General features: G+C 39.4%; 1 protein-coding gene across 1 annotated transcript; it reads right to left on the bottom strand.

Moving 5' to 3' along the window:
* Positions 1–53492: 53492 nt before the first annotated feature.
* SLC35F5 (solute carrier family 35 member F5) lies at positions 53493–91563 on the bottom strand. The gene is made up of 16 exons (XM_045804066.2): positions 91271–91563; positions 90330–90420; positions 90051–90192; positions 86265–86408; positions 83343–83405; positions 81159–81240; positions 80172–80362; positions 75574–75655; positions 74849–74936; positions 71820–71884; positions 69499–69603; positions 66150–66309; positions 61836–61926; positions 57218–57372; positions 56571–56664; positions 53493–54343 (listed from the first exon to the last, which is right to left on the bottom strand). Exons 1-15 carry the CDS (start codon positions 91308–91310, stop codon positions 56589–56591), a joined length of 1575 nt encoding a protein of 524 aa, XP_045660022.1. The 5' UTR covers positions 91311–91563; the 3' UTR covers positions 53493–54343; positions 56571–56588.
* Between the last annotated feature and the right edge of the window lie 52616 nt (positions 91564–144179).

Here is a 144179-nt window from a genome sequence, read left to right as displayed (position 1 = left end):
CTCCCTCTTTCTCTCAAATGAATAAATTTTTAAAAATCTTAAAAAAAGAAGTCTTGGGATGGAAAGATGAACCACAAAAAGGCCAAACTAAGGTACCTCTTTTTTTTAAAAAAAAGTCTAGCTATTCATCATGGTGGTGGGCAGTTACGGGAGGAGATGGAGGTGATGAGGGAGGCTGGAGGAGATGAGATAGAAAAGAAAAGGACCCATCCATAATCTGTTCTCTAACCACATTTCAGTCAGGGTATGACTAGCAGTCACGAAATGTCGTCAGACACCATGACATCAACAAAATCTACAATGTGTAGGTTGGGACATTTTTTGAAGCCAAGGGGGACCAGCCTATAAAAAGGGGGAGGTGGGGATCTCTTGCCAGAAATACTAATACAAAGTAGAAGGTGGGCAGTGGCACGGGAGAAAAATGAATTAACAAAGGGAAACATTTGTTGAGGGCTTTCTCTGCGTCAGACACCATCTTAGACTTGGAATATGGTAAGCTTTGCTCACCTCGCACCTCCAGGAGGACACTTATTATGCTCATTTTATGATGAGGGAAGGAAACTAAGGCATAGGGAGCTAAAGTAACTTGTTCAAAAAGACAGATCGCTAGCAAGCGTCCAGGCAGCACACGGCAGAGCCCAGATGTCTAACATAATCGCGCTGCCTCCCATAAGTAGACTTGCTGGCATCAGAAAAGAGACATTACTTCATGTTCAGGGAGTCAGTGAAGGCTTCATGGGATGTGGGCAATGAAAGATTTAAGGGCTTTGGATGGTTATAAATTAGGAGAGAAAGACATTTACGATGAGGAAATAAACATAAAAATGGCAAATCATTATCTTGCCTTTTTCTTTCTAGTTTCTTTTTGAATATAAGTGGAACCCCTCTTCCCAGTGCCCACAATTCTTTGCTCATTGTGGATGCACAGGTGACAGGTGGTGACAGTAGCAACAGGGACAGGGTGAAGCTGAGAGATGGTAGAGATCTCACTGGAGAACAGCTTGGAAGCCTTCCCCTTGGCCTTTCCAGTTATCTGAACTGATGCATTTTCCTCTTTTGGTGAAGGTAGCTTGAGGTTTGTATGTTCTTACTCACTAGTGAAAGAACACTGGGGAACGTAAGAAGCACCGAAGATCTGAAAGCAACCAGTTATGATAGGAAAATGCCACTTCAGAGCTTTCAGCACAGAACACATCCTCCTTCCTCTGCTACTTGTCCCACCCTCCCTGGAATTGGTGCCAGATGAGGAAAGTTGCTTTGGGTATGGCAAGAAGAAAGTATCAGGAGTTCCTGGGACATCCCAGCAATGGCTGAGAAGCAAAGAAGCACACCATTCTTTCTTTAGGCTTCTAGAAGCCATCCTGCTAGTGGGGCCTATTTGCCAGCCGTGCTCCCAAACCAGACAGGTTCAGGGTAGCCCTATCTTGGCAAGCAAAGTTGACAATATGTATGTTTAATCTGGTATTTACATTATTTTTTATATTAATGAAAGGAGAAGGTATGTCCTCTGGGAATATTTTTAGAAACACTTAACAGAACAAAGCACTTGATGGGCTTTGTTGAGAAAAAAAAAATTGAATGGAAAACCCACAGTCTTTTTAATGCTTTGGTTCTCAAAGGCAATCCCTGGGTCACAGCAAGAGCAAGATCTGGGAATTTGCTAGAGATGAGCATCCTCAGGCCCCAGCGCTCTTGTTATAACAAACCCTGTAGAGGATCTGATGTCCGCTCGAAGGTATCTGAGAACCACAAGACAAATTGTTGTGGTTCCTTCCATTCCTTCCATAAACACATCTGTGGTTTGCGACGCTCTATGTTTTAACACCGTCCAATTCTGCTCAAACAGACAAACATACTATTACATTTCACAGAAGGAAGTGTGAAGGCTAGGGGCAGCAAAGGACTCCTGCAAATATTCCGCTTTGCAACTCTCTCAGTTAATTCCAGTATCACCGTTGTACGAAACAGGAAGAGCTCCAGGAATGTCAACAGCCAGGGAGGACTTTTCTGAATGTCTGTCTTTCTGTTCAAGTCTTCAAAGGCAGGACTATCAGTCCTTTACACTTTATTTATTTATTATTTATTTTTTTAAAGATTTTATTTATTTATTCGACAGAGATAGAGACAGCCAGTGAGAGAGGGAACACAAGCAGGGGGAGTGGGAGAGGAAGAAGCAGGCTCATAGCGGAGGAGCCTGATGTGGGGCTCGATCCCATAACGCCAGGATCACGCCCTGAGCCAAAGGCAGATGCTTAACCACTGTGCTACCCAGGCACCCCAAGAATTTTTAAATCTTAATTGCTGGCAGTAAATATAATGATATATTAAGTGGTCTTTGGGGGGCGCCTGGGTGGCTCAGTCGGTTAAGCATCTGCCTTCTGCTCAAGTCATGATCCCAGGGTCCTGGGATCAAGCCCTGCAGCAGGCTCCCTGCTCAGCAGAGAGTCTGCTTTCTTCTCTTGCTCCCTCTCCCCTCTCCCCAACTTGCACATACTCCCTCTTTCTCTCAAATGAATAAATTTTTAAAAATCTTAAAAAAAGAAGTCTTGGGATGGAAAGATGAACCACAAAAAGGCCAAACTAAGGTACCTCTTTTTTTTAAAAAAAAGTCTAGCTATTCATCATGGTGGTGGGCAGTTACGGGAGGAGATGGAGGTGATGAGGGAGGCTGGAGGAGATGAGATAGAAAAGAAAAGGACCCATCCATAATCTGTTCTCTAACCACATTTCAGTCAGGGTATGACTAGCAGTCACGAAATGTCGTCAGACACCATGACATCAACAAAATCTACAATGTGTAGGTTGGGACATTTTTTGAAGCCAAGGGGGACCAGCCTATAAAAAGGGGGAGGTGGGGATCTCTTGCCAGAAATACTAATACAAAGTAGAAGGTGGGCAGTGGCACGGGAGAAAAATGAATTAACAAAGGGAAACATTTGTTGAGGGCTTTCTCTGCGTCAGACACCATCTTAGACTTGGAATATGGTAAGCTTTGCTCACCTCGCACCTCCAGGAGGACACTTATTATGCTCATTTTATGATGAGGGAAGGAAACTAAGGCATAGGGAGCTAAAGTAACTTGTTCAAAAAGACAGATCGCTAGCAAGCGTCCAGGCAGCACACGGCAGAGCCCAGATGTCTAACATAATCGCGCTGCCTCCCATAAGTAGACTTGCTGGCATCAGAAAAGAGACATTACTTCATGTTCAGGGAGTCAGTGAAGGCTTCATGGGATGTGGGCAATGAAAGATTTAAGGGCTTTGGATGGTTATAAATTAGGAGAGAAAGACATTTACGATGAGGAAATAAACATAAAAATGGCAAATCATTATCTTGCCTTTTTCTTTCTAGTTTCTTTTTGAATATAAGTGGAACCCCTCTTCCCAGTGCCCACAATTCTTTGCTCATTGTGGATGCACAGGTGACAGGTGGTGACAGTAGCAACAGGGACAGGGTGAAGCTGAGAGATGGTAGAGATCTCACTGGAGAACAGCTTGGAAGCCTTCCCCTTGGCCTTTCCAGTTATCTGAACTGATGCATTTTCCTCTTTTGGTGAAGGTAGCTTGAGGTTTGTATGTTCTTACTCACTAGTGAAAGAACACTGGGGAACGTAAGAAGCACCGAAGATCTGAAAGCAACCAGTTATGATAGGAAAATGCCACTTCAGAGCTTTCAGCACAGAACACATCCTCCTTCCTCTGCTACTTGTCCCACCCTCCCTGGAATTGGTGCCAGATGAGGAAAGTTGCTTTGGGTATGGCAAGAAGAAAGTATCAGGAGTTCCTGGGACATCCCAGCAATGGCTGAGAAGCAAAGAAGCACACCATTCTTTCTTTAGGCTTCTAGAAGCCATCCTGCTAGTGGGGCCTATTTGCCAGCCGTGCTCCCAAACCAGACAGGTTCAGGGTAGCCCTATCTTGGCAAGCAAAGTTGACAATATGTATGTTTAATCTGGTATTTACATTATTTTTTATATTAATGAAAGGAGAAGGTATGTCCTCTGGGAATATTTTTAGAAACACTTAACAGAACAAAGCACTTGATGGGCTTTGTTGAGAAAAAAAAAATTGAATGGAAAACCCACAGTCTTTTTAATGCTTTGGTTCTCAAAGGCAATCCCTGGGTCACAGCAAGAGCAAGATCTGGGAATTTGCTAGAGATGAGCATCCTCAGGCCCCAGCGCTCTTGTTATAACAAACCCTGTAGAGGATCTGATGTCCGCTCGAAGGTATCTGAGAACCACAAGACAAATTGTTGTGGTTCCTTCCATTCCTTCCATAAACACATCTGTGGTTTGCGACGCTCTATGTTTTAACACCGTCCAATTCTGCTCAAACAGACAAACATACTATTACATTTCACAGAAGGAAGTGTGAAGGCTAGGGGCAGCAAAGGACTCCTGCAAATATTCCGCTTTGCAACTCTCTCAGTTAATTCCAGTATCACCGTTGTACGAAACAGGAAGAGCTCCAGGAATGTCAACAGCCAGGGAGGACTTTTCTGAATGTCTGTCTTTCTGTTCAAGTCTTCAAAGGCAGGACTATCAGTCCTTTACACTTTATTTATTTATTATTTATTTTTTTAAAGATTTTATTTATTTATTCGACAGAGATAGAGACAGCCAGTGAGAGAGGGAACACAAGCAGGGGGAGTGGGAGAGGAAGAAGCAGGCTCATAGCGGAGGAGCCTGATGTGGGGCTCGATCCCATAACGCCGGGATCACGCCCTGAGCCGAAGGCAGATGCTTAAGGACTGCGCCACCCAGGAGCCCCAGTCCATTACACTTTAGGGGAAACATTCCCTCCCTCCGAGAGCAAGATCATTTAAAAATCTCAGAAGTACGTGAGCAAGAAAAAGCACACACTCTTCCAGTAAGCTGTGGAAGAAACAGAACTGGAACAGGAAAGGTGGGGAAAGGCTACGAATACAGAGACGGACTGTACAATTTTGAAGTTGAGGAGATTTCTTAACTCCTTCCCTTCCATTCAGCACCATCCCCCAACCTCTCAGCAGAGGGCACTTTGGAGGGGAAAGGTCACCTACGGGAGCCTATCGATGCACAAACTAAAAACAAAGGTGAGGGCCAACTTGGGTTTTAGAACCTTGGAGGGAAGGAAACCAAACCAGGATTCCCCAAAGCAAGATGGTAGCTCTGACAGGCAGCGCTGGCTTTCCGGCTTTCCCGTCGTCTCTCAGAGCCCCGCCCTGTAGCGGTGGTCCTCCTTGTTCTTTCTGGAAGGAGCAACACAAAGGCTCTCCCCTTCTCAGTCTGTTCACGCCTTCCTAGGAACAATGCCAAGGCTGGGCTATGGAGACTGAAAAGCAAATCTTCTCCCTTCTCTACTCATGTGTGGAAAACGGAGACAAAGGGAGATCACTGTTTGGGCAGGTTGGTACCCACCTTATGGACGTGTGACTTGGCACAAATGAGTGAAAAGCTAACAGGCAGAAGGAAAACAATGCATTTGAAATGCTTTTCTGAAAAACGGCCCAAGTTTGAGGATAAAAGGGGCATATCTAATTCACCCCCAGATTCTAGTCAGTTCCACTTGCCCCAGACCACCCATCTGAATACTCCTGGTCTGCCTGTGAACAGAGTTTGCCTCAATCAGCCAAGGTCAGTCAGTGCCAGACATGCATTCCCTCAGCTGGGCTGAGAAAGGCTGGCCCCATCAAGGGTCTCACCTACAGATGGCGGTAAGGTGTCATCAACAGTCCCATTCGTGGAGGAGGGGTCAGGCCCCTGCCATGAGCCCCACCAAGGGGGTGTCATGAGAAGGGAATATGCACCCCTCCCCCTTCTGAATCAGGGCTGAACAGCACCCTTGCTCACAGACCGTCACCTCACAGACCATCACCTCCTCTGCTCACCTCTCAAAGCTTCTCTGAGGTTTAACTATGCACATATAAGCAGAAATGAGCAATTTCCACCTTCACAGTCTTGATGCTGGTTTCCTTTCCCAAATGAGGGTGGCCGTGACCTTCTCTGTGCCTCTACTCCCCTCTTGCCTCCAATTTCCTGGCCAAATGGCTGTTTCCCACTAGGGAATGGGCAGAGCTCCCTAAAGTGTTCCCATGTCTTCCGTGCCTTGGCAGAGGGGATGGAGTATAAGGTGCTGCCTTCTAAAGAAAGGCTGGGCTGGAGTTCATGGGCGTGGCATATCCTGCCCTCACCACGGCTTTGGCGCTGTTGTGACAGGGCAACCGCTGCCCGTGCCCACAAGCCCTCCTTGCCCGACGGTGGGATCCTGGTCCCTCTGGCTTATTCTAGTTCCCGGCACATCTCAGTTCCTGGAACAGACCTCCACAGGGACCCTCTCTGCCCTGTCTTTAAGGATGAAAGACACTCTCATGGTTCATTCCCCCTTCTGTTTACCCCCCCCTTCATTCTTCCCTTCCTTCTCCTACCGATCTCCCTGCTATTTCTTATGTTCCACAAATGAGTGAAACCATATGATAATTGTCTTTCTCTGCTTGAACCACAAGAGACTATGGACTCTGAGAAACAAACTGAGGGCTTCAGAGGGAAGGGGGCTGGGGGAATGGGATAGACTGGTGATGGGTATTAAGGAGGGCACATATTGCATGGTGCACTGGGTGTTATACGCAACTAATGAATCATGGAACACTGCATCAAAAACTTGGGATGTACTGTATGGTGACTAACATAACATAATAAAAAATATTATTAAAAAAAACGTTGCAAGACACTGACTCAGAGTATGAGCCAAATTTTTAAAAAAGGAAGACAGATACTAAAAGAAGAATGAACCCATGGATTTTTTTTTCATCCTTTGCTGCCACTGAACTGCATAAAAATAAAGGCGATCAAATTTCCAGACCTCCTGGATATGGTCACTACCTGCCTTCTGCCTGAAAACTCTGCCTTCAGAGTGTGAGTGAACAAAGAGGAAGAGGAAAGGATAGCAGCACCAGGCTATTTCCTCTGCTATTGTCCCTGGAGGAGGGGCCGGTCCCCAGATGGCTCTGCGCAGTCAGTGAAGCTGACGGGGTTGGAAGGTGCTGCTGGGGAGCCTCGGCAACTGCCCCAAGCAGATTCTCGCCTGAGCTGGCGACAAGAGCCACTCAGCATCCTACCGCACTGTCATCAATCATGAACTTGGAAAAACTTTCAGTGCTAGAGTTTATTATCAACTCTTAATGAAAATATATGGGTTTCACAAAATCGTCTGAAAAGCGCACCGTGTCTGAATGTGAAACGGCAGAATTGTTTGACGAGGTGCTGGGGCCGAAGTGATTGCCTGATTACAGCTGGGAGCAGCGAGGGGCGTCGGCACACAGGAGCTAATGACGCCTTCGCAGCTCCAGCGTGCGGGGGAGTGGCCCGCTGTACGAGGGACCAGGACGATTGGCTCGCTCAAAAAATTATAAGAATAAGTAGGCTGTTATGTGGAACACTTGCCTGGCCTCTGCAAGAAGGGCTCGACCACCCCACTTCCATTCAATCCTCACAAGCAGCCTGAACACAGTTGGAAGCATTATCTTCGTTTTACAAATGAGGAAACTGAGGCTCAGGGTCATTAAGTAACTCGGCAGAATCTCACTAGGAGTCAAACCCAGGTCTGTCTGGAGTGAAAAGCTTGGGGTCCTCACAAGGAGTGGGTGTTTTTCCTGTAAAGGGTCAGAGATGGTTGGTGTTGTGTCTGTACGATTCTTTAACAAGGATGGGCTTTGTTCTCTGACAGTACCAAACCCGGTCACCAGCTGGATTTGGCTCACAGGCTCTGGCTCGCTGAGCCCCGTGCTCATCATCATACCATGTTTCCATCTAGCCTGTGACCTTGGGCAGGCACTGCTCTTTGTGTCACACAGGTGCATCTGTGGAATGGGTCAAAAAGCAAGCACGTGATGGGAAACTGGGAAATGGGAGAGTAGCCTTAAGCCAATTTCCCAGCACCCCGGGAATCTTAATATTTACTAGTTACTACTCTAGTGGTGTCTTTGTGGTTTTCCTTTAGGGAAATCCTTCTCAAATCCAAGGCTGTGATCATCAAATAGTAAGGAGCTTCGAATCCTTTTTGAAACACTTTTTGAGTGTAATTAAATAATCATAAGCAAACAGTACAAAACAATGCCTAGCCATTCACAGCAATTAGAGGTGAAAAGAGCGACATCATTTACTAACTTTAATCTACAACTTCTCACCTTTAATGACTTTAATGGATAAGGCTAAGTTTAAACACAGGAAGCATAGGATAAAGAAATACACTAATTTATTGAATGTTTACTACGTGCATCTTATCTTAATAAGCTCTCCCTCCAACTTCAGGGGTGGTATAAGCTCTAGCAATCCATACTATTGGTTGAATTTTGAATTTTAGGGATTATTTCTCCCCGTCCTAGCTTTTATGTTCTCAGCAGATAAACTGGGGTGGAAAGAGAAACAGAGACAGAGAGAGAGAAGTACTTCTTCAATCATCAAACTCTGTTCCTTCAGTCTGAAGGAGCCAGTTTAAGAGAACAGATGATCAGAGAACACTAGTTATCTTAGGCCCATAATCTTGAATAAATCACTAGCAAGAGGGATGGAAATTCCAGCCCCCTCTTCTGGAACTGAGGTTGTTTGAGGACAGGTTAGGTTTGCTCTGGTAAGAAACAATCCTGATGTCTTCATGTTTCATGTCCCTTATGGCCCACTGGGGACCTGCTCAACATCACGCACACTGGGGGACCCAGACTGAAGGAACAGCCACCATCTGGGGCACTGCTGGTCACTACAGTAGAGGGAAAGAGAGTTCTAGAAGGTCTAGCAGTGACAATTCAAGTCTCCAACCTGGAAGTAGCACACATCCACAGCGTATCAGCCAGGACTAATACTGCCCCACTCAACTACAAGGGAACTAAGTGCCCAGAAGGAGAGAGAATCAGAATATTTGGAAAAGCCCCAGAAACTACCACAGGAGTCGATCAGTGCTGCTACACAAATGGGGGAAGGGGAATGAGAACTGAGAAAAGCCCAGCATATACTATATTACCAGTTAAGGAGAAAGAAATAGAAGCTCCGAGAGAAAAGTAAGTATCCCAGAAGAGAACAAAGAGACAAAGAAAAGATGAGTCTAGTAGGTCTGACATTTGAATAACAGTTCCTAGAATGAGAGAGAGAATAGAATGAGAATGAGAGAACAAAGAAAATGGAGAGAAGGAAATTACCCAAGAAATAATTCCAGAAGATTTCTAAGAACTGAAAAGCTGTATTTCTATATTGAAGGGACTTACCAAATGCCCACCATAAAGACAGAATGGTACCACAGCAAGGGATCAGCATCATAAAATTCTGGAACACCAGAGACAAAGAGAAGACCCTGTAAGCTTCCAGAAAGAAAATTTCAAAACCTAGTTTCATACATTTGGATGCAAGATTCAGAATTGTGTCGGGTTTCTCAACAGCATTGCTGAAAACAAGACGATAATGGCTCAAAGCTTTCAAAGTTAACCTTCTATACCCTGTGAAATTCTCAATCAAAGGTCTGGGTAAAATAAAACAGAACCCAGATGTACACAGCCCAGATGATGACGAAGGGAAGTTTCAGGGAGAGAACTTGAGAGAGAGCAGTCAATGCTAAAAGTAGCCAATCCAGAATAAAGGAAAGCAGAGGGACCCTACAAAGATTCTTAAAGAAGATGAAATTAATAGAATGTCTAATGTACTGAAAGAGATGTATATACCTGGGGGAAGTTGAGGATTGTATTAACGTCTACATGAAAACCAAACCAGTTTTGAAGTCAATGATTAACTCTGGACAATACAAGATGTTAGACCCAAGAAGAAAAATAATCACAGGCTACTCCATGGATTGGGTGTGACTTGCATTTTTATAGTCAGAGTGATGCAAATCGTGTATGTGGCCCCATTGAAAATTACAATAGAATTGCATGGGCAGGATGAAAGAATGGGGGGTGGGGGTTTGGTGTGATGGGGACAAGGCAGAGGAGTGAACATGAACTAAATCTTTATCCTCCCTCATAGGAAGTCAATAGATGATGGATACAACTAGGGGAAATTAAAAAAAAAAACAAAAAACAAAAAACAAAAAACAGCAACGCAAACGTGGTATTTGGAGATACAGAAGTAACTGCCAAAGGAATCAACTCCTATTTTTGTTGGAGTGGTTGCCCCGAGGAGCAGGGGATGGTGGCAGACACACAAGGGCTGGCTGTTTCTTGCAAAAGGAATTGTGTGACTATGTGCACTACATATACTTTGATCAAATAAAACCCCATTAAAAAAAATACTAGAGGGGAAATAATAGCCTATCCCATCAACAAATAGTGTTGCAACAATCGAGGAGAGATTTAAATTATTGACAGTCTCTTCTGCTACAGCAGGAGTTTCTATCACACAGATAAGCTCAAACACTGGCGGTAAATAAAGACATCATGTCAGTATAAGGCGGAAGTCATTTTCGGAGTCGGTGTTCCCCAGCAAGCTTAAGTGTTTACAGTCAAGTGGTAGCCGCTGACCACGACATACGCGAAAACACCTCCATGCACAATCCGCAAAGGGAGGCCATTCTGTATGCCGTGCCTGTTCACGCTACGTCTTCCTCTTGGCTTCGTTTGATAACGGGCTCATTACGAGGTTCCCCCAATCTCTACACACTGTTACTGCCGTACTTAGCAACCTCCATCTTTTCTCCCTCCCCTGACTATCAGGCCAGGCTCCTTTTGGATCTGTTAGGTAGAGTTCTATGTTTGCTATAACAGATCATCATTTATTGGGCAATTAAACTGTCTTTTAAACTATGCTGGTAGCTTTATTAGGACTCTTATTGTCTTTTTAGTGCTCTGGTTGCAAAGTAGCTTAAGTTTTGAGTGTTCTTCCCTCGGCTTTATTTTTTTTCATGAGCCCTGTTCTTTTTAGGGTATGATTTTGCAGAATATGAGAGTTTTCAGGAACATTTTATTGTGTCATAACAGAAATTCTGTGCTATCATACACACATGATTTAAATTCTAAACATTCTTTTAAAAGTTATAAAAATACAGCGTGGTAGACAGAATTCTGAGATGACCCCCAAGATTCTTCTATTCCTAGCATAACAAACCCTGTATAATCTCTTCCCCTTGAGTGTGGATGGGACCCGCAACTATGGTGAATGTCACTCCTATTGTAAATGGCAAAAGCAGAGATTTTTGCAGATATAAGTAAGAACATCAGCCAGTATGTTTGAGGTCATCAAAAGGGAAATTACCCTGAGTGGTCCTGCCCTAATCAGGTGAGCCTTTGGAAGAGAACGCAGAGGTCAAAGACTTGACGCCGCAGATTCTCCTGCTGGCCTTGAAGAAGCAAGCCACCATGCATTCCATGGCTGCAAGGAAGTAAATTCTACCAAGGGAACCTGGAAGAAGACACTGAGCCTCCGATGACCCCCAGCGCCAGCTGTTATCTGAATCTCAGCCTTGAGAGACCCTGAGAAGAGGACCCAGCTAAGCCATGGCTGGACTTGTGATCTAGGGAAATCAAGTAATAAATCTATGTCCTTTATATCTATTATGTTAGTGGTAATTTGTTACACAGCAACAGAAAACTAACACATACAGAAACAAGTTATTTTGATTCCTCCTACTCTTTTATTATGTTAGTTTGGAGTAGAATTCCCTAAAGAAGACATGGAACCCAGAATCTACAAAAGAGAATTTTGAATAGTTGGATTTTATAATATTTTAAAACTACTCTACGATAAAAGTCACCGTGAACTGTGTTAAACGCCAATGCCATGCTAGAGGGAAATATTTTGAGCGCACATGACTTAAGCACAGAGGGTGTGGACTTGGCTTGAATAGAGAGACCTGTGGTCTCCATTATGACACAAGAAGCCCTTCTGTGTACAGCCCTGTGGTAGGCATGATGAAGGGTGGGTGGGACATGGACAATGCAAGATACACTGGTATCTTCTTGTCATCGTGACTGAGAAGCTGGGCAGAGATGGGCTCCCAGTATCTCAGATTCAGAGCTGGAACTGCAAATGTGTTTTCCCATAGAAATAATGATTTAGTAGCCTGTTAAATCTATAGTGTAGCAGACACTCCACCTGTGAGTGGGCATAATGGAGATACGCCCCCCCCCCCCCGCCCATAACCCCCACCAGAGGTCGTGAGAAGTGGAACTTTCTGCCAAAGTGACAGGAACAAATTCCCTGCCATATAAGATGACATGGGAGCTACACAGCCATTGGACTTTTCTGGGCCACCTAAAATTCAGTAATATTTAAATTCACTGAAATGTACATGATAGGGACCCTCAGTTAAACAGACTAGGCATTGTTTCTATTCAGAGGGAGGTGAAATCTAATAGAAAACAAAATCTAGTATTTAGACTTGATTGTTTAAAGCATGTCTCTTCCAAGACAAGTCCTGGGGACAGTCTGTGCTCTCCCCAGTTTTCGTCCCTAGTCATAGCAACAGCCTCAACTGTGAGTTTTAATGCTCGCGACAATCACCCCAGGAATCTGGACAAATTTAATCAGCAAAAATTAACTTCTGCTTCACGGAAGGCTTGTATTTATGAAGGCAGAACACCAGACACAAACATTTTGGAAAGAGCTTTTTTAACACTGACGAATGGAACAAATTGAGCGCGATTAAGTTATCTTGGGGGAAACACACCTCACCTTCAGAGGGTGAGATTTAGGAGTGAGTAGGCACACTTCCGGAGAGTCTCCCACATGATGCCAGGGGGAGAAGCAGAATCCTGGCTGCATGAGAACCTGCTGGGTGGCATTTCTGAAATTTGGGCCATTAAACACGTTGAACAAAAAGGAAAAAGTAATTACCCAGATAATTGAGGCTTGTTCCAAACCTCTCACATGAAATAACCAGATAATTGCAAAAGATTTATCTTGTATTCTGGGAGTATTTGGGGTGTGTGTTTGAATCATTTATATGAATTTTCCCATTGTCCACTTCCGTTTTCTGGTGTGGAACTCTTCCAAGGCTAAGAAGATACCACCACAGAATTCCAAGAAAGTGTGTTGGCAATGGAGCCTGGCATCACGGATGCAGGCCCCAGAGTCAGAAGGAACCCATGGGCCACTGGGACAGCAGGTGACTCCTTCATTTAAAGACCATGTGGATCAGACACAGCTCTTCCTGGCCCTGTCGGTGGCAGCACCGATTTTTAGAGCCCAATCAAGAAATTAATGGGAATCTGTAGGATGCCTCGAGTCCAACACTTGGCAGCATGCAGGGCAATAATTATGCTCAATTACAGCCTAGCGTGTGGCTTCTGGAACCATAAAAATTTCACATCAAACTAATCTCTAAGGAAAAGAAGAACCTATTTTGGCATTTTTTTCCCCACTGCTAAATATTAATTCCAAATTTAGTCTTCAGAGGGCTTCTTCCACCATTTCAGATTTGTCACCAGCTGCCATGAAATCCCAGAACTAGAGAGTTCAGTGATGGAATCCAGGTCTCCAGGGAACTTCAAGGTCCATCCTGATTCAGGGATGAACAAAGGATTCTGACTGCCCCATCTTAATGGAAATGCACCTCCACTGAGGTAACAGGATGAGAAAATAAAACAGAAACAAAGCTCAGAGGTGACCGCACAGAAGACGGCTGGCATTCAGGAGCGGGCTCATTTTTAATTTTCAGGTTTCAGCTAAGCCTGCTTGCTTGTTACTTCTTGTGAGCACACAACCCACCAGCTGTTTCGTAAAAGAACAGAGGAAGCCACGCCAAACGAAACAAGAGAAGCAGAGGGACAGCAGGGCAGGCAGATGCAGAGGCCCCCTGCTCCCCACCCAGAGAGGCACTGCAGGCTGGCCACAGCCTCTCCCTGCCCGAGACTCTGGGCACAGAGGAGAGACTGCAAAGGCTGAGGGCTGAGATGCATTGTAAGAATTCACTCATGCTCTGTGTTATTAAGAATGTCTCAAAAACATTAGCTTCTTGATTTCCATTGCTCAAAGTTTATTTATACTGTTAAAAACAAGACAATAGGCCCCAAATGGAGTCATTCATGCTAAGCCCCGCATCTCCAAACTGCGACTTAACTTAATTACAGTGTTGACTCTCCCAGAAAGGGAATCTTAAACCAGCCAGTCAGGAATCGCCTGATCAGCACTAGCTTGGTAACCTGCCCCCTAGACCTCTGCCATCACCTAAGGAAAGTGACCCCCCAATAACCAGTTCGCTTTTTGCCAAGTGTAACTCCTGGTTCTTGCTCCCTTCTGCCTGTAGAAGTCTTTCACTTTGTATGGGTCCTCAGAGCTCCTTTCTATGTGCTAGATTGGATGCTACCCAATTCATGAATCATCAGATAAAGCCAGTGAGATCTTCAAAATTTACCCAGTTGAATTTTGTTTTTTAACAACACTCACATTTCAAGAGATTCCAGTTTGGGTGGATTATCTAGGAAGTCCCTGATTACACTGTAACACTAGAAAGCAGAATTCAGCTAGACGCAGGAGAGACTGATCTGGAGGAGAGGAAGAGAGAGGGTAAGCACTCTGGCCAAGAAATTGACATCAGGTAAATTATAGATATGGCCAGCAATATGCTGTGAGATAACCATAAATGTCTACAGTATTAAAAGAGCAAAATTATGGTTCTATCCTTATAAAATGGCCATAAATGAACCTAATATATTGATTATCCAAAGAGCCCCAATGTTGTATAAAATGATACATAGACCATAATAATTCTATTGTAAATTTGATATAAAATTAATATGCCAACATTAAACATTAAATATTTGATCTGCTTTGTACAGTTAAGAATCAGTTGGAGGATCAATTTAGATGTCCTGAGATGAGGAAGAAAAAAAATCAACTTGAAATGACTAAAACATACCTCTTCTTTTCTTCCATAAACCATCCAGTAGCAAACAGACCCCAAATCCACCAATGGCTAAGAGAGTCCTCTGAAAAACACACCCTGCAGTTCCACTGCTCACCACCAGGTGACATAGAACATTCAGGAGGCTCAGAAAACTCAAAGGAAAGTCTAAATGTATAAGCCTGATTTGAGTCGGAAAGTAATTCTAGGCTAAAACACCAACAATTCTCATATTGTTTATAAAGTGATATATGTCTACAATCCGTTGCCTGCTGCGGTTGTTGAGCAGGCCAGAGATTGTCTCTCTGTGAGGGGCCTCTAGAAGCCCTTTTGTTTAAAGCTAAAAGTCATGCAACAAAGTTTGCATCTTAGATTCGGTGCAAATTCACACTAGGAAGGTTGGCTGGGGCAGCCTGGGAACGCAGATTGTCCATCTGATAGGGCCAAGGGGACCGCTGCTGGGGAACGGGGGGCAGGGAGCATGCGTAGCTTGGACTTCTGATGCTCTTGAGGACATGTACCACTGAAGGGAATCCGTGATTTCTGAGGGCTCGGTCATGCATCAGGGAAGGCTGGTCGCATGGATAATTGTAACCCCATGTGAAACCGAAAGCCAATGCCATTGGTTTGAGTTCTTCTGTGTTCACCCTTCTTCAGTGTTCCCTAGAAAGTCATTCCCTCCATGTTGTCATGCTGCCGCTTTTCTGGCATGCCACGTTCCCAGTTCCACCAATGCTGAGATCCTTTTCTCACCCTTCCCATCTAAATTTAGTTGCCTTAGGTCCCCTTCTGGTAGGGCTAATTCTCTCCTAAGAACAGAGGGTCAGCTAAGGTGTTAATTGTTGGTAAGGGCTCATTGGGATATCCTCTGCAAATCTCATTTGCATTTTAATAGAGGTCTTTTAGGCCTTGGTAGAGAAGTTAATAATGGGGTGTCCTGAGAGACCAGTGAGGAAGATAAATTAGAGCACCCTGACATTTACTACAGGGTCCTGTTTCTCTCTGGTCCTGTTAATGTCCTGCTCCCAAGCCCTTGCAGAACTCAGTTGTTTCCTGGAGCTCCAAGCCCCTCCCCCAGAATTGTGCATCACCCCCTGCAGGCACCTCTAGCATGCAGGACCCATCCCCCTTAAGAGTCCGGGTGAAGCTCCCCTATCCTGACAGTGCAGGCCTCTCCCAAGAGCTTCAAAGCTCAGCAGGTCCTCTTGCATTTCCTGCTCCATCCTTGGAGTGATAGGGCACCAAGGCTGAGGCTACAGAGAAGGGCAGGGAGGGAAGGCTGGCTTGCTAGATTCGGTGCAAATTCACACTGGGACAACAGATTCCTCATGACCCCTTCTCCATCCGCAGTGTGCCTGGGAGCTCGGCAGCCTCCCCTGGGGCCAGCGAGATGTGAGCACAACATGAACATCCAAGTCTCTCTGGCTGTAAGCAGCCCTTGCACGGTCAAGAACTTCAATTCTTGCAGGTTTTTCCCCCCTTACTCCACACATTCCTGGAAATCCCTAGGGTATATCTGACGCGTGAGCAAGCCTGTGTCCCCAAGGAGGCACCACTCCACAGCTCTGTCCCTCTTCACAGGGAGGCTACTAGCCACACTGGCCTTGACCTCTAGCCCAGCGGAGAGTGCGGATCTGTTACTAGTCTCAGAAGAGTTCAAGAGGTCTCTTGGGAAAGAAACCTCACTCTACCATTAGCAGGCTATCCTTGGAATCCTACTCCCTTACTATTATCAGGTTCTGCTAAAAAAATATATGGCTTCCCTTGCTGGATTCCCTTTTCCCAGGACTCACGCATTCTCCCTAAATCTTGGATTCCACCCAACATCCTTCCCAGGCATCATAGAGGTTGATCTGCAAGCTGGCCTTTACACAACATTCTAGGAAAGGATGGCTCCATTCCTGGAAAGGGACGTCAGGATTCTAGAGTGAGTTTACCTGGAGGTCTTGGTCCAGCCCAAACGTTACCAAGAAGCACCTCCAGAGCTCAGACCCATATCCTCAGGCAGGCACTGGAGTGATTATCAATGATGCTTTGTGAAGCTCTTTCTTACAAAAAGGTGAGACCGGTGCTCCTGTAAGAGCAGGGAGAGTGTTCCATCCATGGCTAGAGGAATACACTAGATGCTCTAAGGGAGGCAGGGACCAAGGGAGAAAGAGACAGCTGATGGTGCCTCAGAGGTCTAGTGTGTGAGTTCATTTATGGCATCAAGTTAAACCATGCTTTTGCTGATGTGGCTGAATGCCTGAGATCTCCAGAGACATTTGTTGAGTGTTGAGAATCATAGGGTTGTGCAACTCAGATGTCCAACACTACCCAGAGGTAGACTTAACAATCTCTGCTTAAATAACAAGGCTAGCGGCTCTTACAGAGAACGCTAGACACAGGTGCCTCCAACACATAATTCTGAATGTCCCATACCAACACATTTGCTGTAGTCTTCAACCCTAGACCCTGCTGGAAGAGAGAGAGCCCTTGGACACCCAGAAGGAAAACGCCAAACCATCCAAGGTCATGGCTGGGACAAAAACTCTCTCCTTGACCAAACTTTAGTTGGGCTCCTCTGGTCCCTCTTTATGACTAGACCTCATCCTCGTGCCCAAGACTAACCCAGTCTTATCAAAAAAAATCATGTGAAACCATTCCCCATCCTTGATATCTGATTGCCCTTAATATCTGACCAAGTTCCTCATCACCCACTTTTGATGTCTGTCCTTGGTCCGTCTTTAGCAAGAATCCTCCTACCCTTGATGTCTCCTCGTGGTGATTTTCCAGCTGTTGACCTTTTCACTCTGCTTGTTGCTTGTAAATCCTGACTTATCCGTGTTGTATTCAGAGTTGAGCTCAGTCTCTATCCCCTATTGCAATAAAGTTGACCCTTATTGCAATAACTTTGAACATTACCATTTCAACCAGTGTCAGAATAATTTCTCTTTAACAGCTGAGACCCCCGTCTAAGCTGTGCTGGTCAAGGCAAGAAGCACTCCTAGCCCAGCGGAGAGTGCAGATCTGTTACTAGTCTGTCAATAAAGACAAGAGCTGCATCAGGCAAGCTATCGAAGGGTGGGTTCTAGGATTCAAAGCCTGAAAAAGACATTAGCAACTAGGTTCAGGGAAGAAGCTGTCCCCTCTGGTCATCCTCAACCTCCATCCATGCTGCTACCAGTCTGACATCATACAAATCCTCAATATGACATCCCCAAAGTTAGAGGGAGTTGTGTCCGGAGCCCCAGAGTGGAGAGGAAAGGAACCAGAGCTAGGTGGCAGAGGCCCTGGAGTGGACCGAGGGAGAGATGCTGGTTAACACTAAAGAAGGGACTGCACAATCCATTCCATGGTTTGTGGAGCCTGGCATCACTTAGGTGACAGCCCTGGGGACAGAGTACTGAGACATAGCAGAGTGCAAAAGACTCATGCAAAGACCACATCTTGTTAACTCCCAGAACAAAGTTAAGTTGAAGCTGATGGAGACTTTTTGCAGGTAGGGTGAAGAACATACTAGGGAGAAAGAAAAACAAAATTTCACCACCCACTCTTGGAGGCTGTATTCCTTAGAAATCTTGGTTGCAAGTGACAGTAACCCAGACTATCTTAAGTGGACAAAAGTAACTGATTAGCTCATGGAACTGAGAAGTATGGGAGTAGTGCCCATTTCAGGCAAAATGAGATCCAAGGGCTCCAATTTGGTTGTCTGGAAACCTTGCTCTGAGTCTACTTTCCTGTCTGTCAGCTTCATTCTCAAGCAGGCACCCTCTCCCCTTCTGGGAGCAAAGAAGACCATCAGCTGCTCTGGGCTTACAGTCCACAGTTAATAATCCTGGGACAGAGAACAAGACTCTTTTTCAATATTTTCAGCCAAAGCCCAGGCACTGACTCTAACTGGTGCAGCTTGTCACACACCTGCCACTGGGCCCATCACTGCGCCCAGAAGGATGTGTGCCGTGACAGGCCAAGCCTGAGTGAGGCCCTCACCTCTGAAGCCTGGAGCGGCGGGGATGGGTGGTCAGGAGGAAGGTATGAGAACTGCACGTTGAGTAGGAGGGGTTAGACCTCCAAAGGGAAATAGATAAGCTGTCACCCAGATAAGAACTGCTGGACAGGTGACACCAGGACCTCCTCAGTGAGCTGCGAAGCCTCCCCTCCCGTGGAACTGCATCACAGTTCAATCATGGAGCTCTGAAGACAGACAGATGTGGGTTGCAGTCCTTATGATGCCTTATGTGAGCTCAGCAAATAGTTTCATTCCTGTAGGCCTCAGCTTTCTCAGTGTGCAATGGGGATATAACCTAAGCTGTGGGTATATTGGACAAGACTACATCTTCACTAAATGCTAGATAGGAATAGTCCTCCTTCCCAACCACCCCTACCACTCCAGCTTAGATACAACTGAATGAGGGTAAAGATCCTGGCTGTTTTTTTCATGGCCATTTCTCCATTGTTTGTATACAGTAGGCACCCAGCCAAGATTTGTAGATTAAATGAATGATAACAGAATTAATAAATTTCTAGAAAATGTCTACTCTTCAACGTCAGCTCCCAAGCCTTAGCAAACAGCATTAGTCATTTCTTTCTCTTTACCTGTTGGCAGTTTTCATTAACTTCTCTTACAGCCCTTATCAGCCGGACTGTGAGCCAGGCCTGTGTGTGGCTCAACTCTGGGGCCCATTGCTGGCCTAGCGCCTGGCAACTCGCACAGCGCATGTTGCTGAGTGAAAACTATCACCTTGTCCAATCTCCTGACCTTACGGATGTTGTCACAGAGACCCAGAGAAGTTAAACAATTTGCCCAAAGCCACCCAGCTTACCAGTTGAGCCATGACTTCTAGTCTAATACTCTTCCTTCTACTTCATACCACTTGGACCTTGTCTGGGTCTCCTGTGCTGCCATAAGCAGCAGACACTGCTAGGGGTAAAGTGAAGTTCTTGATCCTCTAGAAGGGAAGAGGCATCTTCAGTATGGGAAGCCACCAGCACAGAGAGCAGCATCAAGTACCAAAAGAGAGTTCAAGGATCATTCACGTGCTCTATCTCACATAGAAGAGCATTTTCAGTCTCCGATGGTTCCCTTTTGCAACCTCTACTTCTTCCCAGTAGCTCGGGCAGGGCTCAGCCATTCCTTCCCAACCCCCACAACACACGCACACCCAACACCAAACCACTGATGGAGGAGGTCACCAGGCCTTCTCTGGGCTGGAGAATGAATGTGAAAGCCCACAGCAATGGTTTTTTTGCCCCTTCTCCACACTACTCCATCCAGTCCTCCATCTGAAGGAAGAGGTCCCAGCAGGTGCCAAGCCAGCCAGCCAGCCTCTCCCCTTCCCTAACTACTCCCAAATCCAATCTCCTAAAGCCCAGCTGCCCTGTTCAGTTAATTTCTATTCAAAATAGGCTCTACCATTACCACATTCAAGACAGTTTATGCTATTCTTGTTGGAGACCGTGAAAAGATATTTCTTTTATTCATTCCATTTGTTCAACAAATATTTTAGTGGCTGTCATGTGCGAGGCACTGAGCATACCAAAACACAGAAATGAAGACTGAAGAATGTATCTGCTGGCTAAGGCTTCTAAGTTACCCACTAATAATATCTGCTTCAAAATCCCTAAAGCAGAGAAGCTTTCTTATTCACCACCACCCTGCAACCCCCCGCAATATTTAATTCAAAGGAAATGCTTTGAAGAGCATATCATTAATAGATTTTTAATTAAGAGTAAAGGTTCTTTCAAGGTAAAGTTGATCTTTGACTGTTGAAAAGGTGTTTTTTCTTCAAAATTAAAAAAATGAAATAGCAGGTGGGTTCAAACTAATACTGCTAATAGCCAATATTGCTAGAAAGAAGGTTGAGGTGACATGTTCACTGTTTCCTTAACACCAGGAGAAAAGGCTGCTTCTAAATTTAAAGTACGCTAACTGTTTTGATGTGAGAAAACATATAAGAACCCATCAAACATCTCTTTTGAAGGAGCTCAGAAGAACCCAGTGCAATTTTCTCTAGGACTCAGGTGCTCAGCAAATATATCTCAATGAATGAACTTGGCTGTGCATAAACCATTTGCTTCCACTTTCATTTGTAATGAATTCATTCATTTTGCAAAGTTAATGACCCTAACGTGTTAGTGTTAGTTGAGCTTCTGGAATGTTCCCTGGTATCTTAATGCTCCTTCCTTACAAGGCATAAGAAACTATCCTTTTTAGTATAAAAAGGGATGCTTTGCTTTCATATTTATCCAAATATCTAACTTTCGAGTGAGGAGACTGAGGCCCAGAGTGTTTTGCTCAGGAGCAGACAGAGTATTAGCACTAGAGCCAAGACTAAAATAAACCTCTTAACTCTGAATTGAGAGTTATATTTAAAGGAGCCCATTAAATAACTCTATATTTTGAAATTTACATAAGAGTTTATTGATTGTTAAGGATCTATTATGTACCAGGTACTTTACATACATATTTTTTCTTTTAATCCTTACATAAAATCTCCAAGATAAGGGTCATTGATAGATGCCGCTAAAGCATTTACATAATACCATGTGTAGCACTTATGGCATACCGATCTCTTCCTATATATCATCTCCAATTTTCACAAAACTCCTGCAAGGTAGCATCATTCCTGATTCACAGATAAGACACTTGGTTCTCTGAGAGATGAAGCAACTTGCTGAATTCGCATAGCTAGGAAATGATGCGGCTGTATCCACATGTAAAAGCCTGCGCATTTCCCCCATAGTGCTGCCCATGCAGATAGCCAGCAGTGTTCTTCCTACCCAAATAAACAGTACCAGAGACGGTCCCCCTCAGCAGGCCTATTGTTTCCCACAGAACACCCCACCCACAGCGCTGGGTAGCTGCTTCCAGTGACAGCGCAGCTAGGAGAAGTCAGCCGGGGCTTCCAGGTGGGGTGAAGTTTTTAGTACAGTGGTGCCACAGGGGGTGATTGTGCAGTAGGGTCTCTCTGGGCCTTAGCTTGTCAGAGTCAAAAACCTGACCCTTGGGGCTCCTGGGTGGCACAGTGGTTAAGCGTCTGCCTTTGGCTCAGGGCATGATTCCGACGTTCTGGGATCGAGCCCCACATCAGGACCCTCTGCTGGGAGCCTGTTTCTTCCTCTCCCACTCCCCCTGCTTGTATTCCCTCTCTCGCTGGCTGTGTCTCTCTGTCTAATAAATAAATAAGTAAATCTTTAAAAAAAAAAAAAAAAACAACCTGACCCTGTCCTTTCATTTAGGGGTGGCTTGTGTCCTTTAAAGTCACACCAGCCATATCACAAAATAATAATCATATAAAAATGATGATGATGATATTGATAACCATCACTTATTGAATATACGTTATATATGATGTGCTTTGCATTTGTTGTCTTTAATTATTATGGAAATAGACCTTCTCACCAGGAGACAAAACCCATTTTCCATTTAAGACACATCCTCATGTTGAATTACGGTGTTTAAGAGTATCCTAAAGAAAGCGAGCAAAGGACTGTCATGGAGGAGGTAAGGGTCTTACCTCAATCTGCAGTGATTTACTGAACATCCCCTAGTGAAGGATCATTGGTAAGAATTGATTTTTCTTATATGAGTTGTAAGTATTTGACAGCTTAGTCTAAAATCAGAACTGGTGATATGATAATCAGGACTCAAGCCTAGACTAAGGCTATTTTTCCCCCTTTGGTGCTCCTTAATAGTGACGTCAAACATTTATGGCATAATGTCTAAGGTAACAATCTGGTAAGATTTTGAGAAATCTTGTCTGTGTCATCATGTAATAACTTATTTATAAATCTGATCATAATATATGTTACTTCTGGGAAGACTTAACCAGTTAGGGGGTCTCTTCTATTGCACCTTGATTTTGACAATTTTTTGTCCTGGCATTTTGGGAACAAAACAGTGTGTTAGGCCAAGGGAGCCATATCTCATCCTACTATGTAGTGGAAGCAACATCTTTTTATCTGTATCAGCAACCAAAACCAACCTCATTCCAAAAAGTAGAGATAGGAACTTATTCGCAAAGTGCCTCAAAAGCCGCCCACTCTTTTGCAGCCTCTGGCCTCTTTTGGATGGTTCTGTAAGGCAAGATCATAACAATAGGAATGAACACAGGCACTTCAAATAGAAGCCATTGGTTCTAAAAGATGGTGAAATAAGGAAGAGTGAAAGTGCCAGTATAAGTCCATCCTCCTATGCCCTCTAGAGAAAAAATATTTCTAAGTACTGTCTCTGGGTCCATGGAAACACTTGATATATGCATGGAGACATTCAACATGCTGACCAAAGACTAGAGAAGGCCCAAATGCAATCTGAGTGTCAAGACTAGATTCCATCTCATTCCTCCTACTGGAGCAAATAACCATGGCACAATTAGCTATGAAAGAGATGTTGGATTCATAAAGACGCCCTGCGTTGTTTGTCAAAAGTATACCAAAATAGTAGAAAAGCTAAAACCAAAATGTTGGGCTGAGGTTAGATACAGGAAAAGTTGTAGACAGGATATAAAAGCCAAGTATGAAGAGTCATAAGTGGGTCAAATTCAGACATGACACAGCTCCAAATACAGTCTAAACATTAGTAATTTCTGGGAAGTTTTCTGCAGATTAGTTTCATCTAACACATGAAGATTCTCATATCTTATCATGACATATTGAGTTGGTTAAGTTTATTTTGAGGACCTACATGCCATTTCCTTCCACAGCTGCACCAACATGCACACACATACACTCAACCAACATTAGTCTCACTTATAAATTATATACAAACCAAATGAGACAGGTTCAACCAGCCAAAAGTTTTTTGGAAAATTGTCCATTCATTTGGGGAAAAAATAAAGATAGATCCCTATCTCAAACGATAATTAAAATTAAAATTCCAACAGGATTATAGATTTAAACATTAAAAAAACCACTATAAACATATTAGAGATGATACTTCTAGCTACGGTGGCCTGAAAAGGTTGGAAGATCTGCTCTCCAAAAGACAAGTAACTGAAAAGTTTTTGTTTGTGAAAACCTATTCAAACTTTCTATAATGACAGCAGGAATCTGGGGCTTCTTGCCTGAGGGGCTCTGATGCCCCATCCCAGTTCATTTGGCAATATTATTTAGGTTTTACTACTATAGCAGGTCTAGCTCAGAACATCAGCAGCCTTGCTGCCAGGGGCAGATTTAATTAGGAGCAGAGAGCAAAAACTCTCCCTGGTAGTGTTGTTAATTAAAATAGCAAACCTGGAGGATGTCTGGGTGGCTCAGTCAGTTAAGCATCTGGCTCTTGATTTCTGCTCAGGTCATGATCTTGGGGTCCTGGGATCAAGCCCCACATAGGGCTCCCCACCTACCAGGGAGTCTGCTTGAAGAGTTTCTCCTTCTCCCTCTGCCCCTTCCCCTGCTCCTCTCTCTCTCTCTCTCTATCTCTCTCTCTCTTTCTCCCTCTCTCTCTCTTTCTCCCTCTCTCTCTCAAATAAAGAAATAAATCTTTAAAAATAAAATAAAATAAAATAAAATAAAATAGCAAAGCTGTTACAGAAAGAATGGGTAAAACTTGTAGCTCTGTTAGCCTGAGGTTGTGATCCCATTTGGGGCAAGGGGAAGGCAGGCCAGGAGTTTATGGGGTGATCCTAGAAATGAGAAAGCTATTGAAGGGCTAGATTAACTCTCCCCACATCCTTGGATGGTTGGGAAACATGCGCACATGTGCACACAAATGTGCAAGGAAGACTTGAGAGAACCTGGTATAAAAGGAAAATGAAGGCATACATGAGAACTGGCTGAACTTTGAATGCACTCCCCAACTCAAAAACAGATTCCTTGGCAGAGTTTGTAAAAACAAACTCAAGATATTTGAGCACGACTTCTGCCTAAATCATTGTTTGGTCACTAAGCTATGTAGACATAGAGATGAGCCATAGGAAGTTACGCTAAAAATTTTTTTAGAAGTGTGTAAAAATATCAGTAGCCACATACTACAAAGGAGATAAATCTACAGTTTAAGTACAAGAATATTACAAAAAGAAAGAAAAGAGAATCAGGGTGGAAAATCAGAACCTAGAGTTTCAACAGTATATTATCAACATACTATCTAAAATGTCAGTGTTAGACAAAAATTATGAAACATATAAAGTAGTTGAAAAGTATGACCATATTCAAGAATAAAAGCAGTCAATAGACATTAATTCTGACTGTGCCCAAGTGTTGGAAGTAGGAGATAAAGATATCAGAGCAGCTATGATGAGTAAGCTAAAAGAACTACTAAAAGAACTGAAGGAAAATATAACAGTTGAAAATAGGGACTCTGAATATAAAAATATAAACTATAAAAAGAACCAAAGAAAAAGTAGATGACAAATAAAATGAAAAATGGGCTTGAGCAAAGATGTGAGATGACAGAGGAAAAAAATCCATAAATTTGAAGATAGATTAGTAGAAATTATCTTCTCTGAGGAACACAGAGAAAAAAGATTGAAGGAAAATGACAGATCGCATAGAGACCCTTGGGACAACATGAAGAATACCAGCATACATGTAACAGGAGTCTTGAAAAAGAAGAGAGAGAAAAAGGAACAGAGGAAAAAAAATGAAGTAGTAATCCCTGAAAACTTCCCAAATGTGCTGAAAAACATTCTCAGGTTCAAGGAACCCAAAAACCTAAGTAGGATAAACACAAAGAGAGTCATACATCACAGTCAAATTGTTGAAAGCCAAAGACAATGAGAAAATCTCGAATGCAGTAAGAGAAAAATGTCATGTACAGGAGAACAACATATATATCAGCTGACTTTCCATCAGAAAAAAAATGGAGGCTAGAAGGCAGTAGAATGGCATACTCAAAGAGCAGAAAGAAAGAGTGTTAGCCAATAGATTTAACATAACTATTTTTCAAAAGTAAAGTCAAAACAGTCATTCAAAGATAGACAAAAACTGAGAAAGTGTATAGCAATCAGAAATGTCCCATGAGAATTACTAACGGAAGACTTTGAGGCTGAATGAAAATTATGCCAGTCAGTAACTTGAATTCTCACACACACACACACACACACACACACACAACTTGACAGAAAGACACACACACACACACAAAGCTTGAAATAGTAATTATGTGGTTGAACAAAAGATTGCATAAATAGGTATTGTTCTCTATTCTTTTTCTCTGAATTTCTTTTTAAAAGTCATTACCTATCAATAATTATAGTGCTGTACTGTTGAACTTATGACATATATAGATACAATATATATGGCAATAATAGCACAGAAGAGGGGAGAAGAAATAGAGCTATACTAGAACAAAGTGATTATATTTTACCAGAATTGTCATTATTAAACTGAAGCAGGTTGTGGTAAGTTTAGATACATGTTGTAACTTAGACCATCACTTAGAAAATTAATTTTTAAAAATAGTTAATAAAACGACATAGAAATTGAAATGGCATACTAAAAATATTTGTTTAACACAAAAGAAAGTAGCAAAAGAAGAACAGAGGAACAAAACAGACATTAGATATACTGAAAACAAACAGCAAAATGGCAAATGTAAAGCCAACCATATCAATTAAATTAAATGCAAACATATTAAATACTTCAGTCAAAAGGCAATCCTTATCAGCGTGGTAAAAAAAGCAAGTTCCAACTATATACTGTCTTCAAGAAAAATGCTTTAGATTTAAGGACACAAATAGACTGAAAGTAAAAGAATGGGAGAAATATATATGTACCATCCAACAGTTATCATAAATAGCTGGAGTACTTATGTTAATATCACAAAAAAGTAGAATTTAAAACAAAAATATTACCAGAGATTAAAGAACACTGTGTGATGATAAAAGAATCAAAACATTAGGAACCTATAACAATTACAAATACATAGGCACCTAATAACAGAGTGACAAATATGTAAAGCAAATTATTGACAGAATTGTAATAGATAATTGAGTAGTAAGAGTTGGAGATTTCAAGTCCCTTCTCCTAGCGATATTTCTCCTAGAAATAAAATTAATAAGGATATAGAAGATTTGAAAACATAAACTAACTGTACCTAACATATATAGAACACTCTTTCCAACAATTGTAGTTTATACAACAGTTTCAAGCCAATGTGAACATTTTCCAGGATATGTTGTATCATGAAACAAATCTCAATAAACTTAAAAGGACTAAACTCATATGAAATATATTCTACAACAATGATAGAACTAAATTGAAAATCAACAACAGAAAGAAATTTGGGAAACCCTCAAAATTTTTGAAAAACATACTTCTAAATAACCCATGAGTCAGAGAAGAAATCACAATGTTAATTAGGCAATATTTCAAACTGAGTGAAAACATAACCAAATATATCAAAATGTATGAGTGCAGCTAATGCAATGTTCAGAAGAAAACTTGTAGTATTAAATGCTTAAATTAGAAGGAAGATCTATAATCAATAATCGAAGCTTGCACCTCAAGAAGGTAGAAAAAGAAGAGCAAATCAAACCCAGAGTAAGTACATAGAAAGAAATAATAAAGATCAGAGTAGAAATCAATAAAATAAAAATAAAGGAAAAACACCCAACAAAATCAAAAGTTGATTCTTTGAAAAGATGAATAAAATCGATAAAACATTTACTAGATGGACAAAAGAGGAGATAAAGTATAAATTACCAAAATCAGGAAATAAAAAGGGATATAACTAGTGATCCTACAGAAATTGGAAGGATTGTAAAAGAATATTATGAACAACTTAGTGGCAGCAAATTACACAAATTAGATGAAATGGATAAATTTGTAGAAAGACAAAAGTACCAAAACTGGCTGAATAAGAAATTAAAAATCTGAAAAGACCAGTAACAAATGAGAAATTGAATTAGTAATCAGAAATCTTCCCACAAAGGAAAGCACAGCCCCAGATGACTTTACTGGTAAATTTCATCAAATATTTAAGGAAGAAATGTAACCAATCTGATACAAACTCTTTCCGAAAATAGGTGTTTTAGTTTGCCCTTAACAAAGTACTCCAAACTGAATGACTTAAACAGTAGAAATGTTTTGTCTCATGGTTCTGGAGGCTAAAGGTCTGATATCAAGATGTTGGCATGGTTGGTTCCTTCCTAGGAGAGAAGGGTCTGTGCCAGGACACTCTCCTTGGTTTGTAAATGGCCATTTTCTCCCTATGCCTTCACATAGGCTTCCCTCTGTCTGTGTCAGTGTCCAAATTTCTGCTTCTTATAAGGCCACCAGTCATATTAGATTAAGACCCACAGTAAAGATCTCATTTTAAGTTGATTACCTATGTAAAGACCCTATCTCCAAATAAGGTCACATATGATTTTGGGGAAGAGGCACAATTCAATCCGTGACAGTAGGTGAGGAGCAAACACTTCCCAACTCATCCTATGAGGCCCACATTATCACCCAGATACCAAAGCAGGACAAAAGCATCAGAAGTAGAGAAAACTACAGACCAATTTCCCTTATGAAAAATTGATAGAAAAGTACTTCAAAAAATAGTACTGGCAAACTAAATACATAAATACATGTATATTTTTAATTATACACCATGATCAAATGGGAATTACTTCAGGAAAGTAAGATTGGTTTAACATCTGAAAATAAACTAATATTATATACTAAATAGAATAAAGGGCAAAAATCACATTACCGTTGGGGCACCTGGGTGGCTCAGTCAGCTAGGCATCTGCCTTCAGCTCAGGTCATGATCCCAGGGTCCTGGGATCGAGCCCTGCGTCAGGCTCCCTGCTCAGTAGGGAGCCTGCTTCTCCCTCTCCCTCTGCCCCTCATCCCTGCTTAGGCTTGCTCCCTCTCTCTCTCAAATAAATAAAGTCTTTTTAAAAAGTTGCAAGATCATCTCAACAGATACAGGAAAAACATTTGACAAAATCCAATACCCATTTATGATAGGAAAAAAAAAACTCTCCACAAAGTAGACAAAACCCAAATTTCCTTAACCTGATAAAGAGCTTCTAAAAAACCTATATCTTAATGTTATACTTAATATGAAAGACTAAAAGTTTCCCCTAAAATCAGGAATAAGACAAGGATGTCCATTCTTTTTTTTAATGTACTTATAAATTTTTTATTTAAATTCAATTAATTAACATACAATGTATTATTAGTTTCAGAGGTGGAGGTCAGTGATTCATCACTCTTATATAATACCCAGTGCTCATTACATCACGTGCCCTCCTTAATGTCCATCACCCAGTTACCCCAATCCCCCAGCCTCCTCCCCTCCAGCAGCCCTCAGTGTGTTTCCTATGATTAAGAGTCTTTTATGGTTTGTCTCCCTCTCTGATTTTGTCTTGTTTTATTTTTCCCTCTCTTTCCCTATGATCCTCTGTTTGGTTTCTTAAATTCCACATGAGTGAAATCATGATAATTGTCTTTCTCTGATAGACTTATTTCACTTAGCATAATACCTTCTAGTTCCATCCATGTCATTGCAAATGGCAAGATTTCATCTTTTTGATGGCTGAGTAGTATTCCATTGTATAAATATACCACAACTTCTTTATCCATTCATCTGTAAATGGACATCTGGGCTCTTTCCATAGTTTGGCTATTGTGGGCATTACTGCTATAAACATTGGGGTGCAGGTGCCCCTTTGGATCACTACATTTGTATCTTTGGGGTAAATACCTAGCAGTGCAATTGCTGGGTCATAGGGTAGCTCTATTTTCAACTTTCTGAGAAACCTCCACACTGTTTTCCAGAGCGGCTACACCAGCTTGCATTCCCACCAACAGTGTAAGAGGGTTCCCCTTTCTCTGCATCCTTGCCGACATCTGTTGCTTCCTGACTTGTTAATTTTAGCCATTCTGCCTGCTCAAGCACTCTATCTCTCTCTCAAATAAATAAATCCTTTTAAAAAATATTGAACATATATCTAACAAATGAAATGGCAATTCTACTCCAAAGTATCTACTGAAAAGAAATGAAGGCATATGTCTACACAAAGACTTCCATGTGAATCTTTTCAGTAACATTATTCATTTATTGTGGAACTGAAAATAATCCACATGTCCATCCACTGGTGAATAAACTAAATGTGATATATCTGCATATATACAATGAAATGATATTTAGCACTAAAAAGAAACAATCTACTGATACAACATTAATAAACCTCAAAATCATCACGTGAAAGGAAAAAAAAAAGACCCAAAAGATGACATATTGTGTAGTTCCATTTATATGAAATTGCTAGAAAACATAAACTTATAAAACTAAAAAGCAGATCAGTGGTTGCCTGAGTCTGAGGCTGAAAGCAAAAAATAACAATAAATTGATACAAGGGAACTTTTTGAGTTGACGGAATATCTTAAAACTGGATAGTTGCACAACTCTGCACATTTGCAAAAATAATTGAACAGTCCACTTAGCTTGGGTAAATTTTTTGCTTCTAAATTATATCTGAACAAAGCCTTTAATTAATTAAAAAGGATTAAAAGGTACTAGAATAGGAATAGAAAAATTAATATATGTTTATCAAGTCCTGCAGAAGTAAGTGATGTGGGAATGAACATAGAAAAAATATTTTACTTTATTTTTTTAAAAGATTTTATTTATTTATTTGACAGAGAGAGATCACAGAGCCACAGAGGGAGGCAGAGAGAGAAGCAGGCCCCCCACTGAGCAGAGCGCCTGATGCAGGACTCAATCCCAGGCCCCTGGGATTATGACCTGAGCCAAAGGCAGATGCTTAACCAACTGAGCCACCCAGGCGCCCCAGGAAAAAATATTTTAAAGGAATATTTGACAATTTGCCAAAGCTTGGAAGGGGAGGGTGAAGGAGAGGAAGGAACTCAAAGTAGCACAAGTTAGCACATCAAAGCTGGTCATCCAAGGATGCAGATTTGGAAATCACCCATGGAGTTGAAATCATGGGAGTGAATGAGGTCGTGAACGAGAATATTGAGACCAAGCAGGACAGGACAGAAACTTTCAGAACACCCACTCCTAAGGAGCCTGAGGAAGAAGTTAGAATAGAGATAGCTATGGAATTTAAAAGAGAAAAACAGGGGCGCCTGGGTGGCACAGCGGTTAATCGTCTGCCTTCGGCTCAGGGCGTGATCCCGGCGTTACGGGATCGAGTCCCACATCAGGCTCTTCCGCTATGAGCCTGCTTCTTCCTCTCCCACTCCCCCTGCTTGTGTTCCCTCTCTCGCTGGCTGTCTCTCTCTGTCGAATAAATAAATAAAATCTTAAAAAAAATAAAAATAAAAATAAAAGAGAAAAACAATTCTGTGCCCTCATGAGACTCACTCAGCGATGGCAGACGCACACAAGACGAAGACAGGCGTCAGGCAACACACATGCCAAAGCTGTAGTAAATTCTAGAAAATAAAGATCGAAAATGTGATAGCTTTTGCCCTTTTGCCTAACCTCGTAAAATAGATTTATTTAGAAGAAACATTTTCGTTTTGATTTGTTTTTTTTGTTATTATGTATTATCTTTCTAAGTAGGTAATACATTAACGAATATGATTTTTAAAAATGAAGACAATATAAAAAAGCCAGATAGAGCACCTCCCCACCTCCCAATAGAAAACAACTTGTAATAGTTCCCTGCTTTTCTTAAGGAAGACAATTTGGAGGAAACACAGGAATTTAGTAAAATTATGAAGAAGGGGGTGAAAATAAAGAGGTGAGGGAAGAAGAAATCCAGGAGACAGGGAAGGGGAGACAGGGATCGAAGAAGGACATGGAGAAGACAAAAAGTAGAGATGGGGGATTTTGTAGGGATGTGAGGCTTAGTTTCCATTATTCCCTGGGTTCCCATCCCAGGAGGATTCCCTCGCCCACAACCCTGTTTCCCCCCTGCCTTCCCATACAGAGGCTGACCTTGTTTGCTGGCACAGCAACATTGACCCTCTTCCTATACTGTGCCCTCAAGAGTGGGCAGCCATCTCTGCCTGTGGCCTCCCTCCTTGTGGGGATGGCAACAAGAAGACCTGGGCAAGAGCTGCTCATGTTTTAAACAGGTGCAAGTTTTCAACATAGTCACCAGAAACTCTGTTACTGAATGCAATGCATACTTCTAACTGGATCTTTATGCCATAAGGAGCATTATCGGGACAATTGAAGGCACTTGAATTTGGATGGTGGCAATGTGTCAGCGTTCATATCCCAATTTCGATGGTAGTATGGTGGTTATATAGGAGAATTCCCGGTTCTGTAGGAAGTACTAAAATATTTGGAGTGACAGAGAATCCTGTGGGCAACTTACTCTCAAATGGTTTGGCGGGGGGGGGGGGTTCTTGCAGTAGCCTCGCAACTTTTCTATAAATTTGAAATTCTTTCAAAATATTGAAAAGACTCTATGTGATTGGGTAGGTTGGTGTGACGTTATGTTTCTGGATTGTGGGTTAGTAAACCCAACAAAATGGAATGGGAAAGGGAGGGAGGCACATATCCCCTAGTCCCAATCTTTGCAGAACTCGGGGTTACATAAGACTAGAAGTAACCCTGTTTGCCTTGCAAAATGTAAACAAAGGCATTACACTTGCACAGGGTAATAATATGCTTTCCTCATCCCAGCTAACAGCAGGACTCCGGTAATCAGACCAAATAAGCCTAGTCAATGGCGCTGGGAAGGTTGGCCCCCGCAAAGAAAGGCTATGTAAGTAATGAGCCAGTCTTTATGGCAGGATCATCTCCCAGCCTCAGCGGGGTGCAAGGGAGCACAGGCTGTTATGCAATAAAAGCTATCCTTCATTTTTATACTCTCATCTTCTAACTCAAACTTCCAAAGCGTGCCCAGAGAGGACGCTTTCCTCAGTGACTCTCAGTGGCCCAGATGGGAACAGGCCGATGGCTGAGCCCAACCAGCACATGCTGATGAGCTTTTGTTTCATTTGTGCTTTGTTTTCAGATGAAAACAGCTTCGCTGTTTTTCCAGATTATAAAAGGAATCTGTGCTTGTTATTAAAATAAATTTAGATAAAAACAAATAAGGGCAGTTATAAAGTTGAAAGTTAAAATTATCTATAACCTTCCCAACCAGAGAAAGTAAGGGTTCACATTTTAGTTTATCAGCCTTCAGGTTTATATAATAAGCAAAAATACAATTATACTAAAGAAGTTGCATTATAACCATGATCTTTATTTTCCTCTTACTCGATCAAAGCCATCCTTATATATTAAAAAATTTGTGACCTCATACTATAGAGAGACCTTTGCTCAGATAACTCTATAGAAAACTAAGCCAAGAACCTTGGCAGCCTTTTGAGGGCAATTCCCAGTAAATATTAAAAGAATGCTCAGCGGGCGCCTGGGTGGCTCAGTCGGTTGAGGGTCTGGCTCTTGATTTTGGCTCAGGTCATGATCTCAGGGTTGTGAGATCCAGCCCCGTGTCAGCTCCGGGCCCGGCACAGAGTCTGCTTGAGATTCTTTGTCTCCCTCTCCCTCTGCTCACATTCTCTCTCTCTTTTTAAATAAATAAATAAAATTTTTTAAAAAGAATGCTTAACTTCATTACTCATCAGGAAAATTTGTATTAAAACCGTGACCGTCCACCTATGAATAGCTAAAATGAATGAGACAGAGAAAAGCACATTGTGGCAAGGATACGAAGCCAGCAGCACTCTCATAGATTGTGGGTGGGCTGCAAATTGGTACAATTACTTTGGAAAACTGTTTGGCACTATCTAGCAAGGCTAATAGTATGTATACGTAGAGGTCAGTAGTTCTACTCCTAGCTAGACGGCCAACAGAAGTACATATTGGTGTTCACTGAAACACAGGGACAAGATAGGCCTGTGCTGAAAACAACCAAACGTCCATGTACAGCGGAATGGATCAACCAACCATGGTCTATCTACAATGGGACACTATATAATAATGAGGACAAACGGATCACACTGCACGTAACAACACGGACGACTCTCACGAAGATGCTGTGGAGAAAAAGCAGCCAGGCACAGAAGATGAGACACGGTACAATCCATTTATAGAAAAGAAACATCCAGAGCAAGCTGACAAATCGGGTCAAGTCAGGATCGATAATACCTTCTCAGGGGATAGGGACTGCCAGGGGTACCTGGAGACTTTGGGGGCATGGCAAAGCTCTCTTTCTCAATCTGGGTGCTGGATATACGCATGTATTCACGGAGTGAAAATTTATCAAGCTGTGCCCTTAGGATGTGTGTATTTTTCAGTATTTGTATGTCGGCGTGTAAACTGATCAACTCTCCAAAGCCTAGAATCCATTGGATTATATTCCGACATCTTTTTTTCCCTCACAACCAAATTGTAGGAGTTTCCTAACGTTTAAGGCAGAATGACATGCAAACTGCATACTGTATTAGTGGCATTTCCATTTTTAACCCTCTTCAGCTATTTTGACCCATATCCATCTGTCCCCTCTCAGGATGCATTGCTATGTTGAGTAACAAAGCATATCCCAATCCTTGGCCGCTACAGTGATCCCCAAAGGACTAGAACAGTGGTTCTTACCAGGGATTTCCATCAGAGTCACCTGAAGCCCACATGCATCTACGTAAGTGCAAGCGAGGTCGTTTCTAGCTGCAGTTGTAACGATGCTATGGATCTCTGTCTAGACTCTGCCGCAGAGCTGAAGCCCTCGTTTTCCTAACTGTGGACGTGTTGGCTGAGAAGGACTCAAGAGACTGTGGCCCCAGGAATTATTGTCTGTAGAATAAAGCCACCTGATCAAGGTCAAGCTCCTTCCTGGGGCAGCCTACATCCAATAACCGGTCCGTACAAGGATATAGAGGCTGGCTCCAGCATGGGCGGGGCACCACACAGAAAGCTCATCCCAGTTCCAGGGCGCCTCAGGATTTGGCTGAAGCCTTTGTTGAAACTGCATCACAGTTCAAAATTTTCCTCTGTCCAGTCTTGCTTCCCTGATCCCCTCCCAAGTATTGTATCTGAGAATAGGCCCCCATAAGCTTCCGGGATGCAAAGCTCCATTTCAAAGTTTGTTTCCCAGGGGACTTAACCTGAGACATTCACTTATGAGAAAGAACTCAAAGTACATGCTGCATCATCGTAAGCCAATGTTGTCCTGGGTAGGCTTCATGGAGAAGGCGAATCTCTAAGTCCACACAGAGTTGATGATTTTGGAGAAGCCAGCTCACAGTTTGCCAGGTAAGGAGCCACCAGGAAAGCCTAAGCTTATATAGATGGGCAAGGTAAGTGGTGGAACCATTGCAAAGGCTGGCCTAACCAGGGCAGAATGGCTTTACTGGGAAATAGAGGTACAAGATTTCATAGACCAATCAGGGTTGGCTGTAAAAAACAAAAATAAAAACAAAAAAACAAAGCCTTGGCTTGAAATTGGTTCTGATTAAACAGGGCCCCTGTGGTGATTTTTTGACAAGTGCTTGACAAAGGTGATGCTGCCTTTGGATAAACTGAGCAGTGAGGTACGAGACCGATGGCAGGTGAGACTGGCGACTTGAAGACCAGCATGGCAGATGCGGCCACAGTCCTAGGGAAAGGCACGACATGCCCAGCTGTAAACAGCTCACAGGGCATAAGATGAGAGCCGTCTTCTCTATCACAAGGCTGTCATGAGGAATTGGCCTTGCTCAGTGGGGCAACACCAAGCTATTAAGGAAGCAAATACCAGCGAAATGCAAGGAACTCATTAAACCAGAGAGCTATCCAACGAAGACCTGGACTTCTCTTTGGCAGAGGCGAGCACACATCCCTGGAGACTTTTAAAAAGAGGCTGCCGGTTTCTTATTGAAGATAAGCGGGAGCCAGCAATGAGTAGGAGGTGAAACTGGAGCCTCTTTAATCCTGCTTCTAAGCCTTCTGCAAAATTGAGAAGGAAAGCTTAACTCTGCCAAGAGAGAACCAGCTCCACTCTAGTGGCTTTTGGAGATACGGGGGCGAAGAAATGTTTCTAAGTTGCCTCCAGTTTTCAAACCCAGAGGATGGAATGCAGCTGGTAAAACAGTCTCTACTGTGAAAGTTTAATGGTTGGGCTTTTTAGAATAAAGTAGGAAATCTGATTCCACTTCCAGTTGAAGTAGAAACAATGCATGTGGTGTCTTGCTCCAAACACAAGACAGGAGCAACGCAGGAGGCTGCGTGCCTCACTTCATCCAGTGCTCACTCCGTTTTCAAAATGGCGCTTCTCACTGTCGCCTGGCTCACAGTGGCTCTCTTTTCCTTCACAGCTCCTGCACTATGTGAGGAGAAAAGGGACTCCCAGCAGCAGTAAGGCAAGACTTCAACATCCCCTATTAGTTTCTTGGCCCTCACTGCCAAAATGGGGGGAGTGGAGGGTGTCCCGTGCTTCCACAGTGCCAAGGTCAGCCTCCTGGGGCTGAGCCAGATGGCTCTCCTTTCACCTTCTAGTACAACTGGACGGATGCATCCTGGGTCTTTTAAAGAATCCATTATTTTGTTGAGAGTTTTTCGGGTGACTCTGTTTCCTTCTGGAGTTCTGTTTAAATGTTTTGAAGATCTATCTTTGTCCAGAGTTTAAAAAAAGGACTCTGTGGCATTTGATATTTGTAATATATTTATTTTTATTATATTTTTAAACCAGCTTTTTTTTTTTTCTTTCTGCTGGAGTTCTCTTTCTTTCTCAAGTTTGATTTTATTATACTCATCATTTCTTCTCCCCATCCCACCTCCTTCCCTACTTTTCTGAGGCCTGAGCTGCTTCCTGGTTTCCCTCTTATGGAGCCAATATGTCTGGCTCATACTCAAAGGAAGATAAAAACAGAAGGTATTTGACTCACCTCCTTTCTCACACCATGAGCCTCCATCTTTTAAATATATGACATTTGTTCCCAGAATGCCAGTCCTGTTTGTAAGTATTCATCAGAACTGCATGTGAGTACAGGTCGGCTGGCATCGCGTGCACCAAAAAAGTTCAAGGCACATGGTGACCACTGTGTGTTTTTAGATTTCCTGCCTCAAGTTCACATATCTGAGACCACGTTTGCTCTTGTTGCCCGGCTAACCACAGGAGTCAGAAAGGGGAAATATATTTTCATTTGAGAATTTTATGTGGAAGAGAAGAACATTCTTTCAGCTAAAACAAACTATAACCACAACTATTTTTCAAAGGGCTGAGAAAAAAATCCCAAGGGATGCTTTTGCAACATTTAAAGACAAGAGCAAACTCTACAAAAATGCCATTAGAGTCAGCCTGGGTGGGACATCAGTGGTGAGGGCTTCACCTGTGTCTCCAGGCTAAAGGACAGACATGAATGTGCTAGGGAGGGTTATTCTTTTCAAGGACACCTACAGCCCATAATTTAGTGTCAAGATCCTTACTGGTAAAAGAAGGCAACCATGTATTTGTACAGGTTTCTATTCTTTCAGTGAGACAGGTTCCACAACTGTCTTTCCTTTAGACTTCTGGATGTATAAACCTTCCCGTGTGATGTTGGCTCATTACCCTGTAAATGAGGTCAGGGCCATCAGTTCAGCATCCTGGGGACCCAATTTCTGCTCGGTTCCATGTCCACAGACCACAGCTCTAACCTCAGTCAGCAACAGTGTGACTGTATTTAGTATGTGAGTAGTCACGAGAAACCCAAGTAAGGAAATATTTCTGTTTCAACTGGGAAAAAAATAAGTGCAATACTCAGGAGAATGTGACCTTTCTTACCCCAGTCCCCACTTTTTCTCTTCAGAAAGTCTTTTTAAAAATTTAATGCCTATTTTTGCAATTATTTGGGGGTTTTTTGTTTTTTGTGTTTTTTTTAAGATTTTATTTGACAGAGAGAGACAGCCAGCCAGAGAGGGAACACAAGCAGGAGGAGTGGGAAAGGAAGAAGCAGGCTCCCTGCTCGATGCGGGGCTCGATCCCAGGACCCTGGGATCACGCCCTGAGCCGAAGGCAGACGCTTAATGACTGAGCCACCCAGGTGCCCCTATTTTTGCAATTATTTGTTAATACACTTTCATCTTTGGGGGTGCCTAGGGGGCTCAGCAGGTTGAACATCAGACTCTTGATTTCAGCTTGGGTCATGATCTTGGGGTTGTGGGATCAAGCTGAGCATGGAGCCTGCTTGGGATTCTCTCTCTCCCTCCCCTCCCACCCGCCCGCTTGCATGTACACGTGCACATATGCCCTCTCCCTCTCTAAAAAGAAAAATACATTTCCATCTTGTAAGAACAGAAAGCCAAATGTAGACAGGAGCAACTCCACCTCACTTGCCTTATATGCCCAGGGTCAACCCTCCCTGCAGGAATCTGCAATTTTTGATTTCTTAGGAATCCTTGCAAAGCTTCTGTACATGTAAGAAATATGCATATAGATACTTATTGTCTCGTTTTTTTTTACACACACAAAAAATACTAAGTTCCAATCTTTTTTTTTTTTCATTGAACAACGATTTGGGGGGAGATATCTAAAAGAATACATAGAAAGTTTCATTCTTTTTCATGGCCTCAGAGTATTTCATTTGTTCCACAATTTACTTAACAGCCTGCATTGGTAGACATTTGGGTTATTTGAAATGCTTTGCATTGAAGAAAAAAAGGTTAATGAATAACCAGAAACATCCTTAGCCTGTTTCTGTAGGACACAGAAGTGGAATTGGGAGGGATATACATTTGGAATAGAGATCACCAAATTACCTCTCATAGGGATTGCTTACTTCTTTAACATATAACATGTAATTTTATTTTACTTATTTATTTTTAAAGATTTTATTTATTTATTTACTTATTTATTTATTTAAGAGAGAGAGGGCATGCGTGCAAGTGGGGAGGAGGGGCAAAGGGAGAGGAAAGAGAGAATCTCAAGCAGACTCTGTGCTGAGGGCATAGCCTGAGTGGGGTTTCACCTCACCACCCTGCACCCATGACCTGAGATAATCAAGGGTCTGACGCTTGACCCACTGAGCCACCCAGGTGCCCCAACATATAGCACGCAATTTTAAAAACAAGGTACCTTGACCTCATAACGCATAAAAAATTAATCTGAGGGGCAGCTGGCTGGCTCAATCTGTAGCAACTCTTGATCTGGGGGTCATGAGTTCAAGCCTCATGTTGGGTGCAGAGATTACATACACATGTACATATATCCATAATCACTTAATCGATCTGAGGAACAACCCCCCCCCAATTTCTTTTTAAAAAATTAACCAGAAATGGAACAAAGATCTAAATGTAAGATTGAAACTATGAAATCCTTAGAACACATGGGTAAATCCTCATGATCTCAGATTTGGCACTGAATTTTTGGATATGACACCAAACACAAGCAACTAATATCCAGAATATATACAGAACTGTTACAATTCAGCAGCAAAGAGACAAATAACCCAATTAAAACTTGAGTGAAGAACTTGTAAAGACATTTCTCCGAAAAAGATATACAAATGGCCAACAAGCAAAAGAAAAGATGCTTAACATCATTAGTCATCAGGGAAATGCAAATCAAAGCCACAGTAATGCACAATAATGTGAATGTACTTAACGACATTGCACTATCCACTTAGAATGGTTACAATGATAAATATGCATATTTTGCTACAATAAAAAGATATTAAAGCATAGACCCTAAGAACAAAAACAAAAACAGAAAGCCACAATGAGATACCACTTCAACCTGCTAGGATGGCTATAACAGAAAAAAAAAATCAAAACATTAAAAACAGAACAAAGCAAGTGTTGGTGAAAATGCTGAGCAATTGGAACACTTGTACATTTATGGTCAAAATGTAAAATGCTGTAGCTACTGTAGGAAACAGGCAGGTCTCAAAATATTAAACATAGAGCTACCATTTGACTCAACAATTCCCTTAAGAGAAATGAAAACATATGTCCATACCAAACTTACACACAAATATTCATAGCACCATAGTTCATAATAGACAACAGGTGGGAACAACCCAAATGTCCATTAACTGATCGATGGATAAACAAAATGTAGCATAGCTATACCTCGAAATATTATTTGGCATAGAAAGGAAAGAAGTACAGATACACAGGATAACGTGGATGAACCTTGAAAACATCATGCTAAATTAAAGAAGCCAGTCACAACCTACCACATATTATATGATTCCATTTATACGCAGTATCTCGAATAGGCAAATATAGAGACAGGAAGTAGATTTGTGTTTGCTTATGACGGGGTAGGTTGGGGGCATGGAGGTAACAGCAAAGGGGTGGATGAGGAAGGGGAGTGATGAGAAAGTCCTCAGCCTGGCTGAGGTGACTGTTGCTCGACTCTGTGAATGCACTACCAACTGGTGAAGTGTATACCCTCAACAGGCGAATTGTGTGGAATATGAATTCTATCTCAAGCTATCACAAAACAAAGGTAATCTAACGACTAAGGAATGAGTGTCCAGTAGGGATGGGGCTATCAGTGGTCAGGCTCATGATTACCAGCACTTGAGAGCTGCTGACTCGACATTTATCACAGTCCAGCACGTCCAGAACATTCTCTGAAAATGCTCCATTTGAAGCACTGGGGACCTGAGAGCACCACCTGCCATTTCATGATTTTTGACCAGTGAAAATGTGCCAACCACCACCATATTCACCCGATTCGTCACCATGTAACTCTTGGCTTTTCCCCATATTGAAGTGAACTATAACATGAAAGAACTTTGGCATTCTTGAGGCAAACTATTCCACAGACTACCCAAAGGTGATTTAAAACAGTAGTTTTAGATATGTGCCAACAAGTCATGTGATTAGTGGGTCAAGGAAGCAGGTGGGCAGGGGAATGCTTGGGAGCCTATTCAACACTCATCTGTGGAAAAGCACACTTTATTTACTCTATTGTTAACTAAGCCTTTTGACTGACCTTATAAAAAGAGCTCCTACAAAAGTCAGTAAGTAAAAGACCAGTCACCCATTGGGAAAAGAACATGACAATACAGTTCGCAGGGGGAAAAAAAAGTAAAAATAAGATATAGATGTGAGAAAGGGACCATCCAGTCATAAGAGAAAAATGCAAGCTAAAAGTATCCCCAAATTCCATATTTCCTGTCAGAGCGGCAAATATTAAAAAGCTTATTTGTATGGTGGGCTTTCAGAGGTATTAAGAAATAAGGCCCTGGCGCGTCGTTGGTGCAGAAGGAAACTGGCACAGTCTCCCTGGAAGACGATCGGACAGCATCTAACACAGCATACATTCCCCATATCCTGTGACCCAGTGGTTCCCCTTCTAGGACTCAGGCTCCATTCCATTTGTTCCTCAGGCTTCTCTGCTCTCCTAATCTCTTAGGCTCCGTGCCTCAAGTGAAGTCAATAAGTGGGTAATAATTCCCTTAAACTTTGGAATTAATTTCTTTTTGACTGTAGGAATTGGCAGTTCAAAAAAAACCCCTAGATGCCTTAATAATTAAAGAAAAACCTTAAAAGTTCCTTCTATGAAGGTTCACTGCTATAAATGTAATAAATGAAGCTTCCCCAATATTGCGCTGTAGGTCGGGTGAATAATCCTATTCAACAAGAGCGGGCCTCGCCAATTATCAGCATGTGTGCTACTTTAGCGCCCCCTGCTGACCCAATGCAAACACAAATTTCTGTGGTAGGTTTTCCTCAACTCTCTTTTTTTTTCAAAAGCTGTTCTAAATGCACTCTGCATTTCCTGGCAGTTGGGCAGGTCTTCAAAACGTTAAGTATAGAGTTACCTGATTATTACCTCTTCTCTGCTCAAGCTCTCAACTCCTTCTTGTATCAGATAAGCTTGCCTCCTACTTCTCCGTGAAGATCAAAGACCCCTGATACTTCACCTCCTAAAGAGACTGGCTGCTTTCACTGCAGTTTCCCGGCTGCTTGTCCCTTCTTTTCTCCTTCCTTCAGCAATTCTAGTTCTGCCTGTTTTCCTCTTTCAGTCTATCTGTAGGCTTCTTCATTGGCCACTTAACAGCCCACATTGCACCTAAGTCCGGCACCCACAACCAACCTGCCATTCCCTCACTGCACTGGCCCGCTCCCCAATCTTTCAGCCAAGGCTTCTTTAAAATGAGGTGTGTGGACCATCTTCACATTATTCACCTGGCTGCTTCCCTAAAATGTGGATTCCTGGGCCCCCTGAATCAGACTTTCTGGAATCCTGGAATCTTTTACAACAAGTACCCTAGGGAATTAGAATTCTTACGTGCACGTGCACATGCACGCGCGCACGCGCGCGCGCACACACACACCCCATAAACACCACGCTGATTGTTTTGCTCTGATCCAGAAACTTGCCATACCCCTTAACCTTCAAAGTCCCATCTCAAATGTCACTTCTAGTGTAAAGCCTTTCCTCATTCCTCGATGCGCTAGAAATAACCCTTCAACTCTCCATAATGGCAACCGTTGTAACCTGTGGTTTTCATTGTTTTTTTCTTTCTACTTTTCTTATCCCCCCCTAAAAGATCATAAACTCCTTGAGATGAAATTCTATTTTATTCATCGATGTATTCACTGAGGGTTTGCAAACGGTAGCTATCCACACAAGTATTTGTTGAGTTAAATTAGCACTCTCAATTAGAGACTGGCTGTTTAATATATTCATGATGTTTTTATAGGTAGACTTAAAAAACACACCATATTCATTGAGGAAGGAAAATTAAGATTCAAGCCGAATTATTTCTAATAGCAAAGGTTCCTGCTGAATAAAACACAGCTCAAAGTTTAGTGAACCTCTGTATCTTGTAGTCATCTGGAAAATAACCAGGTCTTGACCCTCAGCCCTTTCTACCTCTTGCTAAGCCTAACAGGTCTTAAAGCAGAACTCCAAAGGAAAAACAATGGATCACAAAGTCATTATTTCTCCTATTGCATTCCATATACTAAGGGCGATTTTTATAATTATGGCTCAAATTAGCTAATGTATATTCTCATATTAAGGAAAATGTACTTGCCTATGATTAAAATTCAACAAAATGGAATTCCAATTTAAAAACAAACGCACTTACCAAATCCCAGTGACAAGGTGCTGCCGCTGCAAATCCTCACAGCAGATGGGGTCCTTACTCTTGATGACGAGCACCTGCGTCGTCCCCACCCCTCTCCAGCTCCTGCTGACCAAACACCTTCTGAAACACTTTAGCAGTCACTGCAAAACTTCTCTAGGTTTTTCTGAATCTAATTTTAAAAGTATAGGAGACATTATTTTTTAACTGCTTATCAATCTCATGCTGTGTGATGTTTTCATACAAGCTGAAGGTAAAAATACTTTGTATTTATTAGGACACAAAGTTGCTTGCCAGAGCACCGCAAATCGGCTGTGTTGGGAAAACATGTCATCCATTCAGCCTCTTCATTATCTTAGGAGGGGAAACATTTCTTCCACCAAAAACTCAAAGTCAGCAAAAATACATAAGGATTCCCGACCTTTTGTCAGCCATTTGCTGTCTTCAATATTAGCATTTTCCAAACCATATTCTGTGGAATGGAAGGGTCTCCACATATATGGACAGAGATTTAACAGAAAAGCAAGAGCTTATGTGGGGAGGAGGGGGGAGGAATCAGTGGTCAGCTAAGTTGGAAAAAAACTGCAAGTTGGACCTCATCCCCTCTAGGGGGTCATAGTTCATAAAGGATATGGAAGAGTTCACATGGTCCTGCAGTGAAGCGGGAACGTGGAAACATGTTTCCCTAATTTATTCAATCATGGAATCAGCCTTTAAAAATTTTGGGAGGGAACATCTCTTCAGTTAATCTTGTGGGATGCTAATATTCAGCAGGACTTGAAGTGAGAAATAGTTTCATGCAGGTATGCTCAAATAATCCATCTAAAATAAATGCCAAGAAAACTGATCAGAGTTGAAAATTCAGAATCGCACAAGTACACCCAAGACGGAGTGGCTTCTCAATGCTACCCACGAAGGCTGGCTTAACGCTTCTGCACTAAATGCACCCGAAAGAAAAGAGGTGGCACAGTTCTGGCCTTATTTCGGTGGCTAAAGTGTTTCCATGCACTCTTTGTTGAACCAACGCTCTTAGTTATTTCTTCCAACTGGGTTCAGTGTGGCATAGACAGATGCTGTTGGTCAAGGCCAGCCTCTTCTTTTTCTCTCCCTCACATTTATAGAGCTGTCATAATTGGTGTTTATTAAAGCACCGATCACATTCTCCACACCGTTTACTGAGTACATTCCATGTCAGGCTCTTTGCCTACGCTCACGTAATTTATCACTCCCTACACAGGCCTACCTATGTGCATTATTTGAGGGTACACACCAGAAAAGTTTCCTGGACCAGGAAGTGATTACTGCTCCTGCATTAAAAAAATTTTGAAATGCATCTACCAAAGTCATATTATTCTTTTTAGAGGACTTGTCACTTTGATTACATCTCAGGTCATTCTGGAATAATGCAAGACACTTTTGAGATGGTGCTATATAGTTGGTCATTTCACAAAAGCATGGTTACCTGCTATTTTCTGTTTGAAGGTACAGTGTTAAGGTACCTGTTAGGTGTTTTTTCTTAACCTTTATGAAAGCAGCTTCCGTTGTGTAATTTGGGTTCTCTTAGCTCTTGGGCTGATTGGGTCTAGGTGGCTAGGTTTGATTCTAGTTGTTTCTCCTCAATGTAAATTTAACACCAAATATTTGTGGTGTCCAGCAAGATTTACACGGAGGTGCTCAGACAAGAGGAAAGACTGCACTGCCCAAAGGAAGAGCTACTTGCCCCTTAAGAGGACATCACCAAGGTGGCTAGACAGGAGACTCCCGAGTTTCTCTCCTCCCACCATCATGCACCAAATACACAGCTACACAACAATCTCCGGAAGAGATCCAGAAGCTAATTAATTGAGTGGCCCCCACACTCTTGGTGACTGAGAAAATCCTTACATTGAAATGAGTAGGAAAGGCTGCGACACAGTCTTGCCATAAACCCTGTCCTCACAATCAGACCTGTTAGAATGGTTATTCTCAAAAAGACAAGAGAAAACAAAAGCTCGTATGTGCAGAAAAGAGAACGCGTGTACACTGTTGGCTGGAATGTGAACTCACACAGACACTATGGAAAACAGTAAGGAGGCTTCTTCAGGAAATTAAAAATACACCTACCATATGGTCCAGCAATCCTGCTTCTAGGTATATATCCTAAGGAAAAGAAATCACTGTCTCAAAGGGGTGTCTGTACTCCCATGTCCACTGCAGCTTTATTTATAATAGACACGGGGCGGAAACATCATAAATGTCTGTCAACGTAAGAATGGATAAGAAGCTGTGAGATATATATATGATGGAATATCATTCAGAATTTTTATGAAAGGAAATCCTACCATTTGTGACAACACGACGAAGCTGCAGGGCATTATGCTACGTGAAATAAGCCAGACAGCAGACAAATACCGCATGGTGTCACTTACAGGTGGAGTCTTCAAAAGAAAAAAAAGTCACACTTACAGAGAGTACAATGGTAATTGCCAAGGGCTGAGGGACCAGGAAAATGGGGAAAGGCTGGTAAAAGGGTACAAGCTTTCAGTTATAAGATGAATAAGCTTTCATGATCTAACGTATAGCATGGTGACTATAGTTAATAATACTTTACTGGGTTACTGAAATTTGCTGAGAGAATAGATCTCAGGCATTCTCACCAAAGGAAAAAAAAAAAAAGTATGCAAGGTGTTGGATGTGTTAATTCACTTGATGGTGGAAACCCTTGTACCGTTACATGCATATCAAGTCATCGTGTTCTATATTTTAAATATACTAACATTTTTTTTTGTCAATTATACTGGAAAAGTTTTTAAAATTGCTTGTTAACTTTTGTTTCCTGAAAATAACAACTGGTGTACGGCCTCCCTTAGGAAGGAAAATCCAAGCCAATACGGCAAGCTGGGTAATCTGGTTCTTCACTTACATCCACGAAGTACCCAGCAGCCCGCTCCAGGAGGAAAGTGGATTCAAGGTAGGACTCAACATCCTGATCAAAAGACCGAAGATTAATTGCTGACCAACCCTGATTCCATTATGCAAGCACACAGGTCTAGTATAAAGAACACCAGACTGGCAGTCAGAAACTGTGAAATTTGTCAGCGGCCTAGTTGTCAGGAAATATAAGGTATATTCGGGTGGTCACATCATTATCTAAACTGTGACACTTGAGTGACAGGAGACAGTGTTAGTGACTATAGCAGGACAGCAGTTGTAAACTGGGACTGTCCATAGCAAATTGGGACAATGGTCATCCAAATTATGTCCCTAGATGTTCTCTAGAGACCCTTCCAGTTGTAAAACAACGATCCATGTTAGCAAATTAGTTTTAAATTTTTATCTCTAAAGGTTAGGGTTGACAGATAAAATTAACATTTCAAAAATTATTAGGTTGATTTAAGACAGAAGTTTTAAATACTAAGAGCAAGGTTTAGAACACTATCTCCCTAAGAGTCTATTCTTCAGTCTTTCATAGTCTTCTGATAAATGAAGAAATTGTTCTTCTCTCCTAATACTTTCATGAATACAGAGTGCTTTAGCTCTTCTCCTCAAGCACCAAAAAATATTTTTCGTGTTCTTTTCATATTTGGTTCTTTTTTCATATTTGGTTTTTAGAAAGCAATCCTCTCCTTTTAGCCCAGTCTGAGGTGAGGAGGAGAAGGGAAAGGTGGGAGGTGGAAAGTGGAGGAAGAGGGATGGGAATGAGAAATACAAGTCCAGGGCAGGCATCGTCCCTCAATTTCTCTTTGAGGAGTGGACTTGAGATGGACAAAACCAACAGTGGCTCCTGGGTATTTCCTATACTGTGCTGTCTTCACATACGCTGTGATTCTATTGCTTAAAGATAGGTATTTTCCATAAAATCTGGCCTCCAAATGTAAGCTATTCACTCGGTGCTTGTACCAATCCTCTCCTCTCCTAACTCTGAGGAGTTGACACCCGAAGGCTCGTTTTCCAGCCCCTTTAGTTGCTGGCTTCCAGTCAGGTCCTGCCAATGGGAGTGAATGGCAGAAAGAAAAGAAAACCCAGAGTATTTCTTTGCCTTCTTTGCCTCCAGCTGCATCACCTATAAGGCTCCTGTTCTTTGCTGTGATTCAGCTTCCTCTGGGTGACCCTGGCCTTAGGCTTTGCCCCACATTCTTCTCTTTGCCCCATCAGCCTAGGGACAGCATTGGCATCCTGCTCTTGCTAATTTCTGAGTTGCCTCAGTCTTGCTAGCCCTCTCAGTTCTTTTAATACCTGAGCTGTCAATTCTGTTTTAAGTTGTTTAAAATACTCTAGGGTAGTTTTTGTTTTATTGGTGGAATCCTGACTGCTATTATGGTCAATAAAATAGTAAGCTGTTCCAACTGTGGAGGAAGAACTCACTGGAAAGGCTTTATGGCGAGATGGAATGTAGATCTCCTCCATGGAACCTTTCCCAGGGTAATGTGATTATTCGAAAATGTTACCTTTTATGTTGGCTTTAGACCTGACCATGCATAGGATGCGACTTCCTCTACGTAACGTGGAGTGCTGAACCATGTTGTTCCACAAGAGGAAGGATCTACTTCATCAAACACCTGAGATACACTTAGATTTAGGTAGGAAGAGATGACTTGAGTAGAAGCGTTCTAATAAAAGGAAGCTTTAGAAATCAAATACTTGTTTGTATAAGGATAGATCCAAACACTTATGTGTTTTTACTGAAATAGAAAATACATACTATAAATAGAGTGTGCAAATGATTTTACATAAAAATGCATTAAAAGAAATCACATGTATTTTACATTACGCTATTCGTAGTCTATAATCGCTCCCAAATAATAGAGTATAAAAATAAGCAATGTTGCAAATGGCCTTCAAAACCAGGATAGTTTGGGGCCCAAATTATATCAGAATTAGTAACATGAGTAGTAATTAGAATTGATTTTATAATTATGTTTAAATTCAAATACTCCAGGATCTTAAAATATTCATTTTACTAAATAGAGAAATAAAATTATCAAGTTTATAATACCAAATTTCAGGTAAAAATCTGCATTAAATTATCCACACCAAGAAAAATATATCTAAGAAAGTGTTTCCTTAATTTATCATAAACATTTCATCTTTCTAAAGTTCTGTTTCATTATATCTGGTCTTCTGGGTCTGGTAAGTGAAGCTGACTTTTACAGAAAATTACTCCTGTACCAACTACTACTTTCCCCTGGGAGTGACTGCACACAGCTCCTGATTGCTCCATACAGACCTATCATATAAAATTAAAATGCTGCAACTTGATCAGAATGTTGCACTCTTGCCTTATATAAAAATACAAATCACAGTATGCTGACACTCAATAACTTCAGCTTTAATTTACTAGCCTAAGGGGATTAAGAAGATACTATAAAATTTCACTATAGGAATTATCATGGATGTAAAACAAACCTGCACAAGAATTTACCAGAATGACTATAAAGAAATGAAAATGAAATAAATACACATACCTGGCCCCGCACAAGTGTCTGCATATTAATACTAATCTGAATATTAAGACTCACTTTAGTGTATACTAGTTGAACTTTACCCTGCACTATCTTGATGGGTTTTTGCCATTATCACATACTTCATGTTACACTAACAGAAGGAATTAATATTTTCTTTTTTTAAAAGATTTTATGTACTTATTTGAGAGAGAGAAAAGTTGGGGGGAGCAGGTAGAGGGAGAAGCAGACTCCCTGCTGAGCAGGGAGCCCAACACGACAGGGAACTTGATCCCAGGACCCAGAGATCATGACCTGAGCTGAAGACAGAGGCTTATCTAACTGAGCCACCCAGGCGCCCAGCATTTTCAATGTCCTACCTACATTCTTCCTAGCCTCTTTAGCTCGGGTTTTCAAAAATAGCAATTTCAAATGCAGCTGCAGTATCCATTGTGTTGGGAAAGCCCTCTCGACCCTTGCCCCAGGGGCTCATCCTGCAGACACCCAGCAGTCCATAATATAAGGAGACCACTCTGGATGGATGCAAATGCTTTATCCAAGTTCCACCTGTTTCCAAACCCCAACCAATTAGTTATACAAGCTTTTTATTATATGTGCTCTTTTCCATATTTATGGTATAGCAGATTAAGACGGTGGAGGAAAGGCAAAAGGATCCTAGTTGTGATTATTTTCTTTAACAAGGTGGAAATAAAAGATGAGAAAATCTAATTGTATTTTAGCCGGGCACTATTAAGTGTCCCAGTTTTTAAGATTACAAATTCACAATAGTGAATACACTAGTGACTACTTTTAAATAAAACACTGAATAATTATGTGCTATAAAAATCATATGCTCACAATTTCAGCTTGGATTTGTTTTGCAGCTTATTTAGTGCTGTCTAAAAATCAAGCAGGTTATGAAAACTACATATTTTGAACACGCATTATAGGAGGCAATGTAGTGAGACTCTAATAAGGCCAGTCACTTAGTAAGTTAGCGCATTTATCTGATATACTCAGGCTCCATAAAACGGTCATGGATGCAGGCTGTGCTGGAATTTAACTTCTGCAATGCTGCTTTATAAATCTGACTGAAAGCTTTTTGGAGTCCAGATGCTAAGCCCTAACAAAAGCAAAATGAACTATGGTCTACACAATATTACTGTTAATACTACTCTATCAAGCACCACACATATATATGGTGTTTGGCATTCTCTCTTGAACTAGAGAACTTCTAGAATCACACGATTTGAGAGCTGGGAAGAATTTAGAAGGCCCTGATGTAACTCCTCACTTTACACTTGAGAATAGTGATGGAGCACTAATCAAGGAAGTCAGCATCTATAAAGCACCCAGGTACAAGGGGCTGGGCACTTGTGACTTCACTAGTTTATTTCAGATTAAATAATTTCCCCCAAATCAATTTGTTAATGGGTAAAAGGGAGAATCCAACTTCAAAGTTAGTGCTCTTTCCTCAGGATAAGTATTCACAAAGTGTGGCCAAGGGACCAGCACCAGGGGCATTCCTAGGAAACTTGTCAGAAATGCAAATTCCCAGGCTTCCCTCCAGACCTACTCACTTGGGGGGAGGCCAGCAAGCCCTGCAGGTGATGCTGGCTCATGCACAGTGAGAGCAACTGAGCAGTGGCTAAATTTAATTTGGAGAATATATATTAAAGTATAATCTTATACTAAGCTACTACAAATGTATTATTATACTTTATACCAGAATAATTAAGACAAAGATAGCCTTAAACAAAATTTTGTTTTGATGTTACATGGTTTAACTGACACTGAATTTTTTCCTAAGAAAAAAATGTGAAAGCTATTCCAAATATGCAAATACTGGTAGTAAGACTCTAAAGAACTGTTTTCACGTTCTGTCAAAAGATTCTTGAAACAGAAATCTGCCTGCCTTTCAAGGACCCACCGAAATTAATAAATACTCTTGCCTGACTGACTCTATTATTACTTGCTATTATTAAAACTGGGTATAGAAAAACCAAGTAGAGAAATACTGAAGGCTTAGTATGTAAGGACCTAAGTTAAAGTTAATAAAAGTAGCTCTGAAGAATGAAATCATATATAAAATTAAAAACTAAAAATTTCATGAAGTGTCTTGTTAAAGTTTCAATTTTAAAAAGTTTCACTTTAAAGGTTCCAAGTTGGACATTTTTCTTTCCCAACTTTGAAGTATCATGAAGGAAATGTTGTCTTCATCTGAGTACTTCTCCACTGCAAATTCTCAACTTAAAAATAAATTCACATTCATCTTATCAAAAACTCAAAATGTTCTCAGATATTTTTAGCCTTTCAGAAAATATGCCTAACCAGAGAGTACTAATTACTTTCTGTAAGTAATTTTTCCTTAAATATATGTCAATGATCTCATTGTTTGACATTCTAGTAGTTAATGTATATTGCACATGAGAGATTTTACAGGAAAGCATTCTTTTAAAGCCAATGACATGGAGCGTGTGGGTGGCACAATCGATTAAGAGACTGACTTTTGGTTTGGCTTGGGTTAGGTTGTGATCTCAGGGTCTTCAGATCAAGCCCTACCTCAGGCTCTGTGCTCAACATGGAGTGGGCTTGAGGCTCACCCTCTCCTGCTGCCCCTCCCCCTCCCACCCCCGCCTCAGGCTCTCAAATGAATACATCTTTAAAAATAAGTAAATAAATGCAATGACATTAAAATGATGCTCAGTTTTTAAAATATATAAACCACAATTTTTCTAGATAACCAAAAATCAGAAGGTGACCTACTAAAAGTTAAGTTAATAAACATTTCAATCATCACACAATCTTTATGCCTGACGGCAAAACAGAAAAGCTTCATGTTACTATAACAGTAAATTCCCAACAGTCATTATTTGCTTCTAATTTATAATGAATTCCTCTTCTATCCAGTGCTTATTAAAGGCTCTTATGATTTAAAGGGAAATTTCCTGTGTGCATACAGCACACGAACTACAAAACTTATGAGGCTGATACTATTTAAAAAAGGAAATGGGGGGCAGTCTAAAAATTGCAAGTCTATGAAAAAATATACCTCAATTTATCTAAATGAAATTTTTGGTACACAACAGACATACTAAAACAGAAACCTAACTTTAAATTCTATAAACTGAAAATCTTCTCTTAGCCATGCCACCATTTAAAAAAAAACCACACAATCTTAGCTACATAAATTAAATCTGCAGATGTCACAAATACTATTTATATATTTCTGTGAATTCTTCCTAAAATATTATTTAGTAATAAAGAATATTTCAAAAGGAAAGGAGGGAGAAATGAAGCAGGATTATAACAACTAGAATTGCTTAAAATAAAAATAACATTTCATTTATTTGCTAATATGATTCTGGAAATAATATCTTCTAATTAATTCCTACTTTATCCTTCTTTAAAGATATTTTGTTTCTTCAACCAGCACACTGAGGATTAGTGCTACATACCTTACTATACTGACTTATGAAAACCCTTGGCTTCCAGAGAAGTCATACCTTGCAACCCCAAACTGGCTCTGCATGATTGACTATAATGGGGATATTAGCATTCTTCCTGAAACAAGGCTGTATACCTTTAAGAACATTCACATTTAACCTTGTGAGCTCACTTCTACAGAAACAGTAAACTTTATCTATCAGCTACCAGGGAAAAATCAGTTTAATGTAAGGAATTAAACCAGGCTGACAGAAGCCAATATATCAATTTCTTAAAAACTTAAAATTTATTTAAAGGAGTAAGTAGAGGTGCATTGCATACACCTAACAGCTTTTCTGAGCTCCAAAAAGCATTAATCTAAGCACTTGTAAGGCTGCTTCATTTTTCAGTTTTGTTTCAGTAGAGAGCCTGATGTTCACCAAACATCAAGTCTGACAAAACAGCAAACTTCCATCAATTAAGGTCATAATTTGAAATATTATTCAATAGTGGGATTTAAATTACATATAGGAAGAAAAGTAGAAGACTAAAGAAGGTATCAGAAATCACTATTTGGTTTTTAGATTCAGAAAAATATGACTATGGGCCAACACTCCTCTAACAGAGAGGAAGGACATGAGCAGTTACCAGAATGTAAACCTCCCAACATTTCCAAAGGCCAGCAATGCAGTTGCTGTGATCTGAGGGCCTTGAAACCTACATTTCTGGGAAATCACAGAATGGAAGTAATCCACAACTTTATCTCTGGAGAAGATGAACCCTTAACTACAAAGGTGCAGAAAGGAAGTTCTCAAATGCTTACTCTTCATGGCTGCAGTATTCAAATAAAAAAATCATTCAAATAAAATCTGGGAGAAAAGGTAATAGATAGGCCAGGAAAGCAGCAGTAATTCATACTTGCAGTTAATCAATTTAATGATGCTTTCTACAGAGACTGTTCTTAGATAAAACAAACAAAAACAAAAACCCCAGCAGCCTAGTGGAAGAAGTCCTCCGCACGATCTATCCAGCATGTTAACTAAGGCTGACTGAGTCCTGAGTGACAACACCTGATATGTATGATATGCGAACACAGAGCATATGAACAACCAACAATCTCTAAGTTCAACCTCATCTCCTATCATTTTTACAGAATAATTTAAAAGTTGAAATCTACCTTCACTGTTTCAACTATCTTACCCTGTAACTTGCTGAAGGCACTGGTGAGCTCTCGAACAGCAAAAACAGAAAGTAAAGGTATCTAGATAATAAACCTCAACTGAAATTCGTGTTTGAGCAATTGAAATGTTATTTCATTAAGTTCTTTTTAAGAAAAAAAATTCCTTAGACGTCCACATTCTTTACATGCCTTTTCCCTGAGTCAAGGTAACAAAATCAATATTACCTTCAGCTTAACAAGAATTACTGGTGGCACCAAATAGAACAGGTGTTTCTTTTTTAAACTTAATATCATAAACAATCTTTTAAATTAATATAAGAGTTCTCAGGACAGGCAAAAAGATGGCTTACCCATTTTAGATTCATGGTAACACCAAAGCAACTTTAAGAATGTGAGTAACACAAACTGAAGCTAAATAGTGCAGAGGGAATTTAAAGAGAACTGTGAAGAAATTTTCAAGAGAAACGAACTATTCTCATACAAGTTGAAAAGGAAATGGGTGATTCATCAAAAGTTTAGGTGAGTCCTGAGACATGTTCATCCGCTGACGTCCTACAGTGAACAGGAGCAGCGAGCGGCACAAGAAGTACGCATAGAACCTAAGCTTAAGAACGGTAATTAAGAGTATTTTATATTTAATTTAAGCTTGGTAGAGGAAAAATTCAAATGAAATTTTTAAAGTAGAATCTCTTTTTGCCTTCTTTGGTATTTTGGCCATTAAACATTTATTTAGGAAAACTAGAGGCATCCAGTTCTGGAGTAATTGGGCACACTGATATATGAAAAAAAAATCAGAAACCAGTTAATAGATCTGTCATACACAAATACATATATATAAACATTTTATTTTAATAATACTCTTTATCACTTCAATTTAAATCATTCCATTATGAAAATGTCTTAATTGAAGAGAGAATATTTCTTCAAAACTCTAAATTAAGCAGAGCTTTATCCATTAAATTTACAGCAATAGAGCCTTTAGAAATACATAATTCTTCATTTTACAATAATACTTCCCCTTTAAAAATTTGTCATAGTTTGTCACAGATTTAAAATACAAGGCACCTAAATGCTAGGAAAGGATAATACAGTTTATGTAGTGTGAGTGAACCAGATGTTTCTCAAATATGGATTCTCTTTAAAGTCCCACTAAATTTACACAGACACACTTGCATAAAATTAAGCACTTTTTCTCTGTTGTCAACTTGCAATATTCTACGAAACTCAAAAATATAATCCGTACCTATTATAGGCAGCTTATTTCATCACTTTATCTGTTAAGAAACACTGATCTATATACTTAAATGATTTCTTGAAAACATTTTCATAATATAGTCCAGCATTTAACAAATAATATGTGAAAATAAAGTCTCCAGAACATAGAATTTTATTCCTTGATTAGTTCAAATTATTTCATCAGCTGAATTCCTTGAGATGTGTAAGGCAGGTTGGTCCTTTAGAGGGACTATGGATTGGAACTTCCTATAACTGTAGTGATATGTACACAGCTACATAGCAAAGTACTTCATTATGAAATGAAGAAAACAGATATGAGGAAAATATATTTTAGAGTTCCAAAGAACTGAAACTGTTATTTTTCAGACTAGGCACTGAAACATTTTCTACAAAAACTTGCCAGAGATTGTCTCTTCGCTGCATAATGTTCCATTATCAAGCTAAAAATAAAAACAAACACAAATCATCATTAGTTTACAACTGTCATAGCTTTAATTTTCTATAGTTTATACCACAAAAAGCAAATTATCTTAACATTGAAATATCTATCAAACACAGTTTATATACTTAACAACTGGATACTGGAACTGGAGGGGAGCACTAAGAACTCGTGGGAGTAGGTTCCATACTAATGTCAAAGGCTGACAGCCAACACCACTTCAAGACTGAGCAGTAACAGTTTTCTTCATGGCATACCCCATCATTACCCCATGGAGATAAAGACTCTTGCCACACCTGTCCTTTACGCGCTCTTGTAGTCCATCTTCACTACCTCCCTTTTAACCAGTTCTCACTTCCAAAAATATGGAGTCTTTGCCTGGGTGGGGGTGGGTATGAGTGTGAACATGGGAATAATGCACAGCCTACTAGGGGGAGTGTGCATAAGTTATAGTACGAAAAAGCTTTAAAGAATATATGTTGTTTTTTTTTTTATTTGAAGATGGCAAGTAAACACATTTAGTTCCACTCTGTCCCCAAAGCTCAGGAGAAGGACAATAAAAGGATTTTTTTAAAAAGAATAAATCACATGGACAAAGAGAAGAGCAGAGACAAGATACCAACCAGGTATCTCTAAAAGGAGGGGTGAAGAAACAACTAAAAACAGGAAAAGTAGCATGGTTTATAGAAAAAGTAGTTAGACATTCAGATGCCCTGCCTTACTTTTCACAGCTGGTCAAGTTTCTTCTCCATCCCAGGAGAAGAGGGGAGGTGTATTCTCTAAAAGGGGTAAATTGAGGGTGTCTGGATTGGGGAAATGCCAGGCACAATCCAACATGACTTTATATTTATACTTATATTTATATAGTCATAGCATTGTAAACACTGCTTATAGATCTATTCAGAATTATACAATAACTGTGCTGGGATTAAGAGGAGGTGGGAAGGCAGGCAAATGGGGCAGAAGCAGAGGAGGGGGAAACTTGAAAGTAATCTATCCTCATCTACCAAAGTGGGAAAACTGACTGATGATGCCTAAAACTGAGAAATCAAGAAATAGAAGTATAAGCAGCGTACTTAGACTGTGTGTGGCGTGGGGGGGGGCAGGGAATCAAAACAACTGACTACGAGTTTAAAGTGATTCCTCAGAGTAGGACAAAAACGAAAGCAAGACAGGCAGCAGGAGGCAGGTGGCAGCTGCTTTGTACAAGAAATCTTGTAGAATTCTAACTCTCTGAACTATGTGCACGTATAACCATCACAACAGTAAAAGCTAGAATAAAAAATGACCAAAGAAACCCAGAACCAAGACAATTAGCCCTAGGTTTGGGGTGAATTTGCCATGAAGACGACGACACTTAAGCCTCAAAGACCAATTTGAGTGCAAGGAGTTGACAGGAGTTGTTCAGTGTTCTAGGTGAGCAGGGGAAGCTCAGTTGCAATCAGGAAACGTTTCAATACAGACTTCCTAAAGTTATCTCAGAACAAAGGGACATGAATTTCTCGAATTTCAGTAATTTATTGTGATCTCTCACTCTAAATGAACATACAACCACTTTTACACATGCCAAAAATATATGTTGGATGTATTTCAAGCATTCATTCAGTGAAAGATAAAATATCATGTACTCGATTTGTCATGTCAAAAATATAAAAGATAATATTTTTAAAAATTTTTTAAGAATGGGGAAATGTTCTTGAAACATTAAGTGAAAAAGCATAGTCAAAGAATCAGGATATACACTATGCTAGTTATGGAAAACACACACACATGTATACAGAAAATACTGGAAATACAAAATTATACAGTTTTTTTAAACTTTTATACTAGGGGAAAAATATTTTTCTAAAGTATATCATTACATAAAATGGTGATTCTTAGCATGAATAAAAGTAATAGTTAAACTTGGGATCACTTCATTTGCACACAGTTTAAACATACCAAGTATTTAATACCTCCGATAATCTTATGAGAGAGGGACTACTGTAACCCCATTTCATAAGTAAGAAAACCGAGGCACAGACAGGTTAAGAACCTTGCATAAGATCACACAGCTAGTACATGGAGAAGCTAGAATTGGAACCCAGGCAGTGTGACTTTAGAGCTTGTCCCTTACTCTCTAGACTATACTGCCTCTGAAAAAGCTAACTATGGAAAACCAATTCTGTATTTGAGGATTACAGGAATAAAGAATCTTATTCAATACTAATGCTAGCTAATGTACAAACCTGGACTACGGACAACAGCTAACTAGCTCCATCCTCCTGAGAAACACTGTGCATAGGAATGAGACTTTCACACTGCTCACTGTCTTCTGGAACCCTTAAAAAAAAAAATTTAAGGCAATAGTTAAGGAAAGCTTTAGAACTGTATGGAGCCCTTAAAAATGATCAATTCCAAAAAAAAAAAAAAAAAAAAAGATCTATTCCATTATCTGAATCTGTGAGGTCAGAACTAAGATTAGGGCAAGATTTCCTAACAACTTACCCCAAGTTCTTTTTATAGTAGGATGTAAAAATAAAAATCTTTTAAAAAAGAAACTGAAAAAATTTGAGGCCGTGCTACCATATTTTATCATGAATTTTATTCACACCAGTGAAAGTTTTCCACATTTAAATTCATTATAGCAAAATAGTAAGCACTTCAGTTTTACCTGTAAATCAAAACATTTTTTTTAAGGTAGCTATGAAGAAACTGTCTCACCACCCAAAAGAGCTGAACAACTTATTTTAACTTTACCTGGCATAGTACATATATAAATTATAATCTTTCAATAATTCTTCACAAAATGTCTAAAAATTAGGCCAGCATGATGATTTCCAGTTTATTTAGCAAGGAATATATTTTTTAAAACCTATATTGGAACCAAACCTACCTCTGAATTCGATGTTTTCTGCATACAAAGGCAAAAATTCTTCTGATTCCTACCATCACAGGATCCCAATTATTATAATGGCATAAGAGAGTCACAATAAAAAATGAAAAAAATACAGGGATAGCGCCTGCAAAAAATAACCAAGAAAACTGCACCTAAAAATAAAAGATAGAAAAACAAAAACAACCCACAGTTATCATTAAGACAATTTTCTCCTTTAATGTAAGTTTTCCATTTATGAAAATTTGCAGAAATAAGTTAAAACACCAAGAATACTAAGCATTGACTGTATATTATTAAGTATGTTATTATCAAATATGAGGATTCAGAACTTCAATGTATGATTCCACTTGCTTAAATTACCAACAAAAATACATCTTGCTTGGAAAAGGGCCTGAAGGAAAGCCAGAATGCATGCTTTTCATTTATTAGCTGTAGTACATCCGAGAGCAGAATTAGGAAACGTTAAGTTTTATCTTCCACATCACATTGCCCATTTTTTCTTTACTGATTACTGCTGACTCTCAAGTAAATCCCCTTCAGTTTCTAAAGGCACCTGCAAAAACTCACATTTTAAAAAACTATGTTACATATGCTGTGATATGTTGGGCTATGTTACAGTTCCTTCTTGAAGACAGCACCAAAAACAGATAAACTCTTCGGTGCAACTTTTGCAAACCTTTCATTAACAATTTGCAACAAATTCTAATCCTGACTCTTAAAACTAGTTTGTTTCTGTAGTAACAAATGAAAAATTTCAAAAGGAAATCATGGCTAAGAAAATAATGACGACGAATAGGAATACTTTTACTTTACTAAGAAATGTGAGCCAGAGAAGGCAAGCAGCAAGCAGACACCAGTGATGAAAAGCCCCTCGGATATCATCAAGGCTGAGCCTGCCACCCGTCATTTTACCAGGGTTCTCAAGAAAATAAAAAATAATGAGATGCCATAAAATGTGAAGGAAAAAAATCATTCTTTCATGAGTTTACCTTTACCATCTGGATTCAACAAAGATCAAAAACAATTGTCAAAGAAAGCTGTAGACTGAGACTTAGTGCAACCCACTGGTGTGATCTGCTTTCAAATATTGATGAAAATAGTAACTCCTATCCTTAAAATAGGAAAGAAAAACTGTGTTTGCCCTCTTTAAGTGTTAAAAAAAAAGTGAGATTTAGAATCACAGGCAAGACTCCCTCTGGTGGGAAGCATATACTACTCCATTTCACAGCACCATTAGTCAGAGTAAAGGGGTTTTGTGAGAATATTTTTTATGAGGGACTCACAATGTGTAACACAAGAATAATCACTGACAACTTTTCACATGCATGTCCTGCTTGTATGATACACACACAGGCTGTCAGTCTAAGACCCAAGAAAGAGCAGTCAGTAAGACAAACTATAAAGCTTTCACACAATTTTCACATAATTTTATATCAAATTACTGGTATAACATATTCTTGGAATATTTGCCAGAATATATATAATCAAGAAAAGCCACAATGCACTTAAATGACCCAAGACCAGAAAAAGTATGAAAACTTATGACTAATGAGAGTTTAAAATGCAGATATAGTTGTTAAGAGTGGTTTTCATGAATATTCAACTAAAACCCTATTTTATAACTGAGTAAAAGCAAACTTCGTAAAGGTAGGTAAAACCCTAGTTGACTTTTAAAGACAAAGTTCACCTGTAACAATGCAGTTATTTATGTTGCCACATAATAAAAAACTTCTAATTTGATTTCCAATAAGCTATGAAGACAATTTTTCAAAATAAAGACATTTATTAACAAAATATTGTCTACATTACAAAAAATATCTAAAACCTGAATATATTTGAATATAAATCTGAATACAGAGATGCTTCCTATTATACAAAATATCAATTATATTAAATAGGTTAACATAATTTATTTTATGCACAATAAAAGAAATTGATAAACGCTAAAATTTTAGAAACTATATGTAAATACAGTTGGCTATCAGAATCAAAAAACCTCATGAAAGTAGATTCTCCTAGTTTTTTTTTTCTTTTTAAAGATTTATTTATTTATTTATTTATTTATTTATTTATTTATTTGAGAGAGAGACAGACAGCATGAGCAGGGGAGAGGAGCAGAGGGAGAGGGAGCTGAGCAGGGATCCCAACACCAGGCTGGATCCCAGGACCCCAGGATCATGACCTGAGCCAAAGGCAGCTGCTTAACCAACTAAGCCACCCAGGTGCCCCTCTCCTGTTTCTATTACAACTCTGGGGCACACCCTGCCACTTTTCCCAGAAAGTATTTTCCTACCCTCAATTCCCACCCACCAAAGGCCTATCCCCACTCATTTAACTGGTTGTCTAATTCTAGATGTGAAGACAATCAAGAAAAGACTGGTTATGTTTTTCTAATCATTCAATCAATCATTTATTTATTTTCATTTTCCCTTTTCTGTGTTTTGCCCTATCTAAAATGTTTGATTAAATGAATTACATAATCATTTAATAAAAATCAGATCCCCTGTTTTTTTTAAATCCTAAAATTAACCTTCCATTTTTATTTTTCAAATCTGCAAAAGCTGATGTTTTCAAAATATAGTACAGAAAAATTCATTTACACATCTGTCTACAAAAATCCTCTAATAACAACACTTCCCCAGTTTCACTAGCGCAAGTTTGGTTGATATTCAGGATCCAGAGATGTGGAAGGACCTGGATATTATTCACATCTGTAAAGAATCTAATGATGTGTAACTTCAGTGTTATGTACATTTTATAATATTCACATTCTTTGAAAATGCATGGTACAAAGATAATTCTCAATTAAGGAGAAGCTGTTTTTAACCATAACAAATAAATAAGAATTTACTGAGCCATGAAACAAAGTATCAGCACAGAACTGTTTTTTTTTTTTAAAGATTTTATTTATTTATTTGACAGAGAGAGAGACAGCCAGCGAGAGAGGGAACACAAGCAGGGGGAGTGGGAGAGGAAGAAGCAGGCTCCCAGCGGAGGAGCCTGATGTGGGGCTCGATCCCAGAACGCCAGTATCACGCCCTGAGCCAAAGGCAGATGCTTAACGACTGAGCCACCCTGGTGCCCCAGCACAGAACTGTTTTTTAAATAAAGAGAATACATACCACTTAGAGTATTTTGCCTTTATCCTAAGAACTGCACAAAGATCTAAAGAAAAATCACTTTAAAAATCTGATTATAACTTCTACATATTATAAACCTTCAGGCTTTCAAGTATTTCCTCTTCAAATTTTATTAAACCAAACCACAGACACACATACACACACATACCATTTTGTTACTTAATACTTGGGAGTTCAGGGGAGCCTGGGTGGGTCAGTCAGTTAAGCATACGACTCTTGTTTTTGGCTCAGATCATGATCTCAGGGTTGTGTCACTGAGCCCCCTGTTGAGATCAAGCCCTGCGTCAGGCTCCAGCTGGGCATGGAGCCTGCTTAAGACTCTCTCTCTCCCTCTGCCCGTCCCTGCTCGTACTCTTTCTCTCTCAAAAAAAAAAGTTTGTAAACTTTGAACTGAGTGATAAATGGCTACACTACATTTTTTATTAGTGTACATATGGCATGTCTCTTTTCTCCCTGTTACCCCCAGATGCACTAAAGAAACTTCTCCCTTCAGGCTGGGTGGGAGGGGAGGGATTCTCTTTTCTGCGATGTTATCACTGCCAACGATTATCATTAAAATCCCTGCATCCAGACCAGGACATCATAGAAGAGGGACGGAGCACCTGCCCTCCTGATTCCAGATAGAAGTGAGCATTTGCTGAGAAACATTATTCCTATGTTGCTCTTATCTATAACAGTACCACAGTGTTAAGGAATCTTCAGAATGTATCTTTAAAAATCAAAACACCACTGGGGTGCCGGGGTGGCTCAGTCGTTAAGCGTCTGCCTTCGGCTCAGGGCGTGATCCCGGAGTTCTGGGATCAAGCCCCACGTCAGGCTCCTCCGCTGGGAGCCTGCTTCTTCCTCTCCCACTCCCCCTGCTTGTATTCCCTCTCTTGCTGGCTGTCTCTCACTCTGTCAAATAAATAAAATCTTTAAAAAAAAAAAATCAAAACACCACTACTTACATAATAAAATATTTCTGATCCCCTTTTCTATACCACTGACTTACCAATGAAATGTGGAATAATCAGCTCCGAAAATGGAGAACTACATATAAAGATACTGTCCTTAACTTAGAAATTAAGGAAAAAGAAAAAAGAAAAGAAAAGCTAAAAATGTAAGACATTATCCATTTCTTTGGTAATTCTTATATCTCTATATAGCAAAGTACCTTAGAGAGGCAGAGCAGGCGTCAACTATTATTCATGGTTATACTGCTTATAATTTAATCACATGCCCTTTCATTATCTCTATTTTTAAAATTCACCTAAAATAGGGGAGCCTGGGTGACTCAGTTAAGTGTCTGACTTTTGATTTCAGCTCAGGTCATGATGTCTCAGGGTCGTGAGACTGAGCCCCACATGGGGCTCCACTTTCACCGGGGAGTCTGCTTGAGATGCTCTCTCCCTTTGCCCCTCTCCCCCACTCATGCTCTCTCTCACACGCTGTCTCAAAAAAAATTCATCTAAAATACCTAATAAAATTTGCCTTACCTTTTGCATACACATGTCAGCTATTATGGACAGAGGTATTGTAAGGCTTAGTGCAAGTGTGCCTATCAACGATGAGGTAAGAAAGCAGCCCCTAAAAAGGAAAAAAAGAAAATATACATTTCCATATTAAAAAAGTAAAACAACCAAAGAAAACACAGGCATGAAAGATCAAGAGTAAAGACAAAAGCTTAGGACAGACTGAGACACAATAAAGCAACTAGGATGATTCTTAAAGTTTACCCTCAAATATTAAAAATCCAAACATATTAGAATAAAATTTTCAAATACTTTACGCTATTTTCAAGATTTGCTTACAGATATTATTCAACTCTGGATGTACAGCTTCCATTTCATTAACATTTTTTTATAAAACTGTCAGAAGAGTTCTTATAGTTTTGTGATGATACTTAGCCAACAAAGAAAATAGCTTTATTAAATTGCAGGACAATACTTCACAACACAGACTTTTAAGAAAGTGGTAAGCTAACTTGTGAGTCTCTCACCAAAGCAAAAATATCTCACCCTCATGAAAACTAAAATAGTCTTCAGATCTGTGTTGCTCTTTTGGTTTGGCCTAGCATTGAACTGAAAATTTTTTAAGGATACTTCCTTCTTGTTTTCCTTTTTTCTAGCAATTGTCCTAACCAAAACCTAAGTTCTTCATTTTATTTTCACCTTGAACTATCAATGTCGGTATCAAATTTTGAAATATCACTCTGCACATAATTTTATTTAGTTGAAAGAAAAAAATGAAGGAAGCATTATACCAAACAGACAAGCCATTTATACAGACTAATAATTTGGGTGTATAAAAAGAAAACAGGGTGCCTGGCTGGCTCAGTTGATAGAGCATGACATTCTTGTTCTCAGGGTCATGAGTTTGAGCCCCACATTGCAGGCAGAGGTAGAAAGAAAAGAAAAAAGAAGAGAAGAGAAAGAGAAAGAGAAGAGGAGAAGAGAAAAGAAAAAAAGAAAAGAAAAGAAAAGAAAGGAAAAAAGAGAAAAGTTATAAGCAAGAAAAAACCATAATGTATATAATTAGGACTACAGACCCATGGAAATTCTAGACTAGTAAATTCTAGCTCAGTGTATGATAGAATAATACCATCCTGCAATAAAAGAGCCTATCTCTTGATAAAGTGTCACTCAACATATTCAACACAGGCTGTATCATTAGTTCTTATCAGTGCAGTAAAGAGAACTCAAGCACTAGTGGTTCCTACTACACATGAGCTGCTCTGTGAAAAGGCAGTTCAGGAGGTCAGATTTTTTTTTTTAATGTGGCATATGTTCTTAGAGATTTATAGCACAAAGTACAATCATGAAGAGTCTGAAACAAAGTATTAAAAAGAAAACTATTTGACTTATACCAGCTTTTCTCAATTTAGCTGATGGTTGAATCATTTTGTCATCTATTATCATTTCAAGGACACACTTTAGGAAGTGCTGAGACAGAGAACTAGGTGGTATCATTCAATATCTATACACATGGTACAGTATATGGGCTTAATAGTGCACCTCAATTTTTTAAAAATAAACAATGAGTGACAAGTACACATCTTTAATTTATTTTAAAAAAAGCTCACAACCACACTTTGAACTATGTAGTTTACTACTCAGCACTTGGATTATGTATGCTGAAGTTTCCTGTTCTATTTATAGTTAAACATACAATAACCCTGATCCCCCCCACAAAAAGAAGGGAATCATCCTACATACAGATTATGACTTCTGATTTAAATGTGTATTTTCTTATGATTTAAAAAGTTGTAAAATATATAGAGATATGTTTCTTACACTTGTTTTGTTGCCAAGAACACCCAGAATTTAAGGGATATGTTTGTTTCATTACTGACTGATTTACTGCTACTGAGCTGTTACCATTAGTACTCTTAATCACTTGAGTGTCAAAGTATATCTGAAAAATAAACCTTCTTGAGTCCTAAAAAATCCATCCTAGGTAAAGATAAACAGCTTTTATCATAATATAGGACCGTGAGTGTCCAATTTAACTATTCAACAATACATACTCATATACACAGTTGGGAATATAAATTGTGTTCCCTCCATGGGGAATGATATGCAAATCTCTATCAAAATCTAAAGTCCATAGGACTGACTCAGTCTTTTTCTCTTACAGGCATTTATCCTACAGAACACTTACATATACATGCGACGATTTATAGGAGAATATTCAATGCTATTTTATTTACAAAGCAAAGGACTGGAATTTTAAAATGTCTATCAACAAGGAATGGGTAAAATACATTATATTCTACCTGGTACATCACACAATGGATTGGAACATAATATTCTATAACACTTCACAAGCTTTGAAAAAGGAATTGAACCTAAGTGCTGATATGTAAAGATTTAAAAAGCAATCGGTAAAAAAAAAAAAAAAAAAAAAAAAAAAAGCAATTACAAAACAATATCCATAGTATGTTCCCATTTGTGTGTTAAAAACAAGACAAATTGGGGGTGGATTAGGAGGCTGATACACACTTCTTCATGTATAGAAAATTTGGTAGAAGGTTTAGAAGTTAATAATGGTTGCCTCTGGGAAAAAGGAACGGAGATTTAGAGTGAAAGAGAGGATTTCCTTTTCATTGTATACCGTTTTGCATATTTTTGTTACATATTATTCTTTTCATTCTAAAGAGGTTAAATTAAAAAAATTCCAAAACATGTCATTATTTTTTAAACGTAAAGTTTTCCAGGGAGCAAACTAAAAAAGCTCACATATAGAGATTACATGTCACAACTCCTACTTGATCATCCCCTAAAGCCTACATTAAATTCTGCTAAACATAATAAAACTCTCCACTGTATGTTTAATTAAAACTGAAGCTCTCAATAAAGAATGAGTATTTTAATATTTGCAGTGACACAGTCTGTGTTTACTATGAGTCTTAATGGAATAATGTAATAAGCATCATACTAAACCCTTCTCTAGTCTAACATCCAAAGAAAAATTTAATAATTGCTTTCAAATATATTAATTTGCTTTGAAATTGTTTAATTTAAACTAAAATTCCTAGAAAACATGGACCTATTTTAAAATACAGTGAGTACATAATTCAACTGTAGTAATAATGGTTGAATATCAACAATTCCTCATGATTCAACAGAGTTCAATCAAAAAACTAGTAGTAAGCAGTTCTATCTGTTCAAAACCAAGAGTAGAAAGAGGCAAGAGACGTGAGAGAACAAAAGAAATACAATTGATAGTAAAGAAGAAATAGGGCAGAGAGTATATGATATATATTAATATAGAAAATAAAATATGTAACTCTCTTTGCTTAAAAAAACTGAACATCTAAAATATACATAACAAAAGAGAAGAATGAATGAGTAAATGGATTCTGATATCAAAGAGTTTTTGATCAGCAAAGGAATTTAAGTACATAAATTAACTAAAAAATAAAGTGCATCTTTAAGTATTACATGAAAGGGAGTAAGTATGGAAGAATATCAAGAAAACAGAAATTTCCTTAATTGAGGAGGGGGGAAAAGTACAGGAAGAGCATTAAAGATGTCTTCATGGAAAAGGCTACTTTTGTCTCAGTCTTTTGCAAGGGAAAACTAGTCAGTAGTCTTAATTGGCATATCATAAAATCCATTTAGGAGTTTAAGTACAATTTGTGGGGTTTTTTTCAGTTCCTATTAGATAGAAACATGACTAAGTATCAAGCTCTGTATTTGAAAGATTTCTTAAATTCCACCATGATACTGTCTTCAAACTATGTTAGGATCATTACCACATATCAACATATTTGATATAACATTTCAAAGCACGTTAACATCTCAAATTAATCAGGGTTTAGGGTTACGTATCTGGCTCACTTATATGTAAAGTCCTAAGAATAAACAAAACAAAAAAAAGTCTATGAACAACCAAACATTCCAAAGTCTCTTAAGTCCCCTATTCTCACTGAGAACTCATGTTATTTATATTTAGAATATAAACCTCCATTAGATAATGACACCTTTCATTCATATAACATTCTACTTTTAAAACACTTCTACAAATTTAGATCATTTATATGCATCTATTCATTTAAATATTTATTTTCAACAAATATTTATTGAGCTCCTTCTATGTATAAGGTATTACTCTATACAATCAGTGCACAGAAGTTAAAACACAAAGTTCCTGCTCTAGTGGGGTTACTTTATGTAAGTGTGAAGTGTGTAGGGTGGGAAGGTGCATAGGAGGAACCATCAGAAGACAGAAGAAATATAAATGCTTCAACTATCCAAAAGTCCATGAACTGGTATCTAATAAATCATAGGGTAATAAATAGTACATACCACAACCACAGGAACTCTGAGAGAACTGTTCCAATAAGGCCATTAATGATAATGCACATTAATACTACTTTATTGGGAAACTCAAAGTCCTCAAATCCAGTATAATGAAGTAAAAAGAAACCTGGCCATAAGAGCAGCAGATTAAACAGACCTACAAAACCTAAATATGTATAAAAGAGACAACAGTTAGTAATTGAGATTTATTTAAATTTTTCAAGCTTATAACTCTATAATTAGAAAACATCAGATTTTGCACAAAGGGCTCCAACAGGTTTCCTTTACTGGAACTTCAGTTTCTTTCAGTCAGACGTACAGACAGCTCAACATCGGAAAAAACTGTACTAGCAACTGGTGGTCACTGAGTCTGCAAGGTTCCACTACTCACACTGCACGGAGCAACTACCATGGAATAAACCACTTAATTCAAAAAGAAAAGTTGTTAACCTTAGCTACTAATAAGCCAGTGTCTTCAAACTTAAAAAAAAAACAAAACTGGTATATCTGTGTGTATGGATATGCAGCCTAAATTAAATATGAGGAAGTAGACAGTCTGCTCTCTGATTCAACTCATGTTTATGTTTAAAGCGCCTGTGGTATTGCTAAGAATAATGGAGGAAGTTTCCAAATCAGATACATTCTTGGTTCTTGCCCTCCAGGCTCTCATAAGCTAGTTGGTGAGATAACATACATACACAAATAGCTCAACATATGAACTAAGTGCAGACTGACTACCTGTAAAGGAAGGCTGTAACATTTAGTGGTCTAAAGTGTGTACTCTGCAGTCTGACTGCCCTGAGTTCCAATCCCAGCTCCACCATTCACTAGCACTGTAAACCTTATACAAGAGGCAAAACCTCTTTTAAGCCTGTTCTCCAATCTATAACTGTAAAATCATATTTAACTAGGTTACTGGGAAAATTAGATGAGACACTTATAAAATATAGCATAGTACCTGGCATAAAAAGTTAGTAAAGGTAGCTGCTATTATTATTAAAGAAATGTAAGTTTACATATTACTACATGTGAATACAAAGAGTATAAAGGAAAAACTTACAATTTTTATTGTACTTCCTATAATTAAATGCCATAGATCTACTATGAGATCCATTAGGTAACTATAGAGCATTCTTAAAAGAAAGTTAAATTGCAGTAAATATATATTTTATATTTGTTGCTAAATAATAAACCAGATTTAGGATGCCTACTTCAATCCTAACAGGACTGGAGCATCCACTCTCTATCTGCCGCTAAAGACTCATAGCCAGCCACCCACCGTCTCTGAAGAACTGTCTTGCAGAGCAAACAAGCTTGCCTTTCCCATGAAGTTCCCACCCTGAGCAGCCCACACCCTTAACAGGCTACACCTAATCCGTGAAGGATGCTCAAGGCCACTCTCATGGCTGAAATCCTAACGGCTCAAGGCCAGAAGGTCTCTGAGCAGTACCTAGACATTACCTGCTCCTTCACCACCCTCCCACCTCCTGCCCCCCGACATGCCATGAACTGGGCCAAACCTCAATTATACATGAGCCCACATGGTTCTTTCCCCTTCTCTATAGTGCTTTTCTTAGTCTCTTGTCAGTTTCCCCTGCGGAGCACCCCTCAATAAATCAATCATCCATAACAAATCCCTGTCTCATATCCTGCTTCTAGGATACCCAATTTAAGACATCTAGTGATAAAAATAAAAACCAATAAAATGAGACATACAGAAAGGACTCATGACCTGAAAAGCTTACACAACATTAAAAAGTTGTAATTAAAACACAGAATTTGGCATTACCAAAAACCAAATCTAATTTGGGGTCCCTGAACTATATCAAGTCTATGGAATCTCACGTAAATTAACCACCTTGGGACCTAAAGACAAAGGTCCCAATTGCTTCCACCTATTCTCCAGATCCTCCAGAATGTAGCCTGCATATCCTCCTGTCCTTCCCTAAATTAGCCTCCAGTACAATCACACAGATCTACACACTGTTCCCTGTTATGCTCTGCTCATATCCCCATGCCTGAAGAACCCTATACAACCCAATTCTAATTTCTTTTCTAGTCCTGCCTATTGTAAAGCCCAGGTCAAATCAATACTGTGTTATATTATACATGAAGAAGACCAATCAAGTTACATGTCTGTGTATACCGTAATAATAGTAAATTAAATAGTATTTCCGGAAAATTGCCAATCTTAAAAAAAACACTCAAAAAATGTAGTATTTTGTTCCATTCCAAGTGGAATTTTCTATGACTCTAAAATAAGACATCACTAAAATTACCTTCATATTTAAGATATATTTATTGAATTCCGTACTTGAGTGATCACTTGGTCTGGGTAGCTTTCCAAATGTTTTGTTTCTGTTAATCTTTAAGTGAAGATATTCAAACTTTTTTTAGCAGAAGAATCTTTTCTACAAATTAAATTACAATGCAAAAGCCCAACAAAACAGAGCTGTTCCAGCTGAAGCAGCAAAGGACTCCAAGAACCAGAACCACGCACGCAACTCCACCTCCTCCCACCCTTCCCAGGATCCTCTGCAGATCACTCTGAAAGCTACTCATCTAGTCCAATTTCCTCATTTTGCAGATGAGTATGAAATAAATGAAATTAGAACAGCCATATTCCTGGTCTCCTGATTCCCTATAACTATACTTTGAACTTTCATCACCAGGCTTTTTTATTTATTGATACTTAGGTTATCTTTTGGAAGACATCTACAGATATCCAACAGAGAGCATAAGTTTTTTAGTGAGTTGATATGAGGCAAGGAAGAGCTTATAAATCTTATTAGGTATTTTATTTACCAAAATTAAGAACTGATGCCAAAAACTACAATTGGGTAATTTGAAAACCTATATCATAAAAGAGTCTATATCTTAGAGTGAAAATGGAAAGCCTTTCAATAGCCCGTGAGTTTTAATGAACAGCACATAGACAAGAATAGTATTATACGTATCAGTTGGGAGCAGTTTCTCCAGTCCTATGCTTCTAACAATTTAAAAAAAGCAAAATGTGTAATACAACAGGCATACTCTCAAATGTTTATGATAGCATAATTCTGTCATATCAGTGAAGAAAATATCTGATTCACAGGCTAAAGACATGAATGGTATTAGGAGGAATTTCTTTCTTTGCCTTGCACTGGGGAAACCAGCATTCCATCCTAGATGCATAATCATGCAGGGCAAAGTATGAGAAAAACACTGAGACTGGACTTCAAAATCTTTAAAATGTGATGGTTTTAAAGAATCATATGGAGAAGGAGAGAAAGGCTTCCTTCCTTATTCCCTCCAAAACCAAAACCCTAAGTTAGTCATTCAAAGAAAGCAGCATCAGAGGTAAACATACTCTTACCAAAGAACATTGGAATATCCAACTTATCTTCTCTGTCTACTTTTCTCTTAATCATAACAATATAGACAGCATAGAGCATGGCTCCAACGAGAGACCAAATAGAACCTGTAAAAATTAACATAATAAGTTAATGCATTTGTTCATTAACTCATTCAACACACACTTATTTAAAATCTGACAATGTGTCAGATGTGATTTCAAGAAATACACAAATATGAAAAGATAAAAGTAGATCCCACCCCCTTCCATGTTCTCCAGGAGTATAGGAAGAAGTTTAAAGAGTGAACAAACACGTGCAAAAACATCCAATGATCTAGCCAAACATGCATGTTATAATATTAAAACTCACATAAGTAACACTTTTTTTAAAAATTTTGAAATGCTACTTCATATTTTCCCCCAAATAAACAATTTGGCACCTGACACTGTCTGGCATAACAATGTTTCTTTCCATCTCTAAGCCACTGCTTATACAGTCCTCCCCACTGTGACCTATCATCTCTATTATATATTCCACTACCATCTTCAAGGCCCAGTTAAAGTTCACCCTTCTGCCACAAAGCGTCCTCTTCCTCCACTGAATTTCCATCCTCATCTTCTATTTCAGATCATGTAATATTACATGGTTAAATACAGTATTATTCTTTAGTAGTTTCATTTTATAAATCTCAAATAATGATTAAAATCAAGAACTCCCTGAAAACTGCAAACACATTACTTATACTTTCTAATGTTCTAAAATATCTAACATAATATGGAGCTTGTAGTATAGGCATAATCAATACTGATTTTCTTAATGTATTAACTCATTCTCAAAAACATTTCAGTACGCCTTTAAAAACAGCTAAATTAATGTGCTGTCTGCCAAGTGACCACATTTAATACTTTAATTATCCAAAAGTCCAATGTTTTATTAAATCTATTTTTTAAAATTATTTTAAAACATTTGTAAAAAGCAAAAAGAAAGCCTATCAGTAAAATCTCACACATACGTAACAAATACATGTGTTGTTTTACATACACAAAGCTCTCTGGGTGAGAAAGGTGATACAGTTCAAGGCATGGCTCACTGGGCAGTGACCAGGGATAGTTTAGAAAGCACCTTTCCATTCAATCAACTTTAAATATCTAAACAAAGTATCCAGACGGAAGCCTTTAAGCTGGGTTGATTGTCTTTGTTTTTGTTTAACCTAAACAATGGATCACAACTGAGTGTTCACCATAGCAGTAAATGTTTCAGGCAAGACGCATGAGTGAATCACAAAATTAGTGGGTGCAAGTATAACAGAAACAGGGTATTTGCAGTCTCAAAGTATTTCCCCACAAGATGCTTATTACTTAGAAAGAAAAAAATTAGTAACTTTACACTGGAGCAACCTGGCAGACACCACCTTAAAATTAACTAGTCACTAGGAACGGGACAACATCATGCGCCTTCTGATATGATGTGTTGATCAGGACACTTCTAATATTACTTCCATGGCATTCTTACCAAAAATACACAACATAAATTTAACCATAAGGAAGTATCAGACAGACCAAAAGTGAGAACATTCCACAAAACAACTAGACAGTATCCTTCAAAAGTGTTAAGGTTATATAAAAAGACCACCACCATCAACAACAACAACAGAGACTGGGGGACAGTTCCAGATTAAAGGAAGCTAAGGAGATATGAAAACTAAATGCAACAAGTGATACTGCACCAGAAAAACAACATTAGTGGGGAAAATGGTGAGATTTGAAAAGGTTATACATATAGACTAGATAATTTAATTATAATCAATGTTGGGGTGCCTGGGTCGCTCAGTCGGTTAAACGGCAACTCGATTTCGGCTCAGGTCAGGATCTTAGGGTTGTGAAATTGAGCCCACATGGGACTCAGCACTGGGCATGAAGGCTGCTTAAGAGTCTCTCTCTCTCTTTCTCTCCCTCTGTCCCTCCCCAGGCCCCATCTCTCTCCCTCTCTAAAAAAAAAATAAAAAACTATATATATATATATATATATATATATATATATATATATATATATATATATATATGAATATATAAATAAAATAATCAATGTTAATTCCTGACTTTTATAATTATACTGCAGTTATGTACATAGTTAGCGAAGAAACTGAGTGAAGGCTATATGAGAATTCTGTGAACTATTTTTGAAATTTTTTACATTATTTCCAAAGGAAAAGTTGAAAAAAGAACCCATTAGTGCCCACCCTGTGTGTGTGTGTGCACACGCATGCAAGGACACAAATAATGACACGCACAAAACTTTCTGGTATACTCTTAACAGAAAGAATGCAGAGTCACATACTTACCTATTGTATCTCTTCCAGCAGATTTCTCAGACCCTGACAAGTTTACCAGCACAACACCTCCAATGCTACGGGAATAATAGGATTACTGATGAGCAAAACAATAAACTCCTGAGAAAGGGCTAATAATAAAGATAAAAATTATTTACAAGTGATCTAGACTACTCTCAAAACTGGGCAAAACTACAACTGTCAAAGAATTTAGTGATTTAATTAATAATATCTAACAATATTAACAGGGCAGTTTAAGTGCTATACTTGTAATCATTTAATTCTCACGAAATGTACATATTACCTTGTAATAAAGGTATTATTGTTACCACCATTACCATTTTACACCTGAGAAAACTAATGCACAAACATACAAAGTACCTTGACCACGATCACACAGCTGGGACTGAAACTCAGCCAGTCTGCTTCTAGGGAAGCATTTTTACCTCCTGTGCTACCTACTACTTTCCAGTTAACGAAGTTGCCAACTTGTCAGCCCTCTTCCAAACGTTTTTTCTGAAGATACACATACAGTATATCCATACAAACCTAGCAATAGCACTAACTCTTGCCTACGAGTAAAACCTAGATTAGCAAAACTATCCTTAAATGTTTAAATGATTAATTAATGGATGAAAAAACACTGAATTAAAAATGTAGAGAAATCAGAGATCATTCATTCACTCAACTGTTATCTATTGAAAAAAAATTTTTAAGTTATTATTTATTGAGCTAAGCACTGTGTTACAGCAGCAAACAAAAGAGATGTGGTTCCTGTTCTCAGAGAGCTTATACTGTCTATTCCTATGCATCTTGTAATTGTACATATTTTCAAAGCAGATAAAATAGTGTTAACTTTTTTTAAAAGCCAGTCTAATTCTTTCACCTACTGATCCAAAAAGCTAAGTGACACGAGAGAGGAATATTAAAAAAATATTTTTTCCTTATGGAATTATATAAGTCAAATCTAGTTACATTAAGTATTCATGTCTCTCAATTAAATATTACAATTTTCTGTTGTTTAAATTCAGCTATTATTTATTGACCACCCACAACATAGTAAAAACTAGAGGTTTCAATTCCATTTAGATAATAATAATCACAATGACTAAATACATTGAGCACCTATTATACATCAGACACTTTTTCAAGCACTTTTAAAGTTTTAACTCATTTAATCCTCATAAGAATCCTTTCAGACAAATCTTACTAGTATTCCCAACTTACAGGTGAGGAAACTGTGACACAGAGAAGCAAGAAACTGTGACACAGAGAGGCAAGAAATCGCAAAACTAGTAATGATGGAGGCAGGACTGAATTCCAGATAGTTTAGATGGCGGGTACCCTCTTTTTTGTCTCTTGACTGAAGTGAGACTTTTTAGCTTATCAGAAGACTTCCTTCAAGATTGTTGCTATGTCAAATTCTTTTTATAACCTCAGAAACTGATGTGTAAGGTTATTTCAAAACAAAGTATAAAACAATGTTCAATACAGTATTAAGAACATGTAATAAATACACAAAAAAATTCTAAGTAATAATTTTTCTAGACCACAGGTCAAGAAAACTTCCTTAAAGGAACAAACAGTAAATATTTTAGGCTTGCAGACCATATAGTCTCTGTTGCAACTGAACTGTCATTACGGTGCGTAAGTAGCCATAGACAGTTTGCTAACAAATAGGAGCGGCTATATTCCAATAAAGCTTTATTTACAAAAATAGGAAGAAGCTAGCTCACCATAGTCTACTGACCCCTGTTCTAGATCTACTCTAATGGGCTTTGTCAAAATACTTACCACGTTCAACATTTTATATCTATTTCCTTCTTTTTCAAAACTTTATTAATATAGTACAGAGAAAAGTTAAAAATTAGCATGAATTTTGAATAAAGTTGAATAAAGCCTCGTTTACTTCTCCAGTACAAATATATAGGATTTCCCCAATACAAAAATATGTTTGGCTAAAACAATTAGTCAATCATGCAATATAATAAACTTCTAGGGGCCATAAAATCTAAATAGTAAATTAGTTGGTCAACCTGCCTATCCTTGGAAACTACCATGGTTATATCTATCAAGGAAAAACCCATCATAATAAGAGTACCTCAGTCCCCATGACAATCATTTTATATATATATTCCCTCCAAACTTTAAAACAAGGTTGGAAAGTAGATGCTATCATCATTTTCTCACCTAAGAAACCCTCTCAGAGAGTTTAAGGGGACTGACAGAAACAAAGAACAAAGCTCTAATTCAAACCCAGTTCTGACAGCTAAGAAACATTACTCACTCCATTAAATCATTCTACTACCTTCTCTGATTTCTGATTTTTTTTCTGTAAAAAACAACAGCTTTATTAAGCTGACACATCTTTTTTGAGTACTGCTGGTAAGCAAAGCCCTAGGCTAGACTGTTGGTGGCACAAGTAAGGATAAAACAAGGCCTTGGCCTTTAAAGGTTTAAAATCCACAGAAAAGACAAGACAAACATACACAAAGTCACATAAAAATAAAAGACTTAAATACAGTTATTGACAATACTGATGCTATACAGTAATGCAAAGTTGCCAAATGATTTATACAGAACATAACTGAAAGATCACTTGAGGCGGAGTCATCAGAAAAGACTGCATGTTTGACTTCCAAAAGTAGAAGTAAAACCCAAAATCAAAACCAAAAAGGGAACTTGTTTTAGGAAAAGGAAATAGGAACTTGGGAGGTAATGAGGATTAAGTTACCACATTAACTTAAATGTAAGCATCGGTACAATACATAGTATTATATACCATCTGTCCTCCCATGAATGGGAGCCAAAGCTGCCTTGGTGTCCTTCCCTCCAGTTACTCTCCCCAGGAACATTTAGAAAACTAGTTAAGGATGTGACACAGGCTGAGTAGCATGCTGCCATATAAAACCTTCTTTTATCCTCATCTTTCTCTGCCTATACGGTATACTATAATATAAACTATCCTATGTCACTACCAGAAATTTTTTAAACATCATATTTTTAAGCAGAATTAACTAACTATTATGCTATATTCTTACCTTAAAATTACAGCTAATAGTTTAGAAAGAGTAAATCTATCTCCACTGTTACTTGGAAACATTGCAGCAAGAATTAAGGTAAAAAGTCCTACAAGGAAAAAAGATACATCAGTTTAAATACTGTCAAAAACAGCCTTTAAACTAAACCATGCTTATTTTAATAACACAGATTAAGTACAGCCCCGTTTACTTTAAACTAATAAGACAGTGAAATTGAACACTCAGAGTAACATTATGACCTCATCATAATCAAGCATGTGTGCTCAAGTTATTTTTATAGCTTCAAAAATACTCTTCCTCTCCCAGATTTGGAAGGTGATTCAATTTTTAAAATAAAACATCTTTCATAGGGTAAATTATGGTTCTGAAATAAGCAATTACATTTAGCCAAAGGGTCTAGAAAAAGATCTTCAGAAAGAATATGTGAAAGGAATGACTACAATACAAAGAACCAGCCTATAAAACCTCAATATGTTACATAAAAAAAATACCATAAAATAATCAAAGGAATATAAATAGCACAAGGCCACAGCATAAAACTACAAATATTATGTAGTTACAATACACTAACGTACATTAGAATGAATGTAATAATTTGTAATAAGATAAAAATGTGTATGTGTGTATGTGTGTGTATATATACACACATATATGTATGTGTGTATATATATATAACAGAAACAGATTTCAACTTACAATGTAGATTTTGAAGACAAATTTCTTACCAGAAGTTGAGGACAAAATATTAACTATAGCAACTTGTGTGTCTGAAAGTGCTTCTTGATATGACAAATTTGCCAGAAACCACTAAAGAAAAAGAAAACAAAGTGAAACCTAATGAATGACATGCTTTTATCTGTCATAATTTACAGGCCCCTCTTTTCCCCCTCCTTAATATTTTATCGTAAGAGCTTTTAAAATTGCTTTCTATTGAAAAATCACAGGCCTAAAAAGAGGGCACTTATAATTAGATTGAAGATCTTTGCTATTCAATTTCCCTTAAGAAATTAACAACTAGGGTAAAACTGAATATTAAATCAATTTTAAAATTTGCTTTATCCAAGCATTTCTAGCATTCTATTAAAGTTTATCTAAGCCAAATTAAAATTTGGGGAAATTCTCAAATATTAAAATAGGTACAGATGAACACAGCATGATGAGAAATCTATTGAACAAGATGACACCTTTGGGGATGGATCAAAATAGCAAGCTAGGTAGACTGAAACATAAAAGGACATAATCACTCTTTGGAAATTTAAAAATGTCCAATGAAAAATGTGAATTTGCTGGCTAATTGTGATTCTATCTCTGATTCTCAGTTTGGAGACATAATACAGAGTTCCCATAACTGGATATAATGAAAGGAAGTTTTCCAGTTATGAGGATATTTTTTCCCTTTCTTTTGCTCATCTAGGCTAGGATATTCTTATATTCTCAATACTGTACCTAATGCGATTTAAGGAGTAAAAAAGATCTCTTTTTGATGAAGCCTCGGGTGTGTGTGTGTGTGTGTGTGTGTGTGCGCGCGTGCACGCGCACGTGGGAGGGGTTCCAAAATTCATTTATTTTCACTGCTATCAGATATTCTAAAACATATTACCACAACTCATCCATTTTTCTGTCAATGGATCCTTTTGGACTATTTCAAACAAAGCTACTACGAACATTTTAGTGCGTGCCTCCTGGTGCACGTGTGCGTGAGCGTCACTAATACATACACTAAGCAGCAGACTGCTGGGTCAATCAAAGTAAATTAACTGCTTACCTAACTGGTTTTGGCATCACTGTTACTTAAACATATTCATATTCCACTGAAGATCCCTCTCTTAAGACAGAGGCATCTCTTGATCTCTCTGAGAACTTGTAGTTACGTGAGTACTATAATTATTAGCATTTATACTTCAACAAAGCAACAAAGACATATGATCTTAGAGCACTGCTGGAAGGTAGCAGATAGCTGAGTTTAGTAGACTCCACTTAGTCTACACCGTACTCAAGACGAAAGCCAGAATAAAACTACGGCAAAGTGATTTTGACACCGTCTGTAGTCCTCCGACTTCCTAGATAATTTCACTGGACTTTCTAAACAAGAAAATGAGGTAACAATTGCTAAGATGAGCAATATCTAACATATATGAAGTGCTAGAAAAAAGGTAGAAGATCCTGCTCTTAATCATCTTTTGGAGATCTATCTACAAGAACAGATAATACTTATAGGGTGATAATTACCTCTCTTGACCCACTTTCCTTAACACTTTAACACATACTGTGCTCATTTTCCAGACAATCTCACTGGTCTCTGCTAATGCACGATAAAGAAATAAAGACAGATCATTCAGGTAGCAGCCATTCAAAAATCGTAAGAAATCATCATTAGCTATAAACCCTTTCTAGAAAGATCTTTCTATTCTACACCTCTCCCCATTTTCTAGCTCTCAAACCCAAGGCACTCTCATTTCAAAAGAAGACCCATCTCAATTACCTCCAATAAAAATTAACCTTACAATGCTTCCCCTTCATTATTTCACAGTGGAGGACAACCACTTACTAATAAACAATCTATCACAAATAACTTATATATTTCATTATTTCATGAGTGGTAAGTTATCTTAAAATTATCATAGAAAATATTCAAGGTAAACACTGTATGACCTAAATTATATTCTACAGAGAAAAATTAAAACATTGTAAGCCCTAACGAGACAAAAGATATTCAAGGAGGACCAGCAAATACAGGAATTAGTAACTCCTGCCCTGCACTGTACAATACAGTAGCCACTAGCCACATGCAGCTACTGAAGAACTGAAATGTGGCAAGTCTGTATTGAAATATTTAACAACTAAAATTGAAATAAAAACTGAAATTGAAATGAAATAGAAAATGAAATGCTTAGAATATTAATACTAACAAAAATAAACTATCTCATTAATAACTTTTATATAGATAACATATTAAAATAGTTTACATATAATGGGTTAAATAAAAACAGTATTAAAATTAACTTCACTTGTTTCTCTTGATTTCTCTTAAAAATTTAAAAATTTTTCTAATTGTAGAAAATTGAAAAATACGTATGTCACCTGCATTTGAGGCTCATATTATATTTCTGTTGAACAGCACTGCTCTAAACCTTATCAAAGCTTACCACTCTTAAGTTAGATTTCCAAAAAGCTATATACCTGGACTATCTTACTCTTTCTACAGAAATGTCTCTACTAAAGACTAACATAGTTTTCAACTCTTGTCACTTACTAAAGACTTTTTTTTTAAACACTACTGAAGGTAGAAGCACCCAAGTGCAGATCCACAATGAATAAACAAAATGTGGTGTATTTGTACAGTGATACGGTATTCACCCTCTAAAAGGGAAGAAAGTTCAGACACGTTACGAGGATGGACCTTGAAGACTTTATGCTGAGATAAGCCAGTTATAAAAGGAAAACCAGTGGGGCGCCTGGGTCGCTTAGTAGGTGAAGCGTCTGCCTTAGGCTCAGGTCAGGATCCCAGGGTCCTGAGATGGAGCTCCACATCCGGCTCCCTGCTCGGTGAGGAGCCTGCTTCTCCCTCTGCCTGCTCTGCCTGCCACTCCCCCTGCTAGTGCGTGCTCTCTCTCTCTGACAAATAAATAAATAAAATCTTAAGGGAAAAAAAAATTAAAACAGTGTAGAATTCCACTCACGCAAGGTACTTAAGAGTAGTCAAATTCATAGAGACAGAAAGCAGAATGGTGGCTGTCAGAGGCAGGGGGAGGTGAGAAAGGGGAATTATTTAATGGATATAGAATTTCAGTTTTGTAGTATGAAAAATGTTCTGTCGATAGGTGGTTGCACAACAGTGTGAATGTACCTAATGCCACTGAATATACACTTAAAAATGGTTAAAATGATAAAAAAAGGTTAAAATGGCAAATTTTATAGCACATATATTTTACCACAATTTTTTAAAAGGCTTTTTATATGGACATATTTATCTGTAAGTCAGCATGGAATAGTACCTATATAATGTACTTATGTAACACATTCTCTCAGAGTTGTGAGTTGGGAAAAAAGTTTGCTTTTATCCAATGAAGGGAAATAGTTCCTTTTAATAGGCAAATAGCTGTGTAATTCAGGAGGTTTTCCTTTTTGCTTTTCCTTTTACCAATTTGCCAGAGATGAATTGTGTGCTCGAAGTAGCTTTCTTCCTTTAAATCAGAGTTCCTGATATAATCATCCCATTCCACAGCCAGCTTCTTTCCACCACACACACATCCTACCCATTTAATCTGACTCTTTTCATCTTTGTTTTTAACTTTTACTATGTAGATGCTTTATTATTCTTCACCTCAAGTCTCATTTGAAAATTAGGTAACATATGATAAAGCTTAGTCTTGCTCTACATTCATTTAAAACAAGCAAACAGAAAAAATAATTAACAGCATACACCAAATGTATGAGCCTTTAAATTAATTTTAGTATATATGTAATTATCGTAACTCACAATGATTTTTTTATTTGTACTGCTGAATATATTAATCAAGGCATCACTCAGCTAGATGTTATTCAGGAGGAGGATGGAGAAAAATGGGCTCTGCAATGAGGCAAAACTGTGAAGTAAAAAAATCTTATGATCAGGCTAATGATTCGACATTAGCACTGCATTATCTGGTCTTTTAAAAAGCTCAGTATAAATTTAAAATCTTAAAGGCTCGTATTAAAACACCTTGGATTAGGCTGCTCCCAATGACATATGCAGGAAAAGAGCCCTGAAATTCACTATCGAATTCTAAACTTCAGTTTTCACTAACTCGGACAAGTCTAATCCCAGCTTATTCTAAAATAATATTTGCTGTATGATTATTCTATGTGAAATCTTTAGCACATTTTTCAGTTTATTAATAGAAAAACTATTAACAATAACATAAATTCTATAGAAGTGTTTACTATGAGTACTTGCTAAAATATTTGACATTTACACCAATTTACTATACAACTACAAAACCACTTATTCAACAAAATCAATGCATACAGTAAACTCTCATCTGGTTATTTACCAGCCTTTGTATATATCATAGTGTAAAATAACTATTAATTATCCTGACCATGAAGCAATGCCAAATTCTGAATATATATAAGTAGTTGTTGTGTTATAGTATTGATTGAATTCTTTGAGGTATGGTAAGCATTTGCTGACTTGATATTCAAAGTTCCCAATGATGCCAGATAGCTGAGTTTTAAAGTCACAGTTAAGCAACCTAACAGTGTTACGTTTCCATAGCATACTGCTGGCATGTATATTGTCTTAAAATTCAAGTTCTAAACATATAATAAAGAGAAGACCTACCACAAAGCAAAAAAAAAAGCTAATTTTTGCTACTTGAGTTGCAGTAAGCTTCCCCACAGTTTTGAATAAGGATTCTTGTTCTTTCACAGTAGGATATGACATGCGAGACAACTTAGCTTCCAATGCATGGCTTGATGGAAGCTGCCGAATCTCCATGATATTACTGAACCTTACACGAGACTTTTTGGGAGCTTAAAAGGAAAAGTATAATACAAAATCATTAACGTCTCCCCTCACATCCAATGAAAGTCACAAGTTTTAATTTACTGATAAATGCATATTCTTTAATCTACATATGATCAGACTTGGGACAGCAAAGAAAACCGGAGTTCTATTATTACCTGGGGCAGTTCTGCTCAAAGAGTAAAAGGAAAAACATTTTCATCTATAAAAATGTTTTAAAGGTTTTAAAATGAGACCAATATTCAAAGAAAAGTTCTGCAATTGTGTACATACACAACTGCCTAGATCAGGATTATAGTATGGTTATTATTTTAGCATTTATGATAAAATTTTATTTGGAGTTATCTTCATAGATAGCCAATTTATGAGAATTATGTTCCTGGTCCAGCATGCAGAACATTCCTCTAGAGGTCCATTCTTTGCAAGAGAGTATTATGGATAAATACTGTGCTTACACTGAAGCTGATATTCTTTACTCAATTCACAGAACCAACAAAACTCCTGTAATTTGCTATTAGGAGTCTCAAATGGCATGGCTGAAGAGGATCTTGTTCATTTAAATATATACATATATAGGTATGATGAAACCATAGAGATATCTGATATTTGGAAATTATTTCTGGTTTAAATAAAAACTTCCAGTCAAACTTCTGGAAGACTAGAGGCCAGGACAATACATCATGGAAAAGAAGAAATGCCAGGTGATCCCCGTCAACCCACAAAATCACTAAGTTTGGGGATGGCTTAAATGAAGCTAAAATTTCCTCCCATTTCTAAGTTATAAAAATTCTAAGTTTTGCTTACTTTCTTCAGTATCAATGTTTGTGTTCTCAGGTTTTTCACTTGGAATATCATGAAATTTCACAGGAACATAAAGAGGTTCACTCTAGAATGTAACAAAAACAGAAACAAATATAAACAGCAAGTATAATAGCTGATATATTGGCTAAAATTTAAGTTGATGGCATGTAGACATAAATACCACTCAAAACACAGCTGTTCACCACCATATTCTGCTGTTCACCACAGCAGAATTTTCCCAAAATGTATTGGAATAGCACTGGTACATTATACTTAACATTTAAATGTCATAAAAACAGACCTCTTCTCGAGCTAACAGATTATCTCCAATTTCTTTTCATTTATTCTTTTAACAAATACATGCTGAGTTCTACTATGTCAGAAACTGTTCTAGATCCTGGGGATATAAGACTGAAAAAAGACAAAGTCTCTGTCCTCGATGATGATATAGTTTACAGGGGAAGGCAGACAATGAAGTGATAATCAAGATCTAATATGTGTATGAATTTGCCAAATTGTTTCCTCTGATTACTGAAGATTCAACTAAAGATTAAGATTCCTGAAAACCATTACAGGATTAATAAACAAGAAAAAATCGGCTACCGCTTATCAGTTCTTACAATGTACCAGTTACCAAGTCCAGAGCAGTTAAACATGTCTTTCTCATTAGTCCTCATAACAACCTCATAAAATGGTATTTAAAAACTTTCCTAGAAACAGAGATGTAAAATAATCAAGTGGTAGACAATAGAATTGTCTAGACAATAGGTTTATCTAACCATGCTCTAAAGGTCTGTGTTCTTAAGTGGTTCTGAATTCCTCTACTGTTTTTACAAATGTTTTTTAAATGATCTATATTGAAGGCACAATTCTCCAACTAAGCTGTTTCTTAAATTAACAGAAAATGTTTTCTATTCAATTCTCTTTTAGCTCTTGGTATAGAACTCTGCCAATGAAAACTACTCAGTAAATGAAGAGGCAATGGATCTGAAAATAGACAGTCTCTTCGTTACACTGAGCTTTTCATTAAAGCATTTGGCCTAGAACAATCTGACATACCCATCTTACTGAAAACAGCAAAAATGTATTAGAGGAGGTAGAAGAATAATCTGTCACCTCCACTCTGCCTTCTACCCTGATAGGGACAACTGATATTAATTTTGCGGATTCTTAAGATCCCAGAGAAACAGAATGACACTTTCTCTAAGTTTCATAAACTCTTCATAGCACCTGGTAATCTACCCTGCATGTAACTATAGTCCTAAAAGCCAGACAAACAAGTAAAAAACTATACTGGCAATAAGGCCACCATGCTAATGTTTTATATACTGATGTTAAACTTTAGGGAAACTTTACAATTTTTCTCAGATAGAATACCACATTTGGAACAATACACCTTAAAAGAGATGCCTTAGTGATGATCTAAAAAAAAAAAAAAGATTTCTACATACCCTCTCTCAAACTAGATTATAACTGCTTAAAATAAATGAATATGTTAATTACTTTACTTGATCACTTATTATCTGTCTCTTCTGCCCTCCCTGAACACACACTCTCACACACTAGAACATAAGCTAGAACAAGTGCTCAACACTAAGGGACACCTCGATGGTGCAGCTGGGGGAGCATCCAACTCTTCCTTTAGGCTCGGGTCATGATCTCAGGGTCATGAGACGGAGCCCTGTGCTGGGCTCTGCGCTCAGTGGGGACTCTGCTGGAGATTCTCCCTCCTTCTTCCTCTGCTCCTCCTCCTCATGCTCTCTCTCTCAAATAAATAAATATATCTTTTAAAAAAAAAAGTGCTCTTAAAACTTTGTCGAAAAAATCTGTGGAACAAATGAACAATTTGCTTATATATGCTCAGTGTCAAACAAATATATTTGCTTCTAAGTGATAATAATAATGAATACAAAGTGATGAAGTGGGTAAGAAACAAAGGACAAAGGACTGTCCCTTAGGATTTTCACTCCTTAACCAATTGTCCTCCTCTTCCCCTCTCTCTCAGAAGGCTGAACTGCTTACTTCAAGGTCCCAGAAAGAAAGTACCATATTACAATTCTTACGGTGGGCACCCAATATTAGGATATATCTACATCCTAATATAGTGGTTTTACAAAGCTATTTCAGTCCTTCCTGTCGTGGCTCAACTCCACCCATTCCACTCCTGATGAGAAAAAAAGCACTTACCAAAGAACTATTCATAGTTGTATCTGTTGTGCAAGCAGCAAAGTAACCTTCAGCATCTGCAAACTACAGATAACAGGACATAAAATTCGATTAAACTCATGTTATAAAGTAAGGCTGCTGTCAGTCACACCCAAAGGAACAGAATAAAAAAAAATCCAGATTATTATAAGGGTATAATTATTAGTAATCATAATAGCAGCTAAGGCCAAGTATTCAGTTATGCAAGGTAGGTATTACCATCTTCATTTTACTGATGAAGCAACAGGCTGAGAGATTTCATCTAAGTAACAGAGCCAGGATTAAAACCAAAGTCAGTCTAAATACAAAACTTATGACCTTTTCACAATACTATTTACTGTAACATATCAGATAAGAAGGAAAAGGATGGGTGGGTTAATGAAAAAGAGAAAGAACATCTTAGTGTTATCATGATAATAGTATTAACATCAAGAACCCCCTAAATGGACAATGGACTAGACCACATTTGGAGAACCCTAGGCTAGTGCTGTACAAGCACGTTTTTATTCACCCATAGCTACCCTATCATTATCCTTGCTTAAAGTCTGAAGAGGTTAAATAACTAGCTCAAGGTCACACAATCAGCAAATGACAGAACAAAATTCAAATACCAGGGCCCATGCTCTTAAAGAATTCCTGTAAGTCAATAAGAAGGAGACAATGTAGAAAAAGGAACAAGATATAGACAACTCCAAAAAAGAATTCTATTGTGCAACAAATATATAAAAAACCACCAAAAGCATGCAGATTAAACAAAATATCATTGTTCATCTATCAAATTGATAAATGTTGGGATTGTGGTAAGGATTCACTCTCATGCACTGCTAACAGAGATATGAATTATAGATGATAATTTAGCAATAGGAAGCAAAAGCTTGAAAAATGGCATTATTGTTTTATCGATACAGCAATTATACTTTGCAGATTTATCCTAAGTAAATAACTATAGATGTGTATAAAGATATTCTATTTACTTATATCAAAAGAAAAAGTGAAAACAATCTAACTATCAAGTAACAATTAAATAAAATAGAAAAGATAATAACAAATGTTTATTTATTAGCCTGGAGAGGTATTCATGATATATTGTTAAGTAAAAAGTAAAATCAGTTAGACAATGATAAGGACTAAACTTACTTCTATAATTGTACATATATGCACATGAACACTTAGCTACAGAAAGTATCATATACAGTGGTTGTAGAATGATGAGATTACGGACAGACTATTCTTATTCTTCACGTTACCATAATTCATCTTCAACAATGAACATGCATCACTACTACAATTTTAAAAAACTTAACATTAAAAAATGTTCTAGGAATAATAAATTACACAGAAAGTTGTTCATGATATACCACTAAGAACAGAAAGTCCACTGTAAAACAGGACATAATAGTACAGTTTCACTTTTGTAAAAAATAAAATAAAAATACACACATGAAAAAGAATGACAGGATATACGTCAAAATACTCTGAAGTTATTCCTTGAATGGTGGAATTTACTATTTTCTTCTTTTTGTTCCTCTATATTTTCTTTTTTTTTTTTTTAAAGATTTTTTATTTATTTTATGTGACAGAGAGACAGCCAGCGAGAGAGGGAACACAGCAGGGGGAGTGGGAGAGGAAGAAGCAGGCTCACAGCGGAGAAGCCTGATGTGGGACTCGATCCCGGCACGCCGGGATCACGCCCTGAGCCGAAGGCAGACGCTTTAACGACTGCGCTACCCAGGCGCCCCTGTTCCTCTATATTGTCTAAATGTTCAGTAATGTGCATGTAGTATATACATGTAACATACTCCTACCTGTAATAGTACAATGTATATATGCATTTCTATAATGTATATGTATTACTTTTACAAAGTAAAAAATGGAAAGAGTTCATTAGAAAAGACAAGAAATAACACTAGTCTAATGCACCAAAAAAGTACACATAAAAGAAAATAATTAAGAGAAAGAAAGTATTTGGGAGGAGTGAGGAATGGGAGTTAGTTATTATTTAATGGGTACAGAGTTTCTGTTTGGGATAATGAAAAAGTTTGGAAGATGGGACAGTGGTGATGGTTATGTAGCAAAGTGAACGTAGTTAATGCCACTGAGCATTTAAAATGTTCGCTATATACCACTTTACATTTAAAAATGGTTAAAGTTGTAAATTTTATGTCATATATACTCTACTACAATAAAAAAAGAGGGTTAAGAAAAAAGGGCTAAAATGGTAAATCTGACGTTATATACATTCTATCACAATTTTAAAAGAAGAGAAAAGGAGAAAGAATGGAAAAAGAAAAGAATTAATTTAAGAGGCAGTTTTATTCTTCATTCTCAAAAATTTAGTTTCTACTTCTAGAAAATATATCACTATATAAACTGCCATTTCTGTCAACACTATCAATCAGCATGTTATGTTACATCAAGGAAAGAATATAATATAATTCGGTTAGCCAAACATCTGAAAGATGGCTGGAAATAATCTTTTTTCATCTTAATAAATAAAACCTTGCTTTACTTTATTTCTAAGAGCAACTTTACAACTATTTAGATGACACTCATCTGGTATGCAAATGACCAAAGACTCCAGATAGTCCTCTTGTTCCTCACTCCCATCTTCATCTTCACATTAATGATTTGGGCTAGTTCTATTTTTAACAACCCAGAGGATTTTACAAGATAAGGGAAAGAAAGTGCTTATGTACCTTTGATTTCTCACAAGATATTCCGATACCGAGTTGATTAGAAGAATAAATTTAAAATTTTGGACACAAGTAGGTTTCTCTTATATCATGCTATCTACACTCACTTAACCGAACAACTTAAAATCTGATATCCTTCAAGAAACTAAGAACTTTAAACTTTGAAAAAATAAATCCCCTCTCCAACAAACACTTAAAATTTAAAACTTACAAAAGCAGCATTCTTTCCTCGAAATCCTCTTGTACACTGTTGTCTCCATGGTTTCCAAATAATAAAGCCCAAAAGGTATAGAACAAACATAGATGTTTTTGCAAAGGTGCTGAAGAATGGCTTGTTGTACTGAGTAAAAACATACTGTAGAGAAAAAATTTACATAAACTATGAAATGACTTTAAACCTTATTACTTATCTCCAACAAAATAAAGCTATTACATGACTTTAAACTCTAGAAGTTCATGTGGAAGGGAAGATCAGAAGACATTACAAAAATATTTTATACTCATTTCTAAATATTATATTTGCTTGTATACAAAAGATAACATTCCCAAACAAAGCAGCAACAACTCCCAAAAAAAGTTTTGTTCAACATTCATTAAAAACCTAGCAAGAGTACTTGTGCTAGGAGCTAAGGAAAAATAATGCAGTCTTTCCTTTCACATATATATGAAAAGTACACAGCATAATATGCTAAGTACCACAACAGGGGTATACAGATACTGTGGGATTACCAAAGGGGGACAGATCATTTTGAGGATTGTGGAAGATTCCTAAGAGAAGCTATTCTTGAGCTGCATGTGTAGGGCTGAATAACAGCCCAGAGAAAACTGCATAAAGAAGAAAGGCAATGAAGTAGAATGGCATATGAATAAAACTGCATGAAGGTTAATGTTGTTAGGAAGTTACATAAAACCTATAAGCTTCATTTAACTTAGAATTCTTCATTTTTTGTTTCCTTAAAAAAAAAAATTTCCTAGTTATATACATTGAAAGGCCTAGAAAAAATGACAACCCGGGAGGAATGAGCACCTATAGAATTGAGAAAGTGATCTGTATCATCTTGCAATAAAAGAAACCATGGGTTCTTAAAGAAATGATCAAATCCAAATATGGGGCAAGAAAATTACCAGATGAGCCTGGGGCATCTTGTGCCAGAAAGCAAATAGGATGTTAAAGATTAATAGGGTCATATTGAAAGGACAGTGGAGCCAATTTGAAGAGGTTCCCACTGGTCAAAGACAGTACAGTTTAAGCACCAAAAGGAGTAACTACAATTGTCTGAAAAACATAAAATCCACAAAAAATCATGAATGCATGATCATACTCTATGGTTACTACTCAAAGTTGCTAAGCAACATTACTCTAAAACAAACAAAGAATCAAGATTTATTCAACCCTTCCTATATGAACCATGTTTCAGAATAACCAAATGGTAGTGGTGAAAACCTCTCCTTAAAGAACTCAGCTAATAAATGCACAAGGAATGACCCTTAGAAAAATCATCATTTTACAACCCCTAATGAAATACTCTATCTGGGCAATAATCACAAGGATATTTGACTATTACCTAAAGGTTGATGAGAAACTTTATAGTGCTGAAGTTGGCATCATCCAAAGTAAGACTTGCAGTCATTATGCACCTCATGTGTTGTCACAAGAAGTACCCAGTACCACCAAGGTGTTTTTTCTAAAAACTGAACCTGAATCAAATCAGGACTGTACATCTAACTACCATTTTACAGGAAATAGGAGAAAAGGAGGAGCAAGTTAAATGACACCCCAAGGAAACAATCAGCTAAATTTGAAATGTGTTCTAGAGTGAATACGTGTATCCTCCCAAAATTAATATGTTAAAAAAATTTTTTTTAAAGATTTATTTATTTATTAGAGAGAGACGGCCAGCGAGAGAGGGAACACAAGCAGGGGGAGTGGGAGAGGAAGAAGCAGGCTCATAGCGGAGGAGCCTGATGTGGGGCTCGATCCCATAACGCCGGGATCATGCCCTGAGCCGAAGGCAGACGCTTAACCGCTGGTTAAGGTGCCCCAATATGTTAAAATTCTAACTCCCAATGTGATGGTATTAGGAGGTGGGGCCTTTGGGAGGTGATTAGGTCAAGTGCAGAACCCTCATGAAAGGAATTAGTGCCTTATAAAGATATCACAGACAGCTTTGCTGACCTTCCGGCCTTTTAAGGACACAGTGAGAGGACTGCCACCTAAGAACCAGGAAGTGGGTCCTCAGCAGACACCGAATCTGCCAGGGCCTTGATCTTGAGCTCTCCAGCCCCGAGAGCTGTAAGAAATAAATGTCTGTTGTCTGAGCCACCCAGGCTAATGGCAGTCTTGTTGTGGTACCCCAAGTGGACTAAGACAGTGTGATATATCCTATAGGAAAAATGATTCAGTTTTTCCAACGAATCATTAGCATAATTAAAAAAAAAAAAGGTGGAGGTTAGGGAACACAGTTAAGGAATGGAAGCAACTTAAAAGAAATTTGAATATGGACCAGGTACCAGATGATTTAAAAAAAATTATAATTAATTTTGTTAGACATACAATGTTGTTAATGGTACGGTGATTATATTTTTACAAATTAGGACCTTTTCAGTTTGAGATGAGTATGAAAGAATTTACAGGTGAAATTACAAGTGGCTAGAATAGACTTTAAAATACTTCAGGAAAACATGCCTAAGAAAAGACTGGCAAAATTTAATAGTTGTTAGGTATATGAAGATCCATTATACCATTCTTTCTACTTTGTATATGTCAGAAATTTTCTGTAATAAAAAGACTGATTTTCTTGTTGAAATACACAATGTATCTCAAAAGTTTAATGTGCATATTTGGCTGAAGAATTAGACATATTACATATGCTCTTGGATAACAAAATTATAAAATATCGTCGAATACAGATTGCTAAATTATAATTTGATCAGCTCCTCTTCTGTCCTAAATTTTATTACCTGACAAATAAAAACCAAACTATTTATTTAAAACTAAAATAAAGTTTTACAGATAGATTTATTTCCCCTTCAACATTAAAGAGATTTCTTTGTTGTTAAACTACAGAATGTTCATCTTAAAAAAAAAAAAGGGGGGTTACAGAAGAGTGAAAAATAATAAATGGCCTATTGTATTCCAGAGCGTACTTCCAAAACGGCTAAAAATTTATTTACTCATTGGCTACAACGTCAGTGTCAACTATTTACTTAACTATAATGTGAAATGACCAGCGGTAGCAAACTGCTTCTTTTGACATTTAAGCTCATCTTATAAATACAATTTCCTTTTGTATATTAGCCTTAAGACTACAACATGTAAGTTGAAAAGCAGTAATTTCTGAAAATAAAATTGCACAACTTTTTTTTAGAGCTCATTAACCAAACAGAATAAAGTATCTACATATATATTAGAAAGAAAAACTACTTTGTGCACTCAAAATAACACATTACTATCAAGAGGACACTGATAAAGGAAAAATAAATTTTAACTGAATGCAATCACCATATACCATGTATTTCACAATGAATGAATTAGCAAATGTATAAATGTGCACACACCCAGGCATATGCCCAATAGTGACCTGTACATGAAAGCTCTGATCACTTTCACTCATCTGTCTGGAAGCATTCTTACTTTCCCCTAAATGTTGACAAATGGCTTTGCAACCTAGATACTTGTTCCACTAGAAAATATTGTTTATAAACAAAGAAATTAAATTTAGAAGGAAAACAAGAGATACATAATCAAATATTAAGAAAACAAGAATATAGTCTCATTTTCAAAATAACCCTAAAAGATCGAAGAAAACTGAAAGACTATCTTTTGTTTCAACTTGAATTGACATCAATTCACATATCAAAGAAAATATAAATAATTCAACAACATTCAAAATACTGCTTTAAGTAAGCATGAGACGTAGAAATGATTACTGAGATATCACAGATTAACAGCAATATTATTATTATACAATATCATTACTAGACAAGAATTACCTACCGAAGTAAGTTCTGAGGATGCGACCCATATCACATCAACAAGTAGGAGAATAACAATCCCAAGAGCCATTCGCCTGCGCTGAGTGAAACCACTGCTCTGGGAATTCATCCGGTTCATGATAAATACACACACCATTTGCAGTCTGTTTTTTTGAAAATATAGATCACATTAGAGAAGATTTTTGAAAAACAACCGTAGAAAATTAGTATAAAAGAACATCTAACATTTGTTAACTGATGTTGTTTGAAAGTCACACAGTAAGTTAAAAGTGGGATTTACCTTACTTTAAAGGCCTCTCTAAGATCTTCAAGAGCAAAGCCTGAAAACTTGGCAGATCTGAGTCTAAAAGGAGGTGAAGAACTCAGCGCACCTAAAAACAGCAATAAAATGATGCTTATGAAAACATCAACCACTCAAAATAAGGTTCATCAGATCTTTCTTACCCTTAAAATTCAAAATGAACAAATGAAAAATACCAAAATGTGTTCAATATAACTGATACTCTTCTCTAGCCTCGTTATTCACTGTATATTTCAAATTATACTCAGAAAAGTACACGGTACAGGAAAAAAAAAAAGCAATCTTCAATAAACCGCAATATTTAAGAGTAGGCAGCTACTGGTAAAAAGCTCCTCCGAGTTTCTAAATACAGAAACTCCATTCGCCTCTCCCTACAGAGGAATCCACCCCAAGAGGCAATGCCTAGACTCGCGCCTGCTTCTGTCTTTCCTGTCTTCGATCTCTTGCAGAGGAGTTTGATTTTTGAGAGGAAGTGATTTATTGTGAGTCTTGGCAGCGCGTTTCCAATCGCCTCACGTGGTAGAGAGAGAGGATACTCCACGCTCCCCACCCACCCTTGCCTGTCACTGCATCTAGCTTCTTGAGATCGAAAGAGTAATTCCGAGACGAGTGAGGAAACAGCTGTTAAAGGGAATCCTCCTCTTCTTTTGAGGGGGGAAAAAAAAGTTAAGCCAGTGACGCCTCCCCAGGGAGTGAGAAAAAGCGCGGAGGTGGCGCTCGAGCAGCTCCCACTAGTGTCGGAGTCCAGACCAGGCTCACACGCCCCTGTCAGCCTTCCCCTCACGCCGCCCCTCGGAGACCAATACCATTTCGGCCAGGGAGCTTCTACCGACCCCAACAGCTGGGGGTGGGGCCGTTCGTGGGCACTGTGTCCCGATTTGGGCTCCGGGGGATTTCGGGGCCCTCCCCTGCCTGCCTACCTGGCCTTCCTGCCCCGCGATGGTGTCGTGGCGGCACCATGAGCGGCCTCGGCCCGGACCCGCCGCCGCCCAGCGCCACGGCCGCGGCCTCGAACTCACAGAGCTGTCGCGGTGCCTGACATTGCGCTGCGCTGGAAACCCAGCCCCTGAAGCCGCGGTGTCCCTCGGGGTGAGGTTGCGGACGCCACCCGGCCCCACTCGGCCCGGGAGGGCGGGGAGCGGGCGAGTAGAAAGGACCGCGCAGGAAGCGATGGCCGCGGAGGCGAGGAGCTGGACCCCGGCCCCGCCCCCGGCCGGCCAGCCCGCCCTGCGGCCCCGCCCCCCAGCCCGACGGCGGCGGCGCTGGGGGTACGTCATGGCGGCGCGACGGCTGGCCGCGCGGGGCGCGTCTCCAGGGTGACTCGGCGGCGTGGAGCAGCGTACTGCCCGGCGCCGGGAGCGGAGCTCGAAGACGAGCCAGTGACACTGGGAGGAGCGGAGGTAGAAGTATAGCAGGGCGTGGTGGAAGAAGAGGGAAGCGAGAGTGGGTGACCGGGGCGAAATGAAGGACGAGGGAGGTGGCCGGGGCTCCAGATGGCCCCACCCTAGAAAGAAAGATAGCAACGACATTTCGCACCAAGTTCAGCCACGAAACTCTCTCTATCCCTTTCTCGAGAAGAGGACCGAAAAGCAAAGTGGTTTGGCAGAATTTTGCTTTCTGTTTTGTTTGTTTACAAACAAAACCTTTTGTTTGTAAACTAGATCCCAGCTCTCGGAGTTAGCTCCGTCCCTAAGGGAAAGCTACTTCACTTCCCTGGCCCTGTTTCCTCATTGATAGCACCTGCCTCATCTTGTCTATATATATATATATACTCATATGTATATACACACATATATATGCAAGGATTACATTAGTTTACAAATGTGAAGGGCTTAGATCAATTCATAGTGAGAACTCCGTAAATGTGAATAGTAAGCTGTATAGATTTTTTCCTATCTTGAATATCCCATAAGAAAAAAATGCTTGGCCAACGTCCTAACTTGTATTCAGAAGACAAAAACAAGACTAAAGTGTTCTGTAATTTAAGTTTTTCACCACCCGTGCATTTTTAACATCTTCAAATAGCACAAAGAAATTAAATTTTCTTACTTCCATAGTGACAATATAGTGCACTTCTTAGTTATCTTGTCTTCTCGTTTCACTAATCTTAAATACGTATTCAAGTGACTAATGAAACACCAATGGACATTTTTTGTATTGATCCAATCAGTCTGTAATAAATGATCGGCATCAAGCACCCCTAGGGAATCATTCAGAATTAGAAAAAATCTTTTTTTTTTTTTAAGATTTTATTTATTTATTTGACAGAGAGAGAGAGACAGCCAGCCAGAGAGGGAACACAGGCAGGAGGAGTGGGAGAGGAAGAAGCAGGCTCCCAGCGGAGCAGGGAGCCCAAGGCGGGGCTCCATCCCGGGACTCTGGAATCACGCCCTGAGCCGAAGGCAGACCCTTAACGACTGAGCCACCCAGGCGCCCCAGAATTAGAAAAATCTTAACCACATACTTGAAATTACTACTTGGGGGAAATTTGGTTGCATACATTTACCAGCACCCTTTTTATTCTTTTCTTTCTTTAACATTCATTAGAGTGTCAAGCTCATAATATACTACATTTATGATATATAGACTGAAAAAATAATAGCAGTATAAACACCTCTCAATATCTAAGGGTCAGGAAAACTATATTCTAATTCTTAATCTGACCACAATTTGTTATGTAATTTTGAGGTTTGTTCCACTCTCAATTTTGCCTCAGTTCTCCATCTGTAAATATAGGGATAGGGCTAGCTTTTTCTTAAATAATGTAAATGATAGTACTTTACAAATGTATGTAAATGCAAGTTACCATTATTACCACCTACTGCCAGAGCATCCACTAAAGGACAAATGCTGTGATATTCTCGTGATAATGAAGATAAAGTAATTCTAGACCAGCTATCTTCAAGTAGTCTCCAACCCTAGGTTAATCTTCCATTAGCATTTTTTCCCAGTACCCTCAGAAGAAAATTCCACTGTACTGCTGCGTGACAGCAGACTCTGGTGAGATTTCTGCGCTGTGACACCATCCTGATCTCACGCATTCCTTTCTTTGGACCCCAAGTGCATATCTTGCTCAAGGATAAGTCCTCGGTAACTTCAAAGTCTTGCGCCAAATACCAGCTGTCTGCATTTTCAAATGTAAGTTCCACAAAAGCAAGGATTTTTGTCAATATTGTTCTCCACTATATCCTCACCATCTAGAATAGTACCCAGCACAGAGCTGGCAGTCAATATTTGTTGAATGAACTTAAGCTTCCTGCTGTCTCTTGACCTTTATACCTAATTCTTTTTCCAAGTCTCCATTTCTGTCAGTTGGTACCACTTTTATTCTAGTCTCACAGGCTTAAATGGTTATCTTTTATTTTTATTAATTTCCTTTTCACTCTTCAAAGTTGATCACACCTCACTGAGATCTCTCAAGAATAGACCCTTAAGATCCACCAGGTATTAAGTCTGACACATTAAAAAAACCACCTGAAATATGGGGAATATATTTTCTCCTGTAAAGTACATATGAATTTGAAAGCAAAGTTGTCTGCGTACAGAGCAGTCACTAGCTAACTCTCCTGTACACCAGCCTCAAAGACCACAGTTCAAGTTCAAGCTCAAGTAAAATTATAAATGATTATGGCATGAGTGTTTGGGGCCTCTAGTTAAGAATTGAAACCACCTCTAAGTTTCAAGAATGGAAATAAGCAAAGGATATTTATTCAGAGCTTCTTAGAGCAAGTTGTCAGCCACCATCACTTGAATTGGGCCAAGACCCAAAAGCAGGCAGGGACTGAAAGCTTTACAGTAACAAAAGGCTTTGGGTATGCCCTGATAGGTTCTCGGCAAAAGGAAGGCTAACTAGAGGCGAGACATCCTATGTGATTGTTTAGGAGTGAGTAAATGCCTTTCTCTAGTTGGCCCTTGGTTGGAAAGGGCAAAAACTAAGGAAGCTGACAGTTACTGATCAAGTCCTGGCCAGTTGCCAGTTGCCAGTTGCCACATAGATTGTGGTTGCCTTTCTGGACTGACTGCTGCAGAGGTTGTGGGTCAGAGTTCTATTTTTATATAGGCTCTGGTCATTGTTCCTTTGTATCTTCAGTCTCTCACAAAAATCTACTATGTATCATCTTATTCTCTGCAGTACCTACCAGAATGCTGGGCACATAGCTCAATAAATATTTGATTTTATTTGCTTCCAAGGCATAGTTTAATGGATTGAGGTTTGCGATTAAGAAAAAATCATTGTATATAAAAGACTGCTTTTGGATGTGTCGCTTCCTGCATTTTATGGGGTAAATCATGTGCTACAGGGAAAGTCATAAACTTGGGAGGTTCTGAGATATTACAGGTACAAGGGTTTATTGAACATAACCAAGTCTTAGATTTTAAAGCATTTCAAGGCAGGTTAGAGGAGCAAAATATCAACAGAAATTTGAAGAAAAGTTCCAAACATCCATAGAATAGGCATGCCAAGACAGTGCTTGATTGATGATCATTCATTGCCATGTCCTTGAGGGCATGGACTAGAGCTCTGAAGGCATGATCGCTACAAGCAGATCTAGATAGAGAAGGCTTTACAACAGGTGGAATCTGAACTTCATTTTAATTATGGGTAGGATTTTGATGAGGGTGTAGGGAGAGGAATGATTTCTAAGAGAGTAAAAGAATATAAGTGCGGGGGGGTGAGAGAAATTCTTTTTCCTTTTACCCTCCTAGATTCTCCTGCTGGGACCCTATAAAATTAAACTGACAAAAGACAGATTGACAAAAGAGAAGCAGTTTATTAACATGTACAGCACACATCATTCAGGAGAAACCTCAATGAAGAGTAACTCAAAGGGGTGGTTAGAACTTGGACTAATACAGCATCTTAACAAAACACACAATAATTTGTGGAGAAATAACAAAACAGAAAAAGTTGTAAACTTTCAAAAGCACTAAACCACTGGAAAATAAACATATGAGGGAAACTAATGGAATAAATGTTTTTGCAGGTCCATCTTCTCATTGACCTAAAGATGTTCTTCATGGCCATGAAACTTCCCTGGGCAAGGGGATTTCCGGCAGTCCTCATTTTTCAGAAGTTTCAGCCTTTAGTCAGATAAAGGAAACCTCAGGAAGGCTTCTTTCTGCATCTATTAATTCTCATTTGCTCAAAATTATCCTTATGCCAAAGCAGCGTATTTTGGGGTGACATATTCTGGGCCCCTACATGAGCAACCAGAAAAGGTGTGTCCAGAGGCAAGTTATAAAACCGACTGGGCAGAGCACAGCATGTATGAAGAGAAGCAATGGGAAATGAGACAGATCAGGTGAATTCTGGAGCTGCAGCATGCTCTGGAAACTAGGCCAGAGAATATGGACTTTTATTTTGTATATGATGGAACCTAAGACTTGCAAATAAGAGAGAAACACTTTTAGTAAATCAGAAATTACTGTCCATTAGACATTTACCAGTATGGTCGTACTATGGAGACACTGCGTAAGATAAGGAGCCTGCCTTCAGGGAATTCGCATTATAGGCAAAACTGATTATGTAATTAGGGCAGGTATTTGCTAGGCTGGAAGATACTGAATCTAAATGTACTTCTCTATTATCCCTGTGCTGTGCTGGCCACCAAATTGATGCTCATTTGGAAAGGGTCTTACTTGAATACTACTTCCTTTCTTATCTTCCCATTGAAGGCATAATTGGCAAGGTACCAGGCAAGAAACTAAAGGCCGTCTAATCCTGAGGAACTTAAAATGCCACTGTCCATGCCCATCCTGTGCCTTCAACCAGCTGACCAGGCCCTAGCCAGCTGAGTGGCCCATGCCAACAGGCTACAGCATGGTAGTGAGGAGCTCAATGAGAGCCGTATCCACTTCCCAACATGATCTTGTTCTCTTCTAACTTGTTCTCTTATCTCTCATCTTTGGCTTGTGCTCTGTTCCTGATACTTGGTATCTGACACCACTCACCCAGGACAGCCTTGGCTCTTCCCTCTCTTATTGTTGGCACCAACACCTAAGCTCCCCCATCTGCTGCTAGACATAAGAAAACAACCCAGCCTGAGCCTCATAGTCCCTGGAACGCTCCCTCAACCCACGTGGCTCATGTATAGCCCAGGTTGCCTCAACACCCAGTGGAGAAGATTTGAAAGAAAAAGCAGACTGAGGCTAAGACACATGTAACAGATGCGACTGTTCTTGTTTTCTCCTGCGTTGAGCAGAGGCCCCAAAACACAGAACAAACAACAGGTAGCAAAAGACAGTTGAGTTTTAAGGTGAGGTGTCAGGCAGTCTATGGGGGAGTGAGAAAGAGGGTGTCCTACTCCAGCTTTGCCAACAGCATACCACCTGTAGCCAGACTGTATATGTAGGCTAAGAATCTCTGCGAGGATTCAAAAGATGGGAAAATAATTGTTTGAAGAGAGTTGTCACGTGATCTGACATCCCCATCAGCATCCCCACAGGGAATTGGGAGGTATGCTTCTCTCTTCTTCCAGTCAACCAAGGGAGGAGGGGAGGGCAGGCACTTCTAGGGAGCATTCAGAGTTCCTGGCACATGTTCTCTCATGTTTAAGGAACACAAAACACAAGGACTGGTGTCCAAGTCAGAATGACAAAAGCCACTGAAGCCTACAGAAGGCTTGCTGCTCTGACTGCATGATAAAGAAAGGAAATTCTCATGGGAACAGCCTGTATTTTGAGGCAGAACAAAAGAAGGTGAGTTTCTCCTGGGCCAGAAGGGAGTTCCATAGGAAGGAACAATTTGGGATTTTAAGGATGACTCTATCTACTAGGGCTGCTTGGAGGGATGAGGTATCCCTAACAGATAGCTACCCCTAACTACTCAGGGGAAGATGGTGAGAAGTCGAGTGGATGAGACAGGACCAGGCCAAGGTAACTACAGGAAGCACATTTCCCACCAGAGGCATTCCATGAGAATGAAGCCCTGCATTTGGAATATACCACAGCAGGGATGTCCTGGTAAAGGTTTAACAACTGGATCTTCAGGAAAACCGTCCAGATTTGTAGCGTTTCGGACTTCCGTGATATGATTCCGTGGCTCCACACACCCAGCACAGCCAATTTCAGGCTACCCATGTGACGTCTACATGGCATTAGAAAAGATGCACTCCATTATGAAGTACTTCCAGCATGCAATGGAGTAGACATAAGTAAACTCAAGACAAGAACATAGATTATAGTAAAATGTAGTTAAATAACTAGAAGGTGATGAGTATTTATTATTTTAAAACATTTATTTAATTGTAAGTTTACATATAATTAAATTTTTTTTTTAAGATTTTATTTATTTATTTGACAGAGATAGAGACAGCCAGCGAGAGGGAACACAAGCAGGGGGAGTGGGAGAGGAAGAAGCAGGCTCATAGCGGAGGAGCCTGATGTGGGGCTCGATCTCATAACGCCAGGATCATGCCCTGAGCCGAAGGCAGATGCTTTAACCACTGTGCCACCCAGGCGCCCCTACATATAATTAAATTTTTAATGATGGCTATGTTTAACAATCACCTAATGGTCCTGATCATGGAACAATTAGCTTCTGTAAGTTGGTACGGGCAAACCCTAGCATACTACTGTACCATTCCCAGAAGTCACAAATATCATGTTACAGCCAAACCAGCCAAGTAAGACCTTTTCTCTTCCTTACCTGGCTTCCTTCCTCTACCCCACCCCCTACCCGCAGAGGCATCCTAGAGCCAGCCTAGAGAGTGGGGGAGAGGAAGTAGAACAAGATGGGAAATAAAGAAACCAGCCACACTTTCCTCCCAACAACCAGCTTTCAGGCCTGAAATATATCCTTGAGTTGACAGCGGGGTGAAACTTAAATTGAATGTTAGCTCAAATTATATGATTATAAGACAAAAATGGACTTTTTAATATCTAAAAGTATCCAAAAAAGCTAAGCAACATGCTTATTATTTCATCGTGGGCAGCAAAGAACAAAGAGAGAAAGTATGTTTATTAGGGGAAAAAGCAAGAAAGAATAATGTTATTTTCTTTGCATCCTGCAAAGTCCAGCTCATTGAATAAATATACTAATCATATACTGTTGTGTAACAAAGCTTAACAGTTTTAAAAATTATTTCACGGTTTCTCCTGGTCAGGAATTTGGGAGTGGCTTGGCTCAGTGGTTCTGGCTCAAGGTTTCTTCTTAAGGTTGTAGTCCAGAAGATGGTGGCTGGGCTGCCATCACCTGAAGGCTGGAATGGGGCAGAAGGCTCTGTTTCTAAGATGGCTGACTCACATGGCTGAGAGTAGGAGGCCCCACTTCCTTGCTGTTTAATAGAAGGCCTCACTTCCTCCCTTGGTGAGCCTGTCCACAGGCTACAGTCATGTCCTCCTGACATGGTGGCTTGCTGGCTTCCCCCAGAGCAAGCAGTATGAGGGAGAGCAAGGAAGAAACCACAGTGTCTTCTATGACATAGCCTTGGAGGCCATACCATCACTTTCACGTGATTTGTTACTCATTAGAAACAAATCACCAAGCCCAGCTCATTTACCTCAGGGGTGGGGAGGTGGAGAGGATAGGGGGTGTGGAAATTGGCTCCGCTTTTTATTAGGGGAAGTGTCAAGTTTGTGGACATATTTTAAAGCCACCACAACCAATAAGCATATCTGAATAAACAGCCACATGTATTTGATATGGTCAAGTTATCTCAAAGCATTATGTACCCATTATTGAAGGCTTAACTGTGAATCTTTTTATCTCTGTATAACAGGAGCTCTAGCTTGAATCTAAGAGGCATTTGAAATTATCTGGGAATCATTGGCAGATATTTGAAGATTGAGGTTTTCCTGGAAATTGGCTCATCCTGGGAAAGAAATAAACAGGGAGCAAAGCTGGGGCCCTGTAAGAAAGACTTGGTCCTCAAAGAGGAGCAATGTTAAGTAAAACCTCGTATTGGTCTTTTCTAGCATCTCAGCCTCACTGAAGTCTAGCGGAGAGAAATAAAAAAGAGTGCTTCTTCCTTTCAAAATTCTGTAAGAAATTGTGAAACAAGCAGCAATCTGAAAGAATAGAACACAAAACAGAAAATGAGAACTACACAACCTTGATGCCATCAAGGTCTTGATGAAGGTGCACAACAGCGCAACAGCGATGCCGAGAGGTGGGAGCCCTCTGCAGCGCCCCAAATGTAGTGGTTTCACCCAGTTAGAGAAAGCTTGGGTGCAGGTACACGCATATTCGTAGCAGCACTATTCGCAGTGGCCCGAAGGGGAAGCACCCTTCATCCCTTCAGGCTGCTATAACAAAATCCCTCAAACCGGGTAGCTTATAAATAGCGGAAATTCATTTCTCATAGCTCCGGAGGCTGCCAAGTTCAAAACGAAGGCACTGGCCTGGTTGTATTTGGGTGAGGGCCCTTTTCCTCGTTCATTGCCAGCACCTGCTCTCTGCGCCCTCACATGGTAGAAAGGGATCTCTCGGGATCCTCTTTTGTAAGGCATGAATCCCATTCATGATGGTTTCATCCTTGTGAACTAGACATCACCCAAAGGCCCCAACTACTAATACGACCACATTGGGTATTAGTGTTTCAACATATGACTGCGGGCAGGGGCACAAGCATTCATTCCATAGCACAACCCAAGTGTCCACTGATGAATGAATGGATAAATTGAGGTCCGTATATATAATGGAATATTGTTCGACCATACAAAGGAATTGAGTACTGATCCATGCTACAACATGGATGTACCTTGAAATCACTATGCCAGGGTGAGAGAAGCCAGACACAAGAGGTCACATAGTGTATGATTCCATTTATATAAAAATATCCAAAGTAGGTAAATCCCTGGAGAGACAGCACATATATTGATGGTTGCCAGGGGCTTGGGGAGGAAGAATAGGGAGCAACTGCTTAATAGGTATGGGCTTTCCTTTTGGGATGATGAAAGTATTTTGGAACTAGATGTGAATGGTGGTTGCAAAACATGGTGGATGTAGTGAATGTTCAATTTTAAAACAGTTAATTTTATGCAGAATGAATTTCACCTCCATAAAAACATTATTTTAATTAAAAAAAAAAGAAGCCTTGTGTGTGAGCACATGTTTAGAGCATCTAGAGCTACCGAAATCCCTAGAGGGGAACAGAGAATCTTCCAGGGCGTGACACCCAGCATTACGTATGCATGCAGGTAACCCAGTGAAACTAGGGGTGTAGCTACTATGTACTCGTACCCACTTGAAAGCCTGGGTGAGTTCAGGTTAGAAGCCGAAGGCACCGAGAATTGTGTCCTACTACAAGCTGTCCAGGCTTGGTAGTTCGTGGCACAGAAGCTCAGTTCGCCCAGGCTGCATTGACTTTTGAAAGACATCTGTCAGGTAGAGGCAGGCTTATGTCTTGGAATCATGAAAGCGTCCCTCTTCCCTTTGGCTTAATTCATGAAAAGATTCAATCTACTAATACTAGGAACTCCAAAAAAGGGGAGACTTTTAAATTTAGTGATGTAAAATGACTGAGCCCGGTCCTTAATAGCAGCTCTTCTCCATCAGCCCACCCACCGGTTTCATTTCCCTGGTGTATTCCCAAGAGTGTTTGGGGAGCAGAGAAAACAACTTCCCTAAGTTACCCCTAACCAAGTGAGAGAGTGTTTTCGAGGAAATGATTCTTTTGAAGGAGAATCGCTTCTGTGGAGTTACATCCCTGAGAAATCTTAAGATGGCTCTGGGACCTTTGCTTTGGCCAAGACTTCAAGGACCTGGTTTTGCTCCTGGAGTTCACAAAAGGACAAGTTAATAAGTGAAGTTTATTCATGATGTTATAATTTTTAAATATTTAAATGTGCCTTTTATGCATAGGACATTCTTTTTTTAAAGATATTTATTTATTTGAAAAAGAGAGCATGAGTGGGGGGGTGGGGGGTGGGGGGTTCGGGGGGGGGGAGGGACAGAAGAAGAGGGAGAACCAGACTCCCCGCTGAGTACAGAGCCTACTCGCCTACTGGATCCCAGGACCCAGAGATCATGACCTGAGCCGAAGGCAGATGCTTGACCAACTGAGCCACCCAGGCACCCCATGTATAGGACATTCTTTAGAAAATGTTGCAATATAGGTTTTGTACAAATGTGTGTATTAAATATTTTATACCATGAGTTTATGACATTGTAATTCCTAGTAACTCTGAAGAACAAAATATAGAACTCTAACTCAAAACATAGTATAATTTGGGGCGCCTGGGTGGTTCAATCCTTTAAGCGGCTGCCTTCAGCTCCCTCCTCAGCAGGGAGTCTGCTTCTCCCTCTCCCTCTGCCCCTCCCCCTGCTTGTGCTCTCGCTGCCTCTCTCTCTCAAATAAATAAATGAAATCTTTAAAAAAAAAAAACAGTATAATTCTGCAAAGGTGTTATTTCCTATCACAGGCCCTCACAGGGCAATTGATCAAAAAGTATTTATTGATGCTCTCTTGTATGACCATTGCTGGACAATATGAGGATATATCCATCAACTCCACAAATATTTATTGAGTGCCTACTGTGTTCCATCCTCTTTTCAAGATACTGGACCATCTAAGAATGACCTTAAGTTCAAGTCACCTAAAGCTATAGCAATAAACAGAACAAATAAGGCCCTCGTATTCTGAAGCATATTTTCTAGACGGGAGAGGTAGAACAGTAAATAAACAAATACATAAATGCGTTCATAGGGGTTGTGATAAATGCCCCGAAGGAAGTACACATGGAGATGTGTTGGAAGTAGGAGAGGCTGGTTTCCAATAGATGTGTCAGGGAAGGGCGTCTCTAAGCAGGTGACTTTGGTTCCAAAGACAGACTGAGACAGTAATGGAGAACTGTGGGCTGGGGGGAAAGCAACCCCATGGAGGACACAACAGGCGGGTTTAAGAAAGAAGACCAGGTGTTCCTAAGCCTTGGTGGACAAGAAAAGGTATGAGATGGGAATGGAGAGGCAGCTGGTAGCCAATGTGCAGGATCCCGAGGCTCGTGGTAAAGTTAAGATTCCCTTCTTAGGCAATGGTAAGCAAGGAAGTGACAACATTCTGGGTGAAGTCAAAAAAGAAATTGCTCTGGCTGCCATAGGTAGGGTGAATGGGGGTGGGGAAAGAGCAAATGGAGAGATCAGAAGGTCACTGAGGGAGTCCAGAGAGAGATGATGGTGTCTCAGGCTTGATGAAAAGTCATGAAAATGTAGATAAATGGACAGCCTTGAGACAGATCTTGAAATAGAACTTGCTGAAGAATTGGGTGTGGTACTGACCTGAAGAGTATTAAATATTGTCCCAACAGCACAGTCTGCCTATCTTTAGTGCCTCAGAGGGTACCTGGAACATGCACATATTTGTTGAGTGATTAAAACTGGCTGGGCAAGCAGAAAGATAGGAACTAAACAAGAAATATGGAACAGTCATATCAAATCCTATTCTGTGATATCTATGATAGCCACTCAAAAATACCAAAGATAAAATCTGTCGTCAACTATTCTAGGCATGAAATGAATAAATAGAGGTGCCTTTGTGGCTCAGTCAGTTAAGCGTCTGCCTTCAGCTCAGGTCATGATCCCAGGGTCCTGGGATAGAGTCTCCTGTTGGGGTCCCTGCTCAACGGGGGTCGGGGGGGGGTCTGCCTCTCCCTCCCTCAGTCCTCCCCTTGCTCATGCATGCATGCTCTCTCTCTCAAAAATAAATAAAATTAAAAAAAAAAAGAAAGAAGGAAAAGAAAAAAATGGAATTAATAGGTAACAAAGCAGAGTGCTGCTCCAAGCTGGGAAATGGGAGGAGTCAAGAACCAACTAATGGTCGTGGGTAGCAACCAGAAAACTGCGTCGCAGGAAGTGGGGCAATGTAAGTCCTGTTGAAAAGACCCTGAATTTGGCTCCTAAAAGATGCATTTAAATCTTAGGTCTCTCTCTCTCTTTTTTTTAATTGGCGAACGATTGTGTATGTGGCTATTGTTAGGTTAGATTTTAAAAGCTGAACCCTGTAAAACCTAGAATACCTAGAGTACTGCTTCGCCTTCCAAAGTCCTCTGTGTTGTGCTTTCAAGGATTTTGAACTGCAATTCAATTAAGATATAAAAAAGGTGCTTTGAAATTCAGGAAGGTGTGGGTGGTGAGCAAACCAGGCAGCCAAAGCTGTCGGAAAATCCTCATCTTAGAGTGACCTTCACTTCAGCTTCCCCCCCTGCCAGGAGTATGCATCATTAACGTCTCCTTGGTGCAGCTGTTATCACTGAAACAGTATGATTTTCGAGGTCACTAAGTATGAGAAGGACACACCAAAGAGGAAAATTGGAAAAATGTAGTTAGAGCGCCCTAGATTTAGCACTAATGTCTTAGCCAATGTTAAGATCTTTTTTCCCCCGATAGACTTTATCTTTTTAAAGCAGTTCTAGGTTTACAGCAAAACTGAGTGGGAGGTGTAGGGTTTCCATATACGCTTTTCCCCTACCCTCTAGCAGCATCCTGCATCAGATTAAGGTAGTATTTCAAATGTGGTGATTTTACATAGACAAGCCATTTCTCTGTGCCTCCCGTCTGACAAAAATAAACAAAAGGTTCTTTTCAACTGCGCATCTGCTGCAGCTAAAAGGGAGTCTCTGGTACTTTAGATGATCGACCCTTCAGTTTCCTGACAGACCAAGTTGATCGCCCCCCCCCCGCCCCCGCCAAGGGCATGAACACCTGCCCCTCAGTGCATTCCACACAGAGAGATGTCAACTGCCTTCATCCCACCACCTTCTCTGTCAACCTTAAACTGTCAATGGTCTTCTCTTTTAAATAAAGGAAATGAATAAATCCGAAACTACAGATGGTCCCCAACTTAAAATGGTTGGATTTTTTGTACGTCAATTTTTTAGTTCTTCTCATACTGATGCAAAAGTGATATGCATTCCGCTGAAACTGTACTTCGGAGTTTGGGTTTGGATCTTTCCCCAGGCTGGTGATAGGCGGTAGGATCTTCTCTTGTGATGCTGGGCAGCTGGCCGCAGCTCCCAGCCCGCCATACAATCACAGGGGCAAATAACCCAGACACTTAAAATCACCCTGCACCCATATAGCCATTCTGGTTTTCACTTTCAGTCAATCAATTCCATAAGAGAGTCAGCAGTTCATTATAAAATAGGCTTTATGTTAGATGATATCGTCCACCTGGGGGCTCAGTAAGTGTTCTGAGCACATTCAAGGTAGGCAAGGCTAAGCTACGATGTTTGGTAGGCTAGCTGTATTAAATGCATTTTCGACTTACTGTAGTCTCAGTTTATGATGGGCTTATCAGTCTATAACTCCATCATAAGTTCAGGAAGATCTGTACTTTCGTACTGTGCTATATTTGCCTGGCTGTATTTTATAATGGGTCAACTAGGGCTTTGAACTTTAAATCCAATGTATTTTCATCATAAAGATTACATGGAGCCAACCCAACCCTTCCTTGTTCAATCCCCGGGCAAATCTGTAGTGGAGACAATTGAGTACAAACATAACAGGGATACTGAGCAAATTAACACAAATCTAGTGCTTTAATTCATTAGCTTGGCCTTTATCACATACTTATTCTGTGCCAGATATGGTGCTTGCCACACATAGTAAGTTAATCAGATGGCCCCTATCCCTGAGGAGCTCAGTCTAATGTGGTGGTTCTCAATAAGCTGATTTTATCCCTGCAAAGGACATTTGGCCCACCTCTGGAGATATTTTTCAGTTGTCCAATGGGAGAGGTGCTCCTGGTATCTAGTGGGTAGAGACAAATAATGTTACTAAACACCTTTAATACTTAGGATACTCCCTTAAAAAAGAATGTCAATAGTGCCAACAAGAGTCCTATCCCAAAACGTCAACAGCGCTGCGGTTGAGATACTTCGGTATAATAAATGGAATCATGTTACTCACAGATTTACTGAAGAGTAAACTCAATTTTCCCTGGAGGATTCCCCCTACTGGGACGCCTTGCTTAGAATGAAGTGTTTTGAGTTAATATAGACGTCCCAAACCTGCAAACAGAAATAGATCCAGCCCACACCGGAAGAACACACAGGACACACAGCCTGTTTTGCTTCCTGTGATGTTTTCAGGTTCTGTTACAATGACGCTTACCTAAGGACCAAGGTGGGATTACATGAAGAGTCTGTAAAAACTTTGGTGACAGGCTACACTCCTACTTCACATCCAGGAGAGAAATGCCCGCCCAACTCAGAGACATGGAGGCTTACCGCGATCCTACACTCTCTCTCTCTCTCTCTCTCTTTCCTTCTTCCTTTTCTTCCTTCTTTTTTTCCTTCCTCCCTTCCTTAAATTCCTCCAGCTCTTACATGTATCTTATTTCACACTTGACTATGCATAGCTTTGAAGCTATGGTCTTGGCATTTCATGACGAGAAATATTGTCTTCTCAAGAAACGACATAATAGGAAATTTCTTCTCTACTTCTTTTTCGTCTTCCCCTGGCCTAATACAATGGTAACCATTTAACAGATGCCTAGTGACTTAAATAAGGGAAGGAAAGACCCATATCTTAACATAAAGGTTCTGACTGTAGAGGTAGGAAAAGAGGGAGAACATCAAATATGTCATAAGATGACAATGGAAAATGACATATTTGATGATTGCACAACTAAATACAGGGCAATGAATCAGAAGAAAAAAATGCTAGAAAGGCTATTCCCAGGACACCCAGTACAATTTGACTGTACAGTGGACTGTACATTAGATAGTAATGGGTATCAAAGTTAAATTTACTGAATTTGGTCATTGTTCTGTCGTTACATAAGAGAGTATCAGGAAATACACCAGGAAAAGGTAAAGGGTTATGATACCGGGAATTTACACTTAAATGGTTCCACAGCACAAAAAGCAGTAATAATAAGAAATGTGTGTGTGCATTTATATGAACATATACATATAAAGAAATGGTGATAAAGCAATTATGACAGAATGCCAACACATAGAGATTTGAGAGGAAGAGCGTATGAGAGTTCATTGTACAATTCTTCTTTTTTTTTTTTAAGATTTTATTTATTTATTTGACAGAGAGACAGACAGCCAGGGAGAGAGGGAACAGAAGCAGAGGGAGTGGGAGAGGAAGAAGCAGGCTCCCAGCCGAGCAGGGAGCCCGATGTGGGGCTCGATCCCACAACCCTGGGATCACGCCCCAAGCCGAAGACAGACGCTAACGACTGAGCCACCCAGGCGCCCCTCGTTGTACAATTCTTGGCAGTGTTCTATAAGTTTTAAGTTTTCAAAATAAAGAATTTAAAAATTACACATATATAAAATATTGGAAGGAAATTTAGCATACGCTTGGCAGTTGCTTAAAAGCATCCAGCAAAGGAGAGTGAAAGACAGTTTCTTCAAATGGAAATTACACCTTTGCCATCTGTCATAAGCATGATTTACTTATGAAGCTATACAGCAAGTTTCATGTGTGAGATGGCATTAAGCCAATTTAGGAAGTGTTGTGCTTTTCTTATCAGGCAACATATGCCAAAGCTACATTTGGATGAAAGCCTGTAAAACTTGGATGGAGAGATTCTCCAGCTCCCTGTTCCAGCTGAAGGGGCAGCATCCAATTGCTTATTTCCACACAGTCGAAAAAATTTACATTCTCACTTCCCCTTGAACTTCTCAAGTGGTAGATCAATGGTCAAGGTAAAAGTCAGAGGCCTTAGGGGGAAATGCCTAATTCTTTTTCTTCCATCCCTTATTTCAAGCCCTGAAAATGTTCTGAGCTTCAGTTCAGGGCCAGTTCTTGTAGACTACTGGTTAATTTTTTTTCTGCCATGGCACTCCTAAATGTGTGTTTTCAAAAGTTTCTATACCCCAATGCCTGAAATTCTATGATGATTTGGAACAATTCTATTACATTCTATGATGATTTAGGACAAAGCTATTATATACAGTTATCATCTCACCACAGTGAAGAAGTAAACTACTCATCATCCCCATCACCCCAATTTTGAGCATCATTGATTGTTTGATTCATTGGATCATTCAACAAATATTTAATAAGTGCCAAACCTCTTCCTCTCCCAGTCTTTCACCATCTCAGTAAATGGGCATATCATTCACCCTGGGGTTGGGGAGTGTTAGCCTTTATTCACCTCTTTTCTCACACCCAAGTACATCAACAAGTTCTGCCAGCTCCACCTTCAAAATACGTCTAGGCCCTTTTCACAACCTCCACCTCCACACCCTAGTCCAAACCACCATCACCTCTCACCTTGACTACCGAAAGTACTTCCTATAGCTCGGCCTCCACACTTGCCCCGCACAACCTTTTTCTCCAAGCTGCATTTAGAATGATCTTCTAAAAATGTAAATCAAATTATATCATTCCCACTCTCAAAACCATCTACAGTTTTCATTGCACTGAATAATCCAAAATTCTTACGGAACCTACAAGGCCCTAGATACAGGGGGCTCTACCCACCTCTCCTGCCATTTATCCCCTAGTTCACAAGGTTTCAGCCACACCACCTTCTTGCGCTCGGTCCCTCCACCATCCTTAGCCCTTTCTGCCTTGGAGCTTTTGCACCTGCCATTCCCTTCCCCTGGAACACCAGTCCTGAAATGTTCTAAGTCATCTCCTCAGAAACATTCCCCCCCCAATCCATGTCCTCCCATCACTGCACGCATACACACTCCCATCACTTTCCATTTTCCTACCATATTCTTTTCTTCATAGCACTTAGCACTTGACACTAACTGAAAATGCAGTAGGATCTGTTTCCCATCAGATTATCAGCCCCATGAGTGCAGGAAATTTTTCTGTCTGGTTCACTGCTGCCTCCCAGCATCTAGATCAGTGTCTAAAATATGAGAAGAGCTCAATTAGTATTAACTAATGGCATGCATGACAAATGCTCTCTGACAAATTTTCCTAAAGAAGCTCCAGAGCAGCTAGCCTACAGTTAATGCTGTTAGAGTCATCGTCATTGTCCTCCACTTTCCAGAACTCTTGCTGTTACTGTCCCCTTGTCCTCCTAAGAGCTCTTAAAAACCAAGACTATGAGAGGATAAAGAAAGAGATTAACAGTTTGGAGGAGATCAACTCACTTTTCAAGTGTGGCATAACACATGGGTGTAGTATAGGCGTGAACATGTGGGATCATCTGAGATGACAGGAAAGGCAAGTATGACAAAAAAATACCTCCTCTACTGGACTAGCACATAGCCTGAAATTCTGCTGTAAGGAATTAAATTATTAAGTCATCTACCATAGGATGTTGGTTCTTCTTCAATTATTCAGACCATTGATAAGTTTTCAATGAAGGGTACTCTTCCCCATCCTCACTCAGTGCCTCCCATGTGACTTGCAACATTAACTGTGTATATATTCAATAAATATTTGTTAAACAAATGAATTGACTCTCTTCTTTGAGTTTACTACCTCATTTTCCTGGCCATTCACTTAAGTCTCTATTCTACACACTCTAGCACCACTTCAAAGTCTGATAGTTCTTTTCCTATTTTAACCATACACCTAGATTTTTTCCAGAAATAAATACGCTAGCTGCCAGTTAACAGCAAAGACCTTGGCAGCTGAGATGAAGGGCACAAATGCTTTTCTGAAATCTGAGCTCTTCCACCTAGCATTCAAACTTGCCAGGAGACTGATTCTGGCCTCTGTCTTCCAAATGTATCTGCCCAACTTCCCAACCTGAGCCCTCTGTTGCAAGGTGACTAGTCTCCCCATTGTCCTCCAGGCCATTTTTACTCTCACCTTTATAAACTGCTCCTATGTTCTTCCACCCCTCTTTCTACTTCAGCCCAGGGAAACGACAATCATCCTGCAGAGTTTGGATCAAGGAACAACTCCTTCGTAAATCCATCTAAGGATTTGGATCAAGGAACAAGTCCTCCATAAATCCATCTCAGACCATGCTAAGCTAATTAATCTCTCCATCCTCTGAAATCCTATAGCAGTAAGTATTAGTGTCGCTGGTTTGAACACATAATTACATATTATCCTGGATCGTAATCTAATTCTTCCTGCATTTATCTTGTCTCTCCAGCTTGACTGTATAAGCAGGGAATATATTCTATATTTCTCATGTATTTCTTCTGCATTGAACACAGAGCACAGCTGGTTGCTTTTACACAATGCTAGAGCTCAGTTAGTACTTGTTGAATTGCACTGAATAATGATTAAATATATTTGACTACAGGAGAGAGATACATGCCATTTAAAAGGTTTGGGTAAAGCCAAAGATAGCAAGATGTCACATTCAGCGCCCTGGTTGCAATTCTGAAGAGAGGATGAAGCTGAGATAAGACACAGCAGTGATCTTCCTCCCTTATTCTTTATGAAGCCCTCACCAAATATGGCTTGGCTTTTTGGCTTTCCCTCTGAGATACAGTGAAAATAATCTCACCATCATATATAAAAATTTGAGTTTTTAAAACACATTTTATACATAATTTGTCCTGGTCACAAAATTATTAATCTTTCAACTAAAAAGAAACTCTCTTCAAATATATTAAAATGAAGTTGACCTGCCATCACTGTATCTATTATAAAATTAAGTGTTGAAAACCTGATTTCAAGTCTGAGACATCCTGTCACACCAGGAGCAATGAAGCCGTCAAAGATCCATTAGTTATATCAAAAAGGTTCAGGGGCAACTTCACGAAGTTCCTACTGCGAAAGATGGAATAATTTGAGCAACATCAAAACAATAATTGCAATAGATTTTGAAATACCAAATATGTTTGAAATCTATAAGTTAATCTTTTAAAAAAATCCTATAAAATTCATTTGCTAGCTTTTGAACATGGTTAATGTCAACATTTTGAGAAACTAGTAAATTTCTTTTTATAGAGATATTCTGACTAATTAATAAGAAAAAAATAATAATGGAATATCACTTTGACCGATTGTGTTTTGGCCCAATTCTTCCCTCCTTCCAGTATCCACCCCCTTTTTTACCTCCCTATTGAGCCCCAGGTGTTACCAGAGTCAATTAGGACAACAGCCAAATTGAAAGCAGCAGTTCAGGCTTATTCACTTACTGCAACAATGCAGGTAAGAGGCAAAAGAGCAAGGCACCAGCTCCCCTGTGTCCCCGTTTTCCCCATGGAAAAACACGAGACTAGGGTCAGGTGGATGCCCCGCAGATGGGGACAATCAGCTCCCTTCCAAGGAGCCCTGAACAAAAGGCTCCTGCCTTTTTTGTAGGCTCAGAGGCCGGGAGGAAGGAGAGAGGGAAGGGCTCAGAGTACAAAAGTACTGAGTCCAAGTGGAGAAAAATGCCTCAGCCACGGTCCTGATGAGGGTCTTGGAGGTTATACCTGGGAAGGGCCACACCTGAGGTTCCCAGTAAAGCGAAGTCTGAATGGAGGCATCTGGGCTGAGAATGCAGCCAGGTATGAGAACGTGGCTGGTGAGGGGGAGAGGACCCAAGTCCCTCTCTACCCCTCCAGTGACTCTAATGTGCCTTGTACCCCATCTGGCGTGAAAAAGCAGCTTCTCCCCGAGGCCTGAGGGCAAAGCCTTGCAACTGCCTATGGTCAGATCTGAAAGGTCACACGTGGGGTTGTGGCCTGTGACCTAAGTCTTCACTCCCATTGCAGTCAGAACTATCTTGCCACCTGCTGAGTTTGGATCTGGCCATATGACTTGCTTTGGCAAACAAAAGAAGGTGAAATTGATGGGAAACAAGCTAAATAACTACTTCCCTATTATATGCCCCTGAGATTCTCTCATCTTTTCTAATGTAGTAATAGCCAATACAGTCTCCATTTCACAACCCCGAATTCATGAATGGATCTGGGCAATGACTGTCAGTGGCTGCTAGCATCAGAAAACAAGAGACAGCGTGATACGATGTGCCCCCTGACAGAAGTGTACCCCACCACCTCTGAAACAGCCTGGCCACAAATCAAACCTGAAATTTATGAAGTCTCTATATCTACAGCACAGGTGATAGGAGAACGTATGAAATAATGCCAAACCCCACATTGTGGGAAACTGAGGACAAATAATCCACTTTCTTTTTTTTTTTTTTTAAAGATTTTATTTATTTATTTGACAGAGATAGAGACAGCCAGCGAGAGAGGGAACACAAGCAGGGGGAGTGGTAGAGGAAGCAGCAGGCTCATAGCGGAGGAGCCTGATGTGGGGCTCGATCCCATAACGCCAGGATCACGCCCTGAGCCAAAGGCAGACGCTTAACCGTTGTGCCACCCAGGCGCCCCAATAATCCACTTTCTTAAACAAATAATTTGAAAGGGAAAAAAAGGAAGAGGAAACCAATAGATTGAAAGAGATTTAGAGATACAAAAGTCAGTCTCCATGAATTATTTAGATCTTGGTTAAAACAAAATGTTGAAAAAAACATGAGACAGTAAATATGATTGGTGATTTGAACACTGGATATTTGGCATCTTAAGGAATTATTGTTAATTATTTTGGCGCTGATAATGGTTGTATAGTTGTTTCACTGTACCTACTGCAGCGTCATAAATAACCCCGAACTTAGTGGCTTAACACAACAAACATTTTATTAAATCTTACAATGCTGAGGGCTAGGAATTTGAGCAAGTTTCAGCTGTGGGAATATTCTGTCCATGGGTCGTCACTCAGTGGCACTTGGTTAGCAGATGGGCAAGTTGAGAGTGTCCAAGATGATTTATTTATTTGTTTAGAGACAACTTTATTTACAGGAGGCTGGGCTCAGCTGAGACTCCGGACCAGCCGTTTCAAGGTTGTCAGAGCTCTCAGAGAATGTGTCCCAAGAGATCCAGATGGAAGCTTCAAGGCTTATTAAGACCCAACCTTGGAAATACCAGAGTTACTTCTGCCACATTCTACTGGTCAAGCAAGTTACTATGGTCAGCCCACATTCAAGGTAAAGGGAATTAGGTTCCATCTCTCAGGGAAGGTATGGACAAAAATGCGAGACCATCTAGTAATCTATGGAGGATAAGGGTATAGATGAAACAGGGTAAGCCATGAATTTATCATTAGTCGAACTGGATGATAAGTATGTGTGGGCTTGCTGTAGCATTCTATTATTTCTATTTTCAATTATTCTGTTTGAAATTATCTATAAAAATAGGGTTCAGTTTTCTTTTACCTGGAAGCTATGTGATATGAAAGAAAAGACCACTGTAAATACCTCTGGCGGTATGTATTTGGTATACCTTCACTGATTTTAAATACTGAGAGAGCCTAAATAAATTTCTAGTATGGACAGGAACTCAGGGATTTGGAATTTGAAAGAGAAACTTTCGTTTATTCAGATTACTAGTGTACAGCAGTATACATGGTATGAATTTGCAGATGCCTTATATTTGAAATATTATCAATAATTTTTGTGGTCTGTGAAGTGCTTCCAATACCTAGTACAGTACAAACTTCAATTGGGTGCATTCATGAGTTTTTCAAAATTTATGTTTAAATAGTTACAGTGGTAAAATCCAGGGAAACAATCAACTATTTTTTCGGTTAAAAATTATCATGGTTTTAATAACCACATTTTTCCTTTAGACCTAATACGATCACTGAATTCTTTTTCTTCCTTTCAGATCTGTCACAAAGTCTCTTATGCAGGCACAATTCAAGCGAACTAATGAAAACAAGAACTGTAAGATATCTGAATGTATAAAGTGTACATTCTTTTCAGTTTCCCTAAGCTCCATGTAACCACTTATTGTTATATTCATTAGGTCTATTATTGAACAATCTGTAACTCTTAATAACCTTATTCTTGTTGGTCTCTCCTCATGCACAAAAATATGGAGGAGGAGCCACTAACACTTACATTACGAACTGTATGGCCAAATGTCCATACCCACCAGGTTGGGTTTGTGCCTTATAGATGATCTGAAATCCACCCAGTACCTGTACCACAGGCTTTGATGCCAAGGCTTATTGCTACACTACAGTGAAAGGGGGTCCTAAATACCAGGAAGTAGGATTCTGACCTTATTTGACAAACATGCAGTGATTTAGAGAACAGCATGAAGGGAAGGCAGATGACTTTGAGAGGTGCCGTGTTTGTACACACAACTTCCCTCCCCTTCCAACACCACCACAGCTCTTCATGGAAGATTCTCCTTTCCACAATGTTCCCCCATGATGCTGAAGTAGAAAAACTAGAGAATAAATTAGAACTCATAGCCATGTGACCGTGGGGCAGACATTTATTATTTCTGTGCCTCAGTTTCATATCTATATAATAAAGGTCTCACCTACCACACAGGACAGTTAGGACCATCAATTTATATAATGTTCACTGAAACAACTTTAAGTCTTATAGCTCTGTATAAGCATATTACTAAAAGTAGTATTCTACATACATTTAATTAGAGGAAATACAGAGCTACTTTATTCAAAAAGGACTCTTCATTTTCAATCCCTTCAGCATTCTCCACAATTTTTCTTTAGAAAATCAGATGCCATGATTTCTAAAAATAGGAAAAATATTTTTAATTACATGGACATAGAAGTGACTACTGGTCACTTACTCAGTAAGTACTCTCTTCTTCCATTCCATTAAAACCAAGATGTTGTTCACTGTATCCAGCTAATAGACAGTATTTCCTGTCCCATGTTACAGTTAGTTATAATCTTGTGACCATGTCCAAGATTGTGATAGCTTATTTAGAGGTTGGAAAGTAAACACCAAAACAATCAGAAAAAAGAGTAGAATCACCACATTTTCCTCTCATCTCTCTCTTCACTGTGTCTCTCTGTGAGGCTTATTTTTCTGCATAGATAATAAATATTTTCCAAAGTGCTCTCAGCAAAGCCATCAAATATGGAGAAACCTGAAGGGCTCATTCATATTAAAGTGTTAATGACTCACAGTGACTTAATATATTTAATGGTTGAATTTAATATAATCCCCCAATCAAAAGGCCAAGAGAATTCAATCTTCACATACCATGATGAAAATCTATGATGTCTAAAATCGATAAATGAGAAATAGCAGTATGAACTGTAACAAACAAAAGAAACAACTAAAAGTTTACAAGCACAGGGGGCGCCTGGGTGGCTCAGTCGTTAGGTGTCTGCCTTTGGCTCAGGGCGTGATCCCGGGGTCCTGGGATCAAGCCCCACATCGGGCTCCTCTGCTGGGAGCCTGCTTCTTCCTCTCCCACTCCCTCTGCCTGTGTTCCCTCTCTCGCTGGCTGTCTCTATCTCTCTCTGTCAAATAAATAAATAAATAAAATCTTAAAAAAAAAAAGTTTACAAGCACAGGATAAAGAGTGTGGCAGGAGGACAGAATCCTATTGTTTTTCTTAAGAGAGCGATCATTTCTCTGCTTTTCTAACTTTTAAGACTTGCTTCTTCTGCTACTACTCAAAAAGAGTCATGTACACATATTAAATTGATTTTTAAAATGTTTTTTGATCAGTTATTGTTCCAGAGTAATATCATCCGATATTTCCAGTGCTTTCATTTTACGTCACATATGTCCAGGCCCTACTATTTATTAAAACAATTCACAAATATCATAAAAAATGCATATATTAATTCAAAACACCTTAATTTTGTACAAGGATGTGCCTGTTTCTATGTTGCTATCCTGAACTTGCCCTCTAGGAGAGAAGTTGGGCGCCCTGTGTAACAAGAGTCCAAATACTCTAAATACTTGCCAGGCTCCTGGTTCCTTCACGGCACAGTGACTCTGAGTGGGTCCCTGAGTATATCCTGACTTGCACTGTATCATGTGACTATAGCTGAAAGGAAACCAAGATTGGTTTGCTGAATAAAAGCAACTAGTTTATCAGTTGAAGTGGCCTTGCCCCCAAATCAGTCCAGCTAACACTTCCATATTGGAGGTCAACTAACAGAACCAAATAGGTTGTCTCTTAGGAAAATATGAATGCAAAAGAAAGAGCAGTTGAAATGAGTGAAAAGAGAGAACAGTTGAAAAGGAGGCCTAGTAGAGGGAGACACATTCAGAGAGAAAAGGCTTGAGTTAACAGCTCTCAATCTACTCTTTTCAGTGCAAGTCAGTAGTCAGTGCTAGTGAGTCCAGCCAGATCAACCTCAATAAACTTCACCAGGGCAACCATGGAAAATATGTCATGGAGAAGTGCCTGGGTGGCTCAGTCGGTTAAGCATCCAACTCTTTGATTTCAGATCAGGTCATGATCTCATGGTCATGAGATTGAGCCCCAAATCAGGCTCTGTGCTGGGCATGGAGCCTGCTTAGGATTCTCTCTCTCCTCTCTTTCTGCCCTCACCATTTCCCACTCCCTATCCCCTACAGGAACATGTGAACATGAAAGAAAGAAAGAAAGAAAGAAAGAAAGAAAGAAAGAAAGAAAGAAAGAAAGAAAGAAAGAAAGAAAGAAAGAAAGAAAGAGGGAGGAGGAGGGAGGGAGAAAGGAAAGAAGGAAGGAAGGGAGGGAGGGAGGAAGAAAATATCTCTTGGAGTATGCAATGACCCATGAATCAGCCACTACCTTTTCAGCAGCCCTTGCCAGGATCCACCTGAGCCTCCACGGTCACTGGCCAGCTACAGACAATGCAGGTGTAGCCGCAGCAAGGTATGCTGCAGGTGTGGATGCTCCAATCCATGGACCCAAGAATGTCCTTCTAGAATGAGTGTGGCCATCAGGCGAGACGTGTTGGCAAGGATGGCATTATGTGCAACAGGGTTCTGCATCTGTTTCAGGTTGTTGTCTTCAGGGAGATGCCTGCAGTGCTTGCAGCCAGAAGCCCAAGCTGGAGAGACTCAGTTGTTACAAGTAAGGAAGGCAGCCTGGCTCTCTCACTGTGGCCATGCGGACAAGCAGGAGGGCTATTCTTGTGGCAACCTAGCCACATTCAAAATGTCTGTGCCAATGGGATATTTTTAAAGGTAAGCCAAGAACTTTATCTTAGCCCCACCCAATGAACATTAACAGTGATGGAATTAAGTAAAATAGATTGGCTATATGTTATTAAGTGAGTACCAGTGCACAAAATGAGGTGTCTAAGAAATACTACATTTCTTTAAATCAACTTATCACTATGAGCCTCTCTTCTGCCAAACTAGTGAGAAATTCAACTTGAATTCAACTTTGGGCGCCTATATCCCAAGGAGAGTTGTGCAAATATCCTGGGTCTGACCTAGAGCCATACTAGTTACTGTTGATTCACCCACCTCACAAACCACACTCATGTCCTGTGGCTCTCCTGCTTCAATCTTTTCCACCCAAGAGCCACAAAGCCATTCCCAAGCTCCCCCAGTGGCACTGAGAGCAAGGCCAGGGTGCCTACATCCCAGGACTGTGACTCTGAGGACATTTTCTCCAGCCTTAGATCTTCTCAAAGCAAAATTTCCTCCTCTCCTCCTCAAAGAAACCTAGCAGAAGTCCTTCAAAGCTTAGCCATAGAAGTTAGATTTCTATCAACCCTACAGGATCCCTTGGCCTTTGGCTGTTCCTGCTTTCAGATCAGTCATAAGCCCTGAGGCAGAGAACTGCAAAGCCTGATGAAAATAAGGGAGGAAGAGAAAATGTTACAAGAACAAACAGAATTTAGTAATTCAATAAATTATCTTGCCACCTTCTAGTGGCTTTCCCTGTTACCCAGTGAACAACTGGAAGATCCTACTTTGGCCTATAGAGTCTGACATGACTTCCAGCTGCTCCTCGGACCCTGTCTCTTCCTTTGCACCCCTCATAATTCCAGTGTACTTTCTCATGTTCCCTGAACTTGCCAACCTCTCTCCTTACCAGAGCCTTGTGGTAGCCGGCTTCCAGGATTATCTCCAGTGACTCCCTTCTCATGGTATTCATACTCTTATACAGTCCCCCTCCTACCCTGAATAGCATTCATCTATGAAACAATTGGATATTGCAGAGATGGTGGTCTGTGACTATGTCATGCAAGACATGTAGCCTCCACCTTGCCCTATCTCAGACCATTTGCTCTGGGAGAAGCCAGCCAGCCAGCCACCATGTCATGAGGATGCTTAAGCAGCCCACAGAGAGGTCCATATGGGGAGATACCGAGACCTCCTGTCACCAACCAGCCTGTGAGTGAATCATTTTGGAATTGGGTCCTCCCACCCCTGACAAACCTTCTTAGACTATAGTCCTGTCTAACATCATCTTGAGTGTCACCTCTTAAGAGACTGTGAACCAGAAACACTCATTCAAGTCATTTTCAAATTCTTGGCCCATAGGAACTGTGAGATAATAAATATTTAGTGTTTTTTAAAGCCAGTCAGTTTGGGGATAACTTGTTTTGCAGCATGAATGGCTAATACAGGGCTCGACATGCCTTTTGCTAGAACACTGGATCTCAAAATGCTCCCATGTCTCCGGCACTCCTTTGAATAGCTGCTCTAAGTTCTCCTTGTAATAAGGCCTTCGACCACCTGTGTAAAAGTAGCCTCATCTCCCCACTATGACCTCATGCTCAGGCCCCAGTTCCCTGCTTTATTTTCCCTAATGGACATTTTACATACGTGTGTGTTTGTTTACTATCTGTGTCCCCATGCTCAAATGCAGACTTCTGGTGAGCAGGGATTTGTTTTGTTCACTGCTGTTACCTCCAAAGCTGAGAATGGTGTCTGTTCCATAGTAGGCATTCAATAAATATTTGTTGAAGGAAGGAAGGAAATTAAAAGTCAGCGAAGGATCATCACAGAATTGTGGGGTCAGGCCAAGGATATGAAACTCAACTTGTGCCTTGAAGACAATTGTCACAGATAGTCATTAGGGTGCTATGTGCCAGTCCTGGTCCAAGCAATGAAACCAAAGAGAGGTTGCAGAACTACAGCTTACAGGGTGATGAGGAGGGACTGAAAAGATAGAGAAGGTTGAATTTATGAGGAAAAGCCATAAGTGCCAAGCCAGGGAGTTCCAGGGATTCTTTCAGAATCACGAGCATGAAATGTGATCCTAAACAAATCATAAAACCAGTTTCAAAAATCAGAGAGTTTGATATAAAGCCAAGCTTTGCACAGTATTAATGTGTTCTTCTTACACATTTATCTGCAGTGTAGAATTACTTCTTAATAATCATTGAAAGTCTTTAAGCATTGAAAATGTAAAAGGCTATCCTGGCCCATGGAACACTCAAGACAAGTCCATATAGAAGTTTCTGCTTTTGTGAGCCCTACTAAGCAGTTAAGGCCTAACCTTTGTAAAAGAATTCAGTCTAATACCTTTCAGAGCATGATATTGAATTAAAACCACCACAACAGACAAGGATCTGAGTAGCGGTGGCTATTATCTGGAACGTACGTGGAGTGGGCCACTTATGCGTATCAAGAGCCTCCTTTAGGGGCGCCTGGGTGGCACAGCGGTTAAGCCTCTGCCTTCGGCTCAGGGCATGATCCCGGCGTTATGGGATCGAGCCCCACATCAGGCTCCTCTGCTGTGAGCCTGCTTCTTCCTCTCCCACTCCCCCTGCTTGTGTTCCCTCTGTCGCTGGCTGTCTCTATCTCTGTCAAATAAATAAATAAAAAATCTTTAAAAAAAAAAAAAGGAGCCTCCTTTGTTTGAAGTTTCAGAAACAAAACTTTTTTTTTTTTTTTTTTTTTTGAGGAGAAAAGAGTCAGAGCAGTCAACCAAGGTAAGAAGATGAGAAGATTTTTTTTTTTTAATATATCAACATATACTTTTAGGTAGGGCTTTTTTTTTTTTTTTTGGCCTCATCTATCCTTAAAATACATTAAATATTTTAGTACATTCTATCTCACCTCATTTCCATTTGTCTTTGTTTATCTTCCTTATTCTGACCGCTCTCTGTTTATATTTACTGAGCTTGTGGTCCCTTGGCTGTTCAGCGTATTTGTTGAAGATCTGAAAGCAAAGTTTGACTTTCGCTCCATTGTTAATATTATAATTTTGGTTCCACATTTTCCGACTGTGCTCAACTCTTGTCTTTATCTCTTGTTTGGGCAGTAACCCTACTGAATGTTTCCTTATCAGAGCCTCCTTTGATTTCAAGGAAGCAAATCTTTCATTATCTTTTTCACATCTTCTATAAAAAAAAAAGCAACTGTCGTTGCTCAAAAAATGGTAAATGTTAACAAAACATTCAATGAACAACATGGTCTTTAATGCATATATATTACTACTTGCCACAAAATAACTCAAAGTTACACTTTGCACTTAAGTAGCTTCTTCTCTTTGACAAACTGAAAGGTTTGTCTTTTCTCTGTCTACCGCAGTTCGACTCAGGTGGACAAATGGATAATCAGTGAAGCAACAGAACTGTTAGGGAAAGAATCAATGTTTTGTCTCTTGAAATTGTACTTCATTCTTCCTAAATCTTCCTATGTTACCTTCCTATATACCATTCTATATACCGAGGCTAATATCTGGGGAGAGAAGGTATGGTGTTGCAAGTTCTATGAAAATTTTACTGGATCTCCTAAAAGGACATTTCTGAGATTATTTAATGATTTAACTTTCATTTAATGGGAAAGGAGAAAAAATAAAAAGCCATTCATACATCTACAAGTTGACCTTCAATACACCATTGTTAAGCCATGGCTTGTCTTCTAGAAGAGGACAAAAGGAAACGCATCAATGAAATCCAGGGCAGCCTACATAGTCATTCAATGAACCTGCAAATTTACCTGCCTGAGTGTTATTCTAAGCACTACAGCAGATACATGAACTGAATGGTGTCAAGTGAAAAGTTGTGCTCTGTGCATGATTCATTATTTGACTAGGCATTCAACATCTTTTCATTATCACATAAGCGTATTGTATTGAAAAACTAACAGTATAATACTGAATGGGAAGACCTTCTTAAAAATGATATAAGAAACCTATCACATATTTACAAATATGCAGGTAGAAAACCTTTAGAGAACTTAAATTGCCCTAATTAAATTTAAAAAATTTCAACTTCAGTGTATACATGGACCTGTCATTGCTAATGACTTGTAATTGACCTCTTCTGTCAATATAGTAAATATTAGGTTTTTATTCCAAGAACCTGCTGTATTGTTCTACCTAGGTTTATGCTTTTTGGCCCATGACACCAATCTCTAACCACATTTTCCATAATCTCTTGCAATTAGGTTGACCGTGTGACTAAGTTCTAACCAATGAACTATGAAGTTGTATCTTCATCATGCTTTATCTTTTTCCTATATCCCCACCAGATGGATACAACAATGATGAGGCACTAGATAATTCCTAGCTACAAGATGGTGGAGCCTGAATCCCTAACTCAAGTCACAGAGGAAAGCCATCCCCACTAGGAACCCCTCATTGGACAACCACATGAGCAAAAAGGAAATTTCTACTATGTTAAACATTGTAATTCTAGATTTTATTTATTATAACTGCTAGTTACTCCAATATAGTCACCTAAGCTAAATAGTATTCTACCTTACTAGAAAAAACATATACACGTATATACACAAACACGAACAAATACACACAAATACACATGCACACTCTTCTTTCTTTATATTGCTAATGGGCCTGTAAAATTTCACAACTGTTCTGGGATGCAGTTTGAAAGTATTTATCAAAACCCTTAATTATGTGCTATTTATGCTTAATTATGTGATTACCTTTGGCCTATTTCTAGGAATTTGTCCTGAGTAAACCATCACTACTTGATATGTGCAAAGATTTAGCTCCAATGACGTTCAGGGTAGGATTTTTTTTATATTAGCAAAAAATTGTAGGGAACAAGAATATTCACATTAGAGCATGATTTAAATAAATTGAAGTACTTTAGACAATGAGTATTTGAGATAATTAAAATAGTGCTAATAACACAAGTGAAAACAGCAAGTGGCAAGATAGCACATATACCTTGGTTTCAATTTTTTTTCAGTTATTAAAAAATATGTATCTGTGTGTGTGTGTGTGTCTGTGTATCAGAACAAAAAATTCCCAAAGGTACTGAAAGGAAATATACTAAAATATCACTAGTATTTATATCTAGATAGTGGGATACGGTGATTTTAAAATTTTCTTTTATTCTGTATTTTCTAAATTTTCTTAAATGAAATACACATTTTTGTTTACATATATATATATATATATACATATATATATACATATAACTTTTTAAAATTAATTAACCCCCATAGTACTCATGCAGTGATCCTCGCCTAACATCCACACATGCTATTACCATCCTAATGTCTATTTCACAACACTGCAAAACCATGCCTGTGTCCAAGAGACCAAAGGTCATCATGGCAAATGTATATTTTGTGTTTTTAATAACCCCCTATGATCTGCTTCTTTGTCCCTCTGTTCTCTATATTTTCTCTTATTTTATAATAATTCTTAACCACCAAAATTCTAAAATTGTCTGGTTTATTTAAGATTTGAACTCTTCAAATTCTAGCTTCTTCCAAATTGAACATGTCTTGAGAAAGTCACTGCACCTCTTGGGACTTTGTCTTCTCCCTTATTCAGTGAAAGAATTGGATCCCAGGGCCCTCTTCTATTTCAACATATAGCAACTCTGGGCTAGTCAGTTACCATACCAAACTGATCTTAAAATTCACTTAAGTTTCTTTTTCCTGCACCTCTGTTTCGTGACCTAAAATATACCTAGTTCCCAGACAAGGACTTCAAGAAATAGTCATATCTGTGCCTGGGGATTTTTTCCTTTTTTTTTTCTCTTTGTCTCTTCTTCTCTCTCTCCCTCCTTTCCTTTCTTTCTCTTTCTCTTTCTTTTTATAGTTACTAATATTGTCTTTATTAATGTTATTTCTAGTTTTATTCTCCTCTTGTCTTCCCAACTCTTTATTAATGAGAAAGATGACAACTACCCACATGTATTGATTACACTCCCATAATTCAACTTCACCAGGAGGATCTGTCAAGAACAAATGTGGGAGAAAGCGTTTCCTTTTGATAAACTTCGGGAAAGTGAATCATTCAGGATGTCTGGTTGGTGAAACCAAATATGAGCAGGGGCCCATGTGGGACTGCCACTCACATTGACATTGAAAGGGCCTTGGTTAACATGCCTTTGAGCCAACCAGAGAGTCCCTCCAGCCCACGTGATTGGGTCTGGAGACTAGGATGCTGAGCCTCTTGTCCTGGGGAGATGTTCTTTGGGCTTCTCCCTTCTGGTAAGGCTCAGTATCACTGAAGTTCTTGTGTAATCTCCTCTGATTTTTATTCTCTGGCCATCACCTTTTTTCAATCATTCTAGAGTTCACAGGTAAATGTAGTCTGTGTGATTCCACTGGGAAGAGAATGGTGGGATGTAGGGCTTTGGAATCCTGGGAGCAGTGGGTTCCTTTCATTTCCCCCCACAGTCAAATAACTGTGTCTCTGGTGTAATTTCATTCTGGAGAGGTCCTCTGAGCTTTTTTTGATAATACTTTCCTTTTCAATGAGAAGAAAGAAAAAAAAAAACACCACTGTAGGGAACCACTTCAGGATGCAATCAGGGTAGACAATGAATGAAGCAAGCAATGAGAAGATAAAGAAATTCTTGGGAGCCTTGAGAGGAAACTGTTTTTCTCCCTCTGAGAAGTAATTCCATCATGTGAATATCAAGGTCACACAAAAGGCTATATGGTCAGTCCAGCTACCATTCATCAAGCACCTATCAGATGCTAAAGACTTTCCACACATTTCCTCACTTAAGAAAATTTAGTGAGGGGCGCCTGGGTGGCACAGCAGTTAAGCGTCTGCCTTCGGCTCAGGGCGTGATCCCGGCGTTGTGGGATCGAGCCCCACATCAGGCTCCTCTGCTATGAGCCTGCTTCTTCCTCTCCCACTCCCCCTGCTTGTGTTCCCTCTCTCGCTGGCTGTCTCTATCTCTGTTAAATAAATAAAATCTTAAAAAAAAAAAAGAAAATTTAGTGAACAATAGATATCATCCCCATTTTATAAAAGAAAAGATGAGAGGTTGAAATTTCACCAAAGGTAATGGGGTCTATGCTTCAGATTCCTAAAATGTATTATAATAGCACCTACCTCATAAGTTTCAAGGCGTGGATGAGATAAGATCTGTAAGGAGGTTTGCACATGGCAAACACGTGATCATTGTTAGCTGCTTTTTAAATTATTTTTAAATTATCACAAGTAAGTGGCTAACTCTGAAGTCAGTTTTCTTATTTTTTTCCCCTTCCTGGAATTTGAATAAAGTAGTACAGTACAGAAAAAACAGATGAAAAGGCTGGAGCAACACCAGGAGGAACAGCAATACGGCTCAGGAATAATCCCCAATCCCACAGAAAATGCTGTGTTCGGGACAGCGACCTGATCAATAGGCATGCAGTTACCTGATTCTGATGACAGTGCTCATAATAAGAAGAGCCACTATAATCTTCATAGTATAGCAGTGCTATCTACACTCACTTAATTACTTGCCCTTTGGGAAGCTTTTCAGCCACACTTTGAAACACAAGAAACAATACAGATGTTCAACATGATACAGATATTCAATATAGATTTCTGTATGAGAACAATAGTTCTCCCCATGCAAAATTCTATTTGCTCCTTTCTTAACATAACTTTTATCAGAAGGCACAATAAATATAGGTTTCATTTTGAAACACATACTCGCAGAATAATTTTGAACAGTAGAAGTGATTTGTGGTTGCCTCTTTCCACAAAACCAGAACTGCTGTTTATAAGGATTTCCAAGAACTGGGGAGCACAAAGCTCCTTTTGGGGATAGAAAACAATCATATTTTTTATTTGAAGTTAAAGGTAGAACAGAAATACTCATTAACCAATCCCCAAAGGCGTATGTGGAGCAGTTCATTCTCCACATTACCCAAGCCAAACTATATTATAAATAGTTTTAATTTTCTTTCTTTTTTTTTTTTTTTTAAGATTTTATTTATTTATTCGACAGAGACAGAGACAGCCAGCGAGAGAGGGAACACAAGCAGGGGGAGTGGGAGAGGAAGAAGCGGGCTCCTAGCGGAGGAGCCTGATGTGGGGCTCGATCCCATAACGCTGGGATCACGCCCTGAGCCGAAGGCAGACGCTTAACCGCTGTGCCACCCAGGCGCCCCTAGTTTTAATTTTCTATATATTATGATGTATTTACATCTTAAAAAAGCCTTCTTTTGGGGAGACACTGCCTTCCCCCGGGCTAGCCAATTCTTAGAGATAGCAAAGGGCCCAGCTGGGACTATGTCTCTGATAGGCAAACTAACCAATGCAGAATTGTACTTCCTCTAGCAGGGACAGGCACCAGACAAGTAGGGATCACACCTATAGCTTAGAGGCCATCAAAATGATTCAAATTAGCCAGTCCTAAGTGTTTACCCTGCCCCGCCTTGCCTTTCCCATGGAATCCCCAGTAAAGCCCATGGCCTAAACCTTCCCTTCACTCTTAACTTCTACCTCCTGACAACCCTAGTGGCTTTCCCATGTGGCCTTCTGTGGCATGCTATATCTCCTGTCTCTAGGACTTGTGAGTAAAATAAACCTTGGGTTTTTTCCTGAGCCTCTCTTCTCTCTCCACTGTGGCCACACCTGACTGACAACCATATAAAAGAATACAAACATCAGTTCCCTAAAAATAAATAAATAAAATGGCACCCTTGGCCCTCCATATAGAGGTCACATTCCTTAAAATGGTAGGCAAAGCCCTTTAACATTTTACCTTTGTTTACCCGATAACCTCATATCTTACCCCATCCAAATATCCACCCTTCCAGTAACTTCCAGCAAATTGCAATGTCCTAAACACAAATGTTAATTTGTGTTGGCTGTCAACACCTGGCCAAATGTTGAAGGCATGTGCCAAACATGCACACAGAACTCTTTAGCAAATACTGGGGGACATACTGGTTCCAGGTGATTAAGGAAATCTGTCTAACTGTTAGCTGTCACTTAAGCTAACTGAGCAGAGACTTCAGTGACCATATACAACAAAGAAGACAGACTTTACAGAATTAATTCAGAAGTCACTAAACAAACAAACAACCCCCAAAATAGTAACAGCAACAAACCCATGGGAGATGGGAGAGGTAAGAAGATACTCTGATTTCCAGAGTTTTCATATTAAAATGTCCAGTTTCAATCCAAAAGTTACAGGACATAAAAAGTAACAGGAAAGGAGAAAAAGTAGCAAGAAAGTATAGCCCATACACACACAGAAAAAGAAATCAATAGGAACCGTCCCCGGATAAGCCCCAATGTTAGACTTACTAACAGATTTTAACTCAGCTATTTTACGTAGGTTCAAAGAACTAAGGGAAACCAGGCTTAAGGAAATAATGTATAAAAATGATTTCTCACTGAATAGAGAGTATCAATAAAAGATAAAAATTATTAATGTGGATCAAGTAAGAACTATGGATTTCAAAAGTATAGTGACTGAGGGTGTAGTGTACAGCATGGTGACTATAGTTAGTAATACTGCATTATATATTTGGAAATGGCTAAGAGGGTAGATCTTAAAAGTTCTAATCACAAGAAAAAAATTCTGTGATTACGTATAGCGATGAACATTAACTAACTTATTGTGGTGATCATTTCATAAAATACACAAATATTAAACCATTATGTTACACAGCATTATGTTGAATCAGCTCAACAGCAGATTTGAGAAGGCAGAATATGGAATCAGAGAACCTAAATACAGATCAATTGAGATGATCCAGTCTGAGAAAGAGAAAAAGAATGAAGAAAAATCAACAGACCTCAGAGAGCTGTGGGACATCATCAAGCATTCCAACATACGCATAATGGGGAGTCCAGAAGAAGAAGAGGAGAGAGAAAGGGGCAGTAAGAATATTTGAAGAAATAATAACTGAAAACATCCCAAATTTAGTAAAAAACCTTAAACATCCAAGAAGGACAGTGGACTCCAAGTATGATGAACCAAAAGAGATACATACCAAGACACATCATCAAACTGAAAAGACAAAGACAAAGAGAAAATGCTGAAAGTAGAAAGTAGTGACTCATTTCATACAAGGTATCTTTAAAAATATTAAAAACTGATTTCTATCATAAACCACAGAGTCTATAATTAGTGGAATGATATATTCAAAGTGCTGAAAGAAGAAGACTGTCAGCCAAGAATTCTAGCTCCATAAAAACTATCGTTCAAAAATGAAGAAGAAATTAGGACATTCCCAGGTAAACAGAAAGTGAAAGAATCTGTTGTTAGCAAAACTGTCCTGTAAGAAGTACTAAAGGGAGACCTCCAGGCTGAAATAAAAGGACACCAGACAGTAGATCAAGTCCACATGGAAAATAAAGAGCACAGATAAAGGTAACTATAGGGGTAAATATATAAAACAGTATAAATGTATTTTTTGTTTATAACTCCCTTTTTCTCCTATCTGATTTTAAAGACAAGAGCATAGAGCAATAATTATAAATCTGTGTTGATGGGCATACAATGTACAAAGATATTCAAGATATGAAAAATAAATTGCAAAATAGCAGACTAAATTGTATCTTATCAGAAATTACATTACATGTAAATGATTTAAACTATCTAATTGAAATGCCAAGATTGGCAGAATAAAAAACAACCCACATGATTTGACTGTATGCTATCTATGAGACATACTTTAGATTTAAGAAGTCAAGTAGGTTGTAAGTAAAAGCATGGAACTAGATATATCATGCAAATAGTAACCATAAGAGAGCTGAAGTGGCTATACTAATGGAAAACAAAATAGACTTTAAGATAAAAATTGTTACAGAAAAAAAGCACATTTTACAATGAAAAAAGGGTCAATCAATACAAAGTTATAACAATTATGAACATATGGGAACCGAGAAACACAGGCCCAGCATATATAAAGCAAAAATGACAAATCAAAAGGAGAAATAGACAATTCAAAAATAGTAGAGGCATACTCGGTATCTCGGTATCTATAATGGGTACAATGACAAGATCAACAAAGAAATGAACAACACTAGACTTAACCAAGGAAACTTAACAGGCATCTATAGAGCACTTCACACAACAACAGCAAAATACATATTCTTTTTAAGTGCACATAGAACATTCTCCAGGATAGGCCATATGTATATGCCATCTAATAAGTGTCCATAAATTTAAAAGGATTGAAACTATACAAAATATATTCTCCAACTGAATGGAGAAAAATTAAATTGATAACACAAGGAAATTTGAAAAATTTACAGATACACAAATACTAAAAAGCCCAAATAACCAATGATTAAAAAAAAAACTGATGAGGGAAATTAGAGGATACTTTGATATGAATGACAATGAAAACAGAACATACTAAAACAAATGGGTGTAGCGAAAGCAATGCTCAGAATGAAATGTATAGCTACAAATGCTTACATTAAAAAAGAAGAAAGGTCTCAAATAAAACTTAACCCTCCACCTTGAGAAACTGGAGGTGGCTGGAATCAGACTAAAGCCAAAGGAAGCAGAAGTTAGGAAATAATGAAATTACAGTAGAAAAAAATGAAATAAAAAACCAGAAAAACAATAGAGAAGATCAAAAACAACAACAAAAGTCGGTTATTTGAAAAAAATCAAGAAAATTGGTAAACCTTTATCTAGACAGACCAAAAAAGAAAGATGAAAAACTCAACTTACTAAAATTCCTAGAAAAAAAAAAAACTGAAAAGAATTCAAGAAGAAATAGAATATTTAAATAGACCTATAACAAGTAAAAAAGAAATTGAGTAAATAATAAAAAGTCTATCAACAAGGGGTACCTGGGTGGCTCAGTCAGTTAAAGCGTCCAACTTTTGATTTTAGCTCAGTTCATGATTTTGGGTCCTGGGTTTGAGCTCTCCAGTCAACATGGGTAATGGTCCAACTTCATGCTTTTGCACGTGGATATCCTTTGGTCCCAGCACCCAGGATGTCATTCATCACGTTTGGTTTTCTGTTGATTGTTTGGTGGACCACATGCTCTCTGTTGGTCAAGCGCCAACATTTCTCTTTGAATCCCTTAAAAGCATCTATAATAGAGCAGCGCTTTTTCCAATGTAAAAGTTTACGCCACTGAAATAATATTTAAAAAAAATATCAGATGACTCAACTGTAGTTAGGATAGACATTGTTTGGGAGAAACTTAGTTGCAGTTTTTAAGCCCCTATTTATGCCTGTACCTGTGCCCACGCATGCCTGCAGGTGTAAACGCAGGTGTACTGGGTTGAAATTGAAAGTGTATTTCTTACATTCTACAGTTCATAAATGTACAAATAAGTTTGTGAAACATTGGCCTGCAAACACGTGTCTCCCTCAAAGTAGGTATTAAGTGAAAAATAAATAAATAAAAGAACCATCAAAGGCTGCTTTCTTTTTGCCTTTAGACGTTCTGCCTTTCTTAGGAATGTGCTTGTTGGACAAAGGTAGCCGGAGTGCCAGATATCAAGAGCCCCAGTTACCTCCTCTTCTAAGTTGAGAGCAGAATAAACACTCTTGTGCCTCTCTAGCAACAGGATTCTACTTGTCCTTTGCCCTTGGCATTTTCAGGTGATCACGAAGATAAGAAAATGCTATATTCCAATGGGGACATTGTCTCTCCTCTGGCTGCTTGACAAGTGTAGATAGGTAGTCTGAATCACAGGCTTAGCTTCTTTGATTTGTAAGGTGAATCCAGCCAACACTTTCCCCCTGGACCTGGCCTTCCAACAACAAGGAACCTCCACTAAGATGAGCAGCTTTTAAATTAGCGAAGGAACAGTGTGAAATCATTTAGTAAATACATAGTTGTAGTCATAAATATAGATTTATGTTTAATATAAATATAAATTTTATTTACATAAATTTACATAAATTTATTTATATTATGTTATAATATAAATATAAATTTACATTCATAAATATAGAAGGCCCAAGGAAAAATGTATTTTTAAAAAGATATTGGATTCTACTTAACAGGGGATATTTGATACAACATAAATTTTAAAATTTAATAGTTACTAAGTCTTTAGTGTAAGTCACACACCTTAATATGGTAGCTAAGGAATATGCTAATGTGTTATCTACGGCAGCAAATACAGACTGTTTAAGGGCACCGTTTCTTAGTATTCCAGCAACCAAACTGTAAAAACCTTGAATCAGAACTAATATTCAGAAAGGAAAGTAAAGCAGAGCATAGCTCACTATAAAAGGGTTTCATTTTTAGATTTTTGGAGGGGCTCAGGGGCTTACCCAAGGTTACCCAGTTCATCAGCTGAAAGCTAAGCCGAAAAGTAGAACCCAGGCCACCGGACTCCTTGTCCAGTGCTCCTTCTATGTTGCTGTTCTCTACATATGTCCTTAGTCTTATGAAGCTTCTTTAATGACATCTTTAATGAACCATAACTCATTCATTGAAAATGAACTTCATTCCTACAACGTGTCAGGCAGTCTTCTATGACAAAGTCCTTGCCTTCATGAGGCTTACTTTTAGTGGAGTGACAGAAAACCAATTAATAGTGAAGGTTCTTCAGAGATTAAGACAGTAGTAAGTACTAAAGTAAGGCTTTACTTCTTTGGTTAATAGGAATTTACGAAAGTGATTACACTTTTCTAAACAGAAAATATAAAACTGCATGGTGTATGAAAGCCCTGATTCTGGCTCAACTCACATTCCTTTACTCCAGATGTTTAACCATAACCCCAAATTAGAAAATGCTGAAAAAATTTAGTTTCTTCCCTGTCCTGGGGTTACTCTGTCTCCCTGAATTGAAAGATTTAGGGGAGGAAATTACATTGTAGGCCATGGAATGCCTCAGACGTGCTGGAGCCAAATTGTCTCTGTTCAAGATGAGTAGATATACCCTTTCTTTGGAAAATATTTTATTTATTTATTTGAGAGAGAGAGAGAACACAAACAGTGGGAGAGAAGCAGAGGGAGGGGGAGAAGCAGAGGGAGAGGGAGAAGCAGGCTCCCCACTGGGCTGGGAGCCCAATGCGGGACTTGATCCCAGGACCCTGGGATCATGACCTGAGCCAAAGGCAGATGCTTAACTGACTGAGCCACCCAGAAGCTCCATTTTTTTTTTAATCCTAAAAGGAAAAAGGGTTTCAGGGGGAAAAAATGCCATTTATTACCGTTTTATAATCAACAATATCAACTACTCCTAGGAAGCAGGAAAATAGTGACTACAGACACTGTTGTTTAAAGAAACAGTAAGGGATAGCTCCCTTTAGGAAAAAATCAAAACTTTGAGCGATTTTAACAGATGGGAAAAAAGTCACACAGGAAAAGAAGCAAGCCAAAACAAGTAAGCAAACAAAATAGGTGAAACAGCTTCTTCAGTCTTGAACAATTCCGGAGGTAAAGGGCACTCTGTTTGTCCCGTCACCACCTGGGTGGGAGGGGGCTGCCTTCCAAAAAGGCAGATGGGCGGCCTAAAAACAAAGAAGCAGATCCAAACTTAAAGCTGTAAGATCACAGAAATAAAGACCTACTACCTTTCCACAGGGCTGAACTAAGAGAGGCAAGCGCGGTAAATATTTTATACTAAATTGGTTAGCAAAAATCTTGGAACTGACAGAGAAAGAAATCTTCATTCCAGCCCTAAATCCAAAGATACTCCCTTGGACACGAGCTACTTAAATTTGTCAAGCATGCGGTTTTTTCATTTACAAAATGGACATGATATTAATAACAACTGCCTGTCTCATAGATAACGGAATAATGTACGTGGCACAGGATTAAGAAACCAATAACTTTTATCAGCAGCAACCACATCAGCAACAATAATCAAACAGATTCACAGTAGGGAGTTGGGGCATCCAAGCCCCTGGGGAGCCAGGCTAGGAATAGCTCCTGAAAACTCCACATAACTCAAAACACTCATAAGACAACGAGACATCTCCCTTAAGAATAAATGTAATGCCCCCCCAAAAAGGAATAAATGTAAGAAATAACAGTCACAGTACACATAAACCTAGGCCATTGTAATGCATTCCTTGCATCAAAGTTACTCTTTAATATACAATAAACAATTTTTAGTGTGGGGTACTCATATTGGTTCAACATTCATGTATAAAGTAAGACTTTTGTAATATTTTATTGCTCACTGTTTCAAATTTGTTCATTCAAATTAGCGTGAAATTTAACTACACTGTTTATCCAAAGGCCACTTAATATCAGAGATGCTATTATAAGAAATGAGGCATAGGGGAGCATGTTATACGATTTCAAGAGAAATACTCTAACTAGAAAGGCAAACAGTAGAGGGGCGCCTGGGTGGTGCAGTTGTTAAGCGTCTGCCTTCGGCTCAGGGCCTGATCCCAGGGTTCTGGGATCGAGCCCCACATCAGGCTCCTCCGCTATGAGCCTGCTTCTTCCTCTCCCACTCCCCCTGCTTGTGTTCCCTCTCTCGCTGGCTGTCTCTCTCTGTCAAATAAATAAATAAAATATTAAAAAAAAAAAAGGGGCAAACAGTAGAAACTGTAAACCCTGAAACATCTTGAATTTAAATGATTGGAATTTCTTTTAGAAGTGTGAAGTCTATAAAAAGATACATTTTATCTGCAAAGAAACCTACAGAGGAATGTGAAATGATGACAAACACCCCCCCCCCCACCTCCACCACTCCCAAGACGCTGCTGTTGTGATGAAAAACACAAAGTGAGTGTGGGAGAGGGGAGTGGATCCTACCAACTACATGGGCAAAAGCCAAATTTCTCATAGAGATTTGATTGTGCCTGCAAGATTTGGATTCATGGCTCACATTTCTACTTCATGGAGTCAGACAGAGCCCTACCCGCGTACCTGGTTTCCAGATTCCACACTTAAAGCCAGATCTTTGATCATCACGTACTTGTCCAAAGATCACATGGAGTGGTAAGGCTTTATTGCCACAATTCTGATGTGAAAAACTGGGAAAGAGAGAGTCGTAGTTTTGTTTTTTGATTTTAATTGGGAGGAGGGATTTCTTTCAGCTTATGATTCAGGCTTAAATCTTCAGTTTTTCCTATTTCAGTTTACAAAATAGGATGTAAATGTATAATTCACATGGTAGCAAATTATATTCATGGGATAAAATCCTGAAAACCTCATATAATTCAAAACTTGCAAATTCTAGGCAGATTATTCCCCAGGAGAAATCAATATAATGTAAGGATTAGCATTCTCAGAATACGTAAGTTTATAACATTATATGGTGTATCTTAGAGCAAATTTTTAGACACTTAAAAAAAGTTCAAAACATATACAGAAAAGATTTACAAAGATAATATATAGACTTTCCGCATACCCCTCACCTAGTTTTCCCTATTGTTGCATGTTACCAACGGTATATTTGCCGAAGCTAAGAAACCTACATGAGTACTATTAACTAAACTCAAGACTTTATTCATATTTCACTAGTTTTTCCATTAATGCTCCTTTTTTTATTCCAAAATCCAATCCAATTTTAAAGTACTTTTGTAAGTTTTGGAAGGATTCACGTTACAGTTGACCCTTGAACAACACGGGTTTGAATCGCATAGGTCTACTTATAAGCAGATTTTTTTTTGACAGAATAAATGTAATGTCCAAATTAATGTAATGTAATGTCCAGGGCTGGAGTGGGGGAGGGGCTGGGTGCAGAGAGAGAGAGAGAGAGGGAGGGAGAGAATCCCAAGCAGGCTCCACACCCAGGCAGAGCCCAACTCAGGGCTCGATCCCATGACCCTGATCGAAATCATGACCTTGCTGAGGTCAGACCATGACCTGAGCCAAAATCAAGAGTCGGGTGCTCAACCAACTGAGCCACCCAGGGGCCCCTATATGTAGATTTTAGAAAATAAATACACTACAGTATTGTAAATGTATTTTCTCTTTCTTAAGATTTTCTTACTAACAGTTTCTTTCCTCTAACTCACTTCATCGTAATAATACAGCATGTAATACATATAACATCCAAAATCTGTGTTAATTGACTTTGTTATCAGTAAAGCTTCTGGTCAACAGTAGGCTATTAGTAAGTTTTGAGGGACTCAAAATTTCTAAGGGGATCTTCAACTGTAGGGGTTGGGGTCAGCAAATATAGTTCAAGGACCAAATTGTATTTGAGATTTGTACAAACTAAAAAGAACGTTTTGGGGGCTCCTGGGTGACTCAGCCTTCAGCTCGGGTCGTGATCCCAGGGTCCTGGATCCAAAGCATGGGGTTCCCTGCTCACCAGGGAGTCTACTTCTCCCTCTCCCTCTGCCCCCCACCCCCACTCATGCTCTCTCCCTCTCTCTCTTGAATAAATAAATAAAATCTTAAAAAAAAACTAATAACATTTTCGTGTCATGCTCTGTCAAATTTGTGAGATTCAAATTGGTATGAAGTATAACTGCAGTTTATCCAAAGACTTTCCACGGGGTTGAACCCAAGGACGGCTGAAGACTTAACCCACTGCAGTAGCCTGAGCCAGTAGTATCACTGTGGAATGGCAAGGGGAAGGGAGGGAATGTGTTGTACTGGGTTTCAGCTGAAATTTTCATGTGAAGAAAATCGCTAAGAAGAAAATCCAGAGAAAATATTAGAATAAGTTAAAGAATACTAAAAATAAGCAAACAAGCCAAAAACTAGATATGATCGTGTTACAAGAAACACTGAGAAAATTGTCTAGTCAGGCACTATTTTTTATATTAAATAGCTTAAACTTTTGCCTCAAAGAGCCTCCTAGCAAACTGTAGCCACATATACTGCAAAATATTCCCCATTTGCTGTTACTATTATTAAAATATAAAGAGCCTTTAAAAATTAAAAGAAAAATGGGCAGAGTCAGTTTATGGCCAATAAGCATTTGAAAAATATTCAAACTCATTTTCAAAGAATGCAATTTAAACAGCAATGTACTTTTTCCCCACATAGAAACCTGGTAATATTCATCTAGAGTGTGGGCTAATGTGTCAAGAGCAAGGCACTTGCATACATTGCTAATGGGACTAAAACTTGAAACAACTATTTTATGGCAACTTGGCAATATAAGTGTTCAATTACCTATCACTGACTAATAAACTTTTTCAAAATATAGTTGCTTAAATCCACACAAGTGTATTGTTTCTCACATTTCTCTGAGTTGGCTACATCGTCTCACTCACTATGTAATGTTGTCCAGGGCGACTCATGCAGCTGCACTCAGCTGGAAGGCTCTAGGCTTCCCCTCTTCACCATGTGCTCCTCATCCCCTTGCACCAGGACACTAGCACAAGGATCCTTTGTGTCAGCTGGATGCCAAGGAAGCAAAAATGGAAGCTGACAGACTTCTCAATGCCTAGGTCTGGCAGCAGTGGCTTACGAGAGCCCACCTGCACGAGGTCCTAAGAGCCTCTGATGCATATCTCTTTCCAGCTCCATGTTCAGGGGTCTCCCATTGGTAGCTTGAAATCAGTCAGGATGGCAGTATTTACACCACAGAAATTGGCCAATGCTATAAATCAGGGCTTTTAGAAAATGTTTTCGGAGCTGATTTTCCAGAACACTATTTCTGAAAGTCACGTAGCCTCACATTACCATATTCTATTTATTCAGGTAAATCACAAGGCTATCCCAGGGTCCCTGTGGGAGGGGAAACAGACTCTACCTCTTGATCAGAGAAGTAGCAAAGAATCTGTGATTATATGTAATCCATCACAGTCTGCCTTCCCATCACAAATAACTTCTATCCTTTCCACATGCAAAAACAAAACAAAAACAACTCGCCACCTTCCAAGATCCCTCAAAATCTCATCCATGAAAGCATCAGACTCAAAGTTCAATATTTCATGATCTGCACCATGTCCAGATATGAGTACAGAAACTCTGGATCTGGAGAACTGTGTTTTCTGCCCCTCCCCAGCTCCCTCTTTTTCTCCTCCTCCCCCAGACACAAAATGGTGAGAAAGGAACATGAAACCTACAATAGATACTCCCATTCAATAACAGGGTGATAGTAGTTCTGAAATCTACCTAGAGTCATGCTGTTAGATCCTCCTTTCCCAGGACTGGGAGCCCAGCTGGGGCTGCAACATCCAAAATGACCTCTCATCCTCCTAGATTTTTCTGGGTGACCTCTCTTCATTTAGGAGTCTGGCCTGAAGTTCTTTACAGCATGGTAGCTGACTTCCAGAGGGCATGTTTCTTAAAGGCTAGGCCTGAAACTGGAGCAGCATCATCATACCAGCCTAGTGTAGTATCGTCATACTTATCTAGTGTTGCCCGCTTTCGCAAATAAAAAACAGGATGCCCAGCTAAATTTGAGTAACAGATAAATAACAAATAATTTTTCTATGAGTATGTCCCATTTTTTTCTGTGTAGTTGATGTTCTAACTTTACTGAGTATCCTTTATTTTTTTCTGGTGATCCTACTTTTACCACATTCTGAAAGTCAAAGCAAGTCATTCAAAGATCAGGGAAGGAGACATCACCTTCTAATGAATGAGTGGTTTGCTCAGAAAGGGAGGGAAGAAGCTAACGGTGGCCATTTTGCGGACTACCACACTGTAACAAAAGACTTGAAAATGTGTATCAGTATAACCAGTGATTCTATTCCTAGGGATTGTTCTGAGAATGTGATTAAAGACATACCAAATGTTTAGCAATATGAATGTTGATTGTAGAATTACTTATCATAGTGAAAAATAGGAAATAACATAGATGTACAAAGGTAAAAAATAAACATATTTTTTGAGCTCCTAATATGTGCAAGACACCGTATTGAGCCCTCAAAATATACTAAACACAGAATATCTCTGGCTTCAAGAATCTTAGAGACTAAAGGGGTAAGATTCACATTAAACAGATAAAAGTACATTTGAGTGATTGGCTATAAGTGTACTAATTACTCTAAAAGAGAACTAGTGGGTGCCATGGAATCATCGAGGGACCAATTCTACTGGAGGCTGGTTTAGGAGAAAGGACAGGAAATAAAGGGAAAGAATGAGGGAAGAGAATGTTGGGCAGAGTGAATAGCAGAAGGATTCTAAATGTGTATATTTACATGGAAAGGTGATCATAATAAACAATCAGGCATGCGACGCTCATTAAACATTCAAGTGGAAATGCCAAATTGTATTTAGATATACAAGTTGGGATCCTGGGAAAGGTCAGGTCTGAATATATATATTTTTTATTTTGTGTGTGTGTGTGTTTAAGATTTTTATTCATTTGACAGAGAGAGAGTACGAGCAGGGGGAGTGGCAGGCAGAGGCAGAGCAAAGCAGGTTCCCCACTGAGCAGGGACCCCGATATTGGGCTCCATCCCAGGACCCTGAGATCATGACCTGAGCCGAAGGCAGGCACTTAACTGACTGAGCCACCCAGGCGCCCTGAATATATATATTTGGGAGTTACCAGCCTACAGTCAATAGGCAGTAAAATAAAAAGAACATCGGGGAGTAGGTTATCAGCAAAGCCCAAAAAAGAGAGTTTCAATAAGAGAGTGGCCACTTAGGAGAAATGCCAACCAAGACGCTGAGTAGGATGAAGGCAAAAGGTGACCATTGCATTTGGTGACATGGTGGTCACTGATGACGTTTCAGATGTAGAGACGAGGACAAAGATCTAACCGAGATGGACTGAGGAAAGGTGATGTAATGGGGAAGCCATTCATTTGAGAAGTTTTGCTGTGAGGGAGCAGGAGAATAGGGCAGCAGCTAGACAGGAAAGAGTAGGTTTGTTGGCTGATGGAAACAAACCCCAAGAGAGGGAAATCAATAATGCAGGAGAGAGGGGTCTATCTATAGGAGAAAAGTGTGAGAGAAGGTGAAAGAGGATTTAGATCCAGAGCTCAAGGGAAGGGTTGACTTGAGCAAGGAGCAGAGAAGTTCCCTCCCACAGTAGCAGGTGAAAGACAGAGAGTGGGTCCTGATTCAAGGCTGCAGAGATGCAGCAGGAGGAAGCGTCTGTCTGCTTCGATTTCACATGAAGCACAGAATCAAGGTCATCCATAAGAAGGAAAGGGAGGAAGGCGGAAATTAAAGGCATGTTCCCCAAGTGTACTTCATATCTCATGTTGAACATGCCAATTTGAAGATTATGCATGTATAGACTCTCACTTACCCAATAAACTCTACAGTTTCCCAACATCTCAAACAAGAAAAAGAGCAAAGCAGGAGCCATTATAAATATCAAGAACAATGGTGCACCAATCAAGATGAATTTTTTGGAGACTTTTATTTAAAAGCCTTAGAAGAATTTAATAATCATGTATTAAAATCCATCAGTGTCAATTTAGCAATCAGGAGAATTCTTAAGTCATAGAAGGAAGTGCACATCAAAGTATTGTTCAGAGTCATGCATATTAGTCCAAGTTAACAGGGGCCTAGTGACAAGTTAACAGGGTCTGCTTTTGTGACTTTACCAATGCATTAAATTGCTTATTTCCATATTAGCAAACAGACTAAAGTAGTAATTGGATGATGTATTTATCAGGACCAAAGCAGGCTGGACATGAGTAGACACTTGTGAGACAAAGTCAATGAGATAAAATGCAGTACGCTGCTGGAAATCACAACTACCGGAATTGACATGACGAGTTGACACTCCTGGGAGTGTTTTTTCAGAAGCTATTAGAAAAAGATGAAATTTGCGAAGAGTTTTTGGGTCATCAGTGCTCTATATTTAGAATGTTCAAATAATCATAGATTCTAGCACTTTGTCACCAAGAGAGAAATAAAATGGGGTTACCTCCTCTTTTCAATGCTTTTTTTCTTTTTCATTGAACACACCAGAAGTTTCTGTGATGGGACAAATCCCATTCTGAGGCTTAAAAATAGATGTGATACTTTTCAGATGAAGTTAAAAGTGCATTATGATAATTAAAACATAATAGTAATATTATTCACAATGCAATACAAATTTTGAAAAGAGCAAATATTTATTGAGCACTTATGTACCAAGCACTGTTCTTTGTATCTAGTGTATGCATTATCTTACATAATCTTCAAAACTCCTAAAACATCTTTATGAGGTAGATTCTATCACTTTCCACATTTTACAAAAGAGAAAACTATGGTTGGTCAAATGCACTGTAATAAAGACCCTTACAAATATTGCACACTTGTTTTGAGGCAAGTGTATTGCTGTGTTTAGGGGATGGTGCGTGGCAAAAATGAATGAGGTCCCCCACTCACAACCTCCTGGAGGAGAGAGATGGGTAAGCAGATGACTAGAATTTCAATGTGGCATGTTTTGTGAGAAGATGAATAGCTAAGTCTGCTCGGAGCTGGAGCTTGAAGGGTGAGCAGCGGTTGGGAGAAAGGCAGAGGAAACAGGTGCAAGTGGTACAATTGGGACGAGGTTCTGGCTGCACAGGAAACGGAGTTCAGCATAGCTTGTGGAGGAGGTACAAGTTAGGGACCAGCAGGAAATAATGTCAGAGAAATAGGTGGGAGAAGATTGGGAGGGTCCTGTATGAAGCTGAAGAGTTTGGAACGGATTCGGTAAGCACCATAGAGCATCAGAGACACGGGCGCTGGGAGACACGATCAGCTCTGATTTTCAGGGAGATAAGCCTGCCACCAGTCTGTGATGCTTACTTGGTGTGAGAGACTGGAAGCCGGGAGAAAACTGGATGAAGTTAATGTCCAGGTACAAAAGGAGGAGGGCCAGAAGTAAAGTGGAGAAGCCATGTGTTTCTGAGCAAAGATGTTGAACTTTGAAATTTCATTACCTAAAACCAGAAATGGTCACAATATGTCTGTACCTATGGATTGATGCTGGCAATGACCAGACCGCATCACCGGAAGGTTTCACCTAACTGAACAGCTACATCATGACAGCCACTTGGCTGATAGCAATCGTGAGATGTCACCCCGTTATAAGATGCGTTTGGATTTCAGTATGTTAAAATGTGTGTTTAGAACGGATGCAACGGGAGCATTGTGTTAAAATACATCCCATATCCAACCACTTCTCCCTTCTTCCAGTCCCCCACCCTGGTCCAAGCCAACACCAATCATTTCTTTCCCAGGTGATGACAGTAACCCCCTAACAGGTCCCCCTGCTTCTGCCCTTAACATCTCCTCTTCGCTCCTAAAGCCTTTCTCAACAGGGTAGCGAGGGCCAAATCGTGCCATTCCTCTGTTCAAGATCCCCAGTGGGGGGCGCCTGGCTAGCTCAATCAATAGAGCATGTGGTCTCCATGCAACTCTTGGTCTCCGGGTCGTGAGTTTGAGCCCCACGTTGGGCATAGAGATTACTTAAAAACAACAACAACAACAACAACAACAACAAAAAACAAATCCCCAGTGGCTTCTCCTCTCAGAGAAAAAATCCGAATCCCAATCAGAGGCTACAAGGCCCCACGGAACCGGTCCTTCCTTAGCTCTCACTTGCATCAGCCCATCTCCTGCTCCTCCTGCTTTACTCCCTCCACTCCAGACAAACGGGCCCCCTCCAACACCATACCAGGGCTTCCGGCTCGGCGATTGGTACCTGCAGCTCCCTCTGCAGGACCTGTTCTCCTCGCAGGTATCTGCAAGGCTCATTCTGAAGTCTATCACACAATGCCGCTTTGTTACGAGGCCTCCTTTGCCTTCCCTTGTCTAAAATTGCCCTCACACCCCCACCCCCTAACTCTCAGGTGTTCCCGATCCGCCTCCCTGCCTTATGTACTCAGTGAGTTCGCACTTACCACTCTGTAGTACAGCAGCCGTTTCACGGGCTCGTCCCCATAACTGTCTAGAGTGTGACTGAAGGGTCCGCTCCTGGTTCAAAGCCTAGGGTGACTTTTCAGGCCTGACCGGAGGCGATTTCAAAGGCTCCAACCTGGCAGGCTCGCAGGGGAAAGCTGCTATTCCTGCAGCAGGCTTGGCTCCCAGCCAGTGCCTCGGGGTCTCTGAAGGGAGGTGCAGGCAGGGACCCAGGGCCCCTGGCCAGACAAGCTCTTTCACAGATCTGCACTTCTAGCCCGGGGCCTTCATTCTTGGCTTTCTCTATATGAGGCCTTGGGCACAGAGCTTCTCGGGGCTTCTGCTGAGTCCTCCTTATGGGGGTGGGGGAGGAGAGGGTAAACTTTGAAGGCACTCTTCCTCACTCTGACTCAGTACCCAGTATTGTTTCACTCCTAACCCTCCCCCACCTTGCCATCTTCTCTCCATCCCCCACCCCTTCCTCAATCCCAGAATCCATGAACAGGCTGAAGACCCTCACTGGTGTGCCATTTAGTGAGGGAAATGAAACAAGAGGGAGTCTGCCCTTTCTCCAGCTTTAGATTCTTGCTTACTCCATCACAGTAAGGGATTTAAAGGCTTAACTCTGATTTTTGGCTTGTTGCTTTAAACAGCTACGCTGACCCCTTTCTTTCTCTCCCAGCTCAGCAGAGCTCCTGACAGTTAGTGTCACAAGGGCAAGCGTTTGGCCTTTGTTTTTATTCTTTTGTTTTTAAGAGACCTTATTTTTCAGAGCAGTTGAAGGTTCACAGCAAATTGAACCTCCACTCAGGTGAGCCTCCCCCATTGTCAACGGTCTTCACCAGTGGTACCAGATACCCGGAGTCCGTAGTTTACCTAAGGGTTCACTCTTGGTGTTGTTCATTCTATGCATTCGGACAAGTTTATAATGACATGTGTTCACCACTGTAGTATCATACAGAGTAGTTTCACTGCCCTAAAAATCCTCTATGCCTGGCCTATTTCCCCTTTCTTCCCCTCGACCCCTGGCAGCAAGGGGTCACTTTATTGATCCATAGTTTTGCCTTTTCCAGAATGTCGCATCCTTGGAATCATCCAGTACGTAGACTGTTCAGATTGGCTTCTTTCAAGTAGTAATATGTATTTAAGGTTTCTCCCTTTTCATGGTTTGGAAGCTTATTTCTTTGCAGGGCTGAATAGTACTCTATTGCCTGGCTATATCACGGGTTATTTATCCACTCACCTTCTGAAGGACCCTGGCTGCTCCAAGTTTTGGCCATTATGAATAAAGCTGCCAAAAAATTCAAGTGTGGGTTTATGTGTAGACATAAATTTTCAACTCTTTTGAGTAAATTCCAAGGCGCATGACTGCTAGATCAAATGGTAAGTGTATATTTAATTTTATAAGAAGCCACCAAACTGTCATCCAAAGTGACCACGATTTTTGCATTCCCACCAGCAATAAATGAGAGTTCTCCACATCCTCACGAGCTTTTGGTGTTGCCAGCGTTCCAAATGTTGGCCACTCTAATAGGTGCATAGTGATATCTTATTTTAATTGGCATTTCCCTGACGACATATGATGTGAAGCATCTTTTCATAGGCTTATTTGCCATCTGTAAACATTCTTTACTGAGTTATCTGTTAAGGCCAATTTATTTTATCAGTTTGGTTTTTTTTCTTATTGTTGTTTTAAGAGTTCTTTGTATGTTTTGGATAATAGGCCTTTATCAGATGTGTCTTTTGCAAATATTTTCTCCCAGTCTGTGGTTTGTCTTTTCATTCCCTTGACAGTGTCTGCCACAGAGCAGAAGTTTCTAATTTTAATGAAGTCCAGCTTATTGAATATTTCTTTCATGGATCATGTTTTTGGTGTCGTACCTAAAAATTCACCACTGAGATTTTCTCTCATGTTATCTTGTAGAGTTTCATAGTTTCACATTTTACATTTAGATCGGTGCTCTGTTTTGAGTTAATTTTTGTGAAGGGTGTAAGTTCTGTGTCTGATTCATTTTTTCCACGTGGACATTGTTCCAGCTCCATTTGTTGAAAAGACTATCTTTTGTCTAGCACATAGCCTCTGCTCCTTTATCAAAGAATAGTTGACAATATTTTTGTGAATCTACTTCTGGCCCCTCTTTTTTATTCCACTCATCTGTCTGTTCTTTCACCAATACTACACTGTCTTGATTACTGTAGCTTTCTAGGAAGCCTTGAAGTCAGGTAATGTCATTCCTCCACTTAGGCTCTCTTTCAGTATTGTGTTGGCTATTCTGGGTCTTTTGCTCTCTCAATAAACTTTAGAATCAGTTTGCTGATACCCATAAAACAATTTTCTGGGATTTTGTTTGGATTACACTGTATCTGTAGGTCAAGGTGGGATGAACTGACATCTTGACAATATTGAGTCTTCACATCCATGAACATGGCATATCTTCCCCATCCATGAACATGGCATATCTTCCCATTAGTTTAGTTCTTTGATTTCATTCATCCGAGTTTTTAGTCTCCCTCATGTAGATCATGTACTTATTTTGTTAAATTTTTACCTAAGTATTTGCTTTTGGGGGAGTGCTAATGTAAATGATAATGTTTTAAATTTCCAGTTGCATTTGTTCATTGCCGGCATATAGGAAAGTGATTGACTTTTGTATACTAACCTTGTATCCTGTGACCTTGCTATCATTGCTTATTAGTTCTAGAAGTTTTTTTGGTCAATTCTTTCAAATTTTCTACATAAACAATCATGTCATCTGTGAACAAAGGCAGTTTTATTTCTTCCTTCCCAAATCATATACCTTTTTTCACCCTTGTCTTATTGTGTTAGCTAGGACTTCCAGTATGAAATTGAAAAGTCGTGGTGAAAGGGGACATCCTCGCCATGTTCACAATCTTGGAGAGAAAGTTTCAAGTTTCTCAATATCAAGTATGTTGTTAGCTGAGGTTTTTTGTCGATGTTCTTAATCAAGTTGAGGAAGTTTTCCTCTATTTCTAGATTGTTGAGAATTTTTTTAATCATGAATCAATGTTGATTTTGTCAAATGCTTTTTCTGTATCTATTAAAATAAGCAAGTGATTTTTCTCCTTTAGCTTGTTTGCTGATGTGGTGGATAACATTAACTGTTTTTTAATGTCAAACCAGCCCTGCATACGTAGGATAAAAACCACTCGATTGTCTTGTATAATTCTTTTTATACAGTGTTGGATTTGATTTGCTAATATTTTCTTGATCATTTTTGCATTTATATTCATGAGAGATATTGGTCTGTAGTTTTTTTGTTTTGTATTGCCTTTGTCTGGTTTTGGTGTTAGGGTAGTGCTTGGCTTCATAGATTGAGTAAGGAAGTATCCCCTCCGCTTTAATCTTTTGAAAGAGTTTGCATAGAATTGGTATAATTTCTTTCTTAAATGTTTGATAGAATTCACAGTTAACCCATGTGGGCCTGGTGTTTTCTGAATTGGAAGGTTATTAATTACTGATTCAATGTCTTTAATAGATATAGGCCTATTCAGATCGTTGGTTATTTTGTTTGTGGTTTGTTTGTTTTCCTGCTCTATCTCCAACAATTAGAAAAAAACCTGGTGCACATTAGGTGCTCAGTACATTTTTTAAATAAATTAATAAAAATCTACTAAATTCTTGAAACAGAATAGATTCTTGGAATAAAGGTAGATTGTTGCAATAAAAGTCCTCTTCATTTCAAAATTTCATTACAGGTCATTAAGTCGAAGTATTATGTACAACGCCAAAAGAATCATTAGAATAGATTAAGGTTTCAGATTAACTCAGGTATTTTGATTGCCTACATACTTTACTTCCTCTTTAAGCAACAGAATTATAGCTAATAAAATTAATATTAGGTAAATTAAAAAAAACAGAACAGATAATATTTTGTTTGGGGCAGAAAACAGGAAGAAACACCGCAAATTGACATTCAAAAGGAGAAGGAATAAGATCCTTCTTCTTAGATCCTGGTGTTCTATTTGTCTTTATCTCACCATTTAAGGTCCCATGTAGATGGAAACACTACTGTCTGGTGTGCAGGTGGCTTTTCCTTAAGGGTTTCAAAATGTCAACAGAGAAATGGAAAGCAAACTAGGGAAGAATTCTAGGAAAACTAGGGACATTTGGAATGCTGTAAGCTTTCAACCAACTGTTAATCGTTGTTACAGTTAAAGAGTTTTGTTTTCATGGTACTCTTATACTCTGTATGTAAGAGGGAGGAAACAAATACTGATAAACTGTAAAGCCAGCCATCTCTCAAAGGTTGCTGAGCTGTCCCAAAGCTCAGGCTGTCTTGGTCCAGAAGAATTCAACTTCAGGGGACGTTCTTATAGGACCCTTATCTGCTAACCTCCAGGCTGCTAAAAACTGAAGGACTCCAGGATTGATGTGCCCTCAATAAAGCCTTTGTATACTATTGATAATCCCAGACATCCCCTTCTTCTAGAAGCAGCTTCTTCCTACCCTACCCTTTTCTGA

The sequence above is a fragment of the Ursus americanus genome, chromosome 1, assembly GCF_024610735.1.
Source record: "Ursus americanus isolate L20-20 chromosome 1, mUrsAme1.1.p, whole genome shotgun sequence".
Taxonomy (NCBI): domain Eukaryota; kingdom Metazoa; phylum Chordata; class Mammalia; order Carnivora; family Ursidae; genus Ursus; species Ursus americanus.
This window is presented reverse-complemented; position numbering and strand designations above follow the sequence as displayed.

Coding starts and splice junctions, on each gene's coding strand:
- SLC35F5 (XM_045804066.2), bottom strand. CDS start 91,310: ATGGTGCCGCCACGACACCATCGCGGGGCAGGAAGGCCAG. Junction 61,927..66,149: donor TCAGAGTTCCTGTGGTTGTG/GTATGTACTATT, acceptor TTTCCTTTTTAG/GGGCTGCTTTCTTACCTCAT. Junction 57,373..61,835: donor CTGACATGTGTATGCAAAAG/GTAAGGCAAATT, acceptor TTTTATTTTTAG/GTGCAGTTTTCTTGGTTATT.